Source organism: Lotus japonicus, chromosome 2, assembly GCF_012489685.1.
Source record: "Lotus japonicus ecotype B-129 chromosome 2, LjGifu_v1.2".
NCBI classification, from domain to species: domain Eukaryota; kingdom Viridiplantae; phylum Streptophyta; class Magnoliopsida; order Fabales; family Fabaceae; genus Lotus; species Lotus japonicus.
The window spans coordinates 49,966,840-50,111,018 of NC_080042.1; the positions used below are offsets into that span (position 1 = coordinate 49,966,840).

Genomic DNA, 144,179 nt, shown 5'->3' on the forward strand with positions numbered 1-144,179 from the left:
TGGGAGTGCAGCTGAGGCTGTACATGTGTATATATTTGTATATCGGTTAGCTTAGTTGTTGGGTTGTGTTTTTATTTCCTATTGCTTTTATTTGAAAGGAATCAAACGAGAAAAAAAAATTACCTGTTTTCCGCGTAAAGTTTATTTTGGTTACTAAAGTGACACCTGGCAATCGGGGTGTTACACCCGACAACCTACTTCATGCATCTTTTGAAAAGAGTAGAGTGTAGAGTCCATTCATGAGAAGCATTTAGATCTACAAATCCTAGGATGAGATGTCAATTTAGTGCACTGAGCACACAAACAAGTTCATAGGTCCTGAATGTCATTCACTCCCTAGCAACAAAGAATAAACATGCAAATATTCAAGAGACTTTCAAAAGGGTTGAAACATTGGCTAGGTAAAGCATGGTGGTGGTTGGTCCCTAAGGAAAAACTAGGCTTCAAGCACATTGAGGGTGGTCCTCTTCTAATAACCCCGGAGCTTTTCACAAAAAACATTTTTTTTTCACAAGTCTCTTGCCTTTTTCAAACCTTTTTTTTTCTTTTTTTTCAACTCCAACTTTTGTTTAGGAGTTCTTTTTTTTTTTTTATAAGTTTTTTCTTGGGGCAAGAGACTATTTCACACTTTTTCAGCTCCATACAAATGAAACAAGGACCAACACTCTCCAATATCCCAACCAAACATCCGTCCCAGTCACTTGGCTACAACAAATTCTCCAATTAAGCTCAAATGGGACAACTAAGGGGTAATGTTCAACCAACAAATTCAGAATCTCAAGAAATCCTACAAGTCTCAAGAATATTGCAAGAATCATTAAGCATGCTATGAGTGAAATCAACGCAGAACCAAGAATTGTAAGTGAGTCAGGATCCTCCAGAGATTTTTAATGGTGAAGGGTCAAAGATAGACCCTTAATGGACTCACACCGACTCTTTTCTCAAGAAACACTAGGAAGACCGAAGTCTCCTCCTCTCTTCCCCAAACATGCAATCACTCATCCCCAAAAACAACAACAAGTATTCACAAAAGCATTTTCAAAAACAGCACAAGTAGGGAAGCAAAACTATAGCTAAAAGCATGTGAGTATAGGGAAATAAAAGACCCAAGAAAAATAAAACTAACTAAACAATGCATGATAAAAAGAAAAACAAATTCTACAAATTGATAAATATGCTAAAGATGCATGACCTAAACTAAGAGTGGGAATACCTCAACATAGTCACTCCATGGGGTCATGGTCACCCCTTCCATCACCATAATCCGGATGAACACCGGCATCATGCATCAAGCTCAAATCAATCATCCCCTGCTCCAAGGTATTGAAATCAATGGGGCCATTGTACCTCGGGTCTGATGTGCTACCTCCCCTCCAATGGAGATCAAGATCCCTGTGTAGGCGATCTTGCCTCAAAAACATTCGCCCGAAAGCTGTAACACCCCGATTTCCAGGTGTCACTTTAGTAACCAAAAATAAACTTTACGCGGAAAACAGGTAATTTTTTTTTCGTTTGATTCCTTTTAATAAAGCGATAGAAAATAAAGACATAACCCAACAACTAAACTAACCGATATACAAATATATACACATGTACAACCTCAGCTGCACTCCCACGTCACGCGCACTCGCAGTGACTTCAAGTAGTGTGCCCGTAGGCAAATATGTACAGATCCAGAAGTGTAAGTAAAAGTAACAAAAGTACATTCATCCAAGAGAAAGTCGGCTCCAAAATGGCCTGAACAAAAGACCCCTATATCCGACAGACTCTCTATGATTCCTCATCAAAGAACCACACAAAAAGCCACACATCGGAAACCTACCCTGTCCCAAAAGTAAGACGAATCAGAGCTGTACACAAAACATGACGCGGCCTAACCTACCCTCCCAGTCCTGCTCATAGCTTCTCCTCCTCTCCCTCGTCGCTCGGCGAGTAACTGTCCCCACTACTGTCGGAGTCCGAGTCGGAATCCACCGTAATCATCTCGGTGTCCAAGTCCACGACCTCCCTCCTAACTGTCCTGCGCACCGTCCTAGTCAAGCCCGTCTCAACATCCACCTCTCCAGTAAGAATGTAACGCCCCGATTTCTCGGACGTCACGAAAAACCAAAAATCATGATTTTCACAAAGAATTTTCGCCGTCCATTTATTAATCTTCATTAAATGACAAAGATCCAATTATTACGAAAGTTCTCAGCGTTAAATATAAATCAAATAAACAAACGTGCGAGTAAGGAAAACGAACGATTGATATAAATCCAATAACTGAAATAATGTACGGTGGCCACACCCATGTGTGTAAACAAAACCACCCTAGTAATCTGACAAAATTGTTTACATTTGAAAATCAACTACAAGTACTTCAAAGTAAAATAAAAGCTCCAAAAATAAAACAGCGCTCTCAACCCAATCAAGGCCACTCGTTGCAGTCTGCATCTTCTCTGGCCCACATGTTGGAAGGCTCCGGCGTCTCCTCTCCTGGCTTCGGAAACTCAACTTTCATGTCCAGTTTCCACTGCCTCAATGCCTCCAAGCTCCACCCAAACCCTAATGGTACGGGATCCATGAGTCCCTGATTCAGCTCTTGCTCGGGTGGTGCAATGGGGCTCACCGGCTCCTCCTTCGGCACCAAAAGTCCCTCTGTCGGATTCCGGTACTCGGAAGTCACTGAAGGCTCGCTCCCCTCGCCTGACTCGTAGCCTGGCCCCTCACTAGGGTCCGACTCCGAACCGCTGAGAAAATCCATCCCTAAGGGGAGTCCAAAACGGAAGGGTGCGTGAGGAAACCGAATCTTCCCTCTGATAGGCTGAGTCTCAACAATCTGCCCAGCTTGGTCTCTTTTGAAGATGGTCGCGCCGCCGACGTACACGTTCTTCTCCTGGCGGTAGTCGACACCCCAGGCCGTGTCCTCATCAAAACTATGGAGATAAATCTCCCAGTCCTGATCCACTAGCTCCTTCCGGATCACCATCTGTTGGCGTTAAGCGCCCAAACAACAAATAGCAAATAGAGAGGGTCAACTTCTGACTCTCAAATATCTCTAGTCTCTAGCATGTTATAGACAATATAATATCATCATTAATCAACAGAACATAACTAAAAGGTTAATCACATAGCCTAAGTTTCAGTTAGTCTATGCGTCCTCACTTTTCACACAACCACCTTTCACCATGGATCCAACACCATTCGTCCAGCAGACGAACAACACCATGAGCAAAGCTCACAACATCATGGCGTTCCTTGGAACGACCACAACACACCATGGGTCAGACACCCACAAGTCATAACATCACGGTTCAAACCGCATTCACCCTCGCGTGCAAGTTATCCGTTTTGTCTCTAACGGAACCACTGTTCTCATGGTTCATAGTCCTAACCAGACCTATGTTCCACTAATCATAATTTACTTGCATGCGAGTAAACATCATAAAATCCTAGTCTTATGTTGCTACTTCAAGTAAATAGACAGGCATTTTATCTCATGTTATTGAAATTAAATAACATCATGCATAATTTCACTTAGCAAATAAGGCATACTTGAACTAGCATACATCAACTAACTAGTTCTATAGCATACTAAGAATTTATCATATTAACTTAGTAATAAATCATATATCATATCATCACTTAGCATAATATTGAATACTAATACTAAGCATGTTATCAACCACACTCGCATACAACTTCACATGCAGGAAAGCAGTAAGACTTCTCTAGACGAAAGTGCCCTCACCTTGGCTACGCTTTCCACGCGAGATCGAGTACGTTCGATCTAACCTTTCCGTGCGCGAACCTGCACGGACCAACAAACTAGGGTTAGAATTTGAAGGAAAAAGGAGCATCATTTCCCCCCTTCAAATATTCGAACCCCATCCCCAAAAACCAAACAATATTTCATCTTCTTCTTGTAAACAAGAAGAAAAAAATACTTGAGTTCACTACTTCCCGAAGGAAGCAGAGCTTAGTTACTATAGGAATTATTTCCTATAGAGGTCAAGAAGAACTCTGGAGAGGGAGAGATAGAGACTCACAAAAATTTGGAGAGCTCTGAGTTGTGATTTTCCCTTCACTAGAGACTCCTATTTATAGTGGAGGATGTGGAGGTAAAAATACGATAAAACCCTTAATTTTAGCCCAAGCTCAAGGGCAAAAATATAATTTTAATTAATTTTTATTCAAATTAATTACTTTTCCACTAAGCAAGTAACAAACTCCCCTAAATTCCCTCTAACAACCTTGGCCGTCCCCCCCTTCTAGTTTGTTAGGATATTTTTTTTTTTTTTTATTATTAAAACACTAAACACATGGAAATAATTTTCAAATTTGAAAAACCAAACCATTATCCTAACAAAGTTTCGGCCACTCCCTAGAAGAAAATATATCTTCAATTTTTTTTTCTTTTCTTATTTCCAAAATAACATTAAATCCAATTAAAAAAAATTATTTAAATAAAAACTCCAAAACACTTTATATTTACTTAACAAATAAATAAGTAAATCTCCTCCTCCAATATAATAGATATAAGTCTCGAAAATTCCCTTTTATGCATATTTTATGCACTACTCGAATTTCATGCATGTGCATGCATGCATATCGACTACTCGCGCCTTACGTAATAATTAATTACGTAATAAATTACTATACAGCCGATATAGTAACAATTTATCAGTAATTTCTCCTTACCGAATAAAACATCGTACTTTATATTATTCTTCAATAATACAAAACATAAATAAATCACCGGGTCTTACAAAGAACATCCTCCTCCACCACCCGAACCAGGGGATCCACACGGTAGCCGCGCGGTGGAGTAAAAGGAAAACGACGTGAGGCAAATGGAACAACAGACTCCCTCTTCGGCTGCACGAGCCTCGAGGACGACGCCACGTCGGTAGGATCAATGGCAGTAGCAGGAGGTGGTGCAACAGGTGTAGCAACATCAGCCTCGATCTCAGCTGGGTCCTCGTCATCGGAAGAAGATGAAGTCGGACGTGGTGCAGGTGGTCCTCGACCAGTACCTGGTCCACAGCGAACTGTAGGCGGCAAGTCAAAGCTCAACTCCTTACGTCGTAGCACTCCTCTCGTCAAGCGTCCACGCTCGTCTGTCCGGTCCTCCATGACCCTTCCCCGGTACGTCGCTCGGTGACCCGCAACATCGATCACCCAAGTGGTGGGGGAATCACGGTCCACCAACTCATACCTGATGTCACCGTGGCTCACCCCCTGGTGTCCAGCAATTCTCACGAACCCACAACAAAAGTCGACTTTTCCCCGTCTTTCACAATCATTTTCCCCTTTAGATTTCCTATGTTTTATTCGTTAATAAAAATGTTTCGAATTGAATTAGTCAAGTTATGAGTTTAATTTTCGAAGTCTAAGTCTCCCAAAGTCTCTAGTTTTCAAAATCTATTTCATTCTAAGTTTTCCAAAAACCCACCAAAAGCAATTCCCGGGGAAAGTCCAAGTAACAAACAAATGGCTAAGTCTCAAACCCCACGTTTGAACTTGCCTAGGGTTGTTTCCCCAACCCGAAACATCAACTATAACCAGTTCAATGATTCCCCACTCCGAAGTTGCGTCAAAACGCACAATCCAATAACATCTCAATATCATAAGTTATGGAAAACATCATAACCTTAATTCATCATCATACTCAATATCAAAGTAAAGCATAAGTCGAATCTATCGATGCCTATCATGCAATATTAGCTAAAAGGTAAGTTGCCCTAACCTCGAGCTGCTCCAGCCTCGTGGTCTAAATCTCCTTCACACACTTGCTCCGTAAAACCCAAAGTTCCTTCAACTGAACCTCGGAGAAAACAAAGCAGAAATCCAAACAAAATCGATTAGCTCGATCACACACCCCAAACCATTAACGATAGACAAAGCATTAAAGCTTCAGAATACAACAATCGAGTACGAAAAGATAAGTTTTCGAAAACGAAAAACTTCCCCCCCTTGACTAAGCTCTCGACCAAAAAGAGAAAAGAGCTCCGGCTCTTTTTCTTCGATCAAATCTGATTACAAGGTAGCTTTAGGGTAAAACTAAGGCAAAGAAACTGTCGGAAAAATTTTCGGACGATCGGATCGAAATACGGCTATCCAGGGGCGTTTTGGTCCAAAATAAAAGCTCAAAACCTCAAAGTTAACACTTCGGAAAACAAATTTGACAGCAATGTTCCTAACGACATCTGTAGCAACTAATCCTAAAGGCACGAAGTCGGATTGCGACTTTTCGACAATAAAGTTTCGAAATGTGCGCAAAAAGGGTTTTGAAATAGTTTTTCAGATCCTTGACAACTCGATCAAAATCGGCGAGTGTTCTAAACTCTTGGGCACGTACAGAAGATACCCCAAGCGAAAAATCAAGAAAAACGGATAGTTTTACAAAAAGCTCGAAACTTTGAGCACAGAAACGACTAAAGAAAAGCAGTAGAAACGATGATCGAGGTAAGAATCAAGCTAGTTACCTCGATACCTTGAAGTAGGAACGAACTGCGCGAAGATCGGTCAAGTTTCGGCGAAAAACTTTCTCTCCTCTTCCCCCCTTAAACTCGCGGCCTCAACATGGGAATGGAGAAGATATTTTGAATTTTTCAACTATTTATAGAAAGGTGAAATCGCGGGAAAATGAAAATTTCGCGATTCCGATTTTTGCAGCACATTCATCGGTGAAAAATGATCTCCAAAATCCCAAAAGCGGTGTAAGTTAATCTGTCCTGAAAAACGACTTTTTGCTGTGAAGGTCAGACGACAAAACTTCGTTCTGAAGAAAGATTGGAATCATCGAAACAAATCTGGCAACGCGGACGGAAACTTCGTTAAAAGCTCCGAATAGAAAAGTCTTCATCTAGTGATTGAATCTAGGGTTTTGAAGCAAAGAAATAATCGTCGTCGGACTTCCGAGAAGTGAATACTATCGTGCGTACAGTCCAGGGTTCCGAAATGAAACACTGGTCGAAGGAAAAATAAAGAGAACTTCTTATTTTCCCAAGGATTTGAAATCTCACTTAAACGAAGCTTTAAAAGCGAAATTAGCCTATTCTGGACACTCTCGCCATAAGGCAGGTGTGCAGACGACTCGCACTAACTCCTACAACAACTATGAAACATTCCTCCAGCAATTCCTGAACTTTCTTCTTCATTAATCTTTCTCGAACAGCGAACTCCTGTCACGCTTACACTGATTCTACGCGTGAGTCGGAAATTAAACTTGTTCTGTAAATCCAGGTCTTACAAAAGCGGCCTCTATCCAGGCTGGAGAAGGGTCAGCACGTGGTGGAGTAACTATCTCATTCACCACTTCAACATTTTCTTCTTCCTCATCTTCTTCTTCCTCTCCTTCCTCATCTTCTTCCGCTGGCTCCTCATGATCCTCTTCCTCTTCCTCCTCTTGAGGCATTCTTGCCGTGCATTCTTGATAAAGCTGAGTGATCCTATCCTTACTGAGTACAGGTGCAACTGGCAACCTCTTCTCAATAACATGGACTGGCCTCCTAGCTCTGTCCCTCACTACATGAATCAAAGAGCAAATCAAGTGAGGAAAGATGGGCCGATGCTTGTCTTTACTCCCGTTGTAGAGGGAATAAATCCGACCAGCAATGATTTTGGCCACGTCCATAGGATGGCCTCTCACAATGCAGTAGATGGCAACCATTGTGACCTCTCTAACTTCAGATTTGTTAGAGCTAGGAATGAGGGAATCCTGCAAAAATTCAGCCCAAACTCTAGCCAGCCCAAACAATGAGGGAATCCTGCAAAAATTCAACTGCTTCCCAGTCCCGCCCAGGCCTAACAATCACTGCCTTCATGTCCTCTAAGATCTCCGGTGACTTCTCCTTTAAAAGCTCATGATAGGTGGCCTTCTCGGGGAAGAACTCCTTCTCTTGGTCCTCCGTGAGGAGACCAAGATGCCTGCGAATGACTGGTGGATTGTAATCAATCACATCTCCCCTGAGCCAAGATGAATTCACTGGTGGCCTGGACCTGTCCTCTTGATTGTCAAAGTAGGTGTTCGTGTAGAACTCCCTCACCATGACCTCACAGGCAAACGGAATGGGGTTGACCCAATTCTTCCACCTCCTAATCTCCATGGCTTCTTGCATGCCCAAGAGGTCTCTCCTTCCCTCCCGATAAAGAACTCCCCGCTCCTTCACACACTCTTTGTGTGCTAGGTGAGATCGGTAAAACTCCTCCTTAATCGCTGATAGGAAGCGGGAGCGATCTAAGCTCCAGGAGGTGGAGGAAGAAGCTGCAGCTCTTGTGTTGGTTCTTGATCTTTTTCCAGGCATCTGCAAAATTATTAGCACATACACAAGCCATAAACGTTAGAGATGTTAGTTCAATAATAAAAAGAAATGAAAGAAGAAACTTTGTACAAAAATAAAAATTAAACTTCCTAAGAGCACCCAACAAGCCTCTTAGTGACTTTGGCAAAGAAGAAAATATCACCACTAAAGCACTTTCCAAAAATCGACTAAGAGAACCCATTGAGGCATTCTAACAAACACCTTGTAAGCAACAACTAAATCACACTTAACCACAACATCCTAACTACCCATTCCTCACAAATTCACAACCCCTTTCTAAATAAGCACAAAATCAACCCACTAAGAACATAAACAACCCACACCCAACTTGCATAAACAACAAATCACTCACCCCAAACCCCAATGAAGCATGCATTGCAAAACCCATGAACTATGATGAAGGGAAGTGGAAGATGGAACTTACCTTGACTTGAGAGTGAGTGGGTGCAAGTGGAATGAGCTTGATGCAATGCAAAACTTTGAAGCAAATGGGAGAGCCAAAGTGTATGCAAGTGAGAAATGAGAAGTAGAAATGGGGTATAGAGAGAGCGGGGTGCGTTTTTTATGAAGGAAAGGGAGTTAAGAGTGGGAAAATGAAAGGTTGGGGTTTTAAAACCCAAAATGTGGGCAAAAACACGAACAGGAGCGCTCGAGCGCTCGAGGGGAGCGCTTAGGCGCTCAAGCCAGCTCTAGAGGCAGTGCCTCTGCCACTAATTGGTGCCTAGGAGCTCATGAATTGCCGCCTAGGCGCTCAGCCCAATTTTTTCAAAAAAAAATTTACTTTTTTTTTTTTTGAAATTAAACAACTAAAATACTACAAAATTAAAAAAAGAAAAGAGAAAAATAAAAAGAATGGGTTGTCTCCCATTTAGCCCTAAGTTATAGTCCTAGGTGGACTCTCCTTCCTATGGTGTTAGGAAGGAAATTCCTTTCCATTGATTAACTTACCACAAGTGCAAGGAAGAAACCTTGCACAAAATCTTTGAAGTAGATCCTCCCATGAGGCTATGTCCTTCTGCTCATCAAACCAAGTTCTAGCCTCCCTCGTCAAAGAATGAGGGAAGAGTTTAATCTTCACTTCATCACTTGAAACACCCTCAATCTTAGCAAGGAAGCTAGCTTGGGTAAACTTCACCATGTGAGCATGTAAGTTCTCGTACTTGGTCCCCCCACACTTGTTACCACTAACAAGCTTGATGAGAGCCGGATGGAACTCATCAACTTTTTCATTAGCCTTGGGGGACTCTTTCGGAACTTTCGATTTTCTTCTAATCACATCATAAACAAAATTGTTATCATGGTTAGTCTCAATCATAGGATTAAAAACAGAAAACCGTACCTTTTCCTTACCAACACGGAGAATGAGGTGACCCTTGTCAACGTCAATCTTAGCTCTACCAGTAGCTAAGAAAGGTCGACCAAGAATGAGAGGAATCTTCTCATCCTCCTCCATATCAAGCACAACAAAATCCACGGGGAACACATACTTGTCTACCCTCACCATGACATCCTCCACAATCTCGTAAGGAGTCTTGAGGGATCGATCCGCCATTTGCAAGGATAGCATGGTTGGGGTAACCTCACCTAGGTTCAGCCTCTCAAACATGGTGAGCGACATCAAATTGATGCTTGCTCCTAGATCACACAAGGCTTCCACATCCGCCATGCCTTCAATTTCCACCGGAATTGTGAAACTTCCGGGGTCCCTTCTTTTCTTTGGCATCTTCCGCTGCAAAATGGCACTACATTCCTCCGTCATCAACACCGTCTCATCTACCCCCTTCAACCTTCTTCTCTTATGCAAAATATCCTTCATAAACTTAGCATATATAGGCATTTGTTCCAAAGCATCGGCGAAAGGAATACTAATGTGGAGCTTTCTGAAAACATCAACAAATTTTGAAAACTTCTTATCTAAGCTCTTCTTAGCCAATGCTTTAGGGAACAGAACCTTGCTAGTTTTAGGAGTAAGATCAACTTCCTCTCTCACCTTAATAGGCACAACTACTTCTCCTCCCACTATCTTCTCTCTCTTTTCTCCCTCTGTTTTTTTCTTCAATTCATTCATCACTCTCCCACTTCTAGTGGCTACAACAGAGGCATTTTCTTGCTTAGGATTGGGAATAGTGTCGGAGGGAAACTTACCTTGAGGTCTCTCGGCTATTTGCTTGGCAAGCTGGCCAAACTGATTCTCAAGATTCTTGATAGCCGCCTCTTGATTCTTGTAATTATTCTCCATCCGGTTGATGAAAGTTTCCACCAACTCTGCTAAGCTCTTCTTGGAACCACTACCTTCACCTTCTCCTCGCTCTTGAGGTTGTCTTGAGCTTTGGCCTTAGAATCCTTGGCTAGGAAATTGCCTTTGAAAGCCATTTCCTTGCCCACTATTACCTTGCCTCCAAGAAAAATTAGGGTGATTCCTGATGACCCTATTTTAGTAGTGTTTTTAGGGTCATTTCTTTGTTTGTTTTGAGTCTTTTTGTTGAGTCTCATGTAATGTTTCATGCATTCTCATGCATTTTTATCTTTTCTTGAGTCTTTATTTTGTTTTGGTAATTTAGTAGTTTTATAGGGAGTTTTCTTGCATTTTAAGTTAAGTTTAGGACTTGCATGGTTTTGTTGTATTTTATGAAGGACCTCTTGTGCTAATGAGCTCTTTGAGCTTCTAGAATCTTCCTTGACTTGTTGGTTAGGTTTGGAGAGCAGAAACTGAAGGAGAAAGAAGGCCAAGAGTGCATGGAATTGAAGGAGAACTTAAAGAGGATTGAAAAGAGGAGTTTCAGAAGCCAAAAAGTCCTTTTCAGGCGAGCTTAAGTGCCTAGGCGCTAGGAATGGGTGCCTAGGCGCCAATTAGGTCCAGAAGCATGTTTTTTAACATGCAATTGGCGCTCAGGCGCTCTGAATTGGCGCCTGAGCGCCCAGCCTCGTTTATTTTGCCTATAAATAAGGCTTAGGCCAATTTCTTTGATACATTTGGACATTTTTACTCATTTTTTATCAAGTGTGAGAGCTGAGGAGAACTTTGGGGCCAAGGGAGGCTTCCAACTTGTATTTTTTCTCAGGTTTTCTTTACATTTTCTTTATGAATTCACTAGCCATGAGTGGCTAGTTCCTTTTTGCTTTGGGTTAAGAGATTCTATGAAATTTTAGTTTGTTAAATCCTCTCTCTATGCATGAGTTCTTGATTTAATCTTGTATTTCAATTCCTTATTGCATGCTTAGCTTTGGTGCACCTTTGCTATAGGCTAGATTATAATCAAATGGAAGTTTGTTATGATTTAGGGACATGAATTGAAATAGATCCTTCTATACTTGCTTCTAGGCATAGAGTGAGGGTAGGGTTTTGTTGGCCTGAATATACATGCTTATTTACCTCTTATGCATGTTTAAGTACACTAGGAATTGGGCTTATCTTTCAGTTTGAGAGAATTACTTTTGTGAGGAATCAACTAGTAAGTACATAGGCTATAGCAACAAGAGATAAATCAAGGTTTCACATGCATAGGATAGGTGAACTAAAGTGGATTAGATGATCAACAACCCAAGGCAATTTTCTATCAATTGATTTTCACAAACTTTATCAACATTGCTCTTTTGCAAAACCTTAGTTACAATCAACCAAAACCAATTTCTGAATTTTACTGTTTTAAGAACTTGCAAACTTTAGGCTTAAATCAACAATTCTCACTCACAATCCCTGTGGTTCGATATTTTAAAACCCGGAGGTATTCGTACACTTGCGAATTGACCAACAATTCCTCCATCCTGGATTGTAAGTATTTGAAAATGGGTCATTCCGAGCTTGACCCATGGCCTTCACTTCCTCCTCCGGTCTAGTCTCTGTGCATTCTTCGCTTTCATGTGGTCCTCCACAAGTCACACACTCCAATTTGGCAACTCGACCACCAATCTTGGTAGTCTTCATTTGATTTTGAATCTCATTCATTTGCTTGGAGAGTTGCTTGTTGGAGGCCATGAGCTGATCATAAGCCTCAACCTCTAGGACTCCCCTTCGAGCTTGGCGTTCATTACTTGAGTTCATAGCTCTTATAGCCATTTTTTCAATCAACTCGTACCCCACTTGTGGAAGTAAGGCATCGAACTCACCGTTTGAAGCCGCATCCAAGCCAAACCTTGAAGATTATTGGAGACCATCATAGAACTTTGCTACTTGTTCAGCTTGGATAAGGTTGTGTTGAGGACACCTCCTCAAGAGCTTTTTGAACCTTTCCCAAGCTTCATAAAGATTCCCATCGGTGGATTGAGCAAAAGTCATGATGTCGTTCTTGAGCTTTCTCAAGAGGGCTCTTGGAACAAACCTTGTGGTGAATTTCTCAGCCAAGTCTTCCCAAGATGTGATGCTACCTTGGGGCTGTGAATTCAACCATTCTTCAGCAGTGTCCCTCATAGAAAAAGGGAACAAACTCAAGCGGATAGTGTCCGCTGAAACATTCTGAACTCGATAAGTGTTACAATTGCGGATAAACCGCTCCATGTGTGCATGAGGATCTTCAAGAGCACCTCCACCATACTGATTTTGGCTCACCAAATTAATGAATGCCGGCCTCAGCTCAAAATTTCCCGTGCCATCGGGGGAAACTATGCTGCCCAGATAATCGTAGCTCACGGCAGCCGAGGTGAGGTCTCTAAGAGAACGATTGGCATTCTCCGCTTCTTGCTCTTGAAGTCTTTGAGCAATAGCCTCATTCACTCTTTCCTCAATGTGGGCTTGCAATTCCACCTCCGTCATATGGGCAGCCATGGTGGCTATCTCAGCAGCTCTTTGCTGAGCTCAACGACGATGGAGAGTGCGCTCTGGCTCCGGATCAAACACCAATGGATCCGTGCCAAGTCTACCGTGCATAAACTGAAATCACAAAAACAAAGAAAAGGTTAGTAGCACCTATTCAATGCAATTCTTAGTAAAACAAACAAACAAAATCTTTAACTTAAACCGAAAACCACAAACAATCCCCGGCAACGGCGCCAAAAACTTGTTGGTCAATTCGCAAGTGTACGAATACCTCCGGGTTTTAAAATATCGAACCACAGGGATTGTGAGTGAGAATTGTTGATTTAAGCCTAAAGTTTAAAAGTTTCTAAAGCGATAAAATTCAGAAATTGGTTTTGGTTGTTTGTGACAAAAGTTTTGCAAAAGAGCAATGATGAAAATGTTGCAAATAACAATTGATAGAAAATTGCCTTGGGTTGTTGATCATCTAATCCACTTTAGTCCACCTATCCTATGCATACGACATCTTGATTTATCTCTTGTTGCTATAGCCTATGTACTTACTAGTTGATTCCTCACAAAAGTAATTCTCTCAAACTGAAAGTTAAGCCCAATTCCTTGTGTACTTAAACATTCATAAGAGGTTAATAAGCATGTATGTTCAGGCCAACAAACCCTCCCCTCACTCTATACCTAGAAGCAAGTATAGAAGGATCTATTTCAATTCATGTCCCTAAATCATAACAAACTTCCGTTTGATTATAATCTAGCCTATAGCAAAGGTGCACCAAAGCTAAACATGCATAAAGGAAATGAAATACAAGATTAAATCAAGAACTCATGCATAGAGATAGGATTTAACAAACTAAAACTTCATAGAATCTCTTAACCCAAAGCAAAGAAAGAAACTAGCCACTCATGGCTAGTGAATTCATGTAGAAAGTGTAATGAAAACCTGAGAAAAAATACAAGTTGGAAGCCTCCCTTGGCCCCAAAGTTCTCCTCAGCTCTCAAACTTGATCCAAAAATGAGTGAAATGTCTCACTCCCCAAAGAAATTGGCCTAAGCCTTATTTATACACAAAAAATACGAGTCCGGGCGCTCAGGCACCAATTCTGAGCGCCAATTGCATGCCCAAAACATGCTCTCTGGAGCTAATTGGCGCCTAGGCGCCAATTCCTTGACCTCTAAAAAAATGCACTAGCGCCTAGGCGCCAATTCCCAGCGCCTAGGCGCTCAAGCTCGCTTGGAAAAGACTTTTTGGTTTCTGTAACTCCTCCTTCAATCCTCTTTAAGTCCTCCTTCAATTCCATGCTTCTTGGCCTTCTATTACCTTAAGTTTCTGCTCTCCAAACCTAACCAACAAGTCAAGGAAGAATCTAGAAGCTCAAAGAGCTCATTAGCACAATAGGTCCTTCATTTAACACAACAAAACCATGCAAGTCCTAAACTTACTTAAAATGCAAGAAAAGTCCCTATAAAACTACAAAATTACCAAAACAAAACAAAGACTCAAGAAAAGATAAAAATGCATGATAATGCATGAAACACTACATGAGACTCAACAAAAAGACTTAAAACAAAGAAAGAAATGACCCTAAAAACACTACTAAAATAGGGTCATCATGACCTCTCAGAGATGATGATCTTCTTTCCCATAACATAATAAACTACTTGAAGATCGTCACAGTCAGCATGCTTCCAGAATTCCTTCACGAGCTTGTCGTAGATAGGCCCAGAAAGCCTGTTGAAGTATCGTTCCCAACCTTGAAACTGCACTTCAGGACGAAGATCAAACCCATTCTCTGCTACATTCTTGAAATCAAATCGCCACTCGCAGAGAACTTGCAATTCTTTTGGAGAGAAGTTGCATGTAACTGCACAGCCTCTCTTAGCAATTGGAACAGCTTTCTCTGAACCTTGAGTCTCAGCTTGATTAGATTCATGAGATCTTGAACGCAGAGTACGACCAGATTAACCTGTTGCAAGACCCACAACTAGATTTGGAAACACTCTTTCATCTGCAGAATCAACCCTTTCTGATCTTTCTCTGACCCTAGTTTAGTGGTGCTTTTAGGGTCATTCCTTTGTTAGTTTTGCGTCTTTTTGTTGAGTCTCATGTAGTGTTTCATGTGTTATCATGCATTTATATCTTTCTTTGTGTTTTTATTTTGTTTTGGTATTTTTGTAGTTTTATAGGGACCTTTCGTGCATTTTTATTAGCTAGAGGACTTGCACATCTTTTCTATTTTAATTTAAGGTTCTCTTTGCTAATTAACTCTTGAAGTTTCAAGATATCTCCTTTACTTTGTGCCTAAGTTACCAGGTCTGAAACTGATGAATGAGGAAGGTCAAGTGGCATGGTGTATTGAAGAAAGGGTTAAAGAGGCTTGAAGAGGAGTTAAGAGGAAGTTCTAAAGGTTTTCCAGTGAAGTCAGAGTGCCTAGGCGTGCTCCATTGGCGCCTAGGCGCCAATTGCTTTATTCCAGGTTTTGGAATTGGCGCCTAGGCATGCTCAATTGGCGCCTAGGCGCCAATTACCTTCCAGAGAGCTTTTTTTTGTTGGAATTGGCGCTCAGCGCTCTGAATTGGCGCCTGAGCTCCCAGGCTCGCCTGTTTTGCCTATAAATTGGTTTTTAGACATTTCTCTTGAGAACCTTTTGTCATTTTATCGTATTTTCATAAGTTAGAAGATAGGGTTTGAGTTCTGGAGCTTGAGGAGCTTTCTCTAAGCCTTATGTTCCAGGTTTCATCTTTACTTTCTTGTATGGATTTCATAGCCATGCTTGGCTAAAACCCCTTTTGCTTTGGGTTCTTTGTAAGACTTTGAATGTTTTAGCTTTCATTCCTTTTCTATTCATGTTGTTCTGAGTAAACCCTTGAATCTCACTCCTTTGCTTAATCTTTCAAGCTTGAATGCATGCTAGCTTTTTACTTTTCTATAATTATAACGATAGTTTGTTATAGAATTGGGACTTGTTGTGAGATTACCTCTACTATACTTGCTGCTAGGAATAGAGGAAGGGTTGGGGTTTGTTGGCCTGAAATGTTTGCTTAGTGCTTATAGCAGATGTTTAGGTTATCAAGGAATTGAACCTATCTTTTGATTAGAAAGGGTTTTCTTTACGAGGCATCGATAGATGACTATCTAGGCTAGAACATCAAGGAGAGACTCAGGATTTATTGAATAGGAAGGTTTGCTAAAACTGAATTAGTTGAACAAGAACCCAAGGCAATCTCATCTCTGAATTTCAATCGCTTTATTACTCGTTCACTTGTCTTTCACTTAATTAAAGAACCACAATCACTTTATTACAAGTTTTCCTTGACAACTCGATCAAAATCGGCGAATATCGGTGCTTATTTTGCCACAACCGGAGGAACCTTATGAGGTCTACTGTGATGCTTCGCATCAAGGCTTGGGATGTGTACTGATGCAACATCGGAAAGTGGTGGCTTATGCTTCGAGACAGTTGAAGACTCACGAGAAGAACTACCCGACTCATGATTTGGAGTTAGCTGCCATTGTGTTTTCGCTTAAAATCTGGAGGCATTATCTCTATGGTTGTGAGGGGGGGGAGTTTTTCGTTTTCGAAAACATGTCTTTTCGTACCCGATTGTTGTATTCTGAAGCTTTAATGCTTTGTCTATCGTTAATGAGTTGTATTGTGATCGAGCTAATCGATTTTGTTTGGATTTCTGCTTTGTTTTATCCGAGGTTCAGTTGAAGGAACTTTGGGTTTTACGGAGCATTTGTGTGAAGGAAACCTAGACCACGAGGCTGGAGCAACTCGAGGTTAGGGCAACTTACCTATTAGCTAAGACTGCATGATAGGCGTCGATAAATTCGACTTATGCTTTACTTTGATATTGATTGTGATGATGAATTAATGTTATGATGTTTTCCATAACTTATTATATTGAGGTGTTATTGAATTGTGCGTTTTGACGCGACTTCGGAGTGGGGGGATCACTGAACTGGTTATATTTGATATTTCGGGTTGGAGAAACAACCCTAGGCAAGTTCAAACAGGGGTTTTGAGACTTAGCCGTTCGTTTGTATACTTAGACTTTCCCCGGGAATTGCTTTTGGTGGGTTTTTGGAAAACTTAGAAAGGAAATAGAATTTCGAAAGCTAGAGACTTTGGGAAACTTAGACTTTGAGAAATAAACTCATAACTTGACTAATTCAATTCGAAACATTTTTATTAACGAATAAAACATAGGAAAACTAAAGGGGAAAATAATTGCGAAAGACGGGGAAAAGTCGACTTTTGTTGTGGGTTCTTGAGAATTGCTGGACACCAGGGGGGGTGAGCCACGGTGATGATTGAAAGTCACCGAGTACTTTAGTACTCTGGTTGTTGGAGTTGTGTTGTATTGACCGACACTAAACTCTTGGGTTTTGAAATTGGGTTTTGAGCTAAACACTTGCGTTGGGAGGACGATTCGATGTTTGGCTAACCATATTGCATCATGCATCATTCGGGGTTGGTACAATCGAAAGATTGGGCCTCGGTGAAGAACGGGAATGCTTCACGAATGGTGAAGAACGGGAATGCTTCACGAAGGTTGGGGATTTCCTTCATCGAAAAACACCTGGGTGTATCTTCGGCATAGCGGGCAGAGTGGCACGACCTAGGGTGGTTGGGGCTGATCCGACTATGAATGGGTTTGTAAGTGACACCCGAGCGGAAATGGTTAAACACTAGGCCGGTGTTAGGACTGACTCGATGGTGCCCATCCCACTTGAACTATCCGGATCATGTTGAATTGCATTTCACGCATACATTCACTCTGACTGGAATTGTATGCTATTTGAATTATTGAAGCATTGTTAGAGCCAATAACATGCTAGGACTATTTACATATATGTATATATATCAACATAAATATCTATACCCCAATCACATGTTGAGTGTATAATTACTTTATTCCGTGAGTTGACCCTAGAACCTTGGCTTTGGTTTCATGTTTGTGTTTGGGCGGTCGGTGTAAGATCAAGTTTTGATCTAGTAGTACAACTCTATGTTTTGATGATTACAAGTTAACCTTTTGATATGAACAATTGTGGTACTCTAACGTGTTTTTCTGAGTGTGCTATTTACAGGCTCTGACCTCAACTCAATCTCACACAAATCAGAAGCACTGTGTTAAAGAGCGACCCAAGCAACGCTTTCGCATTCACCATGTTCAGTATGAACAGTGGAAAAGCTTCAGAAGTTCTGAAGTTATACAAACTCTGTGTGGACTCAGTTACTAGAAGTTCTGAAGATCCAGAAAGTCTGATAACCAAGAAACACTGAAGGCTCAAATATTCTGATGGTGTAGAAGACTCTGAAGATCCAGAAGCTGATTAGTGAAATTTTGATGTCCAGAAGCAAGATACTCTGAAGACCATGTACTTCCCTCTGAGTTCAGAATCAGAAGAAACAATGGTCAGAGGATCTGGGCTTTCCCTCTGACTCTGATCAACCGGCTTCACAAGTTCCAATATGAAGCATTCCCCTGATCAGAAGTCTCCTAGGTTTAAAGGTCAAGTCGCTATCCAAGTACAAAAGCAACTGTACCTTCCTGACGACCTACCTAACAGTCTCAGACATAGCAGAAGCTGGATTTTCCAGAACTGCCCTCCAACGGTAGCATTTTCCATGCAACGCTCAACCCTAATCCTTGGAGTATATAAAGAGGCTGAAGACTGAAAGAAGTGGCTAGAAGCATTCACATACGCGCAAGACAAATTCAAATTCTTCTAAGCTTTCTTTCATCTGAAATTCATTGAGTTTACTATTAGCTTTTTAGAAGCAAATCTCTTGTAAACAATTCTTTGATAAACAGTTTGTTTAGTTCCTTTAGGAGATCAAGGTTGATCGGATCCTAGAGAAGACTAAGAGAGTGAATCTTAGTGTGAGCTAAGTCAGTGTAATTGTTAGTCACTTGTAGGTTTCAAGTGCAGTTGTAACTCTTACCTGATTAGTGGATTGCCTTCATTCTAAGAAGGAAGAAATCACCTTAACGGGTGGACTGGAGTAGCTTGAGTGATTTATCAAGTGAACCAGGATAAAATCCTTGTGTGCTTTTCTATCTCTTATCTTCAGCACTTAAGTTCTCGAAAGATTTGTCAAAATCCTTAAGGTGGAAGCTTTATCCTGAAAACGTTATTCAAACCCCCCCCCCCTTTCTACCGTTTTTCATACCTTCAATTGGTATCAGAGCGCAAGTTCTGATTACCACACCTAACAGTGTTCAGTGATCCGGGCCGGTGTGAAAAACAATGGCTGCCACCACCAGTGAAACTCAAAGAGATGGTTACAATGCAAAGCCTCCTATGTTCGACGGTCAAAGGTTCGAATATTGGAAAGATAGACTGGAAAGTTTCTTTCTGGGTTTCGATGCAGATCTCTGGGATATTATTGTGGATGGCTACGGGCGTCCAGTTGATGCAGATGGCAAGAAGATCCCAAGGTCAGAGATGACTGCAGATCAAAAGAAGTTGTACTCACAACATCACAAAGCAAGAGCAATTCTTCTAAGTGCTATTTCCTATGAAGAGTACCAGAAGATTACAGATCGTGAGTTTGCGAAAGGCATTTTCGAATCTCTGAAGATGTCTCATGAAGGAAACAAGAAAGTCAAAGAATCAAAGGCATTGTCTTTGATCCAAAAGTATGAATCCTTCATCATGGAGCCAAATGAGTCCATTGAAGAAATGTTTTCCAGATTTCAGTTGCTTGTAGCTGGCATACGACCTCTCAACAAGAGCTACACAACAAAAGATCATGTCATAAGGGTCATCAGGTGTCTTCCTGAAAGTTGGATGCCTTTAGTGACTTCAATAGAGCTCACGAGAGATGTTGAGAATATGAGTTTAGAAGAACTCATCAGCATTTTGAAATGCCATGAGCTAAAGCGCTCAGAGATGCAAGATCTGAGGAAAAAGTCCATAGCCTTGAAATCTAAATCTGAAAAGGCTAAGGCTGAGAAGTCAAAAGCTCTTCAAGCTGAAGAAGAGGAATCTGAAGAAGCATCAGAAGATTCTGATGAAGATGAGCTGACTCTGATCTCCAAGAGACTCAATCGCATCTGGAAGCACAGGCAGAGCAAATACAAAGGCTCTGGAAAGGCAAAAGGAAAGTCTGAATCCTCAGGTCAGAAGAAGTGCTCACTTAAGGAAGTCACATGTTTTGAGTGCAAAGAATCAGGGCACTACAAAAGTGACTGTCCAAAGTTGAAGAAGGACAAGAAGCCAAAGAAGCACTTCAAGACAAAGAAGAGTCTGATGGTGACATTTGATGAATCAGAGTCAGAGGATGTTGACTCTGATGGTGAAGTCCAAGGACTCATGGCTATTGTCAAAGACAAGGAAGCAGAGTCAAAGGGAGCTGTTGACTCTGACTCAGAATCAGAAGGATAGATTGCATAAATTTGATGCTAAGTCTTCTAAGTGTCTATTACTTGGTTATTCTGAGAGATCTAAAGGTTTTAGATTTTATAATACTGATGCTAAGACTATTGAAGAATCTATTCATGTTAGATTTGACGATAAGCTTGACTCTGACCAGTCAAAGCTAGTTGAGAAGTTTGCAGATTTAAGCATTAATGTTTCTGACAAAGGCAAAGCTCCAGAGGAAGCTGAGCCAGAGGAAGATGAACCAGAGGAAGAAGCTGGTCCCTCTAACTCACAAACTCTGAAGAAGAGCAGAATCACTGCAGCTCACCCTAAGGAATTGATTCTGGACAACAAAGACGAACCAGTCAGAACCAGATCAGCCTTCAGACCCTCTGAAGAGACCTTGCTCAGTCTGAAAGGATTGGTGTCCTTAATTGAACCCAAGTCCATAGATGAAGCTCTTCAGGACAAGGATTGGATTCTGGCTATGGAAGAAGAATTGAATCAATTCTCCAAGAACGATGTTTGGAGCTTAGTGAAGAAGCCTGAGAGTGTCCATGTAATTGGAACAAAATGGGTATTCAGAAACAAGCTGAATGAGAAAGGAGATGTAGTCAGAAACAAGGCAAGGCTAGGTGCTCAAGGCTACAGCCAGCAGGAAGGAATAGACTACACTGAAACATTTTCTCCAGTAGCAAGACTGGAGGCAATCACACTGTTGATCTCTTTCTCAGTGAATCACAACATAGTTCTACATCAGATGGACGTGAAGAGTGCCTTCCTAAATGGTTATATTTCAGAGGAAGTCTATGTTCATCAACCCCCAGGTTTTGAAGATGAGAAGAAGCCAGACCATGTGTTCAAATTGAAGAAGTCACTCTATGGTCTGAAGAAAGCTCCCAGAGCATGGTATGAGAGACTCAGCTCATTCCTTCTGAAGAATGAGTTTGTAAGGGGTAAAGTAGATACAACTCTTTTTTGCAAGACTTATAAAGATGATATCTTAATTGTGCAAATTTATGTTGATGATATTATATTTGGTTCTGCTAATCAATCTCTATGCAAAGAATTTTCTGAGATGATGCAGGTTGAATTTGAGATGAGTATGATGGGAGAATTAAAGTACTTTCTGGGAATACAAGTTGATCAAACACCAGAAGGAACATATATCCATCAGAGCAAGTACACTAAAGAACTTCTGAAGAAGTTCAATATGCTGGAATCTACAGTGGCCAAGACTCCAATGCATCCTATATGAATTCTGGAGAAAGAAGATAAAAGTGGTAAAGTATGTCAGAAGCTCTATCGTGGCATGATAGGTTCACTTCTATACTTAACTGCATCTAGGCCAGACATACTATTTAGTGTTCATTTATGTGCTCGTTTCCAATCAGATCCAAGGGAAACCCACTTAACTGCTGTTAAGAGGATCCTAAGGTATCTGAAAGGCACCACTAACCTTGGCTTGATGTATAAGAAAACATCAGAGTATAAGCTTTCAGGTTATTGTGATGCTGATTATGCTGGAGATAGAACAGAGAGAAAAAGTACTTCTGGAAATTGTCAATTTCTGGGAAGCAATCTAGTCTCATGGGCAAGCAAGAGGCAATCAACCATTGCACTATCAATTGCAGAGGCAGAATATATCTCAGCAGCAATATGCAGCACTCAGATGCTCTGGATGAAACATCAGCTGGAGGATTATCAGATCCTTGAGAGTAATATCCCAATCTATTGTGATAACACTGCTGCAATCTCATTGAGTAAGAATCCTATCTTGCATTCAAGGGCAAAGCACATTGAGGTAAAGTATCACTTTATTAGAGATTATGTACAGAAGGGCGTACTTCTTCTGAAGTTTGTTGATACTGACCATCAATGGGCAGATATCTTTACAAAGCCCTTAGCAGAGGATAGATTTAATTTTATTCTGAAAAATCTGAACATGGACTTTTGTCCAGAGTGAAGATGGATCAGAACCTCTGACTATGATACTTCTTGATTAGAAGATATCTAGTCCAGAAGGTAACTCAATCAGAGTGTGTGTACCCATTGGTACTGACTCTGAAGCTGAGACAGCAACATGTGTGTCAGTATTTCTGATGCATAGTTCCTTGTGCCCGTGTGACAGTCTGTCATGATTGCGTGTAGATGTGCTTCTCTCCTGTGTGTGATATGTGTATTTACTGTTACTATCTATCTTTAATTTTCAACCGTTGATTTTAAATTGCTTTTTGAATCAACAACGGTTATTTGTCAAAACCCACTATACACACACGATCTCCTTCACTTTCGGTTTTTACTCTCTCTCTCTCTCTTGCTATTTCAAAACCGCTTATCCTCGATTTCTCTCTCGATCTCTCTTCATCTTTCAAACTTCATCTTCTACCTAAACCTTCAACCGCTCCAAAAATGGTGAGTCAAACCAGAAGAGCTACTGCAGATGCAACCCAGTTCCCTCATATGGTAGTTGGTCTAGCAACAGGTCAAAGGGGTCCTGAGAATCCGACTCAAGATCAAGGTCAAGCTCAAGAGCAGATTATTCTGATTGCAGAACGGGGCTGTGCCGTTCACTGCGTATATGCTCCTGAGGAACTTCAAGTACTGGCAGAATGGAGATTCGACCTCGACAACCTTGCTACAAATGGGTATGATCTTCGTCCTGAAGTCCAAGTTCAAGGTTGGGGAAATTACTTCAACAGGCTTCGAGGACCGGTGTATGATAAACTGATCAAGGAATTCTGGAAGCACGCCGACTGCGATGATACTCAGGTGGTATCTCACATTCTTGGAAGAAAGATCATCATTACAGAGAAGTCTTTCGTGAACCTGCTGGGTGCAGAAACTGCTTTTGGGTATCGTTTCCAATTCACTGAATCAAAGCTGAAACCCAAGACGAAGGATGAGACCAACAAGGCCCTGTACACCAATTACAAACTACGCAAGACTAATTACAAAGTGATGGACCTTCATCCCAAGCTCAGGATCTGGCACAAGATTTTGCTCCACTGCATAAACCAGAGACCAAAGGGCAGTTCCCCAGACTACATCAACTTCAACCAGAAGGCGATGTTGTTCTTTATCCAAGACAAGAAGAAGATCTGCCTTCCCTACTTCCTGTTCTCCTACTTGAAGGAGTGTATTCGGAAGTCTCGTACCACTGCCTCCATCAAGTCAGCAATCAAGTATATTCCCTTTGGGAGACTGTTGTCTGATCTCTTCATTGAGAGTGGCCTCATTCAAGATCTGGTAAATGTTGGATGCACAGAGGATCTGACCACCATTGTCAGTGATGTCTTCACTGCAAATTCTCTAAAGAAAATGGGCCTAGTCAAGAAGAAGATTGCTCCTGCCCATGAAGACACATCTTCTGAGATCAGAAGTAGAAGGGTGCCTCTGAATGACTACCCTCTGTGGACACAGGCAGACAATCCTGAAGCCATTAGGTGCTATGTTGAAGACCTAAGGGCTCAAGGCTTTGAAATTGATCTCGATGAATTCTTCAGCAGACTGCCGCCAGCTCCAGAGTTTCCTTCTCCTATCAAGAAGAAAGTTCAGAGGAAGATGATCCTAGAAGAATCTACTGAGGAATCAGATGTCCCTCTGACCAGAAAGAAGAAGACTGGTCAATCCAAGAGAAAGCATGATGAAACCAGCAAGCCCGATGATGGTGATGATGGTGATAATGAGGATGGTCCTCCTTCTCCTAAGAAGAAGAAGAAGCAGGTCAGAATTGTGGTGAAGCCTACTCGGGTGGAACCAGCTGCTGAAGTGATCAGAAGGATTGAAACTCCTGCCAGAGTGACAAGATCATCAGCACATTCAAGTAAGTCTGCAGTTGCTTCTGATAATGATTTGAATTTATTTGATGCACTCCCCATATCAGCCATGCTCAAACAATCTTCAAATCCCCTCACTCCTATTCCTGAGTCCCAACCAGCTGCACAAACCACCTCTCCACCACATTCCCCAAGGTCTTCATTTTTTCAACCTTCTCCTACTGAAGCACCTCTCTGGAATTTGCTCCAGAACCAACCCTCTAGGCCAGATGAACCAACCTCTCCCATTACCATCCCGTACAACCCATTAACTTCTGAACCCATCATTCATGAGCAACCAGAGCCTACCCAAACAGAACCTGGACCCAGAACCTCTGATCACTCTGTCCCAAGAGCATCAGAACGTCTGGCTCCCAGAACCACGGATACCGACTCTTCCACAGCCCTTACACCCGTATCCTTCCCAACAAATGTTGCTGATTCTTCTCCTCCCAACAACTCTGAATCCCTTCGAAAATTCATGGAAGTTAGAAAAGAAAAGGTGTCTACCTTAGAAGAATATTATCTCACTTGTCCAAGCCCTAGGAGATATCCTGGCCCTAGACCCGAACGTCTAGTTGACCCAGATGAACCTATCTTGGCCAATCCTTTACATGAGGCAGACCCTTTGGCTCAACAAGCTCACCCTGCCCCTGACCAACAAGAGCCTATTCAACCAGAACCTGAACCAGAACAATCTGTATCTAACCAATCCTCAGTTAGATCTGAAGGTATGAAAAACGGTAGAAAGGGGGGGTTTGAATAACGTTTTCAGTATAAAACTTCCACCTTAAAGATTTTGACAAATCTTTCGAGAACTTAAGTGCTAAAGATAAGAGATAGAAAAGCACACAAGGATTTTATCCTGGTTCACTTGATAAATCACTCAAGTTACTCCAGTCCACCCGTTAAGGTGATTTCTTCCTTCTTAGAATGAAGGCAATCCACTAATCAGGTAAGAGTTACAACTGCACTTGAAACCTACAAGTGACTAACAATTACACTGACTTAGCTCACACTAAGATTCACTCTCTTAGTCTTCTCTAGGATCCGATCAACCTTGATCTCCTAAAGGAACTAAACAAACTGTTTATCAAAGAATTGTTTACAAGAGATTTGCTTCTAAAAAGCTAATAGTAAACTCAATGAATTTCAGATGAAAGAAAAACTTAGAAGAATTTAAGATTGTCTTGCGCGTATGTGAATGCTTCTAGCCGTTTCTTTCAGTCTTCAGCCTCTTTATATACTCCAAGGATTAGGGTTGAGCGTTGCATGGGAAATGCTACCGTTGGAGGGCAGTTCTGGAAAATCCAGCTTCTGCTGTGTCTGAGACTGTTAGGTAGGTCGTCAGGATAGTACATATGCTTTTGTACTTGGATAGCGACGCGACCTTTAAACCTAGGAGACTTCTGATCAGGGGAATGCTTCATATTGGAACTTGTGAAGCCGGTTGATCAGAGTCAGAGGGAAAGCCCAGATCCTCTGACCATTGTTTCTTCTGATTCTGAACTCAGAGGGAAGAACATGGTCTTCAGAGTATCTTGCTTCTGGACATCAGAACTTCACTAATCAGCTTCTGGATCTTCAGAGTCTTCTACACCATCAGAACATCTGAGCCTTCAGTGTTTCTTGGTTATCAGACTTTCTGGATCTTCAGAGTTTCTCGTGACTGAGTCCACATCAGAGTTTGTATAACTTCAGAACTTCTGAAGCTTTTCCACTGTTCATACTGAACATGGTGAATGCGAAAGCGTTGCTTGGGTTGCTCTTTATACACAGTGCTTCTGATTTGTGTGAGATTGAGTTGAGGTCAGAGCCTGCAAATAGCACACTCAGAAAAACACGTTAGAGTACCACAATTGTTCATATCAAAAGGTTAACTTGTAATCATCAAAACATAGAGTTGTACTACTAGATCAAAACTTTGATCTTAGAATAAGTGGAAGAGATTTCCATTTACGATTAGGCTTGATGTATCGTGAAAGGAAACTTGAACAAGAGTTTACCAAATGAAATAAATTTATGAAGGAGAAAGTTCAGGAAAAGTCTGAGGTTCGTATTGAAGTCGATAAAAGTTATAGCACGATCGTTATACGCTTAAACCTAGGTCAGAAACCCTAGTATATAGCTAATTTTCACTTTTAGGCACGACGGAAGTTAATTCCAAAAATCTTCAGAGAAATGTTAGAACTTCTCTTTTTCCATATATCACAATCGTTTCGAGGCGAAACTCTAGGATCTACGAACGTCCGATTCCAATCATCGGAAGTTTGCCGAAACCGAATCCCTGGTATTTCAAAACCCTAGAATTTCTCGACGATGAAGACTTTTTCTATTCAGAGCTTCAAATGAATATTCCACACGCGTACACCCATTTCTCTTGATGATTTCAATCTTTCTTCAGAAGGAAGTTTTCTATTCCGACATTCGATGCAAAAAGCAACTTATCGGGTAAAATAGTTTTATACCGACTATGCATTAGTTGCCAAAAATACAAGGAGACCTCTTTATGGTTTTGGAATTCTTTTGCCAAAACATATCTATTAATTCACGGAGAATGACGCCGGAAAAATCAGATTCGCGAAACTTTCATTTTCCCGCGATTTGCCATCTTCTATATATAGCAAGCAAGTGAGAAAAAATCACAAAACTCCACCATTTTCTACCCACCAAGGCCGCGAGTTTGAGAGGAGAGGAGGAGAAGAAGATTTTGTTCAATCCTTGCTTGATCGTTGATCCGTTAGTTGCTGCTTCAAGGTTTCGAGGTATAGTCGCTAATCCTTACCTCTGATCGCTTTTTCCATAGCTTTTCTGTAGAGTTTTCTGAGCGGATAGTTTATGGGTTTTTGCAAAACTATCCTGAATCTTTCATTTCTGATTCTAAACCTCTTCTATATGTTCCCAAGATCACTTCTGCCGGATTAGATTTTCCGTTATGTCGCCGGAATTCCGCCGGAATCAATTTTAGCCTTAAATACCCATTTTTGGAGTTTTTGAGGTAAAGCTTCAACCTTTAGGCTAAAAACTATCGCCTTAGCTTAGTGTTAGTAGGATTAGTTGTCATAAACGTCGTTAGTAACGTCCCTGCAAAATTTGGTTTTTGGGATTTCAGTTTTGAAATTTCTAAGTTAAAAATCATGACCAAAATACCCCTGCGACAGTTTTTGATCCGATAATTTTTCCGAGTTCAGAATACCCTTAGTTACGGCTAATGAAAGCATAGGAACCAAGTTTGATCGAAGAAAAATCGAGCCCCACAATTGTGAAAAGTGGCCGAGCCCTATAGGGGAGGAAGGGGAAAATTTCCTTTTCCGAAAACTTGTCTTTTCGCGCTAGATTATCGTACCTTAGAGTATAGATTACTTCGAGTAACCTTAGTAAGTATCGATAGCTTAGTTTTCGATAGATTCTGATAGTATTTCTGTGGTTTTGCTCCAGAGGTGATTTTGAGGAATTCCCAGAGGAGCAAGCCTTTGATTGTGAACAAGTGTTAGGAGATCGTCCTGGAGAATCTACAGGTGAGGGCTTCTCACTGAATCTCTAGTTAATGCTTAGGGTCGATGTTTCGACATTGTTTACTGTTTATGCACTGGAATTGTGTGTGATTGGAAAATGTTTTCTGAGGCTTCGGCTGACAATGTAGATGATGCATCTACTGAATGTTTTTGATGAGTGAATGACATGCTAAGTGCTAATTGGGTAATTTAGGATGTGTGGTGCATGCCTTATATGCTAGGTGCTATGTGGTTATTGCTTAAGATATTGACATATGACATGTTGATTGATTATGATGAGTTAATTCTGCTTTTGCACTATAATCTGAGTTTCTGAACGGTGAGAAAAGCGGGCAGGTCATGCCGATTTTATTTTGAGAGTTTTGAGAAAGCTTGAAAGGACGAATGAGATTCGGGCCTTGTTGTGGTGTTGTATGGATCGAGACATTCTCTGGAGTCATTTGGGGATTAGGAGATCCCGAGAACTTATAGGATTCGCGATAAGACTAAAATGATAATTATTTTGTAAAGAAAACTCATAAGACATTAAACAACCTCTAAATCTTTAAGTAATGGTAATAATCTCGGAAGGAAGCTTTGGATGCAAATCATAGTTTTGGAAAACGAGAAGTGTCGTCGGATCCCAGCATTGAGAAAGTTGAGGGGCTTCGAGTATGTAGATGTTGTGGTGCTGTTGGAGCAGCGTTTGTTGTTGTGCTATTGGAGCAGCTATTGTGGTTGTGCTGTTGGAGCAGCTATGTTGTTGGGTGTATCTTCGACTTTGCGGCGCGAATCCGTATGTCCAAACCCGACGGGTTGGGCCGATTCGGCAATAATTGTTGACACGCGCGAATCCGTATATTCAATCCGATGGATTGGATCGATTCGGCGGTAGTCACTCAGGCTCGCGTGAGTCCGTATGTTCAATCAGAGGGATTGGATCGATTCAGCGATTGCCATTTTACCTCGCGTGAATCCGTATGTTCAATCCGAGGGATTGGATCGATTCAGCGACAACTTTTCGACACGCGCGAATCCGTATATTCAATCCGATGGATTGGATCGATTCGGCGGTAGTCACTCAGGCACGCGTGAGTCCGTATGTTCAATCCGAGGGATTGGATCGATTCAGCGATAACCTTTCGACTCGCGCGGATCCGTATGTTCAATCCGATGGATTGGATCGATTCGGCGATAGTCATTGGACACGCGCAATGTCCGTATGTTCGACTCTTTTGAGTGAACCGACTTGGCGTTGTCATTTGTTGCGTGTGCGAGTCCGTATGTTCAACCCAGGGGGTTGGATCGACTTGACATGTCTAATTGTGAGAGCTGCGTGTGCGAGTCCGTATGTTCAACCCAAGGGGTTGGATCGACTTGACATGCCTAATTGTTGGGCTATCCTGGGGATAAGTCCGGGAAACCGGTAGTTTCCGAGTATGTGATACTCTTTGCCTGTTGAGCAGTTGTGACCATCGGATTGAGATGAGTCGGATGATCCGGAGATCATCATGAGTTACTATGTTGATGTGAAGAAGTGTCTTTTGTCGCAGAATCGACTTTACCTTAGGGTAAGCTTTTAGAGACTTTATTTTACCTAGAACACGTGGCGACGTGTCGAGTGAGAGTCGGAGACGTTGTTTGACTAATCATCCTGCATTCATGCATACTGATTTAGTTGTCGAGTGTGATTGATATTTGTTAATCCTATTTGGAACATGTTAATTGTTATTATTGCTGTTAAGTTCATTATGGAAAATGCAACCCTAGGATGTTATCCCTAGCTATAAGCCTAAGTGGCTATTCTCTTATCTATATCTATTGGTGCTATTATTTATGTAATTCTTTGGAGTTGACCCTCGCGTCTTCTGTGTGTGCTTTGGCGGACAAACGCCCTTTGTCAGATGTCTTTGGCGGACTGGTTCACGACGGTTCACCCTTCGGGGGAAACTAGAGTTGGGATGCTGGAACAGGAGCGCATCGCGATAGCGAGCGGAGGACGGATGGTGTACATAGACTAGGTCGTTCTGGATTTCGAATTCGGACGACGATCATGCCAGCATGTAGGATTGAGTGTTAGTGTGAGCTCCTCGAGATGGGATTAGTGTAGGAGTAGAGTCTTAGCTCTGAACATTATTTGTTTCATTCGGGACAGGGTAGTTTCCCACCTATAGCTTTTTGTGTGGTTTCTTTACGGGAATCACAGAGAGTTGGTTGGACTTAGGAGGTCTTGTTTCAGGCCGATGGGCCAGCTTATTCTCAGTTTTGAGGGATAGTGTTGCGGACACTTACCTTTAGATTTGGTTTGTACATTTTGCCTTCGGGCGCTACACTTTTCTTTCCGTCACTGGAGGTTACTCGTGACGAGGTTGTTACTTACAGCGGGGGGCTGTTTATATATTGTATATTAGCGCTATTACTTTTCGCTTTTGGGTTTTATTTAATTCAGTCTTGTCTTAGTTATTATCGAAAAAAATATTTCACGTTTTTCCGCATTAAGTTTACTTTTGGTTACTAAAGTGACGCCACCGAAATCGGGGTGTTACATTGTGGTATCAGAGCACGGTCGAGTCTTTCGGGAGTTGTTGGGGAATAGGTCTTCTGTGCTAGGTTGTGTGACTCTGCAAAGAGTAAAACCTTGACTGTCTGCAAGCGATTTTCGCTTTAAATTGATTGAAGTTGCTACCTAATCATATTGTATAGCTATGCATAATACTATCTTGTGATTGGTACTGACTGTCTACTTAACGAACAGAGAACATGGTGAACATGAATCAACTCGCTGGGGCAATGACTGCTGTGGCCCAGGCAATGACAAATCAAACAGTGGAGAACGCTCAGTGGCGTGCTGACAAGGCTGAACGTGAGCGACATAAGCGTGAGAGGGAGTTAGCCCTAGACCAAAACAGGGGACTGAATGATTTTAGAAGGCAGGATCCACCCAAGTTCACGGGCGGGACTGACCCAGACAATGCGGATCTATGGATCCAAGAGATTGAGAAGATTTTCGAAGTACTGCAGACTGCTGAAGGGGCTAAGGTGGGCCTGGCAACTTATCTGCTGCTGGGCGATGCTGAGTAGTGGTGGAAGGGTACCAGAGGAATTATGGAAGCTAACGACGAGGAGGTGAATTGGAACTCCTTTCGAACTGCATTCTTGGAAAAGTATTTTCCAACTAGTGCTCGGGACGAGCGGGAGGCACAGTTTCTGACACTCCGACAAGGGAGCATGTCTGTACCTGAATTTGCTTCTAAATTGGAGTCTTTGGCCAAACACTTCCAATTTTTCACCGACCATGTCGATGAGCGCTACATGTGTAAGCGTTTCGTCAATGGACTGAGGCCAGATATCGAGGACTCTGTGAGGCCATTGGGAATTATGCGTTTCCAAGCTTTGGTTGAGAAGGCAACAGAAGTTGAACTTATGAAGAACAAGAGGATGAATAGAACAGGCACTGGGGGACCAATGAGGTCGAACTTTCAAAATAATCATGGGATAGAGAGATTCCGACAGAAGAAGCCGTATCAACGTCCTGTGGCGGAAGGTTTTACCTGGGGGCAGTATAAGCCCATAAATGCTACCGGAGGAACAGGAAACAAGACTTCGGGTCAAGGAGTGACGTGTTACAGGTGCAAGAAGGTGGGGCACTACACTAACAAGTGTCCAGACGGAAGACCTCTATGTTTCAACTGCAGTCGTCCGGGGCATCAAGCCAAGGATTGCAATGTAACCAAGGTTGAGCCATCTGTGCATACGGTGAGGGGAAGACGTTCTACTGCACGGGGAAGAGTCCATGTCTTGTGCGGCGAGGGAGCTGATGGATTAGTCAGAGGAGAGCGCAAGAACGATGGTAACTTTCTAACTATTCTTTCTCATTCTAGTATGGTATACTCTTCGTTACCCCCGTAGCGTGTGCAACACGTCTGAACTTGCTTTTACCGCTAAGCGTTGACCTTATAGTTATTACACCTACAAAAGTTTATTTGACTGCTACTCGTGTTTCCACTATAGAAGTTACACGAGGTTTAGAATAACACGGTAAACCTAGAAAGTAGTTTTGCACCAATGCGTTTAAAAGGAAGCTAGAAGCTGAAGAATGAATCTCATAGAGATTTCTTATGGATAGTATACGTATGATGTCGAGGGCGTGTAGTTCCGTAGCGGAATCGTTGAGGATGTGAGGTCAGGATATTTGTGACTATTGGATGATAGGAACTCATTGACTGTTCCAGTGGGCTTTTCTAAATTTCACCTTCGATGTATTAGGCTTGATCAACTTAATATTGAGGGGGTGATATTCGGAATCAGAGCTGGCTATGGACTTTGATAGAAGGATTGGTAAGATTAACTTGATTGAATCGAGGATTAGTCGAGCTGGGAGGAAAAAGTTCGCATTAAGTATAAGTTCTCTTGCGAAGGAGATATAGTTTGAAGAAATGGATATTCATTTAGGAAGCATTGAAGAATTAACGGACATTAGAGGTCCAAACTTGGTGAAGGTTCAGGTTTTAAGTCTATGAATTGTTGTCTTAAGTTTCTAGGACTCGAAGTTGGTTAGAATTTGATAGAGAGATTAAGAAGTTGATTGACGAGATGGTGATCAAGTTACAGAAAAGGGAAGGTTAGTATTAAGATGAACACTTGAGGTTGTCATATTTGGACAAGTTGCTTAAAGTCTAAGAGTGAATGAAACTTGTTATGGATTTCGGTGATACAAGCTAGAGATTAGCGAGTGAATTTTGCTAAGTGGAATGAGAATCTTAGGGTAAAGATTGACTTCAGAAGCTGGAGATCATATTCGAGTAAGAGTTTTAGTGGTGTTATCATTGATGATTGTAGTTAAATCTCGGCAAGTCGAAAGATGATATGTCTATTGAGACGCCGTTGGTCAACATTGGGACTAGAAGAGTGAAACAATCGAAGGGAAAGCAGAGTGCTTTAGTAAGAGTTATTTGGAACAAAGACACAGACGATGCCATATGGGAGTTAGAGGAAAAGATCAAGAACAATAGTCAGAGCTTTTACTGAACCCTAAGTTTCGAGGACGAAACTTTCTTTTTGGAGGGTAGTAATGTAAGACCCAAGTTTTTAAGCTTAGAATAAGTGGAAGAGATTTCCATTTACGATTAGGCTTGATGTATCGTGAAAGGAAACCTGAACAAGAGTTTACCAAATGAAATAAATTTATGAAGGAGAAAGTTCAGGAAAAGTCTGAGGTTCGTATTGAAGTCGATAAAAGTTATAGCACGATCGTTATACGCTTAAACCTAGGTCAGAAACCCTAGTATATAGCTAATTTTCACTTTTAGGCACGACGGAAGTTAATTCCAAAAATCTTCAGAGAAATGTTAGAACTTCTCTTTTTCCATATATCACAATCGTTTTGAGGCGAAACTCTAGGATCTACGAACGTCCGATTCCAATCATCGGAAGTTTGCCGAAACCGAATCCCTGGTATTTCAAAACCCTAGAATTTCTCGACGATGAAGACTTTTTCTATTCAGAGCTTCAAATGAATATTCCACACGCGTACACCCATTTCTCTTGATGATTTCAATCTTTCTTCAGAAGGAAGTTTTCTATTCCGACATTCGATGCAAAAAGCAACTTATCGGGTAAAATAGTTTTATACCGACTATGCATTAGTTGCCAAAAATACAAGGAGACCTCTTTATGGTTTTGGAATTCTTTTGCCAAAACATATCTATTAATTCACGGAGAATGACGCCGGAAAAATCAGATTCGCGAAACTTTCATTTTCCCGCGATTTGCCATCTTCTATATATAGCAAGCAAGTGAGAAGAAATCACAAAACTCCACCATTTTCTACCCACCAAGGCCGCGAGTTTGAGAGGAGAGGAGGAGAAGAAGATTTTGTTCAATCCTTGCTTGATCGTTGATCCGTTAGTTGCTGCTTCAAGGTTTCGAGGTATAGTCGCTAATCCTTACCTCTGATCGCTTTTTCCATAGCTTTTCTGTAGAGTTTTCTGAGCGGATAGTTTATGGGTTTTTGCAAAACTATCCTGAATCTTTCATTTCTGATTCTAAACCTCTTCTATATGTGCCCAAGATCACTTCTGCCGGATTAGATTTTCCGTTATGTCGCCGGAATTCCGCCGGAATCAATTTTAGCCTTAAATACCCATTTTTGGAGTTTTTGAGGTAAAGCTTCAACCTTTAGGCTAAAAACTATCGCCTTAGCTTAGTGTTAGTAGGATTAGTTGTCATAAACGTCGTTAGTAACGTCCCTGCAAAATTTGGTTTTTGGGATTTCAGTTTTGAAATTTCTAAGTTAAAAATCATGACCAAAATACCCCTGCGACAGTTTTTGATCCGATAATTTTTCCGAGTTCAGAATACCCTTAGTTACGGCTAATGAAAGCATAGGAACCAAGTTTGATCGAAGAAAAATCGAGCCCCACAATTGTGAAAAGTGGCCGAGCCCTATAGGGGAGGAAGGGGAAAATTTCCTTTTCCGAAAACTTGTCTTTTCGCGCTAGATTATCGTACCTTAGAGTATAGATTACTTCGAGTAACCTTAGTAAGTATCGATAGCTTAGTTTTCGATAGATTCTTATAGTATTTCTGTGGTTTTGCTCCAGAGGTGATTTTGAGGAATTCCCAGAGGAGCAAGCCTTTGATTGTGAACAAGTGTTAGGAGATCGTCCTGGAGAATCTACAGGTGAGGGCTTCTCACTGAATCTCTAGTTAATGCTTAGGGTCGATGTTTCGACATTGTTTACTGTTTATGCACTGGAATTGTGTGTGATTGGAAAATGTTTTCTGAGGCTTCGGCTGACAATGTAGATGATGCATCTACTGAATGTTTTTGATGAGTGAATGACATGCTAAGTGCTAATTGGGTAATTTAGGATGTGTGGTGCATGCCTTATATGCTAGGTGCTATGTGGTTATTGCTTAAGATATTGACATATGACATGTTGATTGATTATGATGAGTTAATTCTGCTTTTGCACTATAATCTGAGTTTCTGAACGGTGAGAAAAGCGGGCAGGTCATGCCGATTTTATTTTGAGAGTTTTGAGAAAGCTTGAAAGGACGAATGAGATTCGGGCCTTGTTGTGGTGTTGTATGGATCGAGACATTCTCTGGAGTCATTTGGGGATTAGGAGATCCCGAGAACTTATAGGATTCGCGATAAGACTAAAAGGATAATTATTTTGTAAAGAAAACTCATAAGACATTAAACAACCTCTAAATCTTTAAGTAATGGTAATAATCTCGGAAGGAAGCTTTGGATGCAAATCATAGTTTTGGAAAACGAGAAGTGTCGTCGGATCCCAGCATTGAGAAAGTTGAGGGGCTTCGAGTATGTAGATGTTGTGGTGCTGTTGGAGCAGCGTTTGTTGTTGTGCTGTTGGAGCAGCTATTGTGGTTGTGCTGTTGGAGCAGCTATGTTGTTGGGTGTATCTTCGACTTTGCGGCGCGAATCCGTATGTCCAAACCCGACGGGTTGGGCCGATTCGGCAATAATTGTTGACACGCGCGAATCCGTATATTCAATCCGATGGATTGGATCGATTCGGCGGTAGTCACTCAGGCTCGCGTGAGTCCGTATGTTCAATCAGAGGGATTGGATCGATTCAGCGATTGCCATTTTACCTCGCGTGAATCCGTATGTTCAATCCGAGGGATTGGATCGATTCAGCGACAACTTTTCGACACGCGCGAATCCGTATATTCAATCCGATGGATTGGATCGATTCGGCGGTAGTCACTCAGGCACGCGTGAGTCCGTATGTTCAATCCGAGGGATTGGATCGATTCAGCGATAACCTTTCGACTCGCGCGGATCCGTATGTTCAATCCGATGGATTGGATCGATTCGGCGATAGTCATTGGACACGCGCAATGTCCGTATGTTCGACTCTTTTGAGTGAACCGACTTGGCGTTGTCATTTGTTGCGTGTGCGAGTCCGTATGTTCAACCCAGGGGGTTGGATCGACTTGACATGTCTAATTGTGAGAGCTGCGTGTGCGAGTCCGTATGTTCAACCCAAGGGGTTGGATCGACTTGACATGCCTAATTGTTGGGCTATCCTGTGGATAAGTCCGGGAAACCGGTAGTTTCCGAGTATGTGATACTCTTTGCCTGTTGAGCAGTTGTGACCATCGGATTGAGATGAGTCGGATGATCCGGAGATCATCATGAGTTACTATGTTGATGTGAAGAAGTGTCTTTTGTCGCAGAATCGACTTTACCTTAGGGTAAGCTTTTAGAGACTTTATTTTACCTAGAACACGTGGCGACGTGTCGAGTGAGAGTCGGAGACGTTGTTTGACTAATCATCCTGCATTCATGCATACTGATTTAGTTGTCGAGTGTGATTGATATTTGTTAATCCTATTTGGAACATGTTAATTGTTATTATTGCTGTTAAGTTCATTATGGAAAATGCAACCCTAGGATGTTATCCCTAGCTATAAGCCTAAATGGCTATTCTCTTATCTATATCTATTGGTGCTATTATTTATGTAATTCTTTGGAGTTGACCCTCGCGTCTTCTGTGTGTGCTTTGGCGGACAAACGCCCTTTGTCAGATGTCTTTGGCGGACTGGTTCACGACGGTTCACCCTTCGGGGGAAACTAGAGTTGGGATGCTGGAACAAGAGCGCATCGCGATAGCGAGCGGAGGACGGATGGTGTACATAGACTAGGTCGTTCTGGATTTCGAATTCGGACGACGATCATGCCAGCATGTAGGATTGAGTGTTAGTGTGAGCTCCTCGAGATGGGATTAGTGTAGGAGTAGAGTCTTAGCTCTGAACATTATTTGTTTCATTCGGGACAGGGTAGTTTCCCACCTATAGCTTTTTGTGTGGTTTCTTTACGGGAATCACAGAGAGTTGGTTGGACTTAGGAGGTCTTGTTTCAGGCCGATGGGCCAGCTTATTCTCAGTTTTGAGGGATAGTGTTGCGGACACTTACCTTTAGATTTGGTTTGTACATTTTGCCTTCGGGCGCTACACTTTTCTTTCCGTCACTGGAGGTTACTCGTGACGAGGTTGTTACTTACAGCGGGGGGCTGTTTATATATTGTATATTAGCGCTATTACTTTTCGCTTTTGGGTTTTATTTAATTCAGTCTTGTCTTAGTTATTATCGAAAAAAAATATTTCACGTTTTTCCGCATTAAGTTTACTTTTGGTTACTAAAGTGACGCCACCGAAATCGGGGTGTTACAGTCTTCCTCCATGGCCTTGACACAGGCCTCAAGTCTGCAGAGGGCCTCGTGCGCAGCTCGCGGAGTAAGCATTCCGGGCTCCGGGGACCGTTGGCGGGGCAGAGTTGGAGGTGTGGTCCTCTGAGGCTGTGGGGAGGCTTGGTGATCAGCAGATTCGTTGACCGTTTCCACATGTCCCTCGGGAGTTGGGTTGATGCGGCGTGAAGTTTGTCGCGTTTCTACCATTGAGTCTCTGAGCTGTACTTGTTTCTGACGGCACGCGGCGACGAGAAGAGTTTTACCAGTTCCCCACATACGACGTCAATTGATCGGGGGGATCAGGCTACCCGGTGAAAGGGGTAGCGGAGAGAAGAGGGGGAGCTAGAGAGCCTTCGAGCTGGACGATCCCGGGAGGGGCTCTTGCAAGGGACTCCGATGCTAAAGTGAGTAAAGGTATGAGAGGTAAGGTAAGTAAAGTGAAGAAGATAAGTTACCTTAGCAAAGAGGAGGAATCCTCCTTATATACACGTAGAGGAGTTAGGGTTGGAGCCATGCAACGTCATGCATGGCTCGTACTTGGTTTTCCCTGGGCTGTTGGATTCTCTGCCTCTCCTGCTGCAGAGCAGTGATCCAACGGTCCGGGGTTCCTTGGGTGGTTGGGCTAGGTCAACTCCTACACAGTGGGACCGGCTTCAGTCCCGTGCTACGATGTGGGGCTGGCGGTCAGCTCCGGAGGGGGTACGGAGAGGGGCATGGTCGTCCTGGTGTGTAACCGTCGCCGTCACCATCTGACCGGTGGTGATCGTCTTGGGGGGCAATCGGCCCCCGTCGTTACCCCGGGGTATGGCACCCTAGGAGGGTGCTCGTCCCTTCCGGGTGATCGTCCAGGGGACAACCATGGTCTTGGGTGGTTGCCCCAGGTGGTATCCGTCCCGGTTCTTACCCTGATCGTCTGTGCTCAGGGTTTCCCAGAACACACATGGAAGTCACCCCTGTGCTTCCGCCACTGGGTTTGTGGTCAGAACGTGGCTTTGTGGCAAACGTAGGTAACAACAGCATGAGCGGGAAACTTTGGTAGATCACGGGTAGCTTCTGGAAGACCGGCGGTTGAGACAAGAAAGCCTATAAATAGGATAATCGGGCAAAGAAAAGGGGTTCGCAATTTTCACTCGCTCTCTTTTATTTGTTTACCAAAATCACCTGTAAACAAGTGTATAATGAAAATGAGGTGTGTATATATCAATGTTGGAAGTTAAAGTTAACTTGTAATTACATAGGGTTATGAGTGGCTAAATTCTTGTCTTTAAATATATATTTTTATATCTAAATGTTAAATTCAATATTATTGAGTTAGAATATATATAATTTAATATTTATATATTAAATCTGATTTCAAATATACAATATAAATATATTTTCTAAAAATCATTATATTTTTTTCAATAAGAAATCAAACAATTATTCTACCAAAACATAAAACAGATATACCGTAAAAAAAAATATAAGCCAGATATGCCACATATTTACAAAAGCACTTATTTACAAACCCGTTTAGGGTTTAACGATTTCACCTATAGGCGCAATGGCATACCAGCAAGCGCTTCAAGTTTCAACCACAGTGCAAACATAAACGTAAGTCCTCCCTCAAATTCCCCAAAGACCCTGAGTTTCATAGGGATAATTGGTTGATCAGCGAGTCACTATTCTGTTTTAAGAAACTGAAATTCTTGGTAATAGAATGCAGTTAGTCCTGTGATCAGTGATTTTTGAATTTGCATTCATCTCAGAGAAGCGCTCTTTTCTCCCAACGAAGCAAGTCGTCGCAACAAGCGCTCTCTCAAAGAATTGGAAATCACTGTGGCGTTCAGTCCCCACCTTCTATTACACAGGTAATTTTCGAAGAATACAAGTAGGCTTTGTACAGACAGTGAATGCTTTTATCCACTCACGAGATCTCCACCAACCCATTCATAAACTCTGCCTCACATTTATGTCTAGTGGTTATGATGATCATTCTAGCGAATGGGTTAATGCTGTAGTGCAACGCAGAGTTCAGCACCTCCATCTTTTCATCCATTTTAGCCAGTGTTGTGAACAACCCACTACCAACATATTGCCTACCATCTTCACTTGCCGTACTCTTGTGATTCTCAAATTGCATTGGATAGACGTGAAACTGCTTTCCACGGTGGATCTTCCCTTCCTTAAAGTTCTGCATTTGCATTTATTAAAAAGCGGATGTCTCGCTCTACTGCTTTCGGGATGTCCTGTTCTTGACGATTTCGATGTAAGGGGGGCTCAATTTTTTTATAACCATTCCGCTGGAAGAGAGTTTAAAACCTTACCCAAGTTGGTCAGAGCACATATTTCTAAGTGGAATACAAATTTTTTACTCGCGGTTAACAATATGGAGTTTTTGCGAATTCAACAGGTATTGTGGTTTGTCCATCGTTCTTCTTTATTCTTGAGGAAAATGTGATTTTTTTTTATTTCTTGCTAATGTAACTCATGCAGATGAAGATGGAGCATATAGGCCCTGATGGAGAAAGCATACGCCCCTACGTTTTCCCCAAATTTCAAAATTTGACCCATATTGAACTTAACTACGTCCACTATATATATTACTGATTGGTTGCAGTTAGTGGAATTGCTCAAGCATTGCCCCAAGCTTCAAGTTCTTGTCATTAAACAGGTTTTCTTCGAGAGGCTTATGATGATTTCTATTTATTGTTGTCACTTCTTTACATGTTCAAATTTACTTATTTTGTGTTTATTGCTAGAAATCACGTAAAAAAATATTAGAGATATCAGAGAGGGATGGGCTCATTGAAATAGAAGTAGGAGATTGGCGATACCCGCCTCCCGGATGTACTCTATTATGCCTAAAACGATGTTATCTTGATTACTATAGCGGCATCAAAGGTGAGTTTCAATTTGCAAGATATATTATGCAGAATGGAAGATCTTTAGAGAGTATGACAATATGCATTGGTACCGATCTAAAAGATCATGAAAAGATGTCAGAAAAACTATTCTCATGCACCAGAAGCTCTGCAACTAGTAAGCTTTCCATTAAATATTATCAAACTAGTTTTGGTAGATTCACTACACAAGTAGTTTCTTAATTTCTTCCTTGTACCTAAGTTCAAGGATATGAACCTTGTCTTAATTTTCAAATTAGTTGAACTTGTTCTTTATTGATGATGGTTAATTGTAAAGTTGAGATATAGTACTTTAAATGGTGATTTAATTTGAACCTCCATGATAGGTAGGTCTAAGTTCTCTCTCTAAAATAAGCTACACATGCAAAACATATCACATTTAGTTGAATTGAACTCTCGACCGAGGGATTCAGATAACTCCTTTTTATATACCACTGCGATTGGCACCCCTTGGGCGCTCTCTACACATTTGTGAGTAGATTAACAAATTTCTGGTTTAATTTGCTAACCAACTCCTTAAAAATATGTGGTAACTTTAGCAGCCCTTATACATAACACACCCTAGAGCTTGTTCTAAGAGTGTAGGGTGATGTTTGTTTGTTTGAACATGCAAATGTATGTACGGACTTCTCGATGCGTCCAGACAACTCTCGGTTTTGAATCTTGAGCCCAAATTGAGGGCCCTAATGCAAGATTCAGCAATTGATCGACCAAGTGAAGGTTGAGAATTTCAATTTTGTACAGAGAACAGGGTCAAGGTTTGTATTTTCCAGTGTCTCGATCTCTTCCTCTTTATGTTCTCTCCAATCTGGGTTGGGATTTTTAGGGTTTGGGGTTTAGGGTTTAGGGTTTTTCATCTTGGTTGAGATTATGGTTCGGTTCTCTCCCCTTTTGGTGAAAATGGGGATGTTGTTAAGAAATGGGAAGAAAAAAGGAGGCAGAAGGGACGAAGAAGGAAGATGGAAGAATAGAGGAAGAACAAGTTTGGGGGTTTGAGAGGAAGGAGGAGTTCTACGGTGGAGGGTCGGGGATGAGTTTGGAACGTGGAATGGTGGGGGTTTGGTGGGAGTGGTGGAGGGAGGCGAGTGAATGGGTTGGGGTTCTGGGTTTTTTATTTTAAGGGACGGTGGGGATGAAGATGGATATGGTGGGGATGAAAATGATGCAGATGATGGAGGTCATGGGGATGAAGGAGATTGGAGTGTGAGTGGGTTTGAGGGGATTGGTTTTTTTATTTTTTGGATTTTTCTGGAGTTTATGTTGAAGATGATGAAGATGTTAGAAGAAGATGAAGAATGTTCTAGGTTTTTTATTTTTTATTAATTTTTTTTATTTTCGGATTTTAATTTTTTATGAGTATTTAATAAGTTGTGGAATTAAAAAAAATGACTAGGATATATAAAAATCCACGTGGACATGATGACATGGTAAAATTTGTGACACATGCTGAAAACACCCGTAGAGACTTATTTTGATTAAAAAAAAAATTCCAGATCCCAAATCGATTTTTTTTTTCAAGGACTTATTTTCGTACGCCCTACAATTCTAAGGACCTTCATAGTATTTAAGCCTTCTTTTATTCATCAAACATTTTTATAATCTGTTTGTCTCAAGAGGTTGATGAACAATTGAACCATCCCAATTGAATCCTTTCCCAGCCATACATGTTAATTTGTTTTCTATGATGACAACTTACATTCATGTATGGAATAGGAATTGAGATTCGAGTGTTAGTAGTATATAATATTAACATAAGTTCTAAAAATGACTAGAATAATGGTGTTTTTTTTTTGTACAGAAGAAGATAGAAGTTTAAAAGAAAAAGAATTTTTTTAACTCAAGCAAAAGAAAATTAAGAGAAAAGGAATTAAGAATTTAAGATAATTTATTTTTAAAAGAAAACGAAAAAATATTTGACATGGTATCCTAGTGGCACACACCGTCAGATCCACCGTCAGATCCACGCAATTAATTAAGTACACATAGACAATGTCTGTTGTCTAATAAGGACCTAATTGTCACAAAATAATCTTTCATATACCAAAATTGCTCGTATTAAACAAAGGAGATTCAAATTACACATTGGTCTAACTTCAGGGACGAAAAATGCAATTAACCCTATACATCATTATCTTGGTGCTATGCCAGATTTGAAAAGCATTAATTTTTCAAAAATTTCCTTACTTTACTCAGTTTACTGTGTACTATCGTTTAACCACCAAGGATTTCAAACAACATCATATGAGAATAAAGATGAAGCATCTGAACCATCAAACGTCTATGATGGCGGACACAGACATAAACCAACACTCAGCGAAGAGATTAAACTCCAATGGTTGGCACCAATGCACCCAATTCCGAAGCTCGAGGAAAATAGAACGAAGCCTATTGAACAAACCAAGACTCGGAAAAGAGATTAACCACCAGTATATACAAATAAATGACCCCCAAACATGTAAACAAAACAAAATAATACAAATCTGAAGCTGCAATGCGACGACGGTGATGCAGTTGACCGTTGAGAATTGTATTTAGTCTTTCTAGTTTCCGGGTAATTGCCAAGACCGGTGGTGAAAGTAGGAGGCACATTATTTGAGTGTGGTCCTATTGATACAGCATTATGATCCTCAATGTCATCATAACCTGTTCAAGGATTCAAGGTATTACTACTGTTTTTCCTTTGAATAAAAGCTCAGAGGTAGAATGACTAATCTCAGCACATAACCAATGAGTAGAAAGTAGAAACGGTGAAAAGAACTGAACACTTACAATTTGATTGTTTCCATCCCAATATGAGCTTTTCCCGGTCAAATACAACATGGTAACCCGTCATAAAGTTTTCTGCAATAGACATACAAAATCGAGGCATAAGCAATTATCATATACATTTAAAGACCAAGACACTCACAGTCAAGAAGACCTATCTTATGTTTTGTTCAATTTAATCTCAAACAAAATATTCTTCTTAACTTGCCCCCAGTTTTACTTATTTCACATCATGTTCTTAAAATATACCAAATTGGGAACACATCACATTCAGAAAGTGCAAGAGACTTACGTCCAATTATGTTAAGCTCAGCACTTTTCATCTTCACAATTGCTAGACAATATACATGCACCCTCTGTAAAAATAACAGAAGGAACATCTTACTTATATTCAAAAATAACATTTATTGAAGGTGTATCCAGCTTGCATTACCACCTGATTAGAGATAATCTTTATAGGATCAAACACAGCAAAATGGCTTCCGCCTCCCATAACTAAACTCATGCTAGGGAGCAAGCTGGTATTTGCATTAGGACTGTCCATTCACAAGAAATATTATTTAGCTTTAGAGTAAAAAATATTCATATGAAATAGCAAGAAATGGAATCTTATAACCTCATATCATAACAATATTCAAAAGGAATTCTCGAATCAAAAGGGTGCCGCCTATCTTGTACTTGGGAATGAAACTGCAATAAAAATTAAAAACACATGGGCCATTTTGTCTTCAAAATTCAAATAACATTTATGCTAAATGTAAGCAGATTTTTGCCCTTTTTATAACTTACACTCTCAGAGATATTTGTATAGGTTGGATCAACCAATAATGTGAAGGAGGTCCCCGAATCAAAGAGAGCAGTGAATTCCAAATCAATTAGAGATGTTCCTACACGGACTTGGGTGACGGTGATGTTGTAGGTGGGGCTGTGACATAAGAGGTGGTATATTTACAATCATTTATCATACTTTAAATTCAGATGATCCGATGCAAGTAAAAGGGAATCACCACTTACTGGGATGGGTTCAGATTAAATGGAGTCTCATCTTGATCAAGACTTCCCTTGTCACCAAAACTTATCCTGCCAACACCACTACGTCCAAAACACATGGAGAACGAATCCGCTGTAAAGCCTTGCCTTGACAACATGCTAGGAACTGATATATTCTCCATGCCAAGCCCAAACAAACCGTTTGGAGCAGCAACATCTAAGAATGATCCGCTCTGAACTTGTCCACATCTGCAACATGTGCATTGACTTTAGTTGCCAGTTCTTAGTTCTTACATGTATCTCGAAAAAAGCTGAAATTGATCAATTTTAGTTACTTAGCAAGGAAACTAACCCGAACATGACATTAGCTTCAATATGGTGATTATCGCCATCCGTAAAGTGCAGAACGTCCTCCACTAGTATTCCTGACGTAGACGTTTCGGCAGAGGCATAAGAGACCATGTAAGAGCAGTTGCTGAATGCCCCATGGCATTGGTTGTGGTTCATACACAAACTACTGTTACAAGTGACCTTTTTGCTTGTGGAAGATCTACTAGGACTATACGTACTAAGGTCAAAATCCTGCAATGTGGATTTTCATTCAGAAACAAAACAATAGCAGCATAAATTTACAACATAATAATCATCTCATCAAAGATACTCCGGTACTCATCAGAGCTTACTGAACCATAGGCTGTGCTATCCAAGGATGCACATCTGACACAATCACAGGGTACCCAGAACAGGTCACTTCCTGTATCAAGCGCCACCATGAACTTCACACCCGGTGTCCCTAATTGAACAGTTGCATAATGCAAACTGCACAACAGACAGAGATGTCAAGATTCAATTCAATCCAATCAATAAAAAAATAATCCACAAAATTTTGTCTAATAATCCAACAAGAAAGAAGGGCTAAACGCCAACCACTTGTGATTTCGTTTTCTTAGAGCAATGTTTCAAGCTGAGAAGCCATTACCAACAGCATCAAAAAGACCGAAGAATCCGCAAGGCAACACAACTCAACCAACCAGAGCCTACAGGTATATTAATGACTGAGAATAAAAACAAAGGGAATCGTACATACAATCCTAGCGAATTGATGCGGAAGGTGGAGGAGTTCCCGCCGGAGAAAGAGAGTCTGGTGCGGTCGCGGTCGGCCAACTCAGCGTAGTACTCACAGTTCCCTTTTTCTAGGGTTTCGGTAGCGGAGTGGCACCACTTCTTGACGGGCTCAGAGTAGCGGTGGTACATGGTGAAGGTGTAGATTTGGCCGTGGCAGCACCCACAAACGGAGAGCAAGAAAAGGAAAATCGTAATCATCCTGCATAAACTGAGCATTTTCTTCAACCCACAGGAGAAAGATTTGAAAAGCATAAATCAGTGAGTGGTGATGTGATGAGAGGTGTGGGATGAAGATTTTGAACTGAAACACTGGTGTTGGTGTTGTGACTCTGTGTTTGATGAGTAAATGTTATTTGGCTCCAATTTGAAAAGATCAGGGGTGGTTAATGTTATTTGGCTCCAATTATTAACTAAAAAAGAAACAGCTTGGCTCTCAAAAACAACTACAGCTTAATTAATTATGTATTTAGCTACTATCTAATTTACACATTTTAATTACTATAACATGTACTTTCAATACTTTTATAATAAATAACAAGATTTTTCAGTAATTAGTAATTACATTTATTCCCATTTTCATTATAAAACTCATACTCTTTATATAGTAATAATTATACGGTTTAAAAGTGCTTTTAACTAATAATCTAATATTATCTAAATAAGATTCATTTTATTGAACCTACTTTTGAAATAAAAGCATCCAAACAATAATCACAATACAACTAACCGACATTGAACCAAATTCTGTTTTACAAACTGACATTTATCTAAAACCTATTTTGCAAATTGAAATCCAAACACACAATGAGTCTCTGATCCATTATACAAACTTATACATATATTTGCTGGTTGTTTTCCCTTCAAGTTACATATATGGGTGAAGAGAAGATCGTTACGCACCTCGCTATCATGGGTGAAAAATATGAGTGAATGATGTCTTTCATGTATAAGTACAAGCTGTTGAACTCCATGCGGCTAAACATCGTCTAGTCTCCCTGGCAGGTTTCCCTGCCACTAAATCGGAGATCTAGAGCTGCACGAGCCACTATAGAATAATAGAGAGCGGATACAGGTCTACGAGCAGACAGTAAAGCACTGCTCTGTTCAGAAATGATGAGAAGAGGAGAGCGAAGAAGAAAGACCAGATCTGATCTAAGGCATGGAAAAAGAGAGAAATTGAAAGTTGACACAGACATGTCATGCCACGTCATTCTTATGTTTCATATACAATATGCTCCGCCTATTAAGCATTTTCCTACTGTTATTATAAATACAACATTGATAAGAAAATAATGAATCAAATATTAAAAAATTTAAAATATCGATTTAATGTATATACAAAAAACTTATATAAAGGCATAAAAATTATAAAAAAGCTTATATGATGAATCAAATGTTCTTTAGTAGTTTTACATTTTTTTCCTTCCTTGCGCCAAAAAAATCTAATGTGTAACAATATATTAGTATGTCGACATTTTGTTCTAAAAAAGACGATGAAAAATCTTTCATAAAAAGTTTTAGCGAATCTATTACATTTTTTAGGGTGACAAAATTCAGTGCACGGTCTAGAGTAACCACCTTGCACTCCATGCAGGTTGTACTTTAAGCTGACCCCCGTAGTGAAACCAATAGAAAGTTTACAAAATCTCTTTTATGGGTTAACTTCACACCTTATCCTTTTATGTTTGAACAACCCATAGAGGATGAGAAATTGATCGATCCAGACATATTTCTAATTTTTTTTCCAAGAAAAAAATATAAAGATCACCATCTTCAATATTTTGATGCAGATGTCATATGTTTTGTCGCAACTAAAGGTGAACTATATGATTTCAAAAAATGAGATACAAAAGTCAAGTATATTGTTATTGATTTGGATGCTCTAGAGTAAGTAATATAATTTAACCTTCTTGTGATTTTTTTAATTTGAAAACTATATATTTACTTTAGCGATTGAATTCCAACGGTAGTGAAATTTTGAGGTGTACACTGCGCAGGGAGAGCAATGGATAGGGTTTGGGTAGGGAACTATAGTACTCATCCCCAAATATCTCATAAAAAATTCTAATAGAATTTCTATCACATTGGCTAAAACACCAATGATGTTAATGTACTCATTTACGAATGATGTGTTAAATGAATTTGTTTACAAGATAATTGCAAAATTAAAAAACTGCAATGAGGTATGTAAAATAAATCCCTAAAATTTGTTCCTTTCAGACTAGAGTAGGAGCTGGATTTAATTGTTAATCTATCTTAGATTTAAGCATTGAATTTCAAAAAAAAAAAAAAAAATAATAATAGCAACCTCAATATCTTAACAAAAAAAAATTATATTCCCGATATATTTTATTTTAGAATTTTTAATTTAAAATTCAAGGGAATTATAAAAAAAACATAATATTACACAAAATTTTAAAATTTTAAATAACAAAAGTCACCCGTGTAGGGCACGGGTAATTCCACTAGCCAAGATATGACCATGAAGTAGCACTCTTTTTGGAAACTCAATTATATACATACATGTAATAAATTAATTAATTATTACAATTAATTACGTGAAAACAATAAATAAATAACTAAATACAAATTATTTAAAGCATAAATGCATTAATAAATTAGTAATAGAAATTTAAAAATACAATTTTGTCTAGACATTAATGCATCGTTGGCGTTGCTTCATGTGTTTATTAGGCGATTACTTCAAAAAACTTTTATGTGTTGTGTTTAACTGTACTTAATATTGAGTATATAATTAGCATAAAAAAATTATGAAAAAAAATTAAAAAGTATAATATTCAATGTAAGATTTAATTTATTAATTTGTCAAAAAGTAACATATTATGAATTTCGTTTAATTCAATTTCTTACTTTTAATTACCATTGTGGTAGCAGCAGCCCATCAACAACTAGGCCCAAGCGTGACATTAAATGGCCCTCCAAATATAAAGACTATATTTAAAGCTGATCCAAAAAGAGAGAGAATTTTTATTGTTTTTTATTAATGAATGAAATCAAAGCTCCAATTGTTTAGGAGCCTATCGTATGGGCCTGAGGCCAACAGTATTAAATAGGTTGTAATTGCAAGAAAGAGGAGGAGAAAATTGGCAGTTGCCTAAATTTTGTTTGTTTTCCCTTTATTTTCTTATTTTCCTTATTTCTAGCTCTGCTAGGGTTTGCTTGATAGGTTTCTTCCTATCAATTGGTGCCTTCATTGATGACTTCTTCTCCTGCTCAAGATTTGACTCTCTTGGAGGCCATTGAGGACAAACTCTCCTCTGTCCTTCAACGTCAGGATTTCCAAGAAGCAAAAACTGATGCCTTTTCTGCCATCTTACAACACCTCTCACAGCAACTCATCTCCCTCTCTACCTCATCCACCAACCAGATCCCACCTCAACCCCCTCCTGTGGGTACCTTGGGTGCTCAACAAACTGTTCCTCCTGGGTTTCCAGCTTTTCCCTCGGGTTTCGCAGGACTCTCTGGAATCTCTACTGTTGCATCGCCCTCCATGGGTGTTACCGGCAACACTGCTGCTTCTTTTATCCCTTCATCAAGTATTCCCTTAGCCTCCTCTTCAAACACATTCACAAAAATTCCCAAGCTACAACTTACAGCCTTTGATGGAGGAAACCCACTGGACTGGATCTTCAAGGCGGAGCAGTTCTTCAACTTCCATCAAACACCTCCTGCTCAACGCCTGGAAATGATAGCTTTCTACATGTCCGGCGACGCCCTCAGTTGGTTCAAATGGATGTTTACGAACCAACAACTCACCACCTGGCCTGAGTTCACCCGAGCACTCACAATGCGATTTGGTCCTTCCTGTTATGAAAACCCACAGCAAGAATTATTCAAGTTAAAGCAAATCACAACAGTCCAGGAATACCAATCAAGGTTTGAACGTTTATGCAATCAGGTCATTGGTTTATCTGCTGAAACAATTTTAAATTGTTTTATTTCTGGTTTAAGTCCTGCTATTAAGAGTGAACTAGCTATCTTGCGACCCTACTCAGTTTCTAATGCTATCGGTTTGGCCAAGTTAGTAGAAGCCAAGCTTAAAGACACCCTCACAACTCCTAAACCCTCTCCTTACAAATTTCCACGACCTGCAAACTCTTTTGCATCCCCACTTACCCCAAAACCGCCAACACTCACCACCCCAACAGCTCAACCAGCCCAAACACCAACAAACCAACCCAAACCATCATCCCAATACTCACTCAAACGCCTAACCCCAACCCAAATGCAGGAGCGCAGAGCACTTGGCTTATGTTACAATTGTGATGAGAAATATGTTCTCGGCCACCGATGCCAAACAAAGCCATTTTTATTATTACTAATAGATGAAGAGGTTGATAATGCAATACCAGATACTCAGCCAGATACACACTTACTTGAGGAGGTGGAAGTTCAAGTTCAAGAGGAGGAGCCCTTACATTTTCAGCTTTCTGATTGTGTGGTGCATGGTGTACCTTCTCCAAAAGCCCTGAAATTCAATGGCACTGTGTTAGGACACAACGTGCGTGTGCTGGTTGATACAGGCAGCACTCACAACGTGATCCCCCCTCGTATTGCAGCGTTCTTACGCTTGCCGGTTCAGCCCATACCCAGTTTCTCAATCATGGTAGGCAATGGGGCTTACCTCACTTGTTCTGGCTTGGTTTCTGACATCCCATTAATGATTAAGGGACACATTTTTCGGGTGCCCTTTCATATCATGGAGATCCAAGGAGCTGACCTTGTGTTGGGATTGGAGTGGTTGAGGACTTTGGGACCAACCACATCAGATTATGCAGTGCCCTATATGACCTTCCAGGTTGATGGCGCGCCATTCACCTTAACCGGGGAACCCTTCCAACCCCCTACAGCTGCATCTTTTAATCAATTGCAGCGCATGTTACAATCTGATGTAGTGACTGAATGTTTGACTGTGGCTTTCACACCAACATCTACTGATGACACAGCACAATTCCTTCAGCTCACCAACTTCACAGAGGCAAACCAAGATATGGATCCAACATTGTGGGACTTGCTTAAGGAATTTGAGTCTGTTTTCTCTACACCACAAGGACTACCTCCACCAAGGGAGCATGACCACCACATCACCTTGCTCCCTAATTCCTCACCGGTGAATGTGCGCCCATATCGGTACCCCCACACACAAAAGGAAGCCATGGCTGCCTTGTTGTCCGATATGCTGAAGGAAGGGATTGTCAAGCCTAGCACGAGCTCTTTCTCATCTCCCGTGCTACTAATCAAGAAGAAGGATGGATCTTGGCAGTTTTGCGTGGACTACCGCAGCCTTAACTCCATCACCATAAAAGATAAGTTCCCAATCCCTACAATAGATGAATTGCTTGATGAGTTAGGAGGTTCAACAATATACACTAAGATTGATTTAAGATCTGGCTTTCACCAGATTAGAGTTGTACCTGAGGACACTCATAAAACAGCGTTCCAGACGGTTGATGGTCACTACGAGTTCTTGGTTATGCCATTTGGGCTCACAAATGCCCCGTCAACGTTCCAACATGCAATGAATGATCTCCTCCGCCCTTTTCTGCGGCGTTTTGTATTGGTATTTTTTGACGACATCTTGATCTATAGTCCCACCTTCGCTGCTCATTTGGAACACCTCAGAACAGTGTTAAGAACTTTGTTGGCTAACAAATTTTATGCCAAACTCTCAAAATGTGACTTTGGTGTAAACACTGTGCATTATTTGGGGCATGTGATATCAGCTTCTGGAGTAGGTCCAGATCCCAACAAAATTCAAGCCATTCTAGACTAGCCAACACCAAAATCGGTCACAGCACTTCGGGGCTTTCTAGGGCTCACCGGATTCTATCGGCGCTTCGTGCGACACTATGCCACACATGCTGCACCGCTCACTGACTTGCTCAAACAAGGGGTGTTTTCTTGGCCACCGGAGGCAGATATGGCATTTCAAACAATGAAATCCTTGGTCACACAAACGCCGGTTCTGGGCCTTCCTGATTTCACTCAACCATTTGTGGTGGAAACTGACGCTTCAGGTATAGGAATTGGGGCAGTGCTCTCACAGCAAGGGCATCCTTTGGCATTTTTCAGCAAGAAATTAGGCCTGCAAATGCAACAACAATCCACCTATGTGAGGGAAATGTATGCCATTACTGAGGCTATTAAGAAATGGCGACAATATCTCATTGGTACTAAGTTCAAGGTATACACCGATCAACAAAGCCTCAAACACTTGCTAACTCAGTCCATCCAAACACCAGAACAACAAAAATGGGCATCCAAGTTGATAGGTTTTGAATTTGACATTATGTACAAACCTGGGTCATCAAACAAAGTGGCTGATGCTCTTTCCAGGTGTCATTCTCCAGAAGAACCCTTGCTGCTGGCCCTATCTTCAGCTGTACCACAGATTCTAGAAACCCTTCACAAATTCTACACCACCGAGGAAGGGAAGAAAGAAATATCTCAGAGTTTGTCTCAGACAGGGTTTCATATGCATCAGGGATTATTATATTACAAGCAAGCCTTATATGTACCAGATTTGCCTGAGCTACGAACCAATCTGTTGCAGGAATATCACGCCACTCCTTTAGGAGGCCATTCCGGTCTACAACCGACCCTTGCACGGTTAGCAGCATCATTCAGTTGGCCTGGAATGTATACCACAACAAAAGAATACATCAAAGAATGCAAGGAGTGTCAATATAACAAATATCAGCCAAAGAAAAAGCAGGGTTTGTTACAACCTTTGCCATGCCCTGACAAGGCCTGGGAGGATGTTAGCATGGATTTTATAACTGGTCTGCCATCTTCTTCTGGTTATTCTGTCATTTGGGTGATAGTGGATAGGCTAACAAAGTATGCTCACTTTGTGGGATTACCAACCAAGTTCACAGCACAAGCCTTAGCTAACAGGTTCTCCACAGAAATTTGCCGGCTCCACGGCATACCACGATCCATTGTGTCTGATCGGGACAAGGTTTTCATTAGCAAATTCTGGAGAGAATTGTTCCGGGTCCATGGCACACGTTTGCGGTTCAGCACTTCCTATCATCCAGAGACGGATGGGCAAACAGAGGTAGTCAATCGAGGCCTTGAAACATACTTAAGGTGTTTTGCCGGAGAACAACCAAAATCCTGGTATAAGTATCTTCATCTTGCAGAACTCTGGTACAATACCGCATATCATTCCTCAGCTGGGATGTCACCCTTCAAAGCCCTGTATGGTCGATCACCGCCAACCATGCTCGATTATGTTGCTGGTAGCACCTATCTGGAGCCTTTGAACTCTACCCTGCAACAACGAAATATAATCATGAGCATTTTGAAGGCCAATCTGCATAGAGCACAGCAGAGGATGAAGGCAGAGAAGGATAAACACCGTTTGGACACTACCTTTGAGCTCGGGGATTGGGTCCTCCTCCACCTGCGGCCATATATACAGCAATCGTTGTACCAACGACAGTCACAGAAGCTCTCACGCAAGTTCTTTGGCCCCTTTTGCGTCATACGCCGGATCGGCGCCGTAGCATACGAGCTGGAACTGCCACCCTCGAGCCGCTTACACCCGGTTTTCCATGTTTCTCTTCTGCGGAAGTTTCATGGAGACCCACGTACAGCGTTTGTTCCTCTCCCTGAGCTTGCCACCGATCTTCTGGAAGAGACACCAGCCGCGGCCATAGCTCCGGCCGCCGTCCCTCAGGCCACCGCTGCAGCCCGCAACCCGCCGGCACCGGACCCTCCACCACCGAGCAAAGACGTTCCAACAAAGGAGGTAGCAAAAGAAAAAAAAAAAAGAGGTCGTAGAAGCATCAGAACCTGAAGGAAAAGACAAAGGAGCGTTGGAGAGCAATTTAATTGTTTCACCCACTGATTTAACACACGAGTCCCTTCCAAACGGGTCTCTTATGGGGAACTCAACTTCACGTGAAGCTTTGAATACTATGCCTGACAAAGCTTTTGCTTCTGCCAATGAGCAAACATGGGTGGATCAAGCTCCCCCTTTCGTTCCTTTCACGCGCGCCTTGGGACACGAAAAAGTCCAGCAGCTCCTGCCCAATCAATCACTTTTCCCCACAAAGGAGACAACCAAAATCCAGCCGTTCATCCCACCAACTTTGACTGATATCATGGCCAGCAAGGATACACGTGGGCCCCAACCAGCTGGTGATACACTTGGTTCAATTCAAAACCAAGACCTTGAGGGCAAGGTCACTCTCTCACGGGAAGGTATTGGTAGCAGCAGCCCATCAACAACTAGGCCCAAGCGTGACATTAAATGGCCCTCCAAATATAAAGACTATATTTAAAGCTGATCCAAAAAGAGAGAATTTTTATTGTTTTTTATTAATGAATGAAATCAAAGCTCCAATTGTTTAGGAGCCTATCGTATGGGCCTGAGGCCAACAGTATTAAATAGGTTGTAATTGCAAGAAAGAGGAGGAGAAAATTGGCAGTTGCCTAAATTTTGTTTGTTTTCCCTTTATTTTCTTATTTTCCTTATTTCTAGCTCTGCTAGGGTTTGCTTGATAGGTTTCTTCCTATCACATTGATGTTTGACAAATTTAACTACTGGAAAATGTTTGAACAATTTTAATTAGTAATTAATGATTTATTGATGGTGTTCACTGATTTGTGAAGAGCCACTTTAATTAAAATAATGAAGTTCTCAATTATAAGTTTTTTTTTAAGCAATGAATTATATATATTGAATAGAAGTACAAGGGGTACTTCAACCCAATACAAGTAGCAATACAAATAGATACATATAAAGAGGATAATTACATAATCTTAAGAGCCATACTGCTGCTACGGCTGTGAACCCACCCCCACCCCCACCTTGGAAGAGAGATCAAAGGAAGGGGCCTCATTAAAACCTTACTAGGGAAAACCCCCCTTGGGAAAACCTAGTGAAGGAAAAAGAGTACCCCTTCCTAAGATCAAAATGTAACTTCCAAGGGGGACAAAAAAACACTACAGATTAAATTATCAAAGTCATTCCAAATCTGCTTGAAGTTTACACCATTTATTCCTTTGCTCCTTGAATGATCAACCTGGTATCCTACCCCAAATACAATTGCCAGTTCCTTAGTGATAAAGTAGCCCTCAATAGTGGAATATTCCACCCAGCTTGTAGCTAAAGTATCCAGCTCCATAATACAAGTCAGCTTTCCGCCCAAGACTAAGCAAAATGCCATCATCTGCTCCCATGGAATCCGCAAGTGACACCTCCAAAATATTAATTGACACCAACACCTGCAAAACACAAGACAGCCAACAAGCAAAACATAATACACTCCCCATGCTGCACTGTTTAGAAAAGTTAAGTTTGCCATGAGTAGTGTCTATCACCCCCAACCCTTCTTCATGCCACGAGAACAAAATAGAGCCAGAATCTGGTTTCCCTAAACAATTTAAGGCAACACATCAGATTTGCAAGCACACCCCTGGTTGATTGCACCATTCAAAAAATGAATAGTGAAAATCCTGCAATTTTGATGAGAGCCAGCACCATGATCTTACTTGGACGAGTTCAACAATCTTTGTCTGATCAACCTGTTCACCCCTGAATATTAAATTATTTCTAGCATTCCATAAAGTCCATACCACAGGGAACCACACTGTTCTCCATCCATTATTCTGCTTGGAATTTAGTGACAATGATTCATGTTCCAACAAGTGTGAGATACTATCCCCAGGCAAGACCAAAGAGACACCCAACCAAGCATAACATTGAGACCAAACCTGAAACGCTACAGGGCATAAAAAGAGATGCATATACCAAGTGAGGCCCAAGAAGTCATAAAAGGAAATTGTCCTCCAGTTAATTGGCCATAAAAGAAAAATGAAAAGCAGCAAAACAGTAAAGAAATAGAGAACAATAAAACAATACAATAGAAAGACAGCAAGCTACACTACACTACTAGTGGAGGGCCGAAATAAAACAGGTGGTGCATGAGAAATCCACAGCAGCAGAAAAGACTATGGCCGATTGCAGCACTCATCAAAGCTTAGCAGGTCAAGAAATTATGGGCAATCAGCAACACGATTTTCAGGCTTCCATCAATAGAAAAAGCAGCAGCGAAACAGCAAAATAGCATCAGAGAGAAACTGCAGCAGCAAAAACAGCAACAGCAGCAGACAATTCTAAAGTCCAGCAGCAAAAACAGCAACAATAGCAGAAAATTCTAAAATCCAGCACCAAATACAGCAACAGCAGCAGACAATCTAAAGTCCAGCAGAAAAAACAGCACCAGTAGCAGAAAATTCTAACAATCCAGCAGCAAAAACAGCAACAGCAGTAGACAATTCTAAAATCCAGCAGCAAAAACAGCACCAGTTGCAGAAAATTCTGACAATCCAGCAGCAAAAACAACAACAGCAATATGGCAATCCCAAGTTCAGGCTTTGAACAATGAAAACCGCGGAAACAAAACAGTAAACAACGGCATAAAATTCTAAACTCCCGAGCAGCAACATCAGCAATAAGGTAAGAAAATCCCTGTCTCCAAGAAACACAAGCCAGCAGTAGAAACAGAAAGGAAAGAGCAACATCAAAGAAAACAGGGATTTAAAACTGTAATAGTCCTCAAGTAAGAAATCATAGCAGATTAAATTGTTGTGCATTACAAATTTGCAATTCTAGTCCATCACTTAAAATGCAATATCATCAAAATGTGCTATCATCAAACAATCTCTTAAATTGTGGCTCTTGACTGAAAAATGTTTTGATAACCGTATAGACTTCCATGAACAGCCCGGGAAACTTGTCAGAAAAGTATTTATAGAAGTTATCATAAAGTGTTCCGGCCTGAAAACAAATTTAAAATCAAATAAGCCGTTATGTTTTGTTGGGCAACTGAACGCCAACGCATAATAATAGAATCCAAACACTATATCATATTTTAAATAAGAAATTAAAATACCTCCAATTCTGGACGGTAATGTTGATGAGAACCTCTCACAAATCTTAATAAAGATTTTAAGCTGGTAGGCTCACCTCCATAAGTCTTCAAGTTATCTAGCATATTTTTATCCCCAATTATATTGCTCCACCTCCCGTTGAAAACGTTACCAGAAGATTGCCGCAGAAGGTCGAGAGGAGATGACTTAGGAGCTTCATTATGCAGTCGGTTGCTAGCTTCAGTAAGAAACAAAACCTTTTGTTCTGCGCTCCAAAATATTGGATGTTTGATAACATCCACTGCTTTAAGCCTGCATAGACAAATGAAAAACAGTTCAGATTATATAGACAATTACAATGAAACAATTTATGATTCGTTTCTACCTAATTTACCTTGGTTTATCCTTGTTTTCCAATAAGCCCAATAAAAGGTCCTTGGCTTCACAGTGTTTTATTTTGGAAATTTCAAATCTTTTTTTTTTTTTCGGCAACTCAAATCCTTCCCCAGGAGGATCATAATATCTGCATGTAATGCACTCGAAGAAAATTAAACCTACATGGTACATATCTTCTTCCTTTTCCTCTTGAGACACATCTTCTTTGCTTCTGCCAAAACTACATAATTTTCCCCTAAAACCTGTGCCGAATTGAGTTACTAAAACATGTTCGACACTCAAGTTACCATGAATTATGTCCTGCTGATGTAACTCACTCAACCCACGAGCTATGTCTCTGAAATTAAGAGAATAAACTTAGATAAATTTTCATATAGGAATTATAAAACATATTAGAAAAATGTAACAAACCTCATTATCCCGAGTAATTGTGGAGAAGGAAAAAAGTCTTCAATCCACAGTTTATTCACCTTTTGCTTGAAGTATTCCAAAAAATTTGAACATTTTTCATTCTGAAGAGCTGTGTTAAATTGGTAGGATTCAAAGAGTTGTCCTAGGTTGCATCCGCACCTTTCTAGTCCAATCCAAAATTCTGTTGAACCTTTACTTGAAGTATAAAATCTGACTATGTTGGGATGATTATCAACTTTCTCTAATATGGACACTTCTTTTAGAGCTATGACTGAATCAACAGGGGGAAGGGCTTTAATTGCAACTTCCCGGCCTCCATACTTCCCCTCAAATATTATATTTCCAGTTTGGCCTTTTGCTATTACTCTTCTAGCCCCATCTTGTACTAGATTATGATTCTCTTCATTGGTAATGACAACGGCCATCATACAGGCCAGTAGACCGATCACACAGACCAGACCGAATTTTGTGACGAATGACAACCAAGTCTGTGGAGCATTTTCAGCAGCTGTGGACGGTTTCTTCATTAGAGAAACCATTTCAATATAAAAATTTCTATCTTCAAAAGTGCAATTGGAGCTTGAGCTGTACATGAAGGCTGATGCGATAATGCAGAAATACAAGAATATGCTTGCAACCTTCCTAGGACTGATCACTTGGATGTACTGCCAAACAAGAGAAGGATGCCATCCAACTAAGTTCATCGTTCCAGGATCAGGAACTGATTGTCTCTCTTCAGGCACGTAAGTTGCACACCCAGCCTGCATGGATAACTTCCTCATCAGATCTAGTACTAGTGAGAAAACAATGAAAAAAAACATGGAAATGGTTTTCGGGAAAAATCTTGCATTTCCCACACCATTTAGGACTTCAATTATCTACTAGCATGAATTGTGGTTTAAAAATCTTGATTAGCTACACTTATCTCACACCTTGATGAAACAACCATCATTCTTTTGTTAAACATGGATAGCATCCATAATAGCTAATAAACCCAGTTCATTTTAGCACAATTCATTAGCTGAACATAGCTATAAAATAGCAAAAATGTAGCATACTGGGAAGCCGGCTATCCAAATTACAGTGATCAAATTTGCAATCCACATCATATTGCAATCGACATCATGTTACAATAAATTGCCACATCCCTTTCCAGATAACTTAATATAGAAATTAACAATAGTTTAGGACTTACTAAACCAAAGAGCATATCAATATTTCATTTACCTATCAGTAATCAATTAGTCACACAGAAACAACTATCCTGAAGTCATTTGTCACCCTAACAACCAATAGTCGATTGAACGGACAATCTTCGGTTATAAAGTAATGATAGATCATTTATATTACTCATGCCAGGCTACCAGCAGCAAAAAAAATAGGCTACAGACAATTGTCAAACCTGTGTTAAGGAAATTATTTCTTTCAAATATTATACTTGATCTCATTATTATCCTTGGGTAGGTTCTCTTCTCCCTTGCTTACCCGTTATATAAACCCTTCAGTACCACTAGCAGAATAAATTTTACTTAAAAATGGTGAAACTCTACCAACCAATTATAGGATTAAATTTTTATTAACTATCAATGTAGTGAGGATTACAGTATCAGAGAATCATTAATGTGACAACTTCTTTATTGATAATGTAAAATATTTCACTGGAAAATTCTATGGTAGATTGAATTCAAAATCTTAACTAAAAGGAAGAAGCAATACGATTATACCACAAAAGTTCACTCATTTAACAAAGAACCAATAGTAAGTTGTCACCTTTGCTATCATGTGCTTGGTTGACTCAGCTCCATCTAATGCAGCTGCAGAAGAGATGATAAAAGCAGTGGAAGGATCACCGCCAGTGTCTAATTCCTGTAAAGCCAGAGCAAGTAAGTAAGTAACAGTAATAAGGTCATGCGACCAATAAAGGGAAATGAACAGCTATTGTCAAGTCAAAACCTTTTCAAGAGGAGTTGACAAGGCTGGAATAAGGGCATCTAGTAATTTTATATAACCAGCCCCAGCTTTCCCATACTTCTTAACAGCAGCAATGGCTGCTGCAAGTGCTTCAGCCCCTGAATCAAAGACTCATAAGGGGATAATCAGTATAAAATAAAGGAAAAATAAATTGTAAAATACTGATTGAACTTTGCTATATTTGGAGATTATTCTCACATTTTTTTGGCATGACATCAGAATGGGAGCTTGCTAACATCTGTACACATGCTTCCTTACAAATTGTATGTCTGGAAAAAAAAGTGACAGTGTGATGATAATCAGAAAGCATAAATAATTTAATTTCAGAGAAGGCATAGGAATGGCATGATACATGATCCCACTAGTTCCGCCCAGTGATCTTCCAATTGATGATCCAATTTCATGGAAAGTTTCCGCAGAATCATTCAGAGGGTAACTGTGACCAAATAATAGCAGTTCGGGTCAGACTGCAATTGCAATTCAAATTGACTGTGCTATTGCAGCAACTACCGTGCAGTTCCCCAACAGCACAAGTTATAAAGCCATAAAAAAACACATACTAGTATTCCATTAATATAATACATGTGGAAATAACTGGTCATACATAAACTTAATATATTAGCACTAATAATTCATGGCTATACATAGGAAGAAAACCAAAATGTATCTAGGGTAGGCTTAGTAACATAAATCACAAACTTACTTTTTAAAATCTTCAAGAATTTGTTTTTCAGCTCTAAGAATCTACAGAAGACAAACCAGAAATAACAAGTAATGCACATGATATATCAACAATTATATAAAAAATTATTAAATGAGAGGACCATTCAGGGATGAACTCACAGTTGACCCACAGTCACCATCACCAACTGCACTGTCCCATTCATTTAGTTTGTCCTTTAGATTTATAATTGCATTAACACCAGCTTCAATGGCTTCCTTTAGTAGTTTTCCTTGCTCATTTTGTTTTAGTGGCAGTTTCCGTGGCTTATAAAAAGCAAATATAGAAATCACATCTCAAATTATATTAAGAAATACTCCCTCCGGTCCTATTTATAAGCAGCAAAAAAAAAAATCACATAGTTTAAGAAATGTAGTTAAACTAGATAAAATGCATTAAATATGTCTTGAATCAAAATAAACTTCCAAAATTACCCTTTGTTATTAGTGTTGGAAAGTGGGAAAGAGAGAGAATAATTAATGAGACACATTTTACAAGCTAGAATTAATAAGGGCATCATTGGAAAAAAATAATTAATATAGCTCAAACTTTCATTTGGTTCTTATAAAAAGGACCAAGATTTTTCTTCTCTTTCATGCTTATAAATAGGACCGGAGGGAGTAACTTGCAGAAAAAAAATTATATTAAGAAATAAGAAATTTTTTCTCAAAGAACAAGGAGAAAGAAAGAAAAGAAGCCGGCACCAAAGTATTTATTTCCCTTAAGCTGTGGGCTTTTAGAGAAGTATATAAATTGATGGTAGGAAGGGAAGGGCTTTTAATGGTTTAAGTTGAACAGTTGCATCAAGTATTAAGAAAAATGAAAATTCTGAAAAAAAATTTGTTCCCCGTGATCCAAATGAAGCCTTAAGGTAACTAGAAATAAGACTTCTCGGACATAATTAAGATACCAAATATACAACATGAAATGCTGATCAAATTTCAACAGTTAAAACAGAAAAATAACCAGATAACCCAGTCTGATAATGGCTACCTAATTAGATTCAGAATTTGCATCATTGTCTTCATATTGTTGTCATTAAACATGATTTGTCATTAACTAGCTTCTTTTCTTATACCACCATTTTAACTTGCCATGGAAGAGAAATGACACATAATTTCCAAGGATGTATAACTTTCCATTAACTCATTACCTCACTACTCTTTGCTGATCGAGATGGTGGAATTGGAACAGGAAGCTTAGTTAGCGGGCGATTACCTTTAAAGAAAGAACAACTTCAAAAGCTTAATGAATGAGTAGTAAACTATTTAGCTCCAATTTATAATATTACAGTTGATTGTAAATTTAAAGAGCTTCATATCATTACTAGAAGTCTAGAACAATACATAATAATAATGAATAACAACAAGACATAGTAAATCTCCATGTAATACAATTGATAGATAAGAACTAGAGGTACTGACCCTCAACTGCAACAGGCCAGTAAGGAGCTTTAGTTTCAGCGTCTAGTCGTAGGAGAATAGAAGGATCAGCTCTCATGATAGAAATTGAGAAACCTGAGAAAAATTGAAATATGATAATCATATCAATTTATGTTTATGAATTACAAATAAAAGCTTATTAGCATTATATATGGGAACCAACCTTGCATATCTAGAGAAGTCATACATGATCCTGTATAAACTCTATCAACAGCCATTCCATGCTCCACCAGAAATTTAGGAACTGCTTTGCCTTCTGCAATCACTAGTTCCATTAAAGGAGTGACACCTAACCTGCATTTGAAGAAACTTGTAGATAAATAAACCATCTGCTCAAAGGAAGTCCTGAACATCAATAAAATAATAAAAAGGATTTTTCTGTAATATTTGAAATTTGGGCTTCGAAGGAGAGACTTGGCACAATGGTAAAAAATTGTAGTCATGTGACTGAGGAGTCCAAGAAAAAGTCTTGTATGTTAAAAACAAGGTAAGGCTGAGTATAATAGACCATGTGGTCGGAGCCTTACATGAATGTTTCTATAAAATTGTCTCATGTCCAAATAATAATATAGAGAAACTTACTTCTAAAATACTTTAAAAATTGACTTTAGTTCGCAAGCAAAGACAGCATCCATGAACCTACCCATTAATCATGAGGACCACTCTAGAACCTGGAGTTATTGGAACATAGTTTGTTTCCTGCAAAAAATTCCAAAAGAAAAATATTGCAACTCACTCAAAAGAATGATAATTACACTGCATTCAGGGATTCAAAAAATGCCAAATATTTAAAACATTTGTGTTGAAGCGAAGATTATATAGATAAATAGATGCAATTTTTGGGTCAGCCTACAAACATCAATTCTTGTCCCTGTTTCTTGTCAAAAATAGATGCAATACTCTAAATACAATTTAGAGTATAACTTCTCTACTATGTGTTTTCACTAAAACAAACGTAACACAAAAAATCAGGCACTGATATAAGTAGGTTGTGACTGGACAATAGAAATTCATTTAATCTCTCTATTCTCCAAAGGAAAACTGACTGGCCTGTTTCATGATGCTTGTATATGCAAAAAGCCTAAATGAATGACTAATAAAATACACCTATAGACAATAAGAAAATGAAGATAATATGTAGGTTGGGCATCAAAGTTCATTCATCACAAATACACTAGTAATTTCTTTTATTCTTTGATGGGGTTACATCATGTTACAAGAACAATTTGTTCTTGTCGACTAGTATATAGCAACCAAGAGCTTTTCATACAATATTGTACCCTACCTTAGACAATATTTCTTTCAGAACATGAGAAACCACCTCATCTACAGGCTGAATATCATTCACGGAAGCACCAGGTTCTCCGTGCTATAAAAGAAGTAGTATTTGTTATGACATGATTTAAAATTTGAACGAGGGAAAAAAAGCTGTGAAAACCAACTTCAATCAATGGGGATACAAATATCAAATAACTTCAATGAACCTTTTTATGAGAGAATAATGTATTAAGAAAGAGAAGTACAAAGATAAATGCATAGACTTCAACTTTGGAATCTGTATGCTGAAAAACAGCAAGAAAAATAGAGGAAAGAATTTATTTCAAGTTACAAAAGTAACAAAAATTTGGATGAGCTTCTTTTGGAGTGAAAGAAACTTTCTTGAGGAAACGTTTGAAGAAAGAATGACTATTTTCTTATAATTAAGCATTTACAAATAAGTATAGATTGAAAATGTTGCAATTTGCAAATAAAGAAGACTCACAATTCCAAGGCCATATTCCATCTTTCCTGGCCCCAAACGATCTGCTAGACCCAAACCAGGGAGTGTGCAAGGATGTAAAGCAACACCCATTGTCCCCACAACTTCAGATGCATGCTTTGCTTCTGCAGCAACATCAGCGAGAGAAAGACCAGCAGCAGCAGCAGCTCCTGCAACCTACCTCACCCAAAACAAAAATATAGTTAAATGTAAAATTTACATATTGGCAGTACATATATAATATGTTAGTAGTGTATTTGTGATGAATGAACTTTGAAATTAAAATTTGCATTACATTAATACAGAGGCCGCACAAGTCTCTTCATATGTTAACATGAAAAGGTGTAGTTTAACCTTTAAAGTGTATTTATGTGCATAAGGAACAAATAAAGTGCGAAAGAATAGAAGTGTCTTTGTAGATGAACCTTCTGAACCAGAACAGTCCCTGCCAATCCTCTTCTTCCAGCAATCCCTCGAGGTGGAGGTAAAGCACAATCATCCTCAACAAAAACAGTCTGCCATGAAAAGTGAAAAATAAATGTCAACCTTATCTACAAATTAACTTTTAAGCAGAAAGAGCAAACACTTGCCACGTAAACATACCTCTACGTCAAAACCTTCAGATTTTGCTTCCTCAGCAGCCAAACCAAAGTTCAAGCGGTCACCAGTATAGTTCTATCATCACCCAAATTTAAACTAAGAATCCAAAAACAAGCTGCAAATCCTAATGTTGATTTGGTACGAAATCTTTTATATTTTATTCGGGTTACATTGTGTGAAATATTATGTTAATAAAAATAAACTTACTTCTACATCTTTTCACTAGTCATTAACACAGACAACAATTTCAGTGCATAGAACATCTAACATAATTACTATATCAAAGACATATTAATCACTTGTACTTAGGATGGTTAAGTGCTAAAGTATCACACAAGGAAAAGCAAACAATACCTTCACAATTAGAAGACATCCCTTATGGCCCGTTACAGCTCGTATCCCCTACATTTGAATCATAATAGGTGTATCAGTGTTATAAAAGAGATCAGTACTTCTAAAACTAAATGTATGACATATCACTTTCAATAATAAGCATACATCAAGAATGGAATCAACAGGTGGAGAAGAAAAGACATCGCCACATATGGCTGCTGTCAGCATTCCTTCTCCCACAAATCCAGCATGAGCAGGCTCATCGTCACTGCAGCCCCCTGTAACATGAATTAGCTATTAAATTTCAGAAAACAAATACATGTTTTACCAACGGTCCAAGTGCAACTTTCTTATTTTTTTTCCTAAGATGGGAATCCTAGCTATACAACTCCTATAATATAAACAGAAAAGCATTATAACAGCATCCAATGGATGGTTGCGCACCTGATATGACTGCAACTTTATCGTATGTTCCTCGTCCACATGGAATATCTGCACGGAACACAACCTTCACCTGCACTCGAGAAAAATAATAAATAATTCCATTAAAATAATATACACTAAAGCAAGCATCTATGTGTAAGTGAAATCACCTGAGGAAAGCCCTCTAAATAGTGTAGGCCTGGATATGTCTCTACAAGACCTTCAATGTATTCATTCACAACACCTGCAATCAAATTAAAAAGAGAGAAAAAAACACAAATTATTATAATAATTAGTAATTACATATCTTCACTGCTACAACTTACAAATAAAGACGATCAAGACAGAAGGTGAAATGTATTGAATAATACGAATACAAGTGTGATTTCCGTAACTCAAGCCCAGTAAGGTTCAGCCACAGCGGAATGCTGAAGCATTTCACGTTCAAGCACGATTGCAGTTAAAGAAGAGCAAGATTGCAGTTAAAGAACGCAAGATTGCAGTTGAATTGCATAGAATAATTCGAATACTACAAGCTGTGATTTCCGTCATTTGAAGTTCAGTCAGATCCAGTCAAAGACTAATGCTAAAACAGTTCAGATTCAAACAAATTTCAAAAGCAAAAATCAAATTCAACTAGATGAACAGAACTGAAACAGTTGCACAAACACGATTCCAAACGAAACGCCAGCGATAACATTCGGAGCACAAGTAAACAAAAATTGCAGGTGAGTTTCATCAGCAGTGAGAAATCGACAGAGCAATGAGATTGAGGACAAGGAATTGAAATTCTCACCGGGAGGATCGTTCATGAGCTTCTTCGCCGGAGTGACAGACATGTTGACGAGTTATCAGAGACCTGCAATTGAAAGCGCGAATGTTAGAAACCGAAAACCCTAGAAATGGCGTTGGATGAAACAGTTGAGAGAAATAAAACGAACTCGAGAAGAAGAGAGAGAGAGAGAGGGAGAGAGCATGAGCGAGAGGGAAGAAGCGTTGGTTGTTTCCGTTTGGCGGTGGTGTGGCGCTCTTTTACTTTCTTTTTTGAACAGAGAAGGAAAGCGAGGGAGTTGATAGTTTGCTTGTTCCAGCAAAGGAAAATAAATAAATAAATAAAAACTAAATTAAAAAACTCTCACGCTTGATCCGAATCCCCTCGTTTTTCCTTGTAATAATTTTCTTTTTTAAGAAATCCCTTTGTAATGATTTTGCAATTGCAGTTTTGTTAATTAAACTATTAAAATTGACTTAAAATTAATTATCAAGAATCTTTACAAAAATATATTAATTATGACGAAGACTTGTTTAATTAACCTATGTAGTATTAGCTAGTCCATTAACTGCAAAGACTGAAATTTAATTAGTTTTTTTTTAATATGTTGTCCAAAAGAATATGATTAAGTTTTTTTATAGATAAATGTTAGTTGTTAACTTATTAATAAATTAATACAAATTATCTCTCATCAGCCCTTCACTTAAATTTAACCTTAACTCAACCATGGGAGCTACCCAACCTCATTTATTACAAGAGATGAGTTCATAAAGTCAAACCAAAATGTTAAATCGCAAATAAAATTTTGCATTCTTCTCTAAATTTTTCAAAAAAAATATTCCTAGTTATTCTACGGTTGAAAAAAGTGTTATCAAAATCTTTTTTTATTAAACTTATCCGTAACCTTTTTCCAGTTTTTGAATTTTTTATTTATATTTAAATTATCTTAAAATTATGCTTTTAACCAAAAGTATAAGCCGCCTCAATTGCAATGGATTGAGACCCTGAAACGACGCCACTAACAACAACACCTTCGTCGGAGAGAAGAGGTTGAAACCAGTGAGGTTTACTGTAATTCTCATCCCGTTTCGGGTTTGCCATGGTTTACGCGCTTGATCATAATCATTGTTACTTGATTCCGTCTTTGCACGTACTCGCAAAGAAGAAAGTCGTTGAAGAACTCATCAAAGTAGCACATGTCGTAAAGAACCCTCTTGATACTTTATGTTGGAAATTTTTATGTGTTTCAAAAGTTCAGTCACATTTTGCATATGCTCATTGTCCACAATAAATTCCACCATCCAACCTAGATTATTTCACCCTTATTTATGAGTGTTGCCGCCCTCTCACAGAGGATTGTCGCCCATTATTTAATTTTCAACGCCCTACGTTTATGTTCTCCACTATCTTGTATTTGGTGAACATCCCCTATAAGTATGGTTCTTTTTCATGAGGGCATACACATATCATCAATCTTTTCTCTCTTCTCTACTTCCTAGGCATATTGCTAAATTAGATTTCACTAGTTCTCTGATCCGATTTATACTGGAAGGGGTTATTTAATCCTGGATGAGTGTTTGAGATAACACCCATATAAAACTCTCAATAACAGTAAATTTAATTCACAACTCAGTCGAGGGGCGGAGCTAAGGGGGTGCTTACCGTGGCCTAGTCACCCCCCAAGCTCCAAGATTTTCATTTTTTTTATACTATTGTCAAGGAGAGAATCTTTCAACTGCTTTTTTACATACACATTTAATTTGTAAAGTGGAAATAGAATGGTTTTGTGTTAATGAGAAAGGTGAGAGAACTGAAAATTTCTGACAGATCTCTGTACCTATCTTATATTACTATATTGTTTTTACCTTGGCTTCATCTAATTAACCCAGAACTTGGTTGCTTTGCTCTATGTGTGCTTCCCCTGCTCTGGGATGTGTCTGCCCCTGTTTTTCTTCTCTTCCCCTCTCCTGTTTTTGTTTTATTATCTTGCTTTGTTTTCTGGTTCCCTTTGTTTTTAGTGGCACCACTAGGGCCTTCAATAAATTCATGTCTTATCCCAAAAAAAATTATCTTATAAAAGGTTGCGCTGTTTACTCAAATTTAAAATATAAATGGTGGATAAATATATTTTAATACATAATTGAGAGCTAGGTTTTTTTTTGTTATCAGATAAAAATAATTTGATAGTTAGTAAAAAGAATTATACTGCATACTCTCTTTTTTTAATAAAAAGACATTAAACATAACATAAAATTTAGTTCAAAAAAAAACTTCAAATTTATTCTTAATAGTAATATAAGTGAATGTCTCTCATCTCCATCCTCCACACATATCTACATTATTGGTGATGCTTAGCTTTTTTTATAATATTCAATCTTAGCCCCCTAGAGATGAATTTGTGCCTCCGCCACTGACTCAATCGACAATCTTCTACATGTGGCTGCTCTTTTCAATATTGTTTGTGTTTGTGTTGTTCATCATCTCCTTTTCCAAGAGTACTTTCCACGCCTATTGCCTCTTCCAATCGAAATGGTAACCATTTTGAATTTGTTTAGTGCAGTTAGATCGGTTACAATTCGGTCAGGTTAGTTTTCTCGCTCAACTGCATTTGCAACTAACTGTTGACTCAACAAACAAACATAGTCGATCTTCTAACTAATATAAGTATGCGTTTGGATTTTGACTCGTGTATCTCATAAATTAGACAATCCATTTTTTAGGATAAATGAAGAATTTGGTCTGAACAATTACTCACATTATAAATGACCAAATTGAAGAATGAAGAGGCGCTCAACAAATATATCTTCTACGAGAAGAATAGCTTAAGCAAGAAACATCGTCTTCAGAGATTAAAGGAACATTGAAAGTAGGATGTCTGAAGCAATCAACGTTTGTCATGAAATGAAGTTTGGAGCTTCGGTAGGAAAGAAAGAAGCATAAGCTTCACAGTCAAATCATCTCAAAGAAAGCAGAATGACTGAAGCATGAATCATCGTTTGACGAAATGAAGAATTGAAGAACGATGAAGGAAAGATCATCTAAAGTAGAATGAAGACGCCATAAGCAGAAGATCACCTAAAGAATCAAACTCTCACTCAAGCAAGCTACAAAGTCAAAACAAGTACACTTCCCGTTGAATATAAAGCCAAGAAAGCTTTGTGTAGAAGTTTCAAGATGAAATCTCAATCTCTGACACACTACTATGCTAAAGAGAAAAACACTGTGGTGTCACTATCAGATTTTCATATCTCTACACCAATAGATGGGAATTTAGACCTATGCTACATGACAAATAACATCATTACGACATAAGTGAAGACGTAAAGGGGTAGCGCTTATGCTCACATAGATTGAGCTTCTATGCTCAAATCACTTAAGCGTGAAAAGAAGCCTCATAGCTCATAACTCAGAGATGATCATCAATATCGTCTACTTCAACATGGAGAGTATATTCTCTTAAGACTCAAATTCTTTGTAACTCTCTCATGGAACATAACATAAAGTATATACTCAGAGTCAAATGTCATCCAAAATACTTTATTATTCATGAACTTAAATGTATATACCATCACTCTTATTAGAAGAAACTATTTGTAGAAGAAATGATCTTGAGAAAGATCGTTTAAGGAGAAGTCCTACAAACTCGTTGTAAATGAGCAATTCTGATATACTTAGTGGGAGGAGTCTCGTCGAATACTCGTTGGGAGGAGTCTCGTCCAATACCCAATGCCTAGAGAGGCAGTGCTGAAATAATACTCATATGCCTGGAGAGGCAGAGACAAAGCAATACTTAATGCCTAGAGAGGCAGTGCTGAAATAATACTCAACTGCCTGAAGAGGCAAGGACAAAAAATACTTAGTATGCCTGAAGAGACATGTACAATAATACTTGTAAGGAGAAGTTCTTGATACTTGAGCTTAGTGGTATCTTTGTTGTTGCCAAGGACTGGACGTAGTCCTATCGTTCTGAGGGTGAAAAAAAGATAAAAAAAATGTGTGTGTGCATCATCTACTCTTCTGCTCTTACACTTTCGCTGCACTAAACGATACCAACGAAGATGACAAATCTTTATATCATTTGGAAAACCAAGTTTTTGATGAGCACAATTCAAACCTCTCTTTCTTGTGCTATGATGAAAGGATATTTAATGAAGAGGTTCTCCTCCACTAACTACTATCAAATCCCTTTCAAGACAATCGTAGTATAGTATTGAGTTTTGTCGTCTCCACAGGGATTGTGTTGCTACATATTGTAACACCCCGATTTCGGTGGCGTCACTTTAGTAACCAAAAAGAAAATAAAAGCGGAAAAACGTGAATATTTTTTTTTTGATCGATAACTGTTTAAAATAAATAAAGACTTGCCGAATCAATGAAACATCGACAAAATATAAACAAGACTAATATACAATATATATACACTCCCCACAGTAACCAGTAAGCCACGTCACGAATAACCTCCAGTGACGGGAAAGTAGTGTCTGGCGGCAAATATGTACAACACAAAATATAAGGTCAGTATTCGAAATACAGTCCTCCAAAAGAAAGTAGGTCAGCTCAAAACAGCCCGAAGACCTCCTAATCCGACCAACTCCCTGTGACTCCCGTCAAGAGAACCACACAAAAAGCTAAAGGTCGGGGACCTACCCTGCCTCAAAATGAGAAAAACTGAAGATCAGAGCCACGACGCTACTCCTACACTAATCCCGACTAGAGGAGTACTACACACCACTCCCAGCTACGCGTCACCATGATCGTCGTCTGAATCTGAATCCAAGACGATCACGTCAATGACTGCATCGGTCCTCACAGCGGGTCCCACGGGTACTGTACCCGAACCCAAGACAGCAGCAGCCGCGACGGTGGGTGAGCTAGACTCAGATGAAGCCCCTCCTACAGGCAACTCCTCTGAAGGGTTCTCCTCGTCCTCAGATGAAGGTGGCGGTACCACAACTCCAGGGCCACAATGCACGCCCGGTGGTAGGTTGAAGCTAACTGTGTGGCGTCTCAAGACTCCGTGCGTCAGGTTCCCCATTCGGTCCACGTGGTCCTCCATTATTCGCCCCGTGTAGATGGCTCGGTGACCTGCGGGGTCGACCACCCAAGAGCCCGGGGTGTCTGTATCTAGCAACTCAAATCTGGTCCCCCCCGTAGGGACGACCATCTCGAACCAGTCGGACATCGACATCATCTGACAAAAAGGGCATACATAGCCCCCCATACACAGGCAGCACGCGCAAGGGTCAACTCAAAGAATTACATAATAGTACATCCAATAGGCAAAAATTAAGTAGTAGCCACATAGGCTTAATTATGAATACCAACATTATAAATTGCAAAACCTGCCAAATAGGAATATATAACATTTGCTGGCAAATAACATATCTCAAACAACGTTAACAAGTAACAAATACAAACTGCAACTATAATCAGCATGAATGGTGCATGAAATGCATATGCAAAGGAACAAGATGCATTCCGGAGGGATGGGCACCAACGAGTCAGCCCTAACACCAGCCACGGTGGGACCATTTCTGCTCGGGTGTCTCTTATACCAAACAAAGTATAGTCAGATCAGCAGTAAACTCGCAGGCCTGCCATTTCCGTCTGCTACCAAGAATCACCGCAGTGTTCTTACATGGAAATCCGGGTCTTATGACCATTTTTGGAATCCAACGAGGTCCGGCATCCCACCGTGTATTAACCTCAATGAGTGCATGAATGCAAGTGGTTAGCCAAACAACGTCTCCGACCTCACTCGTCACGTCGTCACGTGTTCTAGCTAACTAATTGTCTCTAAAAAGAATACCCTAAGGTAAATGTCGATTCTGCGACAAAAGACAATTAATCATAAAAAGTATCTCATGATGATTTCTCGAATCATCTCCATCCGATGGTCAAAACTGCTCAGCGAGCAAAAGTACCAATGTACTTGGAAACTACCCGTTTCCCGGCTTATCTTTCAGATAGCCCAACTACAAATCAGCTCATCGAGCGAAAGAGTATCAACATACCTGAAACTTATTAATTTCTTGGCTTATCCTTTAGATAGCCCAAACAACAAATCAGCTCATCGAGCGAAAGAGTATTGACATACTCGGAAACTCATTAGTTTCCCCAAAACTTGGACTCGGGCGACACTTCTCATTTTTCCAAAACTAATGTTCAAGTCCTAAGCTCTTAATTGAATTTGTAATCATTAATTAAAGGTTTAGAGGTTGTTTAATGTCCTATGAATTTTCCTTGTAAAATAATTTCCATTAAGTTTTATCTCAAATCTTATAAGTTTCAAAAGATCCCATGATCCCGAATAATTCCCAGAGAAGGTCTCGATCCATCAAAACAATATCAAGGGTCCGAACCTCGGTTCGTCCAGTCAAACTTCCTCAAAATCTCACAATAAATCCGGCATAATCGCCCATCATCCTCACTCTGTTGAATCAACAGACATATGTGTATTTGCATATTCAAGACAATACAATCCAACAGTCATGGCACATATATCAACACATTAAGGAATAACCATTTAGCACTTAGCATATAGGACAAATATCACACATCCTAGATTACCAGGTAGCATTTAGCATGTGAATCAACCTCAACAACAATCAAGCAATAAAAGGTTATCAATTGTCAGCCGTAGCCTCAAAAAACGTTTTTCCCAATCAAACACAATCAAGTGCATAAACAATAAATCAAGTCGAAATCGTCGACACCTAATTCATTATCTAGTATTCAGTGAGTAGCCCTCACCTGTTGGTTTTCCAGGGTGTTCTTCCAAGTTTCCTTCACAATCCTCCTCTTGAACTTCACAAAGTTCTTCAAATGAACCTTAGGACAAATTCACAGAAATCAAGTACAATGAGTCAGAAACTCAGCAAACAATACGCACTAGGGTTACACGAAACATTACAAACTCCGAAGTACGACAATCTAACGCGTTAAGACAGGTTTTTGAAAAAACGAAATTTCCTCCCCCTTGATGGAGCTCTCGGCCACTTTTCATAAATAGGTGGGTCGATTTTTCTACGATCAAACTTGGTTCCTAGGTTATCATTAGTCGTAACTAAGACGGTTCTAAGCTCAGAAAAATTTTCGGATCAAAAACTGGCGCAAGGGTATTTTGGTCATTATTTTCAGCTCAGAATTTCAAAACTGGATTTTCGAAAAACAAATTGGATGGGGACGTCAACAACGACGTTTATGACAACTAATCCTACTAGCACTAAGCTAAGTCGTGAATTTTCAGCTTAAAGAACGAAACTTTACCCAGAAATGGGTTTTTCCAACAGAAATGGATCCCAGCGGCATTTCGGCGACATTCGGCAAAATGTAATCCGCTAAACACGCTCAGGAGCATGCAGGGAATAAGTTTAGACACTAAAATCAGCTTATTTGGACAGTTTTACAAAAAGCTCAAAACTTTGAGCACAGAAAGACATAGAAGTAGTCGACAGAAACGACGATCAGAAGTGAGATATGGGATTCCTACCTCGAGGTCTTCGATTAGAAACGATCGGTGCAGCAAACGGGGAAGAAACGACGAAAATAAAAATCCTCCTCCTCTCTTGGAAGCTCGCGGGTTTAAGGGAAGAAATGGGTAAGTTTTTTTTGAAAATTTTTCATTTTCCCGCTATTTATAGGTTTTGGAAAAATTGGAAAATTGAAAATTTCGCGATTCCGATTTTTCCTGCGTAATGCTCGGAGAATTCTAAGATAGGTTCTGGCGACAGAATTCCAGAACTCAAAACAGGTTTCTTGGAATTAAATCAAACGATCAAAAGTCGGTGTAAATCGGTTTTACCCGAAAAAATACTTTTTGCAGTTGATGTCAGATGAGAAAACTTCGTTCTGAAGAAAGATTAGAAATATCGAGAGAAATGGGTGTACGAGGGTGGAATCTTCGTTTGAAGCTCCGAATAGAAAAAGTCTTCATCGTCCGTTGGTTTTAGGGTTTCTGAACTATCAGGGTTTCGATTTCGGCAAACTTCCGAGTATTGGAAATTGACGTTCGTACATTCCAGGGTTTCGTATCGAAACGCTTGTTTAGTGACGTTCAAGAGAAGTTCTAACATTTCTCTGAAGATTTTTGGAATTAGTTTCCGTCGTGTCGTAAAATATAAATTAGTTATTTACTAGCGTTCTTGACCTAGGTTTAAGCGAATACTAATCGTGTTATAACTTTTATCGACTTTGATACAATCCTTAGCTTTTTCCTGAACTTTCTCCTTCACAGATTTATCCCATTCAATAAACACTTGTTCAGGTTTTCCTCCACGTTACATCAAATTAATCGTGAAAAGGAATTTTATTCGGTTTCTTCCAAACTTAAAAACTTGGGTCTCACACATATTAATTTCACTAGCTAGACATTGGTTGAACAGTTTAAACGTGATATGTGTTTTATTTAAATAAAAGAGAAAATATATTTAAAGCGATAAAAGAAGTTTCACGGAGGCAAACAAAGAAGAAAATGTATTTGGAAAATGAGTTCATTTGATTTACAACTTATTCTCAACCAATATACTCTTATAAGATGAAATTGACATTTAAGATGCCGATAAGAGCTATTCACCCACTAATTTCTTAGCTAAGCGAATCTACCCATTAAGAATTGGACTGGGCGAGCCCCTAGAGGGGCAACGCCCAGGGTTCACACCGCCCCGTGGCGGGTCCCCAAGCCAGTAGGGTTGGGCCTCGTTCAGCCAGGCCCACACGGCCCATTAAGGACACTAGCATATGGGGGCCCAACACTACCTCTATAAATAGGTAGCAGATACCAATTGTAAGGGACCTTGGCTCATTTTATGAATACACACATGAAATTCAATTATTCTCTGGCTAGATTTCTCTCTTGAGTGCAATCACTTCTCTCTCTAGGGGTTACACCCTTTCTCAATGTTCTTACCCGGAACAGTTGGCGCCGTCTGTGGGGATCGATAAACTTTTGATTCCCGGATCACGTGGATTGATTGCACCACTGATTTTGCTTGAGATTTTCGTTGTTTTTCGTGGATTTCGTGGGACGGATTTTGATGACGGAAATGGATCTTGGATGATCTTTTTGGGCTCTGGATTGGAAAAGGAATACAATGCACCTTGACCTTCAAGAATCCGTGTCGCCACAGGTCTCCCGGCAGCATCTTCTTCCACAAGGTTCGCCAACGATGGCGGCGGAAGTTCGGGAATAAAAGCATCGAAGACAAGCCACGCATTCTGAGGCGGAACCGCCTGTGCTACTGGGAGGAGGGGATTTGCGGTTTAGAGTGGACGGATCTGTTGATTATTGCGGCATCACAGGCGGATCGTGGCGGAAGCTTGATCGCTGTTGTCAATCGACCGAGCAGGAGCTAATTCGAGACTGAGAAAGGAATCGATGAAACTCAGTGGCTATAGTGGACGGGAGAATGACGGATCAAGAAAGCTGATCAGGTTTCGAAACGGGAGAAAAAGCAGCGATAAAAGGAGGAGTTTCAGATCGGTGGCAATGCGGAAGGGAAGGAACAGGGTGCATTCACGAGAGAATGACAGATCGAGATTCAGCGTGTAGAAGGGTGTTAGTTCTTCAAGGCGCATCCAGCGATGGAAGATCGGAGCAACACGGTTCAGACCGACAATGAAGAGCGTCAACAGAGGTGAAGCTTCAGATCGAGGAAGCATGTAGGCAAGGGAGAGCAGATCGGTAATGACGAAGAAAAGAACGAAGGCGAGGAATCTGTCCAGAGCACAATACATGAGGAGCAGAGCCAATCCCGAGACGTTTTTTGATGAGGCGTTGGAATTCTGGCGGGCACGCTTTTGCTTTAGCGGTTGAAGTTCGGCGAGCAAGTGTCGGCGGTGTTGAAGTTAGGCAGTGAGCAAATTCTTGCGAGCACGTTTGCTTTGGCGAGCACGTTTGCTTTGGCGAGCACGTTTGCTTTGGCGAGCATGTGTTGGCTTTGGCGAGCACGTTTTGAAGCTAGGCGGCGAGCAAGTGTTGTTGGCGATGGAGTTCGGCGGCGAGAGAATGTCGCTGGCGTTGGAATCTGGCAAGCACGTTTTACTCCGGCGGCGGAATTCTGGCCGGCACGTTTTGTTTTGGCCATGGAAGTTTGGCGAGTAAAGCGGTTGCTATGGTTAAGATCGCTGGCAAACAAATTTTCCAATTCCTTCAAACTTTTCCTCCATCTTTCAGTTGATTCCCTTCTCAGTTGTTGTATTTCCTAATTTTCTTATTTTGAAGTTGATATTAGAAGTTATATTGTCTTCATTAGTTTTGATTCAGACAGAGAGGAGCAAATCGGATCAAAGAGAAGGAGTGGGTGAGTTGAGACACACCAACTGCTCGATGAAATGTCACAGAAAATATAATGAGTCCTTTCCACTGGACCTTTCCAACACCATGAGGGATTACCTTTTCCCTGCTGCTGGTGATAGCACGTCCAGTGTCGGCGTTGCGGCAAGTGACTGCCGAGCAAAATGGCAGATTACTGATTTTGGTTGAGTAAACTGAGGCAATGGAGGCTAGTTGAACTGAACAATAGTGGTGTTCGAACAAGGCTCAGAAGCTGGAGTTGGAATGATACGCCGGAATTTCACATGTTCAATAAGGGTTTCTTTAGCACCATGGATGATTGTTATGATTATGAAGTTGCTGCAGGAGTTGAGTTAATTTATTCTATTATCAACCTTCTGATTCTGAGTGCACTATTCATCTACGGTCAGATTTAATTTGACATTTCTAGAGAATGATATTAATGATATCTGTTGATTACATTAGAGTATAAAGTTCTCTCATTTCATCAAAATGCCCTTTACACTTTCTGTTATACAAGTATGAAATTCAGGAAAGGCATGTGCACATGGTCAATTTGCTAGGAGAAGGAGTAACAGTGCAGAGGATGATAACAACATGAGATGCAGCACATTGGATTATGGTTTAGCTTGGAAGACTCTTCCATAAGCGGTTTGTTATTGGGTGGGACAAGCTCCTGATGGCGCGATTTAGTTACAAAGTGAAACAAGTTTCACGATGAACTAAATTAGCCCCGGAAAAGCCCACGTAACAACCGGATTCATTGGCGATGTGTGGGGTACAAATTGCCCATTCTACTGAGCACCGCTTTGGTAATCCAACTGGCCATTGGAACCCAAAGCACTTTGAGTCCCGAAATGGGACGATCACACCAAGGGTGGCGACCTACCGCTAGGGTGGTGACCACATGCCAAAGGGTGGCGACCAAACGCTATGGGTGGCGACCTGTAAGACTCAGTTTCTAGACACACAAAAGTCGCCAAAAGGGTGGCGACCTGACGCTAAGGGTGGCGACCTACCGCAAGAGGATGGCGACCTACCGCTAAAGGGTCGCGACCTACCGCCAAAAATGAGGGTAGCGACCTACCGCAAAATGGTGGCAACCTACCGCAAGAGGGTCGCGACCTACCGCAAGAGGGTCGCGACCTACCGCCAAAAATGAGGGTAGCGACCTACCGCAAAATGGTGGCGGCCTTACGCTGAGAGTGGCGAGAAAGCCAAACTAATTTCTTATAAGGCACAAAATTCTTTGACAAAATTGGTTTTAACTTAGATTTATAAGTGCACATCTTTGGTGGTTGATTTTTCTTTGATGATTAGGAAACAGGCTAAAGCAAGATGGTGATGGCGATGCGGCGAGTGAGGACACTCCTACTCCTCATGACTTGGACGGAGTCTGGTGGACTTGTGGACTCTGGCGAGAGAAGGAGCATGCGTGCTGGGCGGACCTTCTCCTAAGGACGATGCGGCGGCGACTTCGGCTTGAAGACACATTATGCTCTCATGCTTCGAGCTCGGTGTCTCGTGGACTGGTTGAGTCCTTTCACCATATTAAGGGACTCGCCCCGGAAGCAACTTGATCCGTGAAGATGCTACGAGGGGCGGATGCGGGAGAGATTGGCGGGAGACCATGTCACCGGGCGAGCCGGCTTCTATTCAGCGAGTCACGCCATATGTGGCGGGCCACCACGACTCCTTAATCTTGTAGGCGTTTGTACACCATCTTTCTAGGTCCCGCGTCAATGGGTGATTCATGTATTTGTGAATTTCCTTGCGCCTATTAGCGGTTTGTGTTTCATTCGCGCCATGTCGGCGACCTACACGCTTTATATATTCTTTGTTGATCCCGCCAAGTAGCGTGGTTGGGTGATCTTCTAGGCGGGGAAGCTATTGCAGCTAGAAGCTTGGGAATAGTTCCTGCGCGTTGGTCGGAACCGCCAGCCGAGGAACGCCGTACCAAGTGGAAAGTGGCAACGGGCGACCTGCTAGGGGAATCACAAGGGGACAGAGATTGGCGGTCACATTTTGAAGACACACTTCGCTCTCCTGCTTCGAGCTTGTGGACTTGCGGACCAAGGGCGCTCGCCCTTCATCTTTTCACGACATGTTGGCGACTTGGATTTTTTGCATACACGATGGATAAGCATTAGGCAGTTATAGTTTTCTTAAAGACACACTTAGCTCTCATGCTTCGAGCTCGGTGTCTTGTGGACTTGTGGACTGGGCGAGCCCCTAGAGGGGCAACGCCCAGGGTTCACACCGCCCCGTGGCGGGTCCCCAAGCCAGTAGGGTTGGGCCTCGTTCAGCCAGGCCCACACGGCCCATTAAGGACACTAGCATATGGGGGCCCAACACTACCTCTATAAATAGGTAGCAGATACCAATTGTAAGGGACCTTGGCTCATTTTATGAATACACACATGAAATTCAATTATTCTCTGGCTAGATTTCTCTCTTGAGTGCAATCACTTTTCTCTCTAGGGGTTACACCCTTTCTCAATGTTCTTACCCGGAACAAGAACCTAGCCTTAATCTCTTAAGCCCTAGTGATCATAAAAGGAGCATTATAGCACATACCTACTCGATAAGACATTCCCAAGCTCTGTTCCTAACCCAAGAATTTCATGTCCTAGTGGATAGAATCTCTGACTGTCACTCAAGAAATCCTAATAGTTCCTACTAGATAATCCTATCCTAGAGAGGTGAGTATCCCGACTTGTCACTCGGTATAGATCTCTTTTCCAACTCATGATATTCATACCTAAGAGTTAATGTCTCCTATTGTCACCTAGAAAACCTCAACCTTACCTAAGACATGTCTTTCTTAAGATGACTGATGCAAGAGTGGTTTCTCTCATTAACTAAATTCACATCAACTTCTCAATTGTCATGCAAATCCTAAAAAACATCATATTGGCAAAAGATACATGAACGCACAAAAGAGAATTAATAACCTAAGACATATGAATTTTTCCCCTTTCTATGAACTAAGCTACATTAACTCATATCAATTTCTCAATCTATTTATGAATTAATATAAACTCTTTAAATTACCAATTAACCAATTGAAGCATTAAACATAGAGAAAAACACCAAATAATGAAAATCCATACTTATAATTGCATAAAAGTGTATTGAAGAAGAGTAAACGCAAATTACATCATCCCAAATACTAAAATAGAGTCAAAACACAAAAATAGGTAAAGAGAAAAACAAAACCCAAGATAGAACGGAGTCATGGACGTCCGGAGAAGCTGTCACCTTCCTCCATGGCCTTGACACCGGCCCTCAAGGGCCTAGCCTCCCTCTCCAACAAGAAATTGCCTCCAAGTCTCCCAAAGGTTTTTTTTAGGTTTAGGAGAAAAGAAAGATGAAAAAGATCCCAAAAAATAGGTTTAAAACCGATTTTATAGTGATTTTCGTAATCTGGGCCTATTTTGTCTTTTCTGGTGCAGAAAATCATCCTGTGCAGTCAGGTTCATGCTAAAGTTGTGCACCCTCGCGAGCCTGGAACGTTGGATGCGAATATGGAAAATCTAGCGTGTCTTGTGCATGATAAGCGGTGTACCGCGACACACCGTAGCGGAGCTTCATGGATCTCGTGCAGCTTCTTCCAGCCCCTGACACGTGTCGCGATCTCAGAGCAGGTGCATGGTAAGTTTGTGCACCTGCGCTACGTAGGATTCCAGCGTCCAAAATGCTTTAATATTTCCGTTTTTTCCATTATATCTTCTTTTTTCTCCATATCTTCTCCTGAAATAAAGCATATAAAAATAAGATAACACCTTAAAATAACTTATCTAATCCTAAATTAAAGTAAGTAAATCCTAATAATAATTAGAAAATAATATAAAAAGTGGAAAAATACTAAAACCAAACAAAAATAATAAAATGCATGAAATAATCCTAAAGTGTCATAAAATGACTGAAATATTCTAAAAAATATATTAAAATGTATGCAAATAAACTAGGAAAATAGCCTTAAATCCCAGGTCATCATGCTACTCTAATAAACTTCAAGTGGTATCAGAACATCGTCTCTGAATACTAACACCTTAACAAGTATGGAGTAAAGATCCTTGTGGTAGAAATAAAGGGAGTTTTTGAATTCAAGGTTATCATGCAGAAAGAACTATACACATTGATGCACTTTTCGTTTGGAAAACCAAGTTTTTGATGAACACAATTTAACCCACCACCCCCTTTCGTGTGCTACTCTAATCAACTTCAGTCGAATCCCACCAATCCTTAACCAAGCTATCAAACTCTTTGTCAAGTAACCAATTATTGTAAAATCAAAATGGTTTGGTACCAAAATTAGCAGCTCCCATGGATAGTATCACTGGTCAATGATATGATAGACCCTAGTTCTTTGTCGTTTGGCAAATGGCCTCAAAAGTGTTTATTGAGCCTCCTCTTTATTTACACAAGTTGAACAAAGTGAATCGGGAGTTATGGAGAGGGAGATCGATGAGATTATTCCCCACAACAAAATTATGCAAAGCAGAATCAGCACCAGCATTAATCTCACTCCTTTCTCCCCCATTAAGAATAGCATTATAATCACCTCTAATTAAAGAGCAAAAGTGGTGGACGCCCATTAAATCATAAATCCTGGTAAAAGAGGCAATTCACAATACTATAAACCCAAACTCAGAGACTCAGTGTGTGTTTGGATTTCAGTTTGCAAAATAGATTTTAGATAAATGTAAGTTTGCAAAACAGAGTTTGGTTCAATGTCGGTTAGTTGTATTGTGATTTATGTTTGGATACTTTTATTTCAAAAGTAGGTTCAATAAAATGAATCTTGTTTAGATAATATTAGATTATTAGTTAAAATCACTTTTAAACCGTATAATTATTACTATATAAAGAGTATGAGCTTTATAATGATGTAATTACTAATTACTGAAAAATCTTGTTATTTATTATAAAAGTATTGAAAGAACATGTCATAGTAATTAAAATGTGTAAATTAGATAGTAGCTAAATACATAATTAATTAAGCTGTAGTTGTTTTTGAGAGCCAAGCTGTTTCTTTTTTAGTTAATAACTAGTATGTATACCCGTGCCGATGCACGGGGGACATATTTCTAAGTATATAATAATTTACTTTTAATATATAGAATTATTTATTTTGTATAAATGAAAAGTAAATGTAAATATTACTTTTTATTTGATTAATTTGTTTAAGATATAATAATATAATAAATTGTTTGATTTTTTTTTCTTTTATTTTCGTTTTTCCTATCTCCAAATAAGTTTACACAAATTATAACTTATAAAAATTGATAAAAAATATGGATTACATATTAAATTACATTTTTTACACTAGATCATTGTGATTTCCTAAACTCTAAATAAATACGGATGGGTAAAAAAATTTAAAGAATGCAATAATAATTCTCTTATATAAAATACTATAATATATTTATCAAAAAGCAAGAATATTTAACTAAAAATCGCAATAGATATCTCTGGTGGAAAAACACCACATTCCAGTAAAGCATACAAAATTGTTGGATTTAAGATCCAATCTATCTAATTGTTAACCACCAAGAAAAATAAAAAACACAACTGCAAAATTTCAATAATTGACTTTTGGTTGGAGAATTTTTTTACGAAATTAATTCGTTATGACTCCAACATGAATAACGTGCGGATCATCTTTATGAATTTCAAACCAAATAGAATGATTCTCTGTAAGGTTATTTGCTTTGATGAATATTTTTTACCCTTTCTTCAAGGTGCACTCAGACTCTCTCCTTGTGTTCCAAACCAATTCAAAGTAAAATCTCATGTTTTTATGATCTCGCATAACCAAATTGTAATGCTTCTGTATATCTACTCCTAAAAATATTTAAAAAGTCTAGAAAAGTTTAAAAATTATATTAAAACATTTTCTATTAGTTTCAACTTGAAGATATTTTCATACTAAATGTTCCTCTTCGTATCAGTCTTTTTTATACCCCAACAAATTTTGACTGTATATTTTCTATCCCCGTGTGACAAATTGTTCTCTCTCTCTCTCTCTCTCTCTCTCTCTCTCTCTCTCTCTCTCTCTCTCTCTCTCTCTCTCTCTCTCTCTCTCTCTCTCTCTCTCTCTCTCTCTCTCTCTCTCTCTCTCTCTCTCTCTCTCTCTCTCTCTCTCTCTATTGCGCTAATTTATAAACGACTTGTTATTCCAACAACTTGTTCATTTGGAAGCTGAATTCAATAATTTATTTTACTTTCTCATCAAAAAACTTAAACATAAAAAAATATAAGCTATATATGTTCATTTATTCCAATTGTCTTCAAAATTTCATATATATACCTTTAAACTTATGAAAAAAATCTAAAATTATATTATTTGTTTTTTTCAACTTGAAAATATTTTAATATAAATGTTCTTCACCGTGGAATCTATTAGTTTCAACTTGAAAATATTTTTCAGGCATATTAAGTTCCTCATGTAGGAGCTTTTTAGTATATAATTAACAAATATAGACTAAATATGTTTATTCTTCTCTAATTTCTCGTGGGAGACCTATATTCACAATCAAATTAAAATGTTTATGTATATTTACTCTTAAATTATTTAAAAAGTAAACGAAAAGTACTAAATTATAACAAAATATTTTCTATTAGTTTCAACTTGAAAGCATTTTCATGCAAAATGTTGCTCATATAGGAGCTTTTTGCTATATATAATTAATAAATATGGACTAAATATGTTTACTTTTCTCTAATTCCCCATGGATGCCCTATATTCACAATAAAATTATAATGCTTATGTATATCTATTAAAATAAAAAAATTTAAAAGTATAAGAAAAGTACTAAAATTATAAAAAAAAACATTTTCTATTAATTTCAACTTAAAAACATTTTCATGCAAAACGTTCCTCCCCGTAGTTGGATTGTACTCCCTGCTAGCATTTAGTTAATACTTAATATACCTTTTGCTTTCTAAAAAAAACTTAAACAAAAATAAATATAACTGAAAATGTTCTCCCCTCTGACTTCTCAATTTTCACAATTAAATTATATTGCTTCTATATATATTCTCTTAAAATCATTTAAAAAGTCTAAAAATAACATAAACTTATGTAGGAGCTTTTTACAATATATAATTAATAAATATAGACTAAATACGTTTATTTTTCACAATTAAATTATAATGTTTCTGTATATCTACTCTTAAATTATTTAAAAAGTATGGAAAAATTACTAAAATTATATTAAAACATGTTCTATTATTTTCAACTTGAAAGTATTTTCATGCAAAATGTTCCTCATGTAGGAGCTTTTTACTATATAATTAATAAATATAGACTAAATATGTTTACTATTCTCTAATTCCCTGTGAGAACTCTATATTCACAATCAAATTACAATGCTTCTATATATCTACTCTTAAATTATTTAAAAAGTATGAGAAAAGTACTAAAATTATAACATAACATATTCTCCATTAGTTTCAACTTGAAAGTATCTTCGAGGAAAATGTTCCTCCCCGTATGAGCATTTTAATATGTAGCTTAAACATAAATAAACTATATATGTTAATTCATTCCAATCCCCGTCAAAATTTTAAATTTTTATCTATATTTACCTATAAACTTATGAAAAAATTCTAAATGTATATTGAAATTATTGGTTGTTATTTTCAACTTGGAAATATTTTAATATAAATGTTCTTCTCATGGAATCTCTATTTTCACAATGAAATTAAAATGGTTCTTTATATCTACTCTTAAAATTATTTAAAAGTCTGCAAAAAGTACTAAAATTATATTAAAATATTTTAAATTAGGATTTTTAAGAAGGAGAGGAAGCTTGCAAAGTCTCAAACAACAAATCGGGGTTTAAACGGAGCATATGCAGATTGGATACCGAAGATAAGAAAATGTGTTGTTTTAATTGGGTAAAGTGCGTAGTTTTGATAACCCAATAATGATAATTATGGTGATAGGAAAATTTAAAAATAACACTCTTTTTCAAATTTTGAGAAAATAAATTTGTTAGTCTTGATAATCACATGCAATTAATGGTCAAGCAGGAAAAATTCAAAAGAAGGATCTCGTTTCATGGAGTGAGATAAACATTTTACAAATTGAGTTGAACAAAAATCTAATTGAGTGATAAGGAGAGGTGAGTTTATAATAAGAAGATAATAAATGTTTTAAAGAAAAAATGTAATTAGTCAATATTTTTGTAGTCAGAGACAAATTGTGGTTAATCATTATTATTATGAGATATAATTTGGTTTAAAAAAATTCAAAACATAAATTAATTAGATGAACTATTACAGCTCTACCCTCAACGAATTTGATAATTCCATTTGACTCAAGTTAAAGTTGCTAAAAGGGAGGACTGACCACCACAAGGACATAATAACATATTTAACTATCTAGGAAGTATATATATATATGAAGGAGAATACTTGCATTTCTCATTATGTTAAATAGAAAAATAAGCTATCCTCTCATAACACAAAACTTTCTTTAAAATTACTCATAATTAGAAATAGTCCTACACTAAATTTACCTCTCAAATTAGCCTCATATTTACAAAGATCAACGTGCATGTTAGTACTCAACCTAAGGAAGCTGCAGCAAACCCACTAAGCCTTCATCATTTTCTTAAATTTATTTGGACCATTTCATCACCAGCAACATCCACATTCTTGAAAGAAGGATGAATGTACCGCAAGCTCTAGCAAATCAAGCAACTTTAATAAGATGTTCTTGAAAGAAGGATGAATGTACCTTAAGCTCTAGCAAATCAAGCAACTTTAATAAGATGTTCTTAAAAGAAGGATGAATGTACCGCAAGCTCTAGCAAATCAAGCAACTTTAATAAGATCAAAATATATATGAACCTTAACGGATACATTCGTTAAAGAATGGAATATACCTATTTTGAGAGTTTGTGCAGCTTTTCAAAATGGAAAAAAGTTGTATACTAACTTAGAAGATGTGACAGTAACAAAAGTAACTTTTAGAAGGTATATGGGTATGATGTCTCCATAAAAAGAATTAGGAGTGTTATATTCAATTCTTTGATAAATTTTCCAATATATGAACTCTTCAACTGATGCTGAGGAAATGGGTCTAACACTTAACATTATTTCTTTTCCGTTCTTCTTATTTACCTTGCAGTCCTTTTGAGAAATATGAAATAAAACATATCAATACATGTCAAATGTGCACACTCATTTTCAAATTCAATCATCTTTCAACATAAGTTTTAAAACTCATTTACCTATAAGTTTTAGCATGGAAGTTTATTTATTTAAATTGTTCATCTTTGTCGGAGTTTTTTTACCCTTAACTTAAACATAAATAAATAGTTTATATGGTAATACTTTCTAATCCCCGTATGATCCTTCAACTTGCTAGTAATGATTCTTCTTCATTCTCCTCAAATGAAAATAATTCAAATTCCAAACATGAAATTTAATAAATAAATAAATAAATCGCTAGAAGATGAGAAAAAACTTCAGTAACACTCAATCCATGATTGCTTGCTTATGTCTCAGATTTATATCCTCAAATTTCATCAACTGTCCCAACAGAGTTGGAGCCAAATAAGCAGAGCATAAAAGAGCAACAACAAAATTAGCAATGGTGCTTTGATGTACATATGATAGTAAAAATGGTGTCCATAAACGTTTTTCCTAACCATACACATAAACAATAAAATCAGCAAAAAGAGTCTCAAAATAATACCAAACCATAGCCACTTAAACCAAAGTTATCAGTTCCTCTTGAGGGTGGTGTGAACCTGTAGATAGTTTCCCATTGTACCATTATATACCATAATGACCCTTGTCCCTGAAAAGACAATCATCTATTCTCTTTCATACCTTCATTCAATTCTGATCTTCATCTACAACACTATCCTCCGTGATATCTTCACATAATTTTGTGATTCATCCTCACAGAACCTGTAACAACAAATTCACGAAAAAATTAGTGCTACCATAGTTAAAGGTGAAGGTAATCAACTAAAAACACAGGAAACGAAAGCTAAGTTGAATTGGAAATGGAACATTTTATCACTCCATGCACTCCCTTTTATAGTATGCCTAATATGTGTAAAAGAGGGGAAATGAAATATGAATTTAAGCACATAACCGTTTGAATTCAGCTATGCTACAAATATGGCCGATAAAATTTAAACTCAGCCTCGAAGCAATCATAAAAAATTTATGATGTTGTAGGTAGCTGTGTTGTACCGCATATCTAAGAGAAATTAAAGGCATAGATGTTTTGGTGGTTTGATATAGTCTTGCCAGGTTGAGAAGGTCAATGAGTTATATATTGAACTGGATCGATGAAGTGCAGAAATTAGACTTTCTAGAGACACTGTACCTGATGGGAAGACTGAATATTCTGCAACTGCTGGTGTTGCCATTGCTGTACCTCCATCAGGTGAGCTAACATGTGGATCAGCCCAGGAATTTGATTCGCTGAAAGAGAGTTCAGTGAATGAGATTGTGAAGCATAACAAAAACGATAATGATAATACACAAAATGCATGTTGCATTGATGATAATGGTGGTATGGGGCAAATGAGGTTATAATTTATAGGGAGAACATGTAAACTGAAGTGGGAAAAAAATTGAGGGAGATATTTGAATCCTGGGAATCATGAATCCATATGTGAAATTTAATTGGCCAATTAGTTTAAATCTTGCACAGGAAGCTAATCTAAATACAATATAAAAGAGAACCTAAAAGATGGAAAGTATTGACACTTGGCAAGCATTATGATAGGTTTCAAGCATTTTTTCAAGAATAAAATAAATCAAAAAGAAAATGTTAATTCCACTTTTGGAAACTTTAGAATGGCTCATTTGATATTTGCAATTTTATTGAAGGGTAAGCATGTAATAAGCCATCTTATTTATTTATATTTTGAATTATTTTAATCAGTTTAATGCCTCCTATTAATTACTATCTAAAATTTGTTTCCCACTACCCATTTGTTAACCAATCAATTTTTTTCTGAAAAATAATTTAAACTATTATTTTGACTAAAAAAAACTCACCTCAATGATGCGCAATCAAATTTAATCGTGATCAAGTCCCATTTGAAAAGTTCAAAAATATAAGTCTCGGAAAATTTGAATTGTATTTACGTTTTGGCTAAAAAGCACTTTTGGCCCTTGATGTTTCAAGTTTGTGCAATTTATGCCCCTACTCTTTTTTTTTTCGATGTTTCTACCCCTCATGTTTTCAAAGAGTGCACTGTCTACCCCTCCGTCAGTCAAACACGTTAAAAAACTAACGGAATGAACTGATTTGACTTTTTTTATATTTTTTGGATCTGCCACGTGGAAATTACAAGTAAAATTGGAAAAAAAGGGGCATGAGAGATTCAAACTCAAGACTTGTAAGTAGCAAAACATGCTTTTAACCAGTTCAGTTCTATACATAATTGATATATACATTAAGCAAATTTAATTTATATCATTTCCTTGATCATCATCAACTTCATATACTTCTCTTCATCTCTCGAATCCACTCAGGAACCTCTCCTGAGAAAGCCTGACGAACGAAGGGGTAGACGGTGTACTGTTTGAAAACATGAGGGGTAGAAACGTCGACAAAAATAGAGTAGGGGCAGAATTTGCACAAACTTAAAACATCAGGGGCCAAAAATGCTTTTTAGCCTCACGTTTTCTACACAATTCAATGTATCTGGCAAATTGAAAGGAAACTAACCAATGAACAAGTGGTTATCTCAAAAATTTAAATAAACATTTAAAATCGAAAAATCTCACGCTCATTAACTACATCACATATATCGTGGTTGTATTTAAAACCCCGTTTGTTCTTCACATGTACGACGTCAGAGTCCCTTTCTCTCTCACGTTTTCACTCAGGCGTTTTTCTTATTTCTGATTTCGCCCCTTTCTGCTTTAACTCCTTTTCTTCTAATCGTTTCTCCGTTTTGAATCTAGGTTGTTGTCTCGCGATGCGACTAGCCACCGACGCTACCTGCATTGATTTTGCTCTTTCTCTTGCCAGGTAGTTGGTTTTTTAATTTCTTCTCTATGCTGCGCTTGCATGCTGTTATTTCTACTTAATCCAATTAAAGATAACGTTTTTATGCCCATTTTGGGAACTGTATCATTTTGATTTCTTCATTTAGCCATTTGCAACTGTAATTTTGTTTCTCTTTTGCTGTTTTGTAACATTTTATTTCATATCTCAAGGCTATGCTTCTGTATTTTGATATCACAGGTACTTCTCTTGAAGAAAGGACACGTATGTGAGGCCTTTAGGCTGAGAATGTTCTTATATGATCAATTACTCGGAGGTCAGCAGCACTATCTCTAATTACTAAATTAGTTCTAATAAAAGAGGCAATATGATATAGTAGAAAAACATTTTTTCTGATCTAAGATGATATAAGAGTATCTAATATTTTTTTACTTGCAATTTTAGATGAGGCTAGAAGTCATATAACTCAATGAATAGGTTTCTAACCCAAAAGATAAGAAATCTTGACAAGGTAAAATTGAAGCCCTATGGAAAAGATTTTCTTGGATTTTACAGTTATATTTTTTATCAGTTTTCTTTTGTGATGGATGCTTTTGTTTCTCACTTCATTGGCTTGGTATGCATTGTTGCAGGCATGGGGTTATCGGTTATGTTGGAGCCTTTTGAAAACCTGATCCACCTCTTAATGGATAACCACATAGTGTGTGGGTGGTAGTACTACTCTACTCTGTCCTTTTATACAATTCCAATTCATTTCTTAGTACTATGCTTCTGTTGCTTACCGTTAAATTGAATTTCTCTTATGATCATGTGCATCCAGGTTCTCATTCTTTTGTATTAGGGACATGTATTTGAAATGCTTTGAAGTCTCTCTGTTCGTTGCAAATGAAATTCTTGACAGGACTTGGTGACACCATTTCCCCTCATTTTAGTATTTACTATTTTAGTACTTTCATATACAAGGTGTGTTATAAACTGCAACGTTTACTTCAAATATGAATGTATTTAGGAATAACTTAGGCTTATGTGTAGAGCTGAACCACAAATGAAGGACATATTTAAATTAACTATAGTCATTTTCTTTTAATGTTTAATGGTGAAATTGAGTTTTATTTAACTATAATTTTTCATTGTTGTGGCACAAGTGAAACTTTCAGTGGAGTTGGCAAAGGTGTTCATCACATAGTGATCATTGTTTCATTTGAGTATTCCAAAACCTGAAGTTTCATTTTATATCTACTGTTCATGAAATAGAACAAAAAAAATGTGTTTCTGAAGTTGAACTACACTTTGATTCAGATTGTGATGATGCTATTTAGTGGGGTGGAAAAAGAGTCATTCACACTGAGTATGATACTGCTAGGCATTATAAGTAGCTTGGTGATAATTGGTCTATATGATACGAGCTAAAATGATCAGGCTATGGAATGTTACTATGGTTGTTATGTTTTTTTTGGTAAGCCAAATACTTGAGTTAAAGGGCAAGGGGTGCCTCCCATAGTATTATAATACAACTGTAGACAAGTAAGAAAGAAAAACAGAAGAAAGAGACATCAAGAAGCAGGGCAAACAGAGCCCGAAAACAAAGAAAAACAACAATGACAGCAAAGAGGAACAAAGCTTATGCAGGAAAGAAACAAATCAAGTAACCAGAGTGTGGGATGGAAAACGCATCTATGTTTATGTGGAATGTTATTTCACCTTTTATGTTTCAATTTTTGGCTCTTGGGTCTTCAGTGTTGCCAAGATTTTGAATTTCTAATTATTTTTTTGTGTCGTGTTGCCTAGACCCTTATGTTTTTTGGGTTATGTTATGGTTTTCTTTTAATTGGGTGTCTAAAGTTATTCTCTATTTGTTGTTGTGTGTTTGTTTTTGTTTGGAATGCAGGGAAAGCTACAACAACTTTCAGAGGAGAATATTGAAGAACTACTAAAGGCTATGGGTGAGCTGCTGGAATAGTAGGAGGATGATCTCAAAATTTGTGGCCAGCATTTGGATAAGGTTCACTCTGAAGGAAGACAAAGTTGATTCAACCGAAATGTTTAAGAAAAATTAATTTTATGACTTAGATAACAAAATTTTCCAATGAAATAAAATACAGTTTGTCGTGTCTAAAAGTATGCACTTCAATGTTGATCATTTGTTTTTAAAACTTTAATAATAGTAGTAGTAATTATGATAGTTGCTCTAGAAGATGGGATTTAGGGTCATAACTCATCAGGGAAGTGGGAAAGAGAGGTACATGATAGTGAATGTAATTAGATTTTCACTTGGATGAACCATTAAAGAGGAAAAAATTATTTGACTAGGGAAGATAGAAAAGGGAGGAGAGGATTGAAATTGTATTTTACTTACTTAAAAATTGTGAATAGCTCCAGGCTGTTTCTTTGGCTGAAAGTAATTAGATTTTCATTTGCATTTAATACTACTATTTTTCGTAGGTAATGCGCACAGCTTGGACAGGTTTGACATGATTTGATAACGTGAAGACCTGCTTTGAAACTACATCAAGGAAACTCGATGATTTCTTCAACGAAATAGTAGAAGGAAGGAAGAGCTTTTGGGCATATGAAGTCATAGGGAGAAATAATTTTGGATAGAGAAAATGAACTAGAAAAAAATGTTAAAAATTGAAGCATTGTCATCTCTTTTTTAATGCATTGATCTTCCATGATGCATGTTTTTTGTTAAGGCTTTCTGTAAGTGTTTTCGATAAACTTGAGAAATAAATTTTCAGAGTTCTGTTACTTTAAAGAAAACATGAATATGTAGAGGTTGGTGACTTCATTAAAAAGAAACATCTTTCTATCTGAAGGGAAGCATTGTCTATCTTCCAGTTTTTGAAACATGATAAAGAAGGAGGAAAAAACATACAAAGAGTACTATGTAGTATTTGGTTAAGGTGCTGCTTTGTCATTCAATTATATTTGGAGGTTAAAACATGCCTTTTCCTTATTCCTATGTATCAGAAAGTTAATATAATATATCTCTATTCATTAAAAATGTATCCATGTAGAGAATGGATGCATTTATCATGATTCACTTAGATTGACTTTAGCTCATTATCTCTTCCCCTTAAATTTTACGAATTGGATTTAGTTCTACATATCTATAAGTTACATAGTAAATAAAATATATATAAAAATATGAATTTTTGATACTAAATATTTTTTTTAAGAATAAAATGATGTATTAATCACATCTTTGAGAATAAAGATTAAGAAGATACAAAGTTTTTCAATTAAATTATATAAATAAAACATTGTTTGTATACGAGCGTATTGAGACATTGATCCATTAATCAGCTGGTAAAATATTTATGTTAACTGAAATACTAACTTTTTTTATTAATTTCAAATAAACAATAAAAATTAAAATTTGACAGTTTTGTAACTATTTCAGCATAGGAAATTAGGAATAATTATTCTAATTTTAAAATTTCTTCCAGTTTTGACCGGAAAGAACTTTTAATTATTGTTATTGCTTTCAAGAATTTATAAAGAAATATCTTCTTTTGCTAATTCATATGGTGGAGTTATAATTAAATATTCTTAGAAGTAAAAATATATAAAAATATGATAAATATGTCGTGCTATTTTCCACAGTATCTATCAGCCATTTTCGATAAAATTTTCTACTCAAGTTTATGTTATATGCTATTTTCAGAAGTTTTAAATGATTTTAAGGGAATATATATAGAAGCATTATAATTTAATTGTGAAAATTGGGAAGCAAGAGGGAAGGACATTTTTAGTTATATTTATTTATGTTTAAATTACATATTAAAAAACTCATACGAGGAGGAACATTTTGCATGAAAGTGATTTCAAGTTGAAACCAAATGGAAAATGTTTTGTTATAATTTTAGTACCTTTCTCATAATTTTTAAATAATTGGTAAGAGTAGATATACATAAGAGTTATAATTTGATGTGAATATAGGGCTGCCACAGGGATATAGAGAAAAATAAACATATTTAGTCTATATTTATTAATTATATAGTAAAAAGCTCCTACTTGAGGAACATTTTGCATGAAAGTACTTTCAAGTTGAAACTAATAGAAAATGCTTTGTTATAATTTAGTAATTTGCTCATACTTTTTAAATAATTTAAGAGTAAATATACATAAGTATTTTTATTTGATTGGGAATGTAGGGCTCCCACGAAAAATTAGGGAAGAATAAACATATTTACTCTATATTTATTAATTATATAGTAAAAAGCTCCTGCATGAGGATTAATTTGCATGAAAATACTTTTAAGTTGAAACTAATAGAAAATATTTTAATAAAATTTTAGTAAATTTTTCATACTTTTTAAATAATTTAGGAGTACATATACAGAAGCATTATAATTTGATTGTGGTGAAAGGGCTCCCACGAGGGATTAGAGAAGAATTAATATATTTAGTCTATATTTATTAATTATATAGTACAAAGTTCCTACATGAAGAACATTTTGCATGAAAATACTTTAAATTGAAACTAATAGAAAATGTTTTAATAAAATTTTAGTACTTTTTCTATGCTTTTAAATAATTTTAAGAGTAGATATACAAAATCATTTTAATTTGATTATGAAAATATAAATTCCACGGCAAAGAACATTTATATTAAAATATTTTCAAGTTGAAAATAACAAAAAAAAATATAATTTTATAAATATTTTCATAAGCTTATATATATATATATATATATATATATGAAATTTTGACGACAATTATAATAAATTAACATATATAGGTTTTTTTATGTTTAGGTTTTTTGATGAGAAAGTAAAATAAATTATTCAGTCGATAAATTCAAGTTTTTTAAGCTTCCAATCAACATAACAATCTCACAACATAGATTAATTCAGCTTCCAAATCAACAAGTTGTTTGAATAAAAAGTCCTTTATACAAAGAGAGAGAGAGAACAATTTGTCACACGGAGATAGAAAATATATAGTCAAAATTTGTTAGGGTATGAGAGAGAGAGAGAGAGAGAGAGAGAGAGAGAGAGAGAGAGAGAGAGAGAGAGAGAGAGAGAGAGAGAGAGAGAGAGAGAGAGAGAGAGAGAACAATTTGCCACACGGAGATAAAAAAAAATATATAGTCAAAATTTATTTGGGTATAAAAAAAGGTTGATACGAAGAGAAACATTTAGTATGAAAATACCTTCAAGTTGAAACTAATAGAAAATGTTTTAATATAATTTTTAAACTTTTTATAGACTTTTTAATCATATTTAGGAGTAATGTATGTGTAGCAATAGGGGGAAATTCATCCTTTGAGTGTTAGCTCAAATTATAAGAGCTATTAGACATATTAAAGAGCCCAACAAAGTTTGACAAAAAAAAAAGAACCCAACAAATAGAACACGACCGTACGAGTCATATGTAGCAAAAAAAAAAGATATACAAAAGCATTACAATTGGTTCTGCGAGATTAGAAAAACATGAGATTTTACTTTGAATTGTTTTGGAACTCAAGGAGAGAGTCTGAGTGCACCTTGAAGAAGGGGTAGAAAGAATTCATCAAAGCGAATAACCTTACAGAGAATCATTCTGTTTGGTTTTAAATTCATAAACATAATCCACACGTTATTTATGTTGGAGTAATTAACGAATCAACTTTGTGAAAAAATTCTCCAACCAAAAGTCAATTATTGAAAATTTGCAATTGTGTTTTTTATTTTTCTAATTAGATATATTAGATTTTAAATCCAACAATTTTGTATGCTTTACTGGAATGTTGTGTTTTTCCACCTAAGATATCTGTTGCGATTTTTAGTTAAATGTTCTTGCTTTTTGATAAATATATTATAGTATTTTATATAAGAGAATTATTATTGCATTCTTTAAATTTTTTTACCCATCCGTATTTATTTATAGTTTAGGAAATCACAATGATATAGTGTAAAAAAATGTAATTTAATATGCAATCCATATTTTCTATCAATTTTATAAGTTGTAAATTGTGTAAACTTATTTGGAGATATGAAAACGAAAATAATACAATTTATTATATCATAAAAAATTAATCAAATAAAAAATAATACTTACATTTACTTTTCATTTAAATAAAATAAATAATTCTATATATTAAAAGTAAATTAATATATACTTTGAAATATGTCCCCCGTGCATCGGCACGGGTATACATACTAGTAATAACATAGAAGAGATGAAAATAGATTTAATTTATTGTTGGGGCTTGAGTCCAATTAATCTGAAGCAACATTTCCCAAATTATTTTCTCTATACCTTTTCGAAAAAGGTTGAAAGGGGTGAAATACTTTGCTTTGACAACTCTAAATAATTTAATCAAGTACTCCCCAAATGATTGCATTCAAAATTTATTCTGCACAACTTCCCTATAATAGTAAGACTTAATTACGTTGAAAAAAAATAGAAAGCATAAAGAGGATTTAAGTGTGACTTAACTTAGATTAAATCTGATTGGTCATGAATGAGGTGGTTTTTGAAATGGCCAAAATAATTGTTTCAATTGTTTTTCCGAAAAAATATGATTGGTCCATAAAGTGATGATGAGAGACAAAAGTTGATTATTCATTAATATTAGACATTAAACTGATTAAAATAATTTAAAATATAAACAAATAAGGTGGTCTATTACATGTATACCCTCAACTAAAATTACAAATTTCAACTGAGCCCCTTTGAAGTAGGGATGGCAATGGGTCGGGTAGGGTGCGGGTTTTGCCAAACCCAAACCCAAACCCGAAATCAAAAACCCACACCCGCACCCGCACCCGAACCCGAAATGGGTGGTGAACTTAAACCCACACCCGAACCCATTGGGTTTCGGGTTCACCCGACCCGTACCCACACCCGCACACAACCTCAAACAAACAGTTGAACTCGGAAACCCGACCTGAAAAAGACTGTGAAGAGAGCTATATTATGTAATGTAACATTGTAATTGCCATGTTACTGTTAAATTAATATGCAAGATGCTGCATATATTGTACTGCACAAGCAGAATACTTAGGTTTCACTTATACAGATCCGGGTTCGGGTAGGGTTCGGGTGCGGGTTTGGCCAAACCCAAACCCGAACCCGAAAGTGATCGGGTAAAACCCGAACCCGAACCCATTTAACTCGGGTTTTCACCCAAGAAATCGGGTCGGGTCGGGTGCCCATGGGTTCGGGCTTCTCTGCCATCCCTACTTTGAAGTTTCCAAAAGTGGTAATTGGTCATGAATGAGGTGGTTTTTGAAATGGCCAAAATAATTGTTTCAATTGTTTTTCCGAAAAAATATGATTGGTCCATAAAGTGATGATGAGAGACAAAAGTTGATTATTCATTAATATTAGACATTAAACTGATTAAAATAATTTAAAATATAAACAAATAAGGTGGTCTATTACATGTATACTCTCAACTAAAATTACAAATTTCAACTGAGCCCCTTTAAAGTTTCCAAAAGTGGTAATAATATTTTCTTTTTGATTTTTTTTAATCATAAAAAAATAGTAGAAACCTCCTTCATTGCTTGCCAAGTGTCAAAACTTGCCATCTTTTAGGTTCTCTTTTATATACTATTTAGATTTAGATTGGAGCCAAATAACATTAACCACCCCTGATCTTTTCAAATTGGAGCCAAATAACATTTACTCATCAAACACAGAGTCACAACACCAACACCAGTGTTTCAGTTCAAAATCTTCATCCCACACCTCTCATCACATCACCGCTCACTGATTTATGCTTTTCAAATCTTTCTCCTGTGGGTTGAAGAAAATGCTCAGTTTATGCAGGATGATTACGATTTTCCTTTTCTTGCTCTCCGTTTGTGGGTGCTGCCACGGCCAAATCTACACCTTCACCATGTACCACCGCTACTCTGAGCCCGTCAAGAAGTGGTGCCACTCCGCTACCGAAACCCTAGAAAAAGGGAACTGTGAGTACTACGCTGAGTTGGCCGACCGCGACCGCACCAGACTCTCTTTCTCCGGCGGGAACTCCTCCACCTTCCGCATCAATTCGCTAGGATTGTATGTACGATTCCCTTTGTTTTTATTCTCAGTCATTAATATACCTGTAGGCTCTGGTTGGTTGAGTTGTGTTGCCTTGCGGATTCTTCGGTCTTTTTGATGCTGTTGGTAATGGCTTCTCAGCTTGAAACATTGCTCTAAGAAAACGAAATCACAAGTGGTTGGCGTTTAGCCCTTCTTTCTTGTTGGATTATTAGACAAAATTTTGTGGATTATTTTTTTATTGATTGGATTGAATTGAATCTTGACATCTCTGTCTGTTGTGCAGTTTGCATTATGCAACTGTTCAATTAGGGACACCGGGTGTGAAGTTCATGGTGGCGCTTGATACAGGAAGTGACCTGTTCTGGGTACCCTGTGATTGTGTCAGATGTGCATCCTTGGATAGCACAGCCTATGGTTCAGTAAGCTCTGATGAGTACCGGAGTATCTTTGATGAGATGATTATTATGTTGTAAATTTATGCTGCTATTGTTTTGTTTCTGAATGAAAATCCACATTGCAGGATTTTGACCTTAGTACGTATAGTCCTAGTAGATCTTCCACAAGCAAAAAGGTCACTTGTAACAGTAGTTTGTGTATGAACCACAACCAATGCCATGGGGCATTCAGCAACTGCCCTTACATGGTCTCTTATGCCTCTGCCGAAACGTCTACGTCAGGAATACTAGTGGAGGACGTTCTGCACTTTACGGATGGCGATAATCACCATATTGAAGCTAATGTCATGTTCGGGTTAGTTTCCTTGCTAAGTAACTAAAATTGATCAATTTCAGCTTTTTTCGAGATACATGTCAGAACTAAGAACTGGCAACTAAATGTATATGATAATTGCTTATTCCTCGATTTTGTATGTCTATTGCAGAAAACTTTATGACGGGTTACCATGTTGTATTTGACCGGGAAAAGCTCATATTGGGATGGAAACAATCAAATTGTAAGTGTTTAGTTCTTTTCACCGTTACTACTCATTGGTTATGTGCTGAGATTAGTCATTCTACCTCTGAGCTTTTATTCAAAGGAAAAACAGTAGTCATACCTTGAATCCTTGAACAGGTTATGATGACATTGAGGATAATGCTGTATCAATAGGACCACACTCAGATAATGTGCCTTCTACTTTCACCACCGGTCTTGTCAATTACCTAGGATGGTAATGGGTCTTGGACCCATAGGGTACCCGTAAAAAATATCCACTATAAGTAGGGTAAAAACCCGCTAGATGGGTATGAGGTTGGGTATGAGTAATTACCCGCAAAAAGTAATGGGTATGGGTGCGGGTATGGATACTATAGTACCCAACCCGCCCCATACCCGCACACACATATTATTATTATTATTATTATTATTATTATTATTATTATTATTATTATTATTATTATTATATGAACAAATCAACTTAACCTATAGCTTTCAAACTTAATTATTTTAAGAAATATGTGACTATTTAAAGTATTCATAATTATTGCTAATTTACTCCCACTTATTTTTAAAATTAGTAAGTTAATAACCTACAACTTTAGGACTATATTATAAATCCAAAATTAAAAATTAAATTATATCTTTCTTGTTTATTCGTTCTAAAAAATATATTCTTAGTTGAATGATTTTATTTGTTACGTAGATAATCTTTTGTATTTATATTAGTGTTTTTTATTTAAAAAGTTAGTTGTATTTTTTGTTTTCTATTAACAAAAATAGTGAAAAATATATTTTGGTTAGCTAAATTGTGGGTAATGGGTATGGGTACGGGCATATAGGTACCCAAAGGGTACGGGGACGGACATTCAAGTTGCTACCCACGCAGGTATGGAGACGGTTACGGGTAATTTTTTAAAACGCGGTTATGGGAATGTGTACTATAATACCCTACCCAGACCCTACCCATTGCCATCCCTAAATTATCCGGAAACTAGAAAGACTAAATACAATTCTCAACGGTCAACTGCGTCACCGTCGTCGCATTGCAGCTTCAGATTTGTATTATTTTGTTTTGTTTACATGTTTGGGGGTCATTTATTTGTATATACTGGTGGTTAATCTCTTTTCCGAGTCTTGGTTTGTTCAATAGGCTTCGTTCTATTTTCCTCGAGCTTCGGAATTGGGTGCATTGGTGCCAACCATTGGAGGGGTTTGGATCCTCTCCATCCATGTTCCCTCCATCCTCTTTCCATCCAAATCTGAGCCATTGATTTTGAAATTTAAAGGCTTGGATCAATTTAAGAAGAGGAAAAAAAAATGAATTGTATTTAAAGGCTTGAATCAATTTAAGAAGAGAGAGAAAACATGAATTAATCATCACCTTTAAAATTTAAAAACGATGGCTCAGATTTTGGATGAAGAGGGGATGAAGAGAAGTTGGATGCAGAGGATCCAAATCCCCATTGGAGTTTAATCTCTTCGCTGAGTGTTGGTTTATGTCTGTGTCCGCCATCATAGACGTTTGATGATTCAGATGCTTCATCTTTATTCTCATATGATGTTGTTTGAAATCCTTGGTGGTTAAACGATAGTACACAGTAAAGTAAGGAAATTTTTGAAAAATTAATGCTTTTCAAATCTGGCAAAGCACCCCGATAAGATAATGATGTATAGGTTTAATTGCACTTTTCTTCCCTAAAGTTAGGCCGATGTGTAATTTGAATTTCCTTTGTTTAAAATGAGCAATTTTGGTACATGAAAGATTATTTTGTGACAATTAAGTCCTTCTGTCTAATTGCTAACAGACATGTGTACTTAATTAATTGCGTGGATTGTACGGTGTGTGCCACTAGGATGCCATGTCAAATATTTTTTCGTTTTCTTTTAAAAATAAAGTATCTTAAATTCTTAATTCCTTTTTTGCTTGAGTTAAAAAAATTCTTTTTCTTTTAAACTTCTATCTTCTTCTGTACCAAAAAAAAAAACACCATTATTATCCTAGTCATTTTTAGAACTTGTGTTAATATTATATACTACTAACACTCGAATCTCAATTCCTATTCCATACATGAATGTAAGTTGTCATCATAGAAAACAAATTAACATGTATGGCTGGGAAAGGATTCAATTGGGATGGTTCAATTGTTCATCAACCTCTTGAGACAAACAAATTATAAAAATGTTTGATAAATAAAAGAAGGCTTAAATACTATGAAGGTCTTTAGAATTGTATGGCGAACAAAAATAAGTACCTGAAAAAAAATCGATTTGGGATCTGGAATTTTTTTTTAATTAAAATAAGTTCCTACGGGTGTTTACAGCCTATGTGTCATAAATTTTATCATGTCATCATGTCCACGTGGATTTTTATATATCCTAGTCTTTTTTTTAATTCCACAACTTATTAAATACTCATAAAAAATTAAAATCCAAAAAAAAAAAATTAATAAAAAATTAAAAACCTAGAACATTCTTCATCTTCTTCTAACATCTTCATCATCTTCAAACTTCTTCATCATCATCTTCAACATAAACTCCAGAAAAATCCAAAAAATAAAAAAATCAATCCTCTCAAACCCACTCACACTCCAATCTCCTTCATCCCCATCACCTCCATCATCTGCATCATTTTCATCCCCACCATATCCATCTTCATCCCCACCGTCCCTTAAAATAAAAAATCCAAAACCCCAACCCATTCACTCGCCTCCCTCCACCACTCCCACCAAACCCCCACCATTCCACGTTCCAAACTCATCCCCAACCCTCCACCGTAGAACTCCTCCTTCCTCTCAAACCCCAAAACTTGTTCTTCCTCTATTCTTCCATCTTCCTTCTTCGTCCCTTTGGCCTCTCCTTTTTTCTTCCCATTTCTTAACAACATCCCCATTTTCACCAAAAGGGGAGAGAATCGAACCATAATCCCAGCCATGATGAAAAACCCTAAACCATAAACCCCAAACCCAAAAAATCCCAACCCAGATCGGAGAGAACATAAAGAGGAAGAGATCGAGACACTGGAAAATATGAACCATGACCCTGTTCTCTGTACAAAATTGAAAATCTCAACCTTCACTTGGTCGATCGATTGCTGAATCTTGCATTAGGGCCATCAATTTGGGCTCAAGATTCAGAACCGAGAGTTGTCTGAACGCATCGAGAGGTCCGTACATACATTTGCATGTTCAAACAAACAAACATCACCCTAAATCCAGAAATTTGTTAATCTACTCACAAATGTGTAGAGAGCACCCAAGGGGTGCCAATCGCAGTGGTATATAAAAAGTAGTTATCTGAATCCCTCGATCGAGATTTCGATTCAACTAAATGTGATATGTTTTGCATGTGTTGCTTCTTTTTGGGAGAGAACTTAGACCAACCTATCATGGAGGTTCAAATTAAATCACCATTTAAAGTACTATATCTCAACATTACAATTAACCATCATCAAAAAAGAACAAGTTCAACTAATTTGAAAATTAAGACAAGGTTCATATCCTTGAACCTAGGTACTAGGAAGAAATTAAGAAACTACTTCTGTAGTGAAGCTACCAAAACTAGTTTGATAGTATTTAATGGAAAGCTTACAAGTTGCAGAGCTTCTGGTGCATGAGGATAGTTTTTCTGACATCTTTTCATGATCTTTTAGATCGGTACCAATGCATATTGTCATACTCTCTAAAGATCTTCCATTCTGCATAATATATCTTGCAAATTGAAACTCGCGTTTGGTGCCGCTATAGTAATCAAGATAACATCTTTTTAGGCATAATAGAGTACATCCGGGAGGCGGGTATTGCCAATCTCCTACTTCAATTTCTATGAGCCCATCCCTCTGGACCATCTCTAATATTTTTTTACGTGATTTCTAGCAATAAACACAAAATAAATAAATTTGAACATGTAAAGAAGTGACAACAATAAATAGAAATCATCATAAGCCTCTGGAAGAAAACCTGTTTAATGACAAGAACTTGAAGCTTGGGGCAATGCTTGAGCAATTCCACTAACTGCAACCAATCACTAATATAGTGGACGCAGTTAAGTTCAATATGGGTCAAATTTTGAAATTTGGGGAAGACGTAGCGGCATGTGCCTTCACCATCAGGGCGTATATCCTTCATCTTCATCTGCATGAGTTACATTAGCAAGAAATAAAATAAAAAATCATATTTTCCTTACGAATAAAGAAGAACAATGGACAAACCACAATACCCGATGTATTCGCAAAAACTCCATATTGTTAACCGCCAGCAAAAAATTTGTATTCCACGTAAAAATATCTGCTCTGACCAACTTGGGTAAGGTTTTAAACTCCGTTTTAGCAAAATAGTTATAAGGCCCCATTACTTGGAAATCCTCAAGAACAGGACATCCCGAAAGCAGCGGGGCGAGACATCCACTATCTAATAAAATCAAATGCAGAACTTTAAGGGAGGGAAGATCCACTGTGGAAAGCAGTTTCACGTCTATAAAATGCAATTTGAGAATCACAAGAGTACGGCAAGTGAAGATGGTAGGAAATATGTTGTTGGCGGGTTTCATAGGATATCCTACAGAGATGGAAAGTTCGAGGTGCTGAACTCTACGTTGCATTACAGCATTAACCCATTCTCTAATACAAGTAGAATGATCATCACCACTAGACATAAATGTGAGGCAGAATTTATGAATGGGTTGGTGGAGATCTCGTGAGTGGATAAAAGCATTCACTGTCTGTACAAAGCCTTCTTGTATTCTTCGAAAATTACCGATATAATAGAAGGTGGGGACTGAACGCCACAGTGATTTCCAATTCTTTGAGAGAGCGCTTGTTGCGACGACTTGCTTCGTTGGGAGAAAAGAGAGTATGTGACAGATGAGTTCCTCCGGTAAACTGCTAATCCTATCATCCATGTTACCTTCTCTGAGATGAATGCAAATTCAAAAATCACTGATCACAGGACTAACTGCATTCTATTCAACAAGAATTTCAGTTTCTTAAATCAGAATAGTGACTCGCTGATCAACCAATTATCCCTATGAAATTACTCAGGGTCTTTGGGGAATTTTAAGGGAGGACTTACGTTTATGTTTTGCACTGTGGTTGAAACTTGAAGCGCTTGCTGCTATGCCTATGGGTGATATCGTTAAACCCTAAACGGGTTTGTAAATAGGTGCTTTTGTAAATATGTGGTATATCTGGCTTATATTTTTTTTTTTTGACGGTATATCTGTTTAATGTTTTGGGAGAATAATTGTTTGATTTCTTTTTGAAAAATATATAATGGTTTTAGGAAAAAAAAAGATTCATATTGTATATTTGAAATAAGATTTAATATATAAACATTAAATTATATATATTTTAAGTCAATAATTAATTTTGAATTTAATATATAGATAGAAAAATATTTATTTGAACTGTAGAGTTTATTGAAAATAACAGCCCTATGCAAAAACAAGTTAACTTATCTTCTCATTTCCTCCTCATCATTTTTATCTCGTGACTTAGATTTTCCCCTTCAACTCGTCAGTTGTTTTTTTTTTCTGACGTTAGTATTGTTTTTTCAGTTAGGTGTGCCACTTGCTAGGCATGTTAAAAATGGACCACTCTACAATGAAAAACACCTTAGACACCTATGTGTTGTGGCGGTTTAAAACCGCCACAAAATGCATCTTAATTTTTTTCCTGTTTTCAACTTTGTGGGTGTTTCAAACTCAATAGTAATATTTTTTTATTTCCATATAATTTTGATTTAAATTTAATGCTAATTCAATATTTAAAGTAAATGAATGAGAGAAAAAAATTATTTTTTTATGCTAAGAACTAAAAAGGTAAAACTTCTTATATAAGAATTCTTATTTTTAAGAATTAAGAACTTCACGTCATCCACTTCAAGAACTCAGTTCTTAATTGTTAACTTAAAAATAAGAACTAAGAACCTTGCATTGGAGATGCTCTAACAATTTTGTTTTTGCAACATCATATTGCCTAGCAACATTTTTGAAACGTGGATGGTAGTTATACAGACCTACGCACCATCTCCTATTTCCAAAACCTTGCTTCTGATTTCCCGCTCAAAACACACAACGCACGTGCAATTGTTCTGTTCCTCCCCTTGTCTGCTTGCTTCGCCGCTTGCTTTGCTACTGGCTCCATCGCGCTTCACTCTCTTCTGCCACCAGTGGTTCAATCTCGCACCCGACCAAAGCTTCCGAGTTGCTCTTCCCCGACTGTTGCTAAAATCCGAGTAAGCACAATCAGAATGGTACGCGAATCGTTGCTCATCGATGATGCTCTTTCCCTCTCATCATTCAAACTTAAACTGATTTCGTTTTCTTTTCTAGTTGTTTAGGTTTTGAATGCAGCAAGTTCGAAGCAGAAGGCACAAGTTTGTTTTTTGATTCATTTATATGTCCAACTACTTCTGACTTATAGATGTATGATATTTTTACTTTTTGATGTTACAAGTTGTTCTGAACTAAAGACAGTGCACTTTACTTTTCAATAATAATTCAGTTTTTGGGCTGTTTGATAGAATCCTTATGTTGTTGTTTGATTAATGTTTCACATAAATCAGCTTGAGGAAGAAGTTAATAGCTATTAGCTCCTTGGTTGTGGTGGTTGGATGTGCCAAACAAGGTTGTCAGACTCGTGAGTCTAAGCAGACTCGTTTTGGGTAGGTAGACTCGACTCGTAGACTCGACGAGACTCGAGTCTACCAGAAATGAAAATTTACTAAGTATAACCCTGTCACATGAAGAATAAATACAAACATATAATATAATTATAAGGAGATGAAAGCGAACAAACAGGGAACAAGGAACAGAAGCAAAGCAAATTGCAAACAAAGAAGAAGGAGATGAAAGCAAACCGGGAAGGAAGAAGGAGATGGGAAAAAAAACAAACAAACAGGGACAGGGAAAGAACACGAACAGAGAAGCTTGCTTACCCAAAAGAAGAACACGAACAGGGATGGAGAAAGAAGGAGATGCGAGACGGCGCGCAGCCTTGGACGGCGGCGGCGGCGCGCACCCTTGACTGTGGAAGAAGAACACGCGAGAGAGGAGAGGAACGCGAGAAAGAAATCTAAAATTAGGTTCAGTTTTGGGGATTTTTTATAAATTTGGGATTTTTAATTAAAAAAAAAACTTTGACTCGGTGACTCGGTCATTACTCACGAGTCTACCGAGTCTGACCGAGTCTTGCCAGAAAACGAGTCTAGCAGCGAGTCCACCCGTTTTCCCTATGCAGACTCGCGAGTCTACCGAGTCAGCGAGTTAACTCGCAAGTCTGACAACATTGGTGCCAAAAGGCATGATGCCACGGCTGTGTTGAATTGCCATTTGCCACATGTAGAAGTTCCATTAAATGGTCATTGTCCATCCAAAATATGTATTCCCAGAGTGACTTTACATTACCAATTAACAAATATGTTCTTATCATTGCCATTGCCGTCTGAAAATCAATCACAAGTGTAAAGCTATAATTCTGGAGAATACTGTGCACTTCCAATATAATGACAATGGTACTTTTCCTATTGACATAACTTGCTTATACCAATATTGTTCTAATGAATTTGCAGGATGCATTGGAACATGTTTTTCACATTTTTACTGAATAGGATCAATTATGCTGCATTGAGAATGTGGTTTTTGGTGAATCCACTGGGCAAGGCAAGTAGGCAACCATTCTAGTTTAGAAAACTTTACATAGTTGAATTCAAGTTACAGTCCTGTGCTTAAGCAGCTGGCTTCCCAGCTATGATAGATTATTATTTCAAGGCTCATCAAGCAACTTCTGATTCAAACCTGAAGTTTCAGAATCCAAAGTATTTGTCTATCTTGAACCACCTCTTCTTCTACCTGCCTCAGCCTGAAATCTTTCCAGAGCTCAACGCAGTGCTATTCTTGGACGATGCATTTTTGTTTACTTTTCAGCAAGTATCCCATATGATAGAAAGTTACTCACATTAATCATATGTAAGATTAGTAACAATTTTATTTTGGTTTATTTGCTCTTTGATCTTCTTGGTCAGTGTACAATTTTGATCCCTATATAATATTTTAGACACATGTAGTCCGCCAATTTTTTAATTGTCATAACCAAGTCCTTTCCGCAATATTCTCCCTAAAAAATTTAAATCCTTATTTTATCTGCAGTTAATTGAGGGTTATGGATTAATTTGAAGTAAACAATTATTTTTTGGGGTTATGGGCTATCTTGTGATACCACAGATGTTCAACATTGTCACTGAACCATGCAACAATTCTTCCTTACATTTCTCACCTTGATGGTGAGAAATCACCTTTTGGGTCGACACCATGTTGAGATGATCTTCCAAGGCCATGAACAAAGAATTCAAAAAGGGACAGACCAGTGCCAATTGACTTTGGCATTTTAGCTGCTTGCCACGTATGATCATCTGAAGAGGAATGAGCTCCTTCACTGTTAGGATCATCATGAGAGTTCATTATCTTTCAATATTCAGTTTTATTATCTGAAGCATCATCTCCTTTTGATATTTTTTTTCTTCGGAATCCATCACCTACTATGATATATAACCATATGAACTGATTTTTGTTAATTGAGATTTATTCATTTATTTGATAATGGCTTAATTGCAACTTTGGTCCCTGACGTTTATCAATTTCATGATTTAAGTCCTCCACCTAATTTAATTACACAGATGGTCCCTGACTTTGCTGGTAGTGTGCAACGTTGGTCCTACCGTTTGTTTGTTAATGGAGGAGGTTTACGTGGATAGTCAGTTAGCTGATGTGGAAGTTGAATTTGAGAGAGAAAGAGACCAGCAATTGATTCAACCTTCTTCCTCGCCTCTAGGGACTCGTTCGTTCTTTATCTCTTCCTTTTTCGCTAAATCTTAAGCTTCGAAACATCTTCCTCACGGTGCTCTATTTTTTAAGGAGGAAGAGGGTAGAAGTTGACTGTTGCAGGTCTCACGTGCAACTCACGTGCTTCCCTCTCTCTTTAGTCCTTCTTTCTCCCTCCAATTGGACATCCACGTAAGCCTCCTCCATTAACCAATAAACGATAGGACCAACATTGCAGACGAGAAGCAAAGTCAGGAACCATCCGTGTAATTAAATTAGTTGGGGGACTAAAATTGTGGAATTTTTATACAATTCTAGTTTGTGTTGGAAGTTGTGTACTTTGGTGAGCATTTTTTAGGCTCTGCCTCTACGGTCCAAATGCGGTTTATATTGAAAAGGTTGCAACCTATTGCTTCTCCTAGGCAGGCTATAACATTGACCTAGAGATAATCCATAAGTACTTTCAGTATTTGTTTTTTAAAATCTAGCATACGAGCACCCTTAAAAAGAAAGATTAATGTTTGAGATTTATGGGGTGCAAGGCCTTTATTGACATAGTGTCATTGTTATAGATATTATCTTTTTAACTTCACAGATGATGCAATTGGCAGGGTTTCATGCTAATGTTGTAGCTTTTTTCAAGCCTAATAAATCTTTTGTAAAAGAAAGGAAACAGAAGTTGCTTTCCTTTCTGCAAGGTACCTTTCAACTCCTTGCTCTTTTGATGAATTACAATATGATGAGTTTCCTAGATGAATTTATCAAGGACATAATGGTAAAGGAACCTATTTTCTGACAGAAACAAATATGAACTTGTTTGTGTCAACTGGTCTACAAAGTACAAAAGGATGTGTTGTATGTGGGTTGAAGATTGGGACTACAACAAAATTGTCACCTGCAACAGGTAGTACAACACCTTCAGTTTGATATTTGTTGATTTATTTTAAACATTCTAACCATGAAAACATATGGACTAGAAGGAGATTCTAAAAGACTTTTGGCGGGTAAATGTAGCGACTTCATAAATTTTGGAGACTTGCCACGTATGACCATCCGAAGAGAAATAAGCTCCTTCACCGTTAGGATTATCCTGAGAGTTTATAGTCTTTGCATATTCTGTTTTATTCTGTGAAGCATCATCTCCTTTTGATATTTTTTTCTGAATTCTTACAATGTTCACCTACACTGATCTATAACCATATGAATTGATCTTTGTTCATTGATTTTTATTCATTTATTTGTTAATTGTTGCTACTTAAACATTATGTTGTGTTGAAATTTTTTTACAATTCTAGTTTGTGTTGAAAAGACTCCAAGCTATAGCTTACATATGCTTGGGTACTTTGGTGAGCAGTATATAGGCCCTGCCCTCTACTTTCAAAATGTGATTTTTATTGAAAAGGCTCCAAGCCATTTCTTTTCCTATGCCGGTTATAAGGCTATAACTTTGTATCATAAGCTACGACATTCATTTTGTATATATTTATGGGTTTAAATGTGACTGTTCATAGAGTTTGTCTAACTAAGTTAGATATGAGTAGTGGTAAAACGTTTTGGCATAAATGGAAGAAAAACACTGGTCTGCTAGTGCTTCTAAACAAGCTAGCCTTCAGTGTCGAAGTACCAATAGCATTGACCTCGTGAGAATCCATAAGTACTTTCGATGTTTGTATTTTATGATTTAGCATACAAGCAACCGGAAAAAGAAAGATTAATGTTTTAGATTTATGGGGGGCAAGACCTTTATAGACATAGTGTCTGATACAATCTTTTTTAACTTCCCAAATGGTGTCATTGGCAGTGTTTCATGCTAATGTTGTAGCTTCTGTCAAACCTAAATAATCTTTTTTAAAAGAAAGGAAACAGAAGTTGCTTTCCTTTCTTCAAGGTAACTTTCAAATCCTTTCTCTTTTGATGAATTACAAAATGATGAGTTTCTTAGATGAATTTTTCAGAAACATAATGGTAAAGGAACGTATTTTCTGACAGAAAGAAATATGAACCTGACAGAAAGAAATACACAAATGAAAACTAGGTAAGATAATATAGACAATTACAATGAAACAATTTATGATTCGTATCTACCTAATTTACCTTGGTTTATCCATGCTTTCCCATAAGCCCAATAACGGGACCTTGGCTTCAAAGTGTTTTATTTTGGAAATTTCAAATCGTTTTTTTCTCGGCAACTTATATCCCTCAGGAGAATTATAGTATACATGTGTGATGCACTCGAAAAAAAAAATGAACCTAGATGAAACCTATCGTTTTCATTTTCTAGTCCATTTTCCTTTTCCTCTTGAGAAATTGGTTCTTTGGTTGTGCCAGAACCACATAATTTTCCCGTTAAACCTGTGCCGAATTGAGTCACTAAGACATGTTTGATACACAAGTTACCATAAATTACGTAATGCTTATGTAACTCAATCAACCCACGAGCTATCTCTCTAAAATTAAGAGAATAAACATAATATATTTTCATATAGGAATAATAAAACATATTTGAAAAATGTAACAAAAAGGACGGTAGTGTTGATGAGAATCTTTCACAAATCTTAATAAAGATTTTAAACTGGTAGGCAACACCTCCATACGTTTTTAAGTTGTCAATCATATTGGATGAAAATAACTAGGTTGAGTAACATATAAGTAAGGGACTTATATATCCGTTTTAAATAATAAGTTTATATTTCATTTGTGTGTTATTTGCTTTTAGCCCAAAACTTTAAGTAGCATTTTCAAAATTGTTGCGCACTACAAATTTACAATTCCTGCACATCACTTAAAATGTACTATCATCAAGATGTACTATCATCGAAGAATCTCTTAATTGTGATTCTTGACTGATATACGTTTTGATAACCGTATAGACTTCCATAAACAGCCCTGGGACCTTCTTAGAAAAGTATTTATAAAATTCAACATAAAGGGTTCCGACCTGAAAACAAATATAAAATAAAATCAAAAGTCATCCACTAGTTTTTCCTTACATTTCTCACCTTGACCTTTTGGGTCGACGACATGTTGAGATGATCTTAATTTCAAGGCCATGAACAAAGAAAGGAAAAGGGAATAGGCCAGTGGCAATTGACTTTGGCATTTTGGAGGCTTGCCACGTATGAACATCCGAAAAGAAATAAGTTCCTTCACTGTTAGGATCGTCCTGAGAGTTTATAGTCTTTGCATATTCAGTTTTATTCTGTGAAGCATCATCTCCTTTTGATATTTTTTTTTCTGAATTCTTACAATGTTCACCTACACTGATCTATAACCATATGAATTGACCTTTGTTCTTTGATTTTTATTCATTTATTTGTTAATTGTTGCTACTTAAACATTATGTTGTGTTGAAATTTTTTTACAATTCTAGTTTGTGTTGAAAAGGCTCCAAGCTATTGCTTACAGACGCTTGGGTACTTTGGTGAGCAGTTTATAGGCCTTGCCTCTACTTTCAATATGTGATTTTTATTGAAAAGGCTCCAAGCCATTTCTTTTCCTAAGCCGTTTATAAAGCTATAACTTTGCATCATAAGTTAAACCATTCATTTTATATATATTTCCGGGTTTAAATGTGACTGTTTATAGAGTTTTCTAACTAAGTTAGATATGAATAGTGGTGAAACCTTTTGGCATAAATGGAAGAAAAACACTGGTCTGCTAGTGCTTCTGAACAAGTCCACAGTGTCGAAGTACCAATAATATTGACCTCGTGAGAATCAATAGGTACTTTCAATATTTCTATTTTATGGTTTAGCATACGGGCACCCGGAAAAAGAAAGATTAATGTTTTAGATTTATGGGGGGCAAGGCCTTTATAGACATAGTGTCATTATTACTGATACAATCTTTTTTAACTTCTAAGATGTTGTCATTGGCGGTGTTTCATGCTAATGTTGTAGCTTCTGTCAATCCAAAATAATCTTTTTTAAAAGAAAAGAAACATAAGTTTTTTTCCTTTCTTCAAGGTACCTTTCAAATCCTTTCTCTTTTGATGAATTACAAAATGATGAGTTCTTAGATTAATTTCTCAGAGACATAATGGTAAAGGAACGTATTTTCTGACCAAAAGAAATATGAACCTGTTTGTCTCAGCTGGTCTACAAAGTACAAAACAATTTTCTGTATGTGCGTTGAAGATTGAGGCTACAAAAAAATTGGATGCTTCATAACATCCACTACTTTAAGCCTGCTTACACAAATGAAAAATAGGTAAGATTATATAGACAATTACAATGAAACAATTTATGATTCGTTTCTACCTAATTTACCTTGGTTTATCCTTGCTTTCCAATAATCCCAATGACGGGTCCTTGGCTTCATAGTGTTTTATTTTGGAAATTTCAAATCGTTTTTTTGTTCGGCAACTTATATCCCTCAGGAGGATTATAGTATATGTGTGTGATGCACTCGAAGAAAATTGAACCTAGATGGAACATATCTCTTTGTTTTTCATTTTCTAGTGCATTTTTCTTTTCCTCTTAAGAAATAGGTTCTTTGATAGTGCCAAAACCACATAATTTTCCCGTTCAACCTGTGCCGAATTGAGTCACTAAAACATGTTTCATACACAAGTTACCATAAATTTTGTCCTGCTGATGCAACTCAATCAACCCACGGGCTATCTCTCTAAAATTAAGAGAATAAACATAATATATTTTCATATAGGAATAATAAAACATATTTGAAAAATGTAACAAAAAGGACGGTAGTGTTGATGAGAACCTTTCACAAATCTTAATAAAGATTTTAAACTGGTAGGCAACACCTCCATACGTTTTTAAGTTGTATATCATATTTGATGAAAATGACTAGGTTGAGTAACATATAAGTAAGGGAACTATATATCCGTTTAAAATAATAAGTTTATATTTCATTTGTGCTTTATTTGCTTTTAGCCCAAAACTTTAAGTAGCATTTTCAAAATTGTTGCGCATTACAAATTTACAATTCTAGCACGTCACTTAAAATGTACTATACTCAAGATGTACTATCATCAAAGAATCTCTTAATTTGTGATTCTTGACTGATATATGTTTTGATAACCGTATAGACTTCCATAAACAGTCTGAGGACCTTCTTAGAAAAGTATTTACAAAAGTCATCATAAAGTGTTCCGACCTGAAAACAAATATAAAATAAAAGCAAAAGTCATCCACCAGTTTTTCCTTACATTTCTCACCTTGACCTTTTAGGTCGACGCCATGTTGAGATGATCTTAATTTCAAGGTCATGAACTAAGAAATGAAAAGGTAATAGGCCAGTGGCAATTGACTTTGGCATTTTAGAGGCTTGCCACGTATGACCATCCGAATAGAAATAAGCTCCTTCACTGTTAGGATCGTCCTGAGAGTTTATAGTCTTTGCATATTCAGTTTTATTCTGTGAAGCATCATCTCCTTTTGATATTTTTTTTCTGAATTCTTACAATGTTCACCTACACTGATCTATAACCATATGAACTGACCTTTGTTCTTTGATTTTTATTCATTTATTTGTTAATTGTTGCTACTTAAACATTATGTTGTGTTGAAATTTTTTTACAATTCTAGTTTGTGTTGAAAAGGCTCCAAGCTATTGCTTATATACGCTTGGGTACTTTGGTGAGCAGTTTATAGGCCCGGCCTCTACTTTTAATATGTGATTTTTATTGAAAAGGCTCCAAGCCATTTCTTTTCCTATGCCGTTTATAAAGCTATAACTTTGCATCATAAGTTAAACCATTCATTTTAGGGTTAAATATTCTTTTGGTCCCTGAATTATAGCTAAAATTTGGTTTCTGTCCCTCAATTAATTTTTTGATGGCTTATGTCCCTTTACTTATTAAACCGTTTGATTTTTATCCTTTGACCATTTTGACCACTGATGTGTGCTGCCAGCGTGTAGGTAACTGCTGACATGTCAGTAAATTTAGCCAGTTTTCATTTTTTTATATTACATGTATTATTAGCTATACAATTGGAATTTTTTTTATTCCACCAGAAATATTTTATAAAATTCAAAATACACTATCATCCCCATCATTATCTTCAAATCTACCAGAAAATTAAACACTGAAAAAACTAAAAGAAAATTTATCCTCATCACCGTTTCATCATCACGCACGCTCACAAACAGCTCATCACATTTCATCATCGTTTCATCATCACGCATCCACGCTCACGCTCACGCTCGCTGAAGCCAATTGTGGTGGTGGAGAGGGGGAAAGAGAAACCGTTAGAGGGGAGGGAAGAAGAGAGCGAGAGAGACGACGACAGAGGAAGGTAGCGAGCGAGGTGCGAGATAGAGGGAGAAAACCACATATCGACGGCGGCTTGGGGGCTAAGCAGGGTCACCATCAAGGGAAAGTAGGTCGAAGGAGATAAGGGCGGTGTGGGTTTTGATGGGGTTGGACCTGGGTCGCACGGCGGTGGTCGCACATACCTTCATCTTCTTCATTCCAAATTTGGGTTTATGGATATGGAAGGGAAATAAAGGAGAAGGGTGGTTATCTACTCAATCACTGTGAATGGGTCTTGCGGCAGGGGAGGACGATAGCTCAGGTTGATGATGATGGAAGAGGGTGAGAAATTGGTGGTGGTTCTCACCAGATCGAAGACAACATCTTCATCAATTTTAATTTTGCAGAGGGTTATGAGTTTTCTTCTTCTGCAGAGGGTTATGGATTTTAGATCTGGACATAGCCATAGTTCATCTCTGTTTTTTCTCTTCATCCCCTGTATATTTGCTTTCCAGATCCTCTTTTTCTTTTCTTTTCCTCTTTGTACATCTTTTGGGATTGAAAATGAATCACGCATAAGAGGAATTGGGGGTTTGATTTTGTATTTAATCTTGGACTTCGGGGTTTGATTTATCTTTGTTTTCTGGATTTGTTTCCTTGGAGCTTGTGATCGAAGGTTGGGTGGTGATAAAGATCTATGGAGGTGATGGGTCTTTGAGGAGGATGATCAACAATGAGAAAGTTTAGGTTTTTACTTGCTTGATTGATTCTGATTTTCTGAAGAACCCTTGCCAAATTGATTTGGGGTAAAAAATAAAGAAAATATGGAATAAAAAAATGAAAATTTTAATTTCGTTAATTAAAAAAAAAAAGCCGGCTGATTTACTGCCACGTCAGCAGTCACCCACACGCTGGCAACACACATCAGCGGTCAACATGGTCCAAAGACAAAAATCAAACGGTTTAATAAGTAAAGGGATAGAAACCATCAAAAAATTAATTGAGGGATGGAAACCAAACTTTCGCTATAGTTCAGGGACTAAAAGAATATTTAACTCTTCATTTTATATATATTTCCGGGTTTAAATGTGACTGTTCGTAGAGTTTTCTAACGAAGTTAGATATGAATAGTGCTGAAACCTTTTGGCATAAATGGAAGAAAAACACTGGCCTGCTAGTGCTTCTGAACAAGCCTTCGGTGTCGAAGTACCAATAATATTGACCTCGTGAGAATCAATAGGTACTTTCAATATTTCTATTTTATGGTTTAGCATACGGGCACCCGGAAAAAGAAAGATTAATGTTTTAGATTTATGGGGGGCAAGGCCTTTATAGACATAGTGTCATTATTACTGATACAATCTTTTTTAACTTCTAAGATGTTGTCATTGGCGGTGTTGCATGCTAATGTTGTAGCTTCTGTCAATCCTAAATAATCTTTTTTAAAAGAAAAGAAACATAAGTTTTTTTCCTTTCTTCAAGGTACCTTTCAAATCCTTTCTCTTTTGATGAATTACAAAATGATGAGTTCTTAGATTAATTTCTCAGAGACATAATGGTAAAGGAACGTATTTTCTGACCGAAAGAAATATGAACCTGTTTGTCTCAGCTGGTCTACAAAGTACAAAACGATGTTCTGTATGTGCGTTGAAGATTGAGGCTACAAAAAAATTGGATGCTTCATAACATCCACTACTTTAAGCCTGCTTACACAAATGAAAAATAGGTAAGATTATATGGACAATTACAATGAAACAATTTATGATTCGTTTCTACCTAATTTACCTTGGTTTATCCTTGCTTTCCAATAATCCCAATGACGGGTCCTTGGCTTCATAGTGTTTTATTTTGGAAATTTCAAATCGTTTTTTTGTTCGGCAACTTATATCCCTCAGGAGGATTATAGTATATGTGTGTGATGCACTCGAAGAAAATTGAACCTAGATGGAACATATCTCTTTGTTTTTCATTTTCTAGTGCATTTTTCTTTTCCTCTTAAGAAATAGGTTCTTTGATAGTGCCAAAACCACATAATTTTCCCGTTCAACCTGTGCCGAATTGAGTCACTAAAACATGTTTCATACACAAGTTACCATAAATTTTGTCCTGCTGATGTAACTCAATCAACCCACGGGCTATCTCTCTAAAATTAAGAGAATAAACATAATATATTTTCATATAGGAATAATAAAACATATTTGAAAAATGTAACAAAAAAGACGGTAGTGTTGATGAGAACCTTTCACAAATCTTAATAAAGATTTTAAACTGGTAGGCAACACCTCCATACGTTTTTAAGTTGTCTATCATATTGGATGAAAATGACTAGGTTGAGTATCGTATAAGTAAGGGAACTATATATCCGTTTAAAATAATAAGTTTATATTTCATTTGTGCTTTATTTGCTTTTAGCCCAAAACTTTAAGTAGCATTTTCAAAATTGTTGCGCATTACAAATTTACAATTCTAGCACGTCACTTAAAATGTACTATCATCAAGATGTACTATCATCAAAGAATCTCTTAATTTGTGATTCTTGACTGATATATGTTTTGATAACCGTATAGACTTCCATAAACAGTCTGGGGACCTTCTTCGAAAAGTATTTATAAAAGTCATCATAAAGTGTTCCGACCTGAAAACAAATATAAAATAAAATCAAAAGTCATCCACCAGTTTTTCCTTACATTTCTCACCTTGACCTTTTGGTCGACGCCATGTTGAGATGATCTTAATTTCATGGCCATGAACAAAGAAATGAAAAGGGAATAGGTTAGTGGCAATTGACTTTGACATTTTGGAGGCTTGCCACGTATGACCATCCAAAGAGAAATAAGCTCCTTCACTGTTAGGATCGTCCTGAGAGTTTATAGTCTTTGCATATTCAGTTTTATTCTTTGAAGCATCATCTCCTTTTGATATTTTTTTTCTGAATTCTTACAATGTTCACCTACACTGATCTATAACCATATGAATTGGCCTTTGTTCTTTGATTTTTATTCATTTATTTGTTAATTGTTGCTACTTAAACATTATGTTGTGTTGAAATTTTTTTACAAATCTAGTTTGTGTTGAAAAGGCTCCAAGCCATTTCTTTTCCTAAGCCGTTTATAAAGCTTTAACTTTGCATCATAAGTTAAACCATTCATTTTATATATATTTCTGGGTTTAAATGTGACTGTTTATAGAGTTTTCTAACTAAGTTAGATATGAATAGTGGTGAAACCTTTTGGCATAAATGGAAGAAAAACACTGGTCTGCTAGTGCTTCTGAACAAGTCCACAGTGTCGAAGTACCAATAATATTGACCTCGTGAGAATCAATAGGTACTTTCAATATTTCTATTTTATGGTTTAGCATACGGGCACCCGGAAAAAGAAAGATTAACGTTTTAGATTTATGGGGGGCAAGGCTTTTATAGACATAGTGTCATAATTACTGATACAATCTTTTTTCACTTCTAAGATATTGTCATTGGCGGTGTTTCAGGCTAATATTGTAGCTTCTGTCAAACCTAAATAATCTTTTTTAAAAGAAAGGAAACATTAGTTTTTTTTACATTCTTCAAGGTACCTGTCAAATCCTTTCTCTTTTGATGAATAAAAAATGATGAGTTCTTAGATTAATTTCTCAGCGACATAATGGTAAAGGAACGTATTTTCTGACCGAAAGAAATATGAACCTGTTTGTCTCAGCTGGTCTACAAAGTACAAAACGATGTTCTGTATGTGCGTTGAAGATTGAGGCTACAAAAAAATTGGATGCTTCATAACATCCACTACTTTAAGCCTGCTTACACAAATGAAAAATAGGTAAGATTATATAGACAATTACAATGAAACAATTTATGATTCGTTTCTACCTAATTTACCTTGGTTTATCCTTGCTTTCCAATAATCCCAATGACGGGTCCTTGGCTTCATAGTGTTTTATTTTGGAAATTTCAAATCGTTTTTTTGTTCGGCAACTTATATCCCTCAGGAGGATTATAGTATATGTGTGTGATGCACTCGAAGAAAATTGAACCTAGATGGAACATATCTCTTTGTTTTTCATTTTCTAGTGCATTTTTCTTTTCCTCTTAAGAAATAGGTTCTTTGATAGTGCCAAAACCACATAATTTTCCCGTTCAACCTGTGCCGAATTGAGTCACGAAAACATGTTTCATACACAAGTTACCATAAATTTTGTCCTGCTGATGTAACTCAATCAACCCACGGGCTATCTCTCTAAAATTAAGAGAATAAACATAATATATTTTCATATAGGAATAATAAAACATATTTGAAAAATGTAACAAAAAGGACGGTAGTGTTGATGAGAACCTTTGACAAATCTTAATAAAGATTTTAAACTGGTAGGCAACACCTCCATACGTTTTTAAGTTGTCTATCATATTGGATGAAAATGACTAGGTTGAGTAACATATAAGTAAGGGAACTATATATCCGTTTAAAATAATAAGTTTATATTTCATTTGTGCTTTATTTGCTTTTAGCCCAAAACTTTAAGTAGCATTTTCAAAATTGTTGCGCATTACAAATTTACAATTCTAGCACATCACTTAAAATGTACTATACTCAAGATGTACTATCATCAAAGAATCTCTTAATTTGTGATTCTTGACTGATATATGTTTTGATAACCGTATAGACTTCCATAAACAGTCTGAGGACCTTCTTAGAAAAGTATTTATAAAAGTCATCATAAAGTGTTCCGACCTGAAAACAAATATAAAATAAAATCAAAAGTCATCCACCAGTTTTTCCTTAAATTTCTCACCTTGACCTTTTTGGTCGACGCTATGTTGAGATGATCTTAATTCCAAGGCCATGAACAAAGAAATGAAAAAGGAATAGGCCAGTGGCAATTGACTTTGACATTTTGGAGGTTTGCCACGTATGACCATTCGAAGAGAAATAAGCTGCTTCACTGTTAGGATTGTTCTGAGAGTTTATAGTCTTTGCATATTCAGTTTTATTCTGTGAAGTATTATCTCCTTTTGATATTTTTTTTTCTGAATTCTTACAATGTTCACCTACACTGATCTACAACCATATGAATTGACCTTTGTTCATTGATTTTTATTCATTTATTTGTTAATTGTTGCTACTTAAACATTATGTTGTGTTGAATTTTTTTACAATTCTAGTTTGTGTTGAAAAGGCTCCAAGCTATTGCTTACATATGCTTGGGTACTTTGGTGAGCACTTTATAGGCCTGCCTCTACTTTCAAAATGTGATTTTTATTTAAAAATCTCCAAGCCATTTCTTTTTCTAGGCCGTTTATAAAGCTATAACTTTGCATCATAAGCTAAACCATTCATTTTGTATATATTTTTGGGTTTAAATGTGACTGTACATAGAGTTTGTCTAACTAAGTCTGATATGAATAGTGGTGAAACTTTTGGCATAAATCGAAGAGAAACACTGGTCTGCTAGTGCTTCTGAACAAGTCTTCAGTGTCGAAGTACCAATAACATTGACCTCGTGAGAATCCATAAGTACTTTCAATATTTCTATTTTATAGTTTAGTATACGGGCACCCGCAAAAAGAAAGATTAATGTTTTAGATTTATGGGGGGCAAGGCGTTTATAGACATAGTTTCATTATTACTGATACAATCTTTTTTAACTTCTAAGATGTTGTTATTGGCGGTGTTTCATGCTAATGTTGTAGCTTCTGTCAATCCTAAATAATCTTTTTTAAAAGAAAAGAAACATAAGTTTTTTTTCCTTTCTTTAAGGTACCTTTCAAATCCTTTCTCTTTTGATGAATTACAAAATGATGAGTTCTTAGATTAATTTCTCAGAGACATAATGGTAAAGGAACGTATTTTCTGTTCGAAAGAAATATGAATCTGTTTGTCCCAGCTGGTCTACAAAGTACAAAACAATGTTCTGTATGTGGGTTGAAGATTGAGGCTACAAAAAAATTGGATGCTTCATAACATCCACTTCTTTAAGCCTGCATACACAAATGAAAAATAGGTGAGATTATACAGACAATTACAATGAAACAATTTGTGATTCGTTTCTACCTAATTTACCTTGGTTTATCCTTGCTTTCTAATAAGCCCAATGATGGGTCCTTGGCTTCATAGTGTTTTATTTTGGAAATTTCAAATCGTTTTTTTTACGGCAACTGTTTTTTGATGGATTAATATCCCTCAAGAGGATTATATGTCTGTGATGCACTCGAAGAAAATTGAACCTAGATGGAACATATCTTTTTCTTTTTCATTTTCTAATTCATTTTGTCTTTCCACTTGAGAAATAGGTTCTTTGGTTGTGCCGAAACCACATAATTTTTCCCTAAAACCAGTACCGAATTGAGTCACTAAAACATATTTGATACTCAAGTTACCATAAATTATGTCTTGGTGATGTAACTTACTCAAGTCACAAATCTTAATAATTATTTTAAACTTTTAGGCAACACCTCCATGCATTTTTAAGTTTTCTCGCATATTGGATGAAAATTACTAGGTTGAGTAACATATAAGTAAAGGGACCTATATATCCGTTTTAAATGATAGTTTATATTCCACTTGTGCGTTATTTGCTTTTAGCCCAACACTTCAAATAGCAGTTTCAAAATTGTTTGCATTACAAATTTACAATTCTAGCCCATCACTTAAAATGTACTATCGACAAACAACCTCTTGTGGTTCTTGACTGATATATGTTTTGATAACCGTATAGACTTTCATGAACAGCCCGGGGACCTTCTTAGAAAAGTATTTATAAAAGTCATAGTGTTCCGGCCTGAAAACAAATTTAAAATAAAATTAAAAGCTGTTATGTTTTGTTAGGCACCTAACCGCAAATTTATCACAACCATGTCCTTTCTGCAATATTCTCCCTAAAAAGATTAAGTCCTTATTTTCTTTGTATTTAATTGAGTGTTATGAATTAATTTGAAGTAAATAATTATTTTTGGGGGTTATGGGCTATCGTGTGATACCACAGATGTCCAACATTGTCACTAAACCATCCATCAGTTTTTCCTTACATTTCTCACCTTGACCTTTTGGGTCGACGCCATGTTGAGATGATCTTAATTCCAAAGCCATGAACAAAGAATCCAAAAAGGAATAGGCCAGTGTCTAACTAAGTCAGATACGAATAGTGGTGAAACCTTTTGGCATAAATGGAAGAAAAACACTTGACTGCTAGTGCTTCTAAACACGCCTTCAGTGTCAAAATACCAATAACACTGACCTAGTGAGAATCCATACGTACTTTAAGTATTAGTATTTTATGATTTAGCATACGGGCACCTTGAAAAAGAAAGATTAATGATTTAGATTTATGGGGGGCAAGGCCTTTATAGACATAGTGTCATTATTACTGATACAATCTATTTTAACTTCCCAGATGGTGTCATTGGCAGTGTTTCATGCTAATGTTGTAGCTTCTATCAAACATAAGTAATCTTTTTTAAAAGAAAGGAAATAGAAGTCGCTTTCCTTTCTTCAAGGTACCTTTAAAATCCTTGCTCTTTTGATGAATTACCAAATGATGAGTTTCCTAGATGAATTTTTCAGAGACATAATGGTAAAGGAACGTATTTTCTAACAGAAAGGAATATGAACATGTTTGTGTCAACTGGTCTACAAAGTACAAAACGATGTTCTGTATGTGAGTTAAAGATTGAGACTACAAAAAAATTGTCACCTGCAACAGGTAGTACAACAGCTTCAGTTTGATATTTGTTGATTTATTTTAAATATTTTAACCATTAAAACATAGGGATTAGAAGAAGATTCTAAAGATTTTTAGCTGGTAAATGTAGTGACTCCATAAACTTTTGGAAAATTAACATTGAATATAATGCACGAAGTATCTCTGATTTTTGGTATAATGCAATTAAAGAATACTAGTGTTTTTTACCCGCGCGTTGCACGGGGAATTAGGCAGATGGAGATGTCGTTGGACGGCAATCGGAGGAAGGGACGGGAAGGTTAATGGCATGTCGCAAGGTTGAGGGGAAAATGGCGATGTCGTTGGGTTGCAGTCGGAAGAAGGGAAGGTTCATGGGAACAGAGAGTCACAGTGGCTGGGCTGCGAGGAGAGGGAGCCGCGCAATTGAAAGAGGAGGAGGAAGAGCTTAGGTTTAGCTGGAAAGAGAAATCAGGTAAGGAGAAATCAGGGCACATGTGGAAAATGTACACGTGTTGTATGGTGCATCTAATGGTTTGACACGTGTAAAATTTCAAATGACTCAAAAGCTGTTATAAAACAAAGCCTTAAATATCAATCAAAGCTTGAATCAAATATTCACACTCGACCGAATACATCCAATAAATTTTTTCCACAACAAATCAAACTCGGAAAGAATGATCGAAAGGAGAATATGTTATCAATTTTGCTAGCTACCTCCTATATATGATCCTACCTGCCACATTCCATCATAGAACAAAAACATTAAAATAAATTCATTCGAATTTTTAACAGAATTTAAAATTTAGTACATTAAAAATTTGTGAGGTTAGTCCTCATCTTGATGGAGCGCTGGACTAAACTTCATGTACCCGGCCCAGGCTTGTTTGGTTAGTTCCATCAATCAATGAAGAACGAACTATCTTTTCAACTTCGTGTAGAAGATGTGGGTTCTCATTCAAGTATTGTATTGCTTTGTCTCTTCCCTGTCCTAATCGTTGGTCCCCATAACTTCAAAACCAACAAAACAAAATCAAATGGAATCCAACAATGAACAACAATGCAATCGGGGAAAAAGGGACGAGAAGATACCTGGTTGGGTAGTGACGTGGCGGACGGCGAATCGAGGAAGAGAACAATGAAAGAGAGTTGAAGAGATGATTTAGGTTGAGAGTTTGATGAGTATATATAGGGGAGGATATGGCTGATGCAATATCTTAGATAAATAGATCAAATCTTTTTAAAAAATATCAATCAAGGAGTTTAGAATATAATGATTGTTTTAAAAAAATAAAAACTGAATGCATTCGGTTGTTATCTCATCGGATTTTATTTTAAAAAATATCACATCAGAAATAATTTTTTTGGATGATTTGGTTTTAAATCAAAATAGGTACACATACGTAGAAGCTACCAAAATTTAAAATGGTACTAACATAGATAAAAACTACCAAAATTTAGCAAATCACAAAAAAAAAACTCATAAAATAATGAATTAAATAAATTCCGAAAATTTAATAAAATACCATAAAAATTAATTAATAATATCAAAAAATAAAAATAAAATAAAAGACCCATAGATAAAATCAAGAAATAAACAACCTAAATCCTAATCAAATCTAAAATTTAAAAAGGTACTAAAATAAAATATTTTCTGAAATTAAAGTTAAACAAATAATAAGATAAATTAAGATAAAATTATGAAATAAACAACCTAAATCCTAATCAAATATAAAAACGTACTAAATAAAAATAGATAAAAACTACCAAAATCTAGAAAATCACATTAAAAACTCATAAAATCATGAATTAATTAAAAATCTGAAAATTAAATAAAAAAATTATTATACTCTAAAAATAAATCGAAAATAAAATAAAATATTTCCTTGAATTAAAATTAAATAAATAATAGAATAAATTAAGATAAAATTAAGAAATGAATAATTTAAATCCTAATTAAATATAAAATTTAAAAAGGTACTAAATTAAGATAGATAAAAACTAACAAAATCTAACAAATCACAATAAAAACTCATAAAATCCCGAATTAATTAAAAATCCGAAAATTCAATAAAAATTAATTAATATACTCAGAAAATAAATATAAAATAAATAAATGACCAAATCTTTTAAAATAATATCAATCAATTAGTTTAGAATATAAAATTAAAACATATCAATTAAGATAAAATTAAGAAATAAACAAAATAAATCCTAATCAATATCAATATCAATATCAATATCAATATCAATATCAATCATCATCAATCAATATCAATATCAATATCAATATCAATCAATATATATTAGAAAAGAACAACTTCTAGAATGACGTGTCGCTCCCAGAACGATTCTCAGGCCATTTTAATGACGTGTTGCTCACAGATTAATTCTCACTTAATATTTTCCACGTGTCAAACCTAAGCTCTTCCTCCTTGGCCCCACTTGCCACATGTGCCCGGATTTCTCCTGCCTTATTTCTCCTTACACAATTCACCTTCTTCCCACCCTCAACAGCACCGTCGAGGCCATCTTAGCAGCTGGCGGCTCGCGTCTACTCCTCCTCCTCCGCTGACTCTGCTTCTGATACAACCTGCAAAGAGAACAACATCAGATCTTCTCCTTCTTCATACCACCATGACGCCGCCGCCTTTGGATCCGCCTCTTTGCTCCGTCAGAAGAGCTCCCCCGCCGGCTTCCTCTCTCACCTTCACAACCTCAATCACAATCATCTTCTTCTGTTTGAATTTGATAGACTGGGAACCGTAATCTTCAACCCTCACCGCAAGCCCCTCAACAGCGAATGAACCCCTGAGTTCATCGTCGTCGGCGCCCTAATCCAAATCTTCAACACGGTGTTGTTTCGTTCACCCATGCCCAGAGATAGAACAACCATCCATTACAATCGTTCGTGGGGTAAAATTGAAGGTGCCCGTTATCGATGAGTCTCCTTCTCACCAGGTAATTTCGCCTCCTTCAATGTTTTCGTCTGTTTTCTCTTCTTTCTTTGGCTTTGATCTTCCCAATCTCAAACACTAACCTTTAATTGCACATAACCAGGTCAACCAAATATTAACATGATTACATGGATATGGTTTCCATAAATGAAGAGCTCTTGATGAATTGCAGCAAGCTTTGGTGATCCGGGCTATGGGGATATGTGGCCTGATTGAGTTTGTCTGCGCATGACCACAACAATGATCAAGTGAGTATTGATTATCATGATTTATTAAGATATCAAGTTGTGTTATTATTTGATTCTGGACTCAGTAAAAATGGCTTTCTTATTTGGAAATTTTCACGAAACAATGAAACACCATTAATCTTATACTTTCTACTAGCTACTGATTATGTCTAATATGCAGAGTTTATAATTGGTTTCTTGAGCAAGGGCATTGCATAGATAAGGTTCATTGATTGTGGTTAATAGAACTTGAAATGTAAAGAAAAATGATATGCCTTTTAATCATTCATTAAATTTCTACATTTATTTTTATAAATCTGCAGAACTCAGGAAGTGTTCCCCCTGCAACCTCAAAGCTCAAACCCCTTCCTCCTGAGCCTTATGATCGCGGAGCAACTATTGACATTCCTCTTGATACCTCAAAGGTAGATAAATCAGATTATGAAAATGTCAAAACTATGATGTCATAGTGCTGTTGACCAAATATTCAATCATTATTTCATTTCAAACTTTAGGACATCAAGGCAAAGGAGAAATAACTTCAAGCCAGAGAAGCTGAATTGAAAAGAAGGGAACAGGTTAGTCATCCTGATCTCCTTTTTTGCTGTTCTATGTGAGCTGAATATTATATCTTTTGTACTAAGAAAGTAGTTTATGATCTCTTGATATTTTGTAGAAGCTAAAACGAAAGGAAGATGCTATAGCCCGAGGTATTTTGAGTTCATCTATACTTCTTGAAGCCAATATGATTTACAGGAATTTGCTTTCAGTTTGGTGGTTTACATTGCGCTTTTTTCGTTTGCAGCTGGAATAGTTATAGAGGATAATAATTGGCCTCCTTTTTTCCCCATCATTCATCATGAAATTTCAAAAGAAATACCATTGCATCTTCAAAGGATCCAGTATGTTGCGTTTACAACATGGTTAGGTATGTTGAAGTTCCTCTTTTTTTCAAATGATTTGTAAGTCTTGATCTTGATAAATCTCATGCTAAAAGGAGTTTTGTTTTGATAAATTTCTATTTGTGATGTCGTGGCTAATGATTTCCCTTATACTATCTATGTTTCAACCCCTGGATAGCTTCTGTTAAATTTTTATATTTTGATTTTTATGCAGTGGGTTGACTAATTCAAATTACACAGCTCAGCCAGTTGTATGAGAAATACAAATCAAAAGGTTTGTTTTCTGTTCTGTGTCCTTACTCCTTATGCAACTCAAGTTCTGAATTGCATATCACTAATAAGACACAGTGCTTGCTACTAATTTTTAATATTTTATAGCAACTTTGTTCTCATATCATTTTATTTGGTTCTTCTCATGTTTTCAAGGTTTAGGATGTGTAATGTTGCAAAATAGTATGATGATAGGGGACATGTTAAATCAATTATTTGAATTTGAATTCAGTATTTTTCTTCTCTCACATTGTTGAAGCTGATGAGCTTTAACATCAAATGTAGGTTCCATTTGGTGAATAATGGTTCTGGGAGATTTATGGAAAAACTGACAAAGATTTATCTAATAATGGTTCTGGAAGATTTAGGGTAAAACTGGAAGATTATGGTTCTTTGTGTTTTCAAGCAGAAAGGAATAGCATGAGGTTATATGCATCCTGATGTTATAAGGCTAAATGCTTGCTGCTCAAGCAGTTGTAAGTCACATGTTAGGATGTAGCAGAAGGGTAAGTTACTTAGGGACTGCTAGGTTAGTTAGGGGTTATTAATGTATTTGGTTAGTACTAGGAGAAGATTAGCTATAAATAGAGGGAAATCAAATTAGAGGGGTGCATTCTGTATCAATGTAATAAACAATAAAGCATAACACATTTCAGTAAAAAGAAGAAATTTTTAGGGAGGTGAATTCAAGATGGCTGCACCTGTAAGCACCCCCTAGGAAAAAAAATGACCAAACAATTGACTGGAAAAAGGATGATACCCCTTTGCACTTTGCAGCAAGGTTTCTATCTATTTTATATCCATGTAGAGTCAGAACAGGAGTACAGCAGGTATGTAATTTACTAGCCCCTTAATTTCAATTTAATTAAGGTGTATAAATAGTTAAATCAATCCCTTGAATATATGTCAGTCATATTAGTCCTAGATTATACATGTTAGAAACACATATTGAGGTTTGATCGAAATAGGTAGAAGGGATACCATAAGACTTAAAAGCATTTCATGATCAGCTTTGTCTTGAGTAAGTGATAACACGTTTCTTTCTGGACTAAATTATTATTCTTAAGGGAACATGAAGAACTTCATTTTTGTCTATGTGGTTGTTGGGCTAATATTCCACATTATTTAGCACCAATTAGTTTGAGCAGGCTGTTAAAAATGTTGGTAGAAGAGTGAGACCTGAAACACTTCTCAAACCAGGTTGAAACTAGAAGAAAGATTTTGTTGTTTTGTTAGCTAAATCCTGTTCAGTAATCTATTCACCAAAAGAACTCTGCTATGTAATAATCTGCATCATCTTGCATTACAACCATTGAAACCCCTTTTTTTTAACCAAAATTTATTGCATAAATTTTCAATATACAGTCAGAAAGTACAATTGGTTGTTCACTTCAGAAATCCTTTTTACTCTTTGAAACTTATTTAATATTTGAACCCATCTTCCATATTTCTTAGGCTTCTTTTTACAGTATATTTGTCTCTCAACTTTTTTGACATTGCAGGGAGTAAAACTATATTTAAAGTTGAACTTGCACAGCTCAGAGTGGAAGAGATGGAGCAAGGTATTCCAGATGAATCAAGTGTTGCACCCAAGGCACAGTTTCAGATGTAATAATTGTAGAGGATTGGAAGCATTGCTTAAGGGATATGCTTCTTGGTAACTGATTTAAATGTACCTATTATGAAAATTGAAGAGGCTGTTGCCACATTAGAAGTATGTGGAAGATTTAACTATTGAACTAATTATGTCATGCCGATAGTTCAAGATTCTACCAATAGGGATAAGATACGTAAACATGCAGAAGAAGAGTCCAAAAGAGTAGACAACCTCTACTTCTCTGCTTGGTTAAAGGTAACATTAACTTGCCACTGCTTTCAAGTGTAGTTGTTCGGTGTATTTCATATTGGCTTGGGATGTGCTATGATTGGCTGTCCATTTAGATAAACTCGAACTTTCAATTAATATGCTTGGTTTTTACTTTGTTGTACTGCACAAAACCTTACTTTTCATCAAACAGGGCATGTTATTTATCTTCATGTAGACTTTATTTGAGAAAAAATGCACCAGCATGTATGTGACACAACAATTCTTAAGAAAGAGTTAAGGATAGCAGACATAAGATTAATGGAGCCTTTGATTAAGGGACCTACAGGTATGGACTACCTCTGGAATGTATGTGACACAACAATTCTTAAGAAAGAGATAAGCATAGCACACATAAGATTAATGGAGCCTTTGATTAAGGGACCTACAGGTATGGACTACCTTTGGAATGACTTTGCTAACAAATATGGATCTCCTATTGCTAGCACCTCTCTGCCATCACCAGTCAGGTGACTTTCATCTATTTGGAATTGCAAGGATCAAGAATGTGAAGAACATGTGAATTTCCCCTCTGCATTGGCTAACAATTCAATCCAAGAATGGCTTTGTTAGGAAACAATTTGCCCAACAATGAAAACAGCAAACTGGGAATTTAAAAGTAAGAGAAAGATGATTGTTTATTGATAGATTTGGAGAATTACAGAGAAGGGGAATGGATCCCTTTACTGACCAGAGCGTAGCTCCTTATAGGAAGCTCAGTGCTTCCTATCCATTACACTTAAAAGCTATCCAATGAGATACCTCTCTACCCCTCCCTAACTACCTTCTTATAACAAATCTAAATACAATCCTCTGCTCTCTTTCTCTCTCTGCCAGGTGTGCATTCTGTTAGTTAGTAATAGATTCCTTCTGCCCCCTTCTAGAGTACACCTTCCATATTCTTGGCCCTGCGTCATCATGTGTTAAAATCCCATTTTGAATTGCCTCTCTAACAATGCCACCTCCTGAAGATTCAACCTTGTCCTCAAGGGTGAACCTTGGGAACTCACTTCGAATTGTTGTAACATCTTCCCATGTAGCTTCTTCTGGTGTTTTGCCCTGCCACTGTACTAGAACCTGTGGAACACTCTCTTCCTGACGCAGAATGTCACGATGAGCCAAAATTGACGCTGGTTGGATTGAAGGCAACTCTTCTCCGTCCAATTGCTCAGGCAATTCAGACTCCTCCGCATAACTACCAACAGCTCTCTTAAGCAAGGATATGTGGAAAACAGGATGAATACGTGCTCCCTCAGGTAATTTCAACCGGTAAGCCACCGCCCCCACATGAGCCACAATAGGATAAGGACCAAAGTATCGCGCAGCCAGCTTGGCATGAACACGATTCGCCATAGACAATTGACGGTGAGCTCGGAGTTTGACGAAAACCCACTCTCCAACTTCAAATTCTTGATGCTTGCGTTTTGCATTCGCCTGCGCGCGCATCCGCTCCTGAGCCACCAACAAATGTTGTTTTAATTGACGCAGCGCCTCATCTCTATCTTGCAAATCCCTTTCAACAGCCCCCACACGAGTTTCTCCCAGCACCCAACGCTTGATTCCTGGAGGCTTCCGACCATAAACTGCCTCAAACGGAGTTTGCTGTGTGGCAGAGTGGTATGAAGTATTAAACCAATACTCCGCCCAATGAAGCCACGAAGCCCAAGTCTTCGGTTGATCCGCCGCAAAACAACGCAGGTATGTTTCCAAGCAACGGTTAACAATCTCCGTCTGACCATCTGTCTCCGGATGATATGCTGAACCCACGAAGCCCAAGTCTTCGGTTGATCCGCCGCAAAACAACGCAGGTATGTTTCCAAGTAACGGTTAACAATCTCCGTCTGACCATCTGTCTCCGGATGATATGCTGAACTCATTTTCAGCTGAGTCCCCTGCAATCGGAACAATTCCTTCCAGAAATGGCTCACGAATAAAGGGTCACGATCACTTATGATTGACGAAGGAATCCCGTGTAAACGGATTACTTCCTTTGCAAAGATCTCAGCCACACTTCGAGCAGTATAAGGATGTTTCAATGCGATGAAGTGTGCATACTTTGTGAGGCGATCGACGACTACAAAGATTGCCTCGAACCCCCTGGATCTAGGTAAACCAGTAATGAAATCAAGGGATACATCTTCCCAAACACGCTCAGGAATTGGTAATGGCTGAAGAAGCCCTGCTGGAGAAGAAGCTAAATATTTATGGCGCTGGCACACATCACATGCTTTGACAAAGTCTTGGATTGTCTTCGTCATCCCCCTCCAATACAGATTTGCAGCAATTCGACGATAAGTGCGCAGAAATCCCGAATGCCCTCCCTGTGGAGAAGTGTGGAACTCCTCAAGCAACTTCGGAATCAAAGAAGAGGTATTGGAAATGACCACACGCCCCTGATACAAAAGTGTACCCTGATTCGCACGATACCCAGGATGAGAAAGAGGATCTTGAGCCACTTCACGCATAATTTGGCTCAATTTGGGATCACTTAGTACCTCGTCTTGAACTACCTTCTGTTCCTCCCACAGTGGATAAGACAACAATGGGCATAACTCCCCTGTTTCTTCTACTCGCGACAGAGCATCTGCGCCGCAATTCGTCTTCCCTGGTTTATAAACAATGTCAAAATTATAGCCCAGCAACTTCGCAGCCCAATTCTGTTGGTCCCCAGTAACGATTTTCTGATGTAGGAATTCCTTAAGGCTCTTTTGATCCGTCGAAACCACAAATTTGCGACCCAACAAGTAAGGCCTCCAATGCTGAATTGCTAGAGCTACTGCCATTAGCTCTTTCTCATATGCGGACTTAGCAAGATTCCTGGGCCCTAAAGCTTTACTGAAATAAGCAATTGGATGCTGCCCCTGTAATAAAATTGCTCCAATTCCCACCCCAGACGCATCACACTCAAGACGGAATTCTTGAGTAAAGTCTGGCAGCGCTAATACAGGAGCAGTGGTGAGTCTTACCTTGAGTTCCTCGAAGGCTTGTTGCGCCTGTTCTCCCCACTTGAATGCATCCTTCTTGGTGAGCTCCGTTAATGGCCTTGCTATCTTGCCGTAATTCTGGATAAATTTGCGATAATATCCTGTGAGTCCCAAGAAGCCACGCACTCCTTTTACATTCTTAGGGATTGGCCACGATTTCACACTGTCAATCTTGCCAGGATCCACCGCAACTCCTTCCTCTGAAATCAAATGGCCCAAATATTCCACCGATTTGGTCGCAAACTGACACTTCTTCTTGTTTGCTGTCAATTGGTGGTGCTGCAAAATTCCCAGAACTGTTTTCAGCTGCCTCATGTGCTCTTCCCAAGTCTTACTATAGACCAAAATGTCGTCGAAGAACACCAGCACCCCGCGCCTTAAGAGAGGACGGAATACCTCATTCATGAGGCTCTGGAATGTAGAAGGGGCATTCATCAACCCGAATGGCATGACCATGTACTCGTAATGTCCTTCATGGGTCCGGAAAGCTGTCTTGTGAATGTCCTCAGGTTTGAGCAAAACTTGGTGATACCCTGATTTTAAATCGAGCTTAGAGAAAAATACTGACCCATGGAGCTCATCGAGTAATTCTTCAATCACGGGTATGGGGAACTTGTCGGGCACGGTTACACGATTAAGAGCCCTGTAATCGACACACATTCGCCATGTTTGGTCCTTCTTTTTGACCAAAATTACAGGACTGGAATAGGCGCTTGTGCTCTGTCTTATAATCCCTGCTGCGAGCATCTCTCTAACTTGCTTCTCTATCTCGTTCTTCTGGTGATGAGGATAACGGTACGGCCTAACGTTCACAGGACCTTTCCCTTCCATGATCGTGATCCCATGTTCCCTGCCTCTTTCTGGAGGTAGACCTTGCTTCTCTTGAAACACTTCCTCAAAACTGTCCAAAAGATCATTCAATTCCTTTTTCTGCGACGAGGTAGTGTCTCCGGACAGCGGGTTGCCAAGCTTCTCCGAGTACCTGGTTCCCAGCAACCCAGGTGCCCTTTCACCCTTGGAAAAAATGCTTTGCAACGCCTCAATCTGCTCTTTCCCATTACTCATCCCCTGTAATGTGACCCACTTCTTATTGCTCCAAAAACTCAGAACTTGTGTTTCCCAATTCACTATCGTGTCTCCCAAGGTCTTGAGCCATTCAATTCCCAGCACAATATCTGGCCCTCCCAAATCGAACAATTGCGGAGCACATTGAAGTTGATAGCCCCCAAAATCAATTTCCAAACCAGCACAGCGCCCTCGAGCTTGAGATTTGAACCCATCTCCTAGCTTCACGGTCATTCTCGGCGTGTCAACTACCTCCCAACCAAGCCTCTGTACCAAATAGCAATCCACAAAATTGTGGGTTGCTCCGCTATCCACAAGCACCACCACGGGGACACCATTAATTGTACCACTAAGCTTCAGAGTTCGCGGAATCCCTCCATTTTTCATGCCAAATTCACACAAACTCATTAAGCTAAGCTCACCCTCCTGGATTTCTTCTTCTTCCTGAAGTTCCATTGCCAAGATTTTACTCTCATCAATCTCATCCTCTTCATCCTCCAGAATTAGCAGCCTCAAGTGTTTGTCGGGGCAAACGTGATTTGGGTGATATGGCCCTCCACATTTGAAGCACAGCCCTTTTTGCCTCCGCTCCATCAGTTGGGGATAAGACAAGTGATTGAACCCACGGTCCCTAGATCCAACCCGACGAGCCTCTCCTCCTGTTTTTGTCTGCTCTCCACGGGAATTTGGATTGGGTTTGCCCGTGTTTTGGCCCACATCTTTGTTTCCTCTAACCCAGACCCAATCAGCCCCATTACCCTTAGATGCTCCACTATACCCGGGTCTGGGCCCAATTCCCCCAAACCGGGTTGCTCTCACTTGGCCCATTCCTCCTTCTCCCCTCACTTCCTTCTCCACCGCCCTCGTCACTACCAACAGCTTCGCCCGATTGATTCCTCCCATAGCTACCAAGCTCCGTACCTTCCCCCTTATTTCTTCCTTCAATCCATGCAGAAAATAACCCTGATATTGTTTCTCCGGGAGTTTGGGAATTTGGGCAGTAAGATACTCAAAATCCGTGATGTACTCCTCTACGGTGCCACGTTGCCGGAGCTCCGAAAGTTGCTCATAGACATCGCCGTCGCCGTTGCCCCCATATCGCTCCAATAGCGCATCTCGGAGTCGATCCCATGTCAGCTCCTCCTCAGCTTCCAGCAAGGAATTGTAGAAGTGTATGGTTCCTCCCTCCATACTCAACTGAGCCAGGCTCACCTTGACCTCAGGGGAAGTGTCCTGTACCTTGAAATAGATCTCTGCGCGTGAGATCCATCCCGCTGGATCTTTTCCGTCGAACATTGGAAGCTCCACCTTCTTGACTGATTGACGGAACTCATTCAGAGCCTCACCGTTCAGTGTTGGTCGGACCGATTCCATCTCTTTTCCTCCTATTGATTCCGGGGTTTTTCCCCCAACTTCACGATTTGGTCTGTTGTCGCTGTCATCCCCATCAATGGCGACTGATTTCCCCACCGCTCTTTCGACCATCGTCACAAGCGTCGTGGGTAGATCCTTCATCGCCGACGTCACCGCCGTCAAAGCGGTGCGCATCGCGGCGAGCTCACTCTCCAACGCATCAATCTTGGCCTCCATCTGCGTGACTGCAACCCTGGTCTTCCTGGGTGGCATCCACTGGTTCCGGTGCAGAAGTATCCGGCAGGTCGGACCAAAATTGTTAGGAAACAATTTGCCCAACAATGAAAACAGCAAACTGGGAATTTAAAAGTAAGAGAAAGATGATTGTTTATTGATAGATTTGGAGAATTACAGAGAAGGGGAATGGATCCCTTTACTGACCAGAGCGTAGCTCCTTATAGGAAGCTCAGTGCTTCCTATCCATTACACTTAAAAGCTATCCAATGAGATACCTCTCTACCCCTCCCTAACTACCTTCTTATAACAAATCTAAATACAATCCTCTGCTCTCTTTCTCTCTCTGCCAGGTGTGCATTCTGTTAGTTAGTAATAGATTCCTTCTGCCCCCTTCTAGAGTACACCTTCCATATTCTTGGCCCTGCGTCATCATGTGTTAAAATCCCATTTTGAATTGCCTCTCTAACAGGCTTCCTTCAACTGCACTCAGAGCTGGGGAACTGTTATGCTCAAAACTACCAGCAGACCAATAACACTTTCTCCTAATGGTGCAAATAAGAAAGGTTCTACTTTGATAACCTAGCTTTGTTACCCTTCTTTTCCAAAGCACTCAGGAGCCTACTACATTGACATTTGTGCTGGATGGATCAGGAATTACAAAGAACTATTATGGCCTCATTTTTGTCTCACAGTTTCTGTAGAAATCTTACATTTTATCTGTTCCTCTTTTCTTTTTGAGTTGGAAGTTAGGTGTATGGTACCTCACATTCCTTTTTCATTACAAAGGAATTGTAACTGATGAAGATTTGATTTTGGACTTATATTAGTTAGTTAGGTTATGAAGGGAATATTCTTTTGTATCATTTGTGTATTTCTATTTCTATTCAATTTAGTTTATTTCAAGCACGGCTTCTTCAATAGAGCTGTCTTTCATTATTTCTCATATTATTAACTCATCCATCAAATTAGGAAATTTCATTTGCCAGTTTAAATCTTTTACTCAAATTGCCAATCAATCCTATATTTACTCCCTGTTTGTCTGCATTTATCCTAGACAGCCTATATGGAAGGTACTCAAGGTGTGGAAATGAGAGGTGAGGTTTTCTTGCATTTTCAAATTGTTTGAGAAAATGGAATTTTTTTTCTTATACATGAAACGATAATGGTTTATGATTTGGTTAGGTGATGTTTGTTTAGGTAGTGCATGACGTAGCTTTCTTCTTTATTATAAGAAAAAATCTTTAGATTCAGATGCAAACAGTATGGGTAGTTTATTTCTCAATGTTGTTTCTTCTCTTCTTTAACTCTCTCCATTAGTTTATTTTGTATTTTTTTATGCACTCAGCTATCACTTGAGCACTACAGCTTTACTATTCTGATTTTTTCTATTTGTGGCAGCGTCTTACTTCCTTAGGGGCTTGGCAAGGTTGGTATTTCAATGTCCATTTGGGTAATCATTCATGAGTTTAGTTTTTCCTTTTGGTGGCTAAAGGTAATAGAAAGAGCTGTTGGTGAAGTCCATTTGGGTAATCATTCATGACTTTAGCCTTGCTTTGGGAAGCTAACGGCCACGACTAAGGCATTAAGAAAGTGATTGGTAATGTAATTGGTGATTGATAATTATAAAGTTAAAAGCTCCTACAGAAAGAAGCATTTTACATGAAAATATTTCTATATAAAAATATAATATAGTTTTATGTTAATTTTATATTACATAACAATATAGTCTACTTTAATTTTGGTACAAATACAAATTATTACTGTAGTTAAATTCTCTAACGGGAAGGAACATTTTAACAAGAAAGTACATTCATTATTAAACCTAATAGAAAATTAAATTTTATATAACTAGGTATTTTTTTTTCCAAAATTTGTAAAAGTTGTGTGAAAGTTTGTAGATAGTGTCATATTTGTTGTAGTTTTGTTTTGTTGAGTGCTCATATATTTTTAGTCTCTTAATTCTAACAGGAAAAAAAATTGATCAATTTTGATATGAATTATTAATACATGCCAAATAATAAAATAAAATTCGCCGTGCAATACACGGATAAATTTTTGACAACATATGAGTGGAAACCAACGCGCATGATTGCGTTCACTGCAGATAAACTCAGCTATTGTTTATTATCCACTATTAAACCGTTCCTTTATATGTTTTGCAGTATTTGAGATTTTGTAAACAAGGGTTTCAATTTAAGACTTTTTGACCACTTTGCTTAGCATTTCATCTTTTGTTTAATAAATTGGTAATTCCTTATATCTATGAATTGTTCTATTGTCTTCATGTTCACGACGAATGTCAAACCAGTTCCTGTTGATTTGGATCAGGCTTAGAAGACAAGTCATTTTGTTGACTTTGATACGCATTTCAGACTCTTATATTTAATCTGTTGTTTAAAATATTAAAAAAAACAACGTATTGACTGACGTATCAAATACGACAAACATATTCCCCGTGCAACGCACGGGTAAAAAAACACTAGTCAAATCTAAAATTAAAAAATGTACTAATTAAAGATAGATAAAAACTACAAAAAACTAGCAAATCACAATAACAACTCTTATATTCCTAAATTAAATTAAAATCCAGAAATTCAATAAAAATACCATAAAAATTAACTAATACTCTAAAAATAAATCAAATCTGAGAACCTATCTAACAGAATGACACGTGGAAAAGGAGCTGTGAGAATTAACCTTGGCTCGACACGTGGAACATAATGCACCAGGAGTTGGCACGTCACCAATTTGATCTTGTAACCCTTGTTTTTTTCTCAGATATTGATATTGATATTATATTGTAAAAAATAATTTTTTAAAGAATAAGATAAATTAAGATAAAATCAAGAATTAAACAACCTAAATCCTAATCAAATCTAAATTAAATAAAAAAATGTACTAAATAAATATAGATAAAAACTAACAAAATCTAGTAAATCACAATAAAAACTCATTAAATCCTAAATTAATTAAAAATCCGAAAATTTACTAAAAGTACTATAAAAATTAATAAATACTCTAAAATAGCTGAGAATGACACGTGGAATTTTTTTTTTTTGAGAACTAACGTGAGAATGATACGTCACTAAGAATTAACGTGAGAACGACACGTCACCAAATCAGCCTGATGAAAGTTCTTATTTTCAAATATATATTGATGCACCATGTCTTATGCTTTTCATTTATACATATGTATTCTTTTATGGCTAAAATAACATTTTGGTCCTGGAAATTGTAAAGGGATTCAAATATGGTCCCTGTAAAATTTTCGCATCAAATTGGGTCCATAAAATTGTTTTTTTAATCTAATTAAGTTCTTTTACTCAATTTTGACCAGTCAACGGTCCAGTGGCAAGCGTAGTCAGCCAAGAACACCCACGTGGACTTTTTCACATCAATTTTAGTCCCTTTAAATATATTTTAATCAATTTTAGTCTTAGTTCTTCCACCTTCATATTTTTGTTTTTCCACCTTCTTCCTCTTCCTCCATAACTTAAATCCCATAAATTCAAAAGGAAAAACAAGGTGAATATGATAAACATATAGTTTTAGCCATAGCCTCTACCTCAACCTTGGCCTTAGCCTCAGCTTCAGCCTCGTCCTGAACCTTAGCATCAGTAATAGCCTTGTCCTTTGCCAGCAACTCACCCTTCAAAAAATCAAGCTCTTTGTTGACGGCGGCAAGGGCTTCTTCCTTGGAGGTTACAGTTTCGGCCTGCGCGGCGAGTTCCTCTTCTAGCTCCTAAATCCTCAACTCACGATAACCCAAGTCAGGTGCGGGGCTCGCCAAGCGAGTAGGGGGTGTCAGTGGGACCCCTAGCTCGCCCTGTTGAGTAGAAGATTCCTCATTCTGCGCAAGTGTGGAGGTGGCAGCGGCGACATTCTCGGGGGCGGGCTGGGCAGTGGTCTCGCCCGCCGGGGCAGAGTTCTCAAACCGCGGAGGGGTTTGTACAGCTTGTCTTTTGGGCGGGGGTTGGGAATCCCCGCCATCAGCGACCGCCAAGGGGCGACTTCTCTTACCCCCTTTGGCGTAAAGCGTTGGTGGGGCTTGAGCGGCCCTCTTAGCAGCAAGGACACGTAGAAGTTCGGCGTTAGATAAATTCATGCTTCCTAAAAAAATAAAAAAGAGAGACACATTAGTAAGTAAAAAAAAAAGAAGGAAAGTACACAAGTTTGCAGTTATGAGTAGTTATGAAAAATGAGCAGCGAATGGCGAGTGGGCAGACACGTAGGTACTGGGTAAGCAATGAGTTTTTTGAGGCCTCGATGACTTTCGTTTAATCGAGGCCGGGGAGCTTGGCGAAAAGACCAATGATGGCCTTGTCATCTTCAGACAAAGACCTTTCAGGCGGGTCGGGAATGCCACGGGGGTTCTCGGTCCAATAGAAAGGAAAAATGGCAGTTCCGTCTCGAAGGGTGAAGACTTCTGGATAGGCAGGGAGAACAACCACACGAAAGTATCGGTGAACGAAGCTCGTCTTGGGGTTGCTCTTGTAAGGGCTAAGGCGCTTGCGCCCGGGGCGAGATTTCAAAGAGACCCAGCCGCGGGATTAGAGGGATTTGGAGTCAACATCGTAAAAATGAAAGAAATGGGCGGGTGACGGTTCGAGTTGAATCGCACCACAGATTATCTCAAAACATCTTACAAAGGCCTAGGCGTTGGGATGCAACTGGCAAGGAGCGGCGTTGATCTCACTCATCACCTGGCAGAGGAAGGGTGAGAAGGGAAGCTTCACCCCAAGCTCTGAGAAAAGGTATTCATAAACGTAAAAGAAATGGGACTTCTCTGAGAAAAGGTATCCACGGGCGGTTCGCATCAGTACAACCGCCAGCATGGAGGACGTTTCAAAAGACTTCTCGTGACAGATTCCCCCGGTCTTGCGCTCTAAATTGGCAATGGGATCGCAGGAGTCGTAGTCCGAGGTTTGGTCAATTGCGTCTTGAGGAGGAGCGATTTGAACGGGGCGTTTTAGAATTCTGAAGGTTTGAAGCCGGAAAGCTGTAATCTCTTCAAGGTCCAAGAGGGGGGTCCCTTCGAAAAGGGAAGTTTCATCTGACATTTCTGGTGATGACTCGCGTTGTGAAGAGGAGGCTGAAAGGGTGTGACAGTCGGCATCATGGTGGAGGTCGTCGTCGGATTGTTGTTTAGGTGACATGATGGAAGGAGTAATAGTCACGAGAATAAGTGAAAGGAAAATGAGAACAAGTAGAAGAACTCACCAGGGAAACAAGCGAAAGGTAGAAGGGGACGAGTTAAACGTTGAAGTATTGGAACAATGGGTTCACCGAAGACACTCGGCGAATAAAGGGTTCGTCGGAGATAAAGGGAGAGCAGGTTTGTGAGGTCTGTGAAAGTGGCAAAGAGTTGGAAATCCGGGAGTTTTATAGGTGTAAAACGGGAAGGAGAAGGGACGTATGGAGGGCCACAACAGTTGATGGGGAATCGTGCCCCATGATGAGGAAAGAGAGTGGCAGGCGGCATGCAGTTATTGCGCGTGATTGGCTCGAGCTTCGTGACATTATGACAAGGGGTGACGTTTCAAAAGTGGCAGTTGGGATTTCAAAGATACGCTGACTCTTCCACTTCGCTGACGTGTCAACGCAGTAGGCGACCATACTCACCACGATCGCCCGTCGAGCGTAGCGACCAAACACTCTGCGGCCGCCGCTCGTGGATGTTGGTCAATTCGCAAGTGTACGAATACCTCCGGGTTTTAAATTATCGAACCACAGGGAATTGGTGTGGCAATTCAGTTTAAGATTCAAGTTTAAGGTTGAAAAGCAAGTAAATTTCAGTTTTAATAATTGGTTGTTTCTTGAGTTTGTAAAAAGACAAGTAATCAAGTAATAAAGCGATTGAAAAACAGAGATGAGATTGCCTTGGGTTCTTGTTCAACTATTTCAGTTTTAGCAAACCTTCCTATTCAATTAATCCCGAGTCTCTCCTTGATGTTCTAGCCTAGATAGTCATCTATCGATGCCTCGTAAAGAAAACCCTTTCTAATCAAAAGATAGATTCAATTCCTTGATAACCTAAACATTTGTTAGAAGCACTAAGCATGCAATTCAGGCCAAGAAACCTCAACCCTTCCTCTATTCCTAGCAGCAAGTATAGAAGAGGTAATCCCACAACAAGTCCCAATTCTATAACAAACTATCGTTATGATTATAGAAAAGTAAAAAGCTAGCATGCATTCAAGCTTGAGAGATAAAGCATAGAAGTGAGATTCAAGGGTTTACTCAGAACATCATGAATAGAAAAGGATTGATAGCTAAAACATTCAAAGTCTTATAAAGAACCCAAAACAAAAGGGGTTTTAGCCAAACATGGCTATGAAATCCATACAAGAAGATAAAGATGAAACCTGAAACATAGGGCTTATAGAAAGCTCCTCAAGCTCCAGAACTCAAACTCTCTCTTCTAACTTATGAAAATATGATAAAATGACAAAAGGTTACAAAAGAAATGACAAAAAGCCTATTTATAGGCAAACATGTCGAGTCTGGGCGCTCAGGCGCCAATTAAGCACGCCTGAGCGCCAATTCCAAGCCAAAACAAGCTCTCTGGAGGTAATTGGTGAAGGTATGAAAAACGGTAGAAAGGGGGGGGGGGTTTGAATAACGTTTTCAGTACAAAACTTCCACCTTAAAGATTTTGACAAATCTTTCGAGAACTTAAGTGCTAACGATAAGAGATAGAGAAGCACACAAGGATTTTATCCTGGTTCACTTGATAAATCACTCAAGCTACTCCAGTCCACCCGTTAAGGTGATTTCTTCCTTCTTAGAATGAAGGCAATCCACTAATCAGGTAAGAGTTACAACTGCACTTGAAACCTACAAGTGACTAACAATTACACTGACTTAGCTCACACTAAGATTCACTCTCTTAGTCTTCTCTAGGATCCGATCAACCTTGATCTCCTAAAGGAACTAAACAAACTGTTTATCAAAGAAAGTTTTACAAGAGATTTGCTTCTAAAAAGCTAATAGTAAACTCAATGAATTTCAGATGAAAGAAAGCTTAGAATATTTTGAATATGTCTTGCGCGTATGTGTTACTTCTCCACCGCTTCTTTCAATCTTCAGCCTCTATATATACTCCAAGGATTAGGGTTGAGCGTTGCATGGGAAATGCTACCGTTGGAGGGCAGTTCTGGAAAATCCAGCTTCTGCTGTGGCTGAGAACGTTAGGTAGGTCGTCAGGAAGGTACACTTGCTTTTGTACTTGGATAGCGACTTGACCTTTTAACCTAGGAGACTTCTGATCAGGGGAATACTTCATATTGGAACTTGTGAAGCCGGTTGATCAGAGTCAGAGGGAAAGCACAGATCCTCTGACCATTGTATCTTCTGATTCTGAACTCAGAGGGAAGAACATGGCCTTCAGAGTTTCTTGCTTCTGGACTTCAGAGTTTCCACTATTCAGCTTCTGGATCTTCAGAGTCTTCTACACCATCAGAACATCTGAACCTTCAGTGTTTCTTGGTTATCAGAACTTCTGGATCTTCAGAGCTTCTAGCGACTGAGTCCACATCAGAGTTTGTATAGCTTCAGAACTTCTGAAGCTTTTCCACTGTTCATACTGAATATGGTGAATGCGAAAGCGTTGCTTGGGTTACCCTTTATACACAGTGCTTCTGATTTGTGTGAGATTGAGTTGAGGTCAGAGCCTGTAAATAGCACACTCAGAAAAACACGTTAGAGTACCACAATTGTTCATATCAAAAGGTTAACTTGTAATCATCAAAACATAGAGTTGTACTACTAGATCAAAACTTGATCTTACAATCTCCCCCTTTTTGATGATGACAAAACTAAAATTTTTGATGAACAATTCTTAAACATTAAACTGAATTCACTCAGAGTTTAGAGATATAGAATAAGACTTATCCTGATGTGAATAGTTTATCTTGCTCATTCTGAATTCAAGTCACTGCTTGATTCTGAACTTAGCTCCCCCTGAATCTAATACTTGATGAAAACGTTAGTAAAGTCTAGATTCTGAGCTAAATAATATAAGAGTTCAGAGTGAAAAACTTATGACATAGATGAAAATCGAGTAAACAGAGCGCATAAGTAATCAGAGTCACGGACAAGGTATCAGAGTCTTTGGTATCAGAGTCAACTTATAATCACTTCAGAAGAAGTGAAATGTATTCCTTGTATTTGCCCAGTGACACATCTATGGTCATGAAGGTGGAACTCTTAAAATCTCCAAAAGAGAAATAAATCACACTAACACATCTTACACATCAAAAACTGGGTTTACTCCCCCTTTTTGTCATAAGCAAAAAGCCTGGGGTGTGAAAAACTTAGCTTGAAGTACAAGGTACTCCCCCTTAGAGAAGGTCTAAGTTTAAAGAAAACGAAAACGATGTAAGAATCAGAGTTAGGCGAAATAAATAAAAGAGTTAATGCAAGGGATGAATGTTTACCACCGGTCAAGTGAGTAAATAGAAGGGTCAGTTACCAAGAACTTAACCTCGAGAAACTGTAGGAGCATTAACTTGCAGAGAGAAAGTGAAGCCTATAAAAAGCGTTGGAGAGAAAGGTAAGCTTCACACCTCGAACAATTTTCAGTAAAAAAGAATGGCATCATACAACGTAGCACTAGAAGAGCTGAGGAAGAAGGCCTTTGAAGAGGACTTGTTCCTGAACATCAGGCATCCAGAGGGTACAACGACCATCTCGGAGCTAACACGGACACTGCTGGAAGAGGACCTGCGTCCAGAGTTGGAGAGAGACCTGAAGAAATTTCTTGCCTTCGTGGAGGAGGTGCAAGAACTCAGCCGGCTTGAACTCAAGCTGCTGGAAGAGAAAGAGTGTTTGGAAGAGAAGCTCAAGACTTCAGAAGAGATTCTGGAGAGGGATGAGCTAAAGAACAGGCTCAGCAACATCCAGCATGTACTGGAGCGTCTGGAGAAAGATAGGTTAGAGCAGCGCCAGGAGTGCAGAAGAATGAGGAGAGATCCTCCATTCTAGACTTTATAGGGAAGTAATGTATGATGTAAACATAAAAAGATTATGAATAAAACGAGTTTAGCAAACATATGTGACACAAGTATATAGATATGCATATATAATCACAACCGAACAAATTAAAAAGGAAACAGAGTTTAACAAAAGGAAAACAAAGTTAACGAAAAAGAAGAAAAAGAAGAGATCCTAAAACTAAGGTTTGTCAGTGCGTCGCAGAAGTTCCATCATCATGTGCTTCATCTCAATCAGCATGGATTCATGAGTGTCAAGACGTTGTTCCATGATGTCGAGTCTGGATGAGCTTGGCTGAGTAGAACTGGAAGGAACATTCTGAGCAGCTTGAGGATCTGGAATGGAAGCAGAAGCAGCAGGAGTAAAAACAACTGGTGCAAGTGCTTGGCATCTAAGAGCTTCAGCCTCAGCTTCAAGTCGCTCTGCCTCAAGTCTGGCTTGTTCAGCTTGAGCTGCTGCCTGACGTGCAACTTCTTCTGCTTGTTCTTTCTTTCTCTTGGCTTCTTCAATAGCTTCAAGAAGCTTATTTCTCTGTTCTTGTTCATGAAGAGCCACCCTTCGAGCAAACCTTTGCTTTGCAGCCTCAATGCTCTGACTTCCCTCTGCATGCAGGAGCTGCATCATAAATGGAACTTGAGCCACTAGCCAAGTGCTCAGATTGTTCCACTCATCAGCCACACTTTCAGCATTCTCACTGAGGTCAGTCTGACCGTGCACATTGCGGAGCCTCAAGGAGGCTTCATGATAGAAAATATTGATGCACTCAGAGAGAGATGTGGGTTGAAGGTGAGTATAGGGAATTATGGAGATGTTGGTTTCAGGAGAGGCTGGGTGATTGCTGCTATGAGCTTCAGAGACACCTTGTGGAGAACCAATGTTAATCATGGGAACATTGGGTTCAGAGGTTCCAAGGTGAGGGTCTGAAGTTTCAACCAGAGGATGAGGTGATCTAACCGAGGATTGGTTAGACACTGAATGTTCGGGTTCAGGTTCTGGTTGAATAGGCTCTTGTTGGTCAGGGACATGGTAAGCTTGTTGAACCAAGGGGTCTGCCTCTTGTAAAGGATTAGCCAAGATAGGTTCATCTGGGTCTACTAGACGTTCAGGTCTAGGGCCAGGATATCTCCTAGGGCTTGGACAAGTTAGGTAATATTCTTCCAAGGTAGACACCTTTTCTTTTCTAACCTCCATGAATTTTCGAATGGATTCAGAGTTATTGGAGGGAGAAGAATCAGCAACATTGGTTGGGAAGGATACAGGTGTAAAGGCTGTTGAAGAGTCTGTATCCGTGGTTCTGGCAGCAGGACGTTCTGATGCTCTGGGAGCAGAGTGATCAGACGTTCTGGGTTGTGGTTTTGTTTGGTTTGGCTCGGGTTGTTCATGGATGATTGGTTCAGAAAGTAATGGGTCGTACGGAATGGTGAGGAGAGAGGTTGGTTCTTTTGACCTAGAGGGTTGGTTCTGAAGCAAATTCCAGAGAGGTGCTTCAGTAGGAGAAGGTTGAAAGAAGGAAGATCTTGGGGAATGTGGTGGAGTGGTGGTTTGTGCGGCTGGCTGGGATTCAGGAATAGGAGTGAGGGGATTGGAGGAGTGTTTGAGCATAGCAGAAATAGGGAGTGCATCAAATAAATTCAAATCATCATCAGAAGCAAGTGCAGGCTTACTTGAATGTGCTGATGATCGAGTCACTCTGGCAGGAGGTTCAGTCCTTCTGACCACTTCAGCAGCTGGTTCCACCCGAGTAGGCTTCACCACGATTCTGACCTTCTTCTTCTTCTTCTTTGGAGGACCATCCTCACTATCACTGTCATCACCATCATCAGGCTTTCTCTTCGTCTTCTTGACCAGAGGGACATCAGATTCCTCTGAGGATTCTTCCAGAACCATCTTCCTCTGAGCTTTCTTCTTGGGAGGAGAAGGAAACTCAGGAGCTGGCGGCAGTCTGCTGAAGAATTCATCAAGATCAATTTCGAATCCTTGAGCCCTTAGGTCTTCAACATAGCATCTGATGGCGTCAGGATTGTCTGCTTGAGTCCACAGAGGGTAGTCATTCAGAGGCATCCTTCTGCTTCTGATCTCAGAAGATGTGTCTTCATGAGCAGGAGCAATCTTCTTCTGGACCAAACCCATCTTCTTCAGAGAATTTGCAGTGAAGACATCACTGACAATGGTGCTCAAATCCTCTGTGCAACCAGCATTGATCAGATCTTGAATGAGGCCACTCTCAATCAAGAGATCAGACAACAGTCTCCCAAAGGGGATATACTTGATTGCTGACTTGATGGAGGCAGTAGTCCTAGACTTCTGGATACATTCCTTCAAGTAGGAGAACAGGAAGTAGGGAAGGCAGATCTTCCTCTTGTCTTGGATGAAGAACAACATCGCCTTCTGGTTGAAGTTGATGTAGTCTGGGGAACTGCCCTTCGGTCTCTGGTTTATGCAGTTGAGCAGGATCTTGTGCCAGATCCTGAGTTTGGGGTGAAGGTCCATCACCTTGTAACTCGTCTTGCCCGGTTTGTAAGTGGTGTACAGGGCCTGGTTGGTTTTGTCTTTGGTGCTGGGTTTCAGCTTCGACTCAGTGAATTGGAACCGATACCCATAAGCAGTGTCTGCACCTAGCAGATTCACGAATGACTTCTCCGTGATGATGATCTTTCTGCCAAGAATGTGAGAGACCACCTGAGTATCATCGCAGTCTGCGTGCTTCCAGAATTCCTTTACCAGTTTCTCATACACCGGTCCTCGAAGTCGGTTGAAGTAGTTTCCCCAACCTTGAGCTTGGACTTCAGGACGAAGATCATACCCATTTGCAGCCAGGTTGTCGAGGTCGAATCTCCATTCTGCCAGGACTTGAAGTTCCTCAGGAGCAAATACGCAGTGAACGGCACAGCCCCGTTCTGCAATTGGAACAATCTGCTCTTGAGCTTGAACTTGTTCTTGTGCCGGGTTCTCAGAGCCCCTTTGACCCGTTGCTAGACCAACTACCATGTGAGGGAACTGAGGTGCATCTGCATTAGATCTTCTGGTTTGTCTTACCATTTTGAAGAGGTTGAAGGTTTGAGGTAGAAGATGAAGGTTGAAAGATGAAGAGAGATCGAGAGAGAAATCGAGAAAAAGGCGGTTTTGAAAAGCAGAGAGAGCGAGAGTGAAAACCGGAAGTGAAAGAGAACGTGTGTGTATAGTGGGTTTTATCAAATAACCGTTGTTGATTCAAAAAGCACTTTAAGATCAACGGCTGAAAATTAAAGATAGATAGTAACAGTAAAATACACAAATCACACACAGGAGATAAGCATATCTACACGCAATCATAACAGACTGTCACACGGGCACAAGGAACTATGCATCAGAAATTCTGACACACGTGTTGTTGTCTCAGCTTCAGAGTCAGTACCAGTGGGCACACACACTCTGATTGAGTTACCTTCTGGACTAGACATCTTCTGATCAAGAAGTATCATAGTCAGAGGTTCTGATCCATCTTCACTCTGGACAAAAGTCCATGTTTAGATTTTTCAGAATAAAATTAAATCTATCCTCTGCTAAGGGCTTTGTAAAGATATCAGCCCATTGATGGTCAGTATCAACAAACTTCAGAAGAAGTACGCCCTTCTGTACATAATCTCTAATAAAGTGATACTTTACCTCAATGTGCTTTGCCCTTGAATGTAGGATAGGATTCTTACTCAATGAGATTGCAGCAGTGTTATCACAATAGATTGGGATATTGCTCTCAAGGATCTGATAATCCTCCAGCTGATGTTTCATCCAGAGCATCTGAGTGCTGCATATTGCTGCTGAGATATATTCTGCCTCTGCAGTTGATAGTGCAATGATTGATTGCCTCTTGCTTGCCCATGAGACTAGATTGCTTCCCAGAAATTGACAATTTCCGGAAGTACTTTTTCTCTCTGTTCTATCTCCAGCATAATCAGCATCACAATAACCTGAAAGCTTATACTCTGATGTTTTCTTATACATCAAGCCAAGGTTAGTGGTGCCTTTCAGATACCTTAGGATCCTCTTAACAGCAGTTAAGTGGGTTTCCCTTGGATCTGATTGGAATCGAGCACATAAATGAACACTAAATAGTATGTCTGGCCTAGATGCAGTTAAGTATAGAAGTGAACCTATCATGCCACGATAGAGCTTCTGACATACTTTACCACTTATATCTTCTTTCTCCAGAATGCATGTTGGATGCATTGGAGTCTTGGCCACTGTAGATTCCAGCATATTGAACTTCTTCAGAAGTTCTTTAGTGTACTTGCTCTGATGGATATATGTTCCTTCTGGTGTTTGATCAACTTGTATTCCCAGAAAGTACTTTAATTCTCCCATCATACTCATCTCAAATTCAGCCTGCATCATCTCAGAAAATTCTTTGCATAGAGATTGATTAGCAGAACCAAATATAATATCATCAACATAAATTTGCACAATTAAGATATCATCTTTATAAGTCTTGCAAAAAAGAGTTGTATCTACTTTACCCCTTACAAACTCATTCTCCAGAAGGAATGAGCTAAGTCTCTCATACCATGCTCTGGGAGCTTGCTTCAGACCGTAGAGTGATTTCTTCAATTTGAACACATGGTCTGGTTTCTTTTCATCTTCAAAACCTGGGGGTTGATGAACATAGACTTCCTCTGAGATATAACCATTTAGGAAGGCACTCTTTACGTCCATCTGATGTAGAACTATGTTGTGATTTACTGAGAAAGAGATCAACAGTCTGATTGCTTCCAGTCTTGCTACTGGAGCAAATGTTTCAGTGTAGTCTATTCCTTCCTGCTGGCTGTAGCCTTGAGCAACTAGCCTTGCCTTATTTCTGACTACATCTCCTTTCTCATTCAGCTTGTTTCTGAATACCCATTTCGTTCCAATAACATGGACACTCTCAGGCTTCTTCACTAAGCTCCAAACATCGTT

At 38.3% G+C, this 144,179-nt stretch overlaps 5 protein-coding genes, 2 long non-coding RNA genes and 1 pseudogene across 7 annotated transcripts; 4 read left to right on the forward strand and 4 right to left on the reverse strand.

Annotated features, from left to right (window-relative positions):
• Positions 1-2,498: 2,498 nt before the first annotated feature.
• On the reverse strand, positions 2,499-4,133 carry LOC130738208 (uncharacterized). Its single transcript, XR_009019263.1, has 3 exons — positions 4,032-4,133; positions 3,734-3,793; positions 2,499-2,971 (listed from the first exon to the last, which is right to left on the reverse strand). It is a non-coding gene; the product is annotated as an uncharacterized LOC130738208 (long non-coding RNA).
• Positions 4,134-38,526: 34,393 nt separating this feature from the next.
• Positions 38,527-40,062, forward strand: LOC130738210 (uncharacterized). The gene is made up of 3 exons (XR_009019264.1): positions 38,527-39,359; positions 39,443-39,620; positions 39,709-40,062. It is a non-coding gene; the product is annotated as an uncharacterized LOC130738210 (long non-coding RNA).
• Positions 40,063-42,077: 2,015 nt separating this feature from the next.
• LOC130738209 (aspartyl protease family protein 1-like) lies at positions 42,078-45,114 on the reverse strand. Its single transcript, XM_057590146.1, has 10 exons — positions 44,714-45,114; positions 44,310-44,445; positions 43,979-44,208; positions 43,651-43,875; positions 43,426-43,561; positions 43,253-43,326; positions 43,073-43,172; positions 42,929-42,992; positions 42,640-42,711; positions 42,078-42,513 (listed from the first exon to the last, which is right to left on the reverse strand). The coding sequence occupies exons 1-10, from the start codon at positions 45,001-45,003 to the stop codon at positions 42,287-42,289; spliced, it is 1,554 nt and encodes a 517-aa protein (XP_057446129.1). The 5' UTR covers positions 45,004-45,114; the 3' UTR covers positions 42,078-42,286.
• A 2,854-nt stretch (positions 45,115-47,968) lies between these two features.
• LOC130736560 (uncharacterized) lies at positions 47,969-50,545 on the forward strand. Its single transcript, XM_057588378.1, has one exon. It carries the CDS (start codon positions 47,969-47,971, stop codon positions 50,543-50,545), a length of 2,577 nt encoding a protein of 858 aa, XP_057444361.1.
• A 2,955-nt stretch (positions 50,546-53,500) lies between these two features.
• LOC130738211 (putative 3,4-dihydroxy-2-butanone kinase) lies at positions 53,501-64,776 on the reverse strand. Its single transcript, XM_057590147.1, has 24 exons — positions 64,654-64,776; positions 64,509-64,571; positions 63,883-63,956; positions 63,734-63,803; positions 63,455-63,567; positions 63,311-63,358; positions 62,960-63,031; positions 62,782-62,871; positions 62,360-62,533; positions 61,883-61,966; positions 61,241-61,296; positions 60,761-60,891; positions 60,580-60,672; positions 60,309-60,373; positions 59,278-59,421; positions 59,138-59,178; positions 58,787-58,870; positions 58,633-58,703; positions 58,417-58,532; positions 58,234-58,329; positions 56,464-57,224; positions 56,051-56,389; positions 55,680-55,968; positions 53,501-55,564 (listed from the first exon to the last, which is right to left on the reverse strand). The coding sequence occupies exons 2-24, from the start codon at positions 64,549-64,551 to the stop codon at positions 55,424-55,426; spliced, it is 3,195 nt and encodes a 1,064-aa protein (XP_057446130.1). The 5' UTR covers positions 64,552-64,571; positions 64,654-64,776; the 3' UTR covers positions 53,501-55,423.
• A 29,671-nt stretch (positions 64,777-94,447) lies between these two features.
• LOC130736561 (aspartyl protease family protein 1-like) lies at positions 94,448-95,934 on the forward strand. Its single transcript, XM_057588379.1, has 5 exons — positions 94,448-94,777; positions 95,046-95,181; positions 95,283-95,529; positions 95,643-95,714; positions 95,834-95,934. Exons 1-5 carry the CDS (start codon positions 94,488-94,490, stop codon positions 95,932-95,934), a joined length of 846 nt encoding a protein of 281 aa, XP_057444362.1. The 5' UTR covers positions 94,448-94,487.
• Positions 95,935-99,793: 3,859 nt separating this feature from the next.
• LOC130736563 (F-box/FBD/LRR-repeat protein At5g22700-like) lies at positions 99,794-104,152 on the reverse strand. The gene is made up of 2 exons (XM_057588380.1): positions 103,968-104,152; positions 99,794-100,604 (listed from the first exon to the last, which is right to left on the reverse strand). The coding sequence occupies exons 1-2, from the start codon at positions 104,150-104,152 to the stop codon at positions 99,866-99,868; spliced, it is 924 nt and encodes a 307-aa protein (XP_057444363.1). The 3' UTR covers positions 99,794-99,865.
• A 17,427-nt stretch (positions 104,153-121,579) lies between these two features.
• On the forward strand, positions 121,580-124,728 carry LOC130736564 (secretory carrier-associated membrane protein 1-like; annotated as a pseudogene).
• Positions 124,729-144,179: the final 19,451 nt, after the last annotated feature.

Bases quoted from the DNA above. Each gene is read 5' to 3' on its own strand.
- LOC130738211 (XM_057590147.1), bottom strand. From the start codon at position 64,551: ATGTCTGTCACTCCGGCGAAGAAGCTCATGAACGATCCTCCCG. The intron at 57,225-58,233 runs GTGACAACTTAC...TTATCCATGCAG, and splicing joins CCAAGCACATGATAGCAAAG to GCTGGGTGTGCAACTTACGT. The intron at 55,565-55,679 runs GTATTTTAATTT...ATTTGTTTTCAG, and splicing joins ATTACCGTCCAGAATTGGAG to GCCGGAACACTTTATGATAA.
- LOC130736561 (XM_057588379.1), top strand. From the start codon at position 94,488: ATGCTTTTCAAATCTTTCTCCTGTGGGTTGAAGAAAATGCTCAGTTTA. The intron at 94,778-95,045 runs GTATGTACGATT...TCTGTTGTGCAG, and splicing joins CGCATCAATTCGCTAGGATT to TTTGCATTATGCAACTGTTC. The intron at 95,715-95,833 runs GTAAGTGTTTAG...ATCCTTGAACAG, and splicing joins GGGATGGAAACAATCAAATT to GTTATGATGACATTGAGGAT.
- LOC130736563 (XM_057588380.1), bottom strand. From the start codon at position 104,152: ATGAACTCTCATGATGATCCTAACAGTGAAGGAGCTCATTCCTCTTCA. The intron at 100,605-103,967 runs GTGAGAAATGTA...CATTCATCTCAG, and splicing joins GGTGATTTCTCACCATCAAG to AGAAGGTAACATGGATGATA.
- LOC130738209 (XM_057590146.1), bottom strand. From the start codon at position 45,003: ATGCTTTTCAAATCTTTCTCCTGTGGGTTGAAGAAAATGCTCAGTTTA. The intron at 43,173-43,252 runs GTTATAAGATTC...GTGAATGGACAG, and splicing joins GAATATTGTTATGATATGAG to TCCTAATGCAAATACCAGCT. The intron at 42,993-43,072 runs GTGGTAATGCAA...TTATTTTTACAG, and splicing joins TAAAGATTATCTCTAATCAG to AGGGTGCATGTATATTGTCT.
- LOC130736560 (XM_057588378.1), top strand. From the start codon at position 47,969: ATGACTTCTTCTCCTGCTCAAGATTTGACTCTCTTGGAGGCCATTGAG.